General features: G+C 38.0%; 14 protein-coding genes, 3 long non-coding RNA genes and 3 pseudogenes across 34 annotated transcripts; 10 read left to right on the top strand and 10 right to left on the bottom strand.

Moving 5' to 3' along the window:
* Positions 1-5,589: 5,589 nt before the first annotated feature.
* LOC103406675 (polygalacturonase-like) lies at positions 5,590-7,403 on the top strand. The gene is made up of 4 exons (XM_070810441.1): positions 5,590-6,133; positions 6,227-6,516; positions 6,725-6,953; positions 7,048-7,403. The coding sequence occupies exons 1-4, from the start codon at positions 5,657-5,659 to the stop codon at positions 7,264-7,266; spliced, it is 1,215 nt and encodes a 404-aa protein (XP_070666542.1). The 5' UTR covers positions 5,590-5,656; the 3' UTR covers positions 7,267-7,403.
* Positions 7,404-8,812: 1,409 nt separating this feature from the next.
* Positions 8,813-12,910, top strand: LOC103426546 (ankyrin repeat-containing protein At5g02620-like). 2 transcript variants are annotated; one of them, XM_008364634.4, is made up of 4 exons: positions 8,813-9,513; positions 9,627-10,377; positions 10,722-11,131; positions 11,538-12,910. In XM_008364634.4, exons 2-4 carry the CDS (start codon positions 9,894-9,896, stop codon positions 12,402-12,404), a joined length of 1,761 nt encoding a protein of 586 aa, XP_008362856.2. In that variant the 5' UTR covers positions 8,813-9,513; positions 9,627-9,893; the 3' UTR covers positions 12,405-12,910. The 2 variants fall into 2 exon arrangements, with proteins under 2 accessions (XP_008362856.2, XP_008362857.2); XM_008364635.4 differs by having other exon boundaries at positions 9,205-9,493.
* Positions 12,911-13,203: 293 nt separating this feature from the next.
* LOC103426545 (type I inositol polyphosphate 5-phosphatase 12-like) lies at positions 13,204-18,551 on the bottom strand. 3 transcript variants are annotated; one of them, XM_029098100.2, is made up of 11 exons: positions 18,431-18,551; positions 17,289-18,163; positions 16,926-17,178; positions 15,935-16,745; positions 15,696-15,820; positions 15,431-15,515; positions 14,941-15,246; positions 14,580-14,847; positions 14,303-14,426; positions 13,866-14,226; positions 13,204-13,741 (listed from the first exon to the last, which is right to left on the bottom strand). In XM_029098100.2, the coding sequence occupies exons 2-11, from the start codon at positions 18,157-18,159 to the stop codon at positions 13,406-13,408; spliced, it is 3,540 nt and encodes a 1,179-aa protein (XP_028953933.1). In that variant the 5' UTR covers positions 18,160-18,163; positions 18,431-18,551; the 3' UTR covers positions 13,204-13,405. The 3 variants fall into 3 exon arrangements, with proteins under 3 accessions (XP_028953933.1, XP_008362855.2, XP_070660894.1); XM_008364633.4 differs by lacking the exon at positions 18,431-18,551 and having other exon boundaries at positions 14,941-14,981; positions 15,084-15,246; positions 17,289-18,280; XM_070804793.1 differs by lacking the exon at positions 18,431-18,551 and having other exon boundaries at positions 17,289-18,280.
* Positions 18,552-18,710: 159 nt separating this feature from the next.
* Positions 18,711-20,589, top strand: LOC114822929 (uncharacterized). 2 transcript variants are annotated; one of them, XR_003771083.2, is made up of 3 exons: positions 18,711-19,091; positions 19,986-20,145; positions 20,226-20,589. It is a non-coding gene; the product is annotated as an uncharacterized lncRNA (long non-coding RNA). The 2 variants fall into 2 exon arrangements; XR_011574507.1 differs by having other exon boundaries at positions 19,948-20,145.
* A 729-nt stretch (positions 20,590-21,318) lies between these two features.
* LOC103418105 (uncharacterized) lies at positions 21,319-25,071 on the bottom strand. 2 transcript variants are annotated; one of them, XM_029098097.2, is made up of 6 exons: positions 24,507-25,071; positions 23,878-24,072; positions 23,516-23,632; positions 23,212-23,361; positions 21,833-21,891; positions 21,319-21,717 (listed from the first exon to the last, which is right to left on the bottom strand). In XM_029098097.2, the coding sequence occupies exons 1-6, from the start codon at positions 24,687-24,689 to the stop codon at positions 21,582-21,584; spliced, it is 840 nt and encodes a 279-aa protein (XP_028953930.1). In that variant the 5' UTR covers positions 24,690-25,071; the 3' UTR covers positions 21,319-21,581. The 2 variants fall into 2 exon arrangements, with proteins under 2 accessions (XP_028953930.1, XP_028953931.1); XM_029098098.2 differs by having other exon boundaries at positions 23,878-24,098; positions 24,507-24,646.
* A 133-nt stretch (positions 25,072-25,204) lies between these two features.
* On the bottom strand, positions 25,205-29,040 carry LOC114822928 (outer envelope pore protein 37, chloroplastic-like). Its single transcript, XM_029098096.2, has 6 exons — positions 27,989-29,040; positions 27,626-27,715; positions 26,908-27,078; positions 26,576-26,670; positions 25,920-26,040; positions 25,205-25,533 (listed from the first exon to the last, which is right to left on the bottom strand). Exons 1-6 carry the CDS (start codon positions 28,427-28,429, stop codon positions 25,402-25,404), a joined length of 1,050 nt encoding a protein of 349 aa, XP_028953929.1. The 5' UTR covers positions 28,430-29,040; the 3' UTR covers positions 25,205-25,401.
* A 46-nt stretch (positions 29,041-29,086) lies between these two features.
* LOC114822926 (la-related protein 6B-like) lies at positions 29,087-33,242 on the bottom strand. The gene is made up of 10 exons (XM_029098095.2): positions 32,415-33,242; positions 31,973-32,054; positions 31,751-31,845; positions 31,541-31,612; positions 31,239-31,318; positions 31,011-31,110; positions 30,796-30,843; positions 30,613-30,681; positions 30,015-30,188; positions 29,087-29,615 (listed from the first exon to the last, which is right to left on the bottom strand). The coding sequence occupies exons 1-10, from the start codon at positions 32,901-32,903 to the stop codon at positions 29,340-29,342; spliced, it is 1,485 nt and encodes a 494-aa protein (XP_028953928.1). The 5' UTR covers positions 32,904-33,242; the 3' UTR covers positions 29,087-29,339.
* Positions 33,243-37,734: 4,492 nt separating this feature from the next.
* Positions 37,735-48,784, bottom strand: LOC114822930 (uncharacterized). Of its 3 annotated transcripts, none has more exons than XR_011576022.1 (2): positions 48,424-48,784; positions 37,735-38,277 (listed from the first exon to the last, which is right to left on the bottom strand). It is a non-coding gene; the product is annotated as an uncharacterized lncRNA (long non-coding RNA). The 3 variants fall into 3 exon arrangements; XR_003771084.2 differs by lacking the exon at positions 48,424-48,784 and adding an exon at positions 38,922-39,893 and having other exon boundaries at positions 37,735-38,286; XR_011576021.1 differs by lacking the exon at positions 48,424-48,784 and adding an exon at positions 38,922-39,893.
* Positions 48,785-50,168: 1,384 nt separating this feature from the next.
* On the bottom strand, positions 50,169-54,967 carry LOC103446540 (inositol 1,3,4-trisphosphate 5/6-kinase 4-like; annotated as a pseudogene).
* Positions 54,968-55,039: 72 nt separating this feature from the next.
* LOC103446507 (probable uridine nucleosidase 2) lies at positions 55,040-59,078 on the bottom strand. 6 transcript variants are annotated; one of them, XM_008385645.4, is made up of 9 exons: positions 58,816-59,078; positions 58,369-58,484; positions 58,215-58,274; positions 57,447-57,632; positions 57,261-57,365; positions 57,074-57,170; positions 56,521-56,628; positions 56,296-56,431; positions 55,040-55,542 (listed from the first exon to the last, which is right to left on the bottom strand). In XM_008385645.4, the coding sequence occupies exons 1-9, from the start codon at positions 59,072-59,074 to the stop codon at positions 55,434-55,436; spliced, it is 1,176 nt and encodes a 391-aa protein (XP_008383867.3). In that variant the 5' UTR covers positions 59,075-59,078; the 3' UTR covers positions 55,040-55,433. The 6 variants fall into 6 exon arrangements, with proteins under 6 accessions (XP_008383867.3, XP_008383880.3, XP_028953927.1 ...); XM_008385658.4 differs by having other exon boundaries at positions 55,040-55,404; positions 58,816-59,075; XM_029098094.2 differs by having other exon boundaries at positions 58,822-59,063.
* A 250-nt stretch (positions 59,079-59,328) lies between these two features.
* LOC103446497 (uncharacterized) lies at positions 59,329-60,909 on the top strand. Its single transcript, XM_017322449.2, has one exon. It carries the CDS (start codon positions 59,329-59,331, stop codon positions 60,907-60,909), a length of 1,581 nt encoding a protein of 526 aa, XP_017177938.2.
* A 2,835-nt stretch (positions 60,910-63,744) lies between these two features.
* Positions 63,745-64,212, top strand: LOC103451643 (uncharacterized). Its single transcript, XM_017336802.3, has one exon. The coding sequence runs from the start codon at positions 63,745-63,747 to the stop codon at positions 64,210-64,212; it is 468 nt and encodes a 155-aa protein (XP_017192291.2).
* Positions 64,213-67,034: 2,822 nt separating this feature from the next.
* Positions 67,035-75,929, bottom strand: LOC103417937 (poly(ADP-ribose) glycohydrolase 1-like; annotated as a pseudogene).
* On the top strand, positions 67,218-68,314 carry LOC103426544 (uncharacterized). Its single transcript, XM_029108068.2, has 2 exons — positions 67,218-67,561; positions 67,795-68,314. The coding sequence occupies exons 1-2, from the start codon at positions 67,218-67,220 to the stop codon at positions 68,129-68,131; spliced, it is 681 nt and encodes a 226-aa protein (XP_028963901.2). The 3' UTR covers positions 68,132-68,314.
* LOC103446478 (4-hydroxy-tetrahydrodipicolinate reductase 2, chloroplastic) lies at positions 68,174-77,818 on the bottom strand. Of its 2 annotated transcripts, none has more exons than XM_070804740.1 (4): positions 77,271-77,818; positions 77,009-77,117; positions 68,884-69,007; positions 68,174-68,413 (listed from the first exon to the last, which is right to left on the bottom strand). In XM_070804740.1, the coding sequence occupies exons 1-3, from the start codon at positions 77,470-77,472 to the stop codon at positions 69,004-69,006; spliced, it is 315 nt and encodes a 104-aa protein (XP_070660841.1). In that variant the 5' UTR covers positions 77,473-77,818; the 3' UTR covers positions 68,174-68,413; positions 68,884-69,003. The 2 variants fall into 2 exon arrangements, with proteins under 2 accessions (XP_070660841.1, XP_070660843.1); XM_070804742.1 differs by having other exon boundaries at positions 68,884-68,992.
* Positions 77,819-78,742: 924 nt separating this feature from the next.
* On the top strand, positions 78,743-81,711 carry LOC103446459 (inactive glucose-1-phosphate adenylyltransferase small subunit 2, chloroplastic-like). The gene is made up of 9 exons (XM_070813587.1): positions 78,743-79,202; positions 79,388-79,678; positions 79,775-80,044; positions 80,154-80,321; positions 80,411-80,514; positions 80,673-80,784; positions 80,921-81,019; positions 81,119-81,235; positions 81,365-81,711. Exons 1-9 carry the CDS (start codon positions 79,011-79,013, stop codon positions 81,479-81,481), a joined length of 1,470 nt encoding a protein of 489 aa, XP_070669688.1. The 5' UTR covers positions 78,743-79,010; the 3' UTR covers positions 81,482-81,711.
* LOC103406857 (uncharacterized) lies at positions 81,479-84,225 on the top strand (annotated as a pseudogene).
* Positions 84,226-87,725: 3,500 nt separating this feature from the next.
* On the top strand, positions 87,726-89,701 carry LOC103446424 (uncharacterized). Its single transcript, XR_001792217.3, has 3 exons — positions 87,726-88,021; positions 88,165-88,297; positions 88,852-89,701. It is a non-coding gene; the product is annotated as an uncharacterized lncRNA (long non-coding RNA).
* Positions 89,702-91,874: 2,173 nt separating this feature from the next.
* LOC103418103 (ankyrin repeat protein SKIP35) lies at positions 91,875-96,897 on the bottom strand. Of its 5 annotated transcripts, none has more exons than XR_003776018.2 (5): positions 96,762-96,897; positions 95,319-96,571; positions 94,084-94,516; positions 92,564-93,487; positions 91,875-92,259 (listed from the first exon to the last, which is right to left on the bottom strand). XR_003776018.2 is itself a non-coding variant. In XM_029108051.2 (5 exons), the coding sequence occupies exons 3-5, from the start codon at positions 95,957-95,959 to the stop codon at positions 92,699-92,701; spliced, it is 1,863 nt and encodes a 620-aa protein (XP_028963884.1). In that variant the 5' UTR covers positions 95,960-96,152; positions 96,419-96,571; positions 96,762-96,897; the 3' UTR covers positions 92,374-92,698. The 5 variants fall into 5 exon arrangements, 4 of the variants coding, with proteins under 4 accessions (XP_028963884.1, XP_070669686.1, XP_070669683.1 ...); XM_029108051.2 differs by lacking the exon at positions 91,875-92,259 and having other exon boundaries at positions 92,374-93,487; positions 95,319-96,152; positions 96,419-96,571; XM_070813585.1 differs by lacking the exon at positions 91,875-92,259 and having other exon boundaries at positions 92,374-93,487; positions 95,319-96,152; positions 96,419-96,571; positions 96,740-96,788.
* A 628-nt stretch (positions 96,898-97,525) lies between these two features.
* On the top strand, positions 97,526-101,884 carry LOC103417935 (guanosine nucleotide diphosphate dissociation inhibitor 2). The gene is made up of 13 exons (XM_008356090.4): positions 97,526-97,801; positions 98,455-98,517; positions 98,700-98,783; positions 98,903-99,010; positions 99,132-99,304; positions 99,521-99,632; positions 99,741-99,821; positions 99,909-99,971; positions 100,071-100,172; positions 100,383-100,507; positions 101,045-101,255; positions 101,346-101,420; positions 101,604-101,884. Exons 1-13 carry the CDS (start codon positions 97,715-97,717, stop codon positions 101,652-101,654), a joined length of 1,335 nt encoding a protein of 444 aa, XP_008354312.1. The 5' UTR covers positions 97,526-97,714; the 3' UTR covers positions 101,655-101,884.
* Positions 101,885-104,572: the final 2,688 nt, after the last annotated feature.

The following is a 104,572-nucleotide window of genomic DNA, read 5'->3' as shown; positions in this document are numbered from 1 at the left end:
GTTTCACTCAAAGAGAGGGTATTGATTATAATGATACATTTTTCTCCAGTATCTTCCAAAGATTCCATGAAAGTGATTATTGCTTTAGCTGCACATTTTGACTTGGAACTGTATCAAATGGATGTCAAGACAATTTTTCTTAATGGAGAATTAGAAGAAAACATATACATGCAACAACCAACTAGATTTATTGAAAGGGGAAAAGAAAACATGGTTTGTAAACTCAATAAGTCAATATATGGCTTAAAGCAGGCTTCCAGGCAGTGGTACTTGAAATTTGACCAGATTGTTTCATCACAGGGCTTTGTAGAGAAGAAATTGGATGACTGTATTTATATCAAGTTCTCTGGATCAAAATCTATCTTCATGGTACTCTGTGTGGATGATACTCTACTTGCCAATTCATGTCAACAGTTGCTAGATCACACTAAGAGTATGTTGAGCAAGAATTTTAAGATGAAAGACCTTATAGAGGCATATTATGGACTGGGAATTGAAATTGTTCGAGACAGATAAAGAAGGCTTCTTAGTCTATCTCAGAAGGGTTATGTTGACAGGGTGTTGGTCAGGTTTAATATAGAGAATTGCAACAATGGTCAAGTGCCAGTGAACAATGAAGACAAGTTTTCGAAGGATCAATATCCTCGAACTGATCTAGAATTGAAAAAAAAAATGCAAACTAAACCTTATGCATCTTTAGTTGGGAGTCTCATATATGCTACTATTTGCACTAGACCTAATATTGCCTTTATTGTAGACATGTTAGGCATGTTTCAATCAAATCCAAGCGAAGCACATTGGATTGTAGCCAAGAAAGTACCGAGATATTTGCAGAGAACCAAAAGCTTCATGTTAGTTTATGGCAAAAGTGATTTACTGGAACTTGTGGGATATACTGATTCAGATTTAGCTGGTGATGTTGATGATAGAAAGTCAACTAGAGGCTATAACTTTATGCTAAATGGAGGGGCAATTTGGTGAAAAAGTGCAAAGCAACCAATTATTGCAACATCTATTATGGAGGCTGAGTTTGTGGCTTGTTTTGAGAGCATGAAACATGCAGCTTGGTTGAGGAATTTTGTTTCAGATTTGCACATTATGAGTTCAATATAGAAGCATTTGAAGTTGTATTGTGACATACAATTCTGCTGTGTATTTTGCCATGAATAATATGAGGACTTTAACTTCAAGTAGATGTGAAATTTCTTAAAGTTAGAGAACAAGTCAAGAAAGGGGTAATTGAGGTACAACATATAAGCATAACAATGATGATTGCTGATCCTTTGACTAAAGCATTACCGATTGAAGAATTCAAGTCACATGTTTCTCCGATGTGAGTGTTGGAGAGTTTTGAAAAGTGGGAGTAGCTGATCATCTTCTCCAAAAGGTTGGATTTGCTGCTACTAGATTCAAAAGGCCTGATGCAGTGAGTTTAGTCCTGATAAGTTTGTTGATTATTTGATTTTAGCTAGTTTCATGTCTAATTTTGATAGTTAATTTTCTGTTTCAATAAATGTCTTCGAATTGAGGTTCAATTCTTCAATGATGAAGTTTTGTGGTTTCGAATGATATATTAAGTTTTATGTTAGATTCATTTTGATGCTTTGAAAAACAGCGTATATGTTTAAGCTATTGGTTATGAATTGTTTTCTGTTTATTTGTTAGACATGTTGCTTTCAATTGTGATTAATATTCATTGATCTTTTGAAAAGTGGGAGCAAGTTGTTGAATGACTATTTGTATTTTGGTTGATCATGAGTTAAATTTGCAAATTGGATATATGTGGACTTGGAATTATAATGCGTTTGGTTTGCAGTAGAATGTTCTTAGTTCATATATTTTGAAATGCAATAGAACATTGGTCATGATGGTAGATTCTTGAATAAGGTTGTGTGATCACTTATTTTGAATTGGTGAGGCAATGTCTAAAATTGATCTCATGCTCAAGTGGGAGAATGCTAGAATATAAGCGTGAGATAAGGTATTTTGGTATGTGTTGTTTAAGTCCAATTAGTTTAAATAAAGCCTTATTAGAAGATGAAAGTAGATCCTTGTTTATGAATGATTATGCTATAATATCAATATGATGAAGGATGGAAAACAATTACTATTTTCCATATGGATTCTAATAGGGAGTCCTTATTTGGTTATGACAATGATTATATATGCCTATAAATATTGGAACCTCTGCTTTCGCAGTACTACACTCTCTTATGCAACTAAGTCCTATTATTAGTTTGAGCACAAAGTGTACTGACAAAGAGGAGAAGGTCCTGCTATGATCATTCAAGCTTCATAGCTTCATGGCATCATCAAGTGGGAATTCTTCAGGTTAGCATGTAGTATTTAGTTAATGGATTAAGGTTTTTGTGTTTTGATTTGTTGTGATTCATGAGACTAAATATTTCTTATGGTTTAATAGTTTACAAGAATGTCATACATAAGACATCTAAGACTCGTTTTGAATTGTTTTTAAAATGATTGAAAGTACTTTTAGAGAAACTATTTTTGGATTCCTAAGGCACTTGAAGTGCTTCCTAAAATAAGCACTAATATTTATTTTCCAGTATTCACCTGCATTTTTACTAAGGATTGATTCTAAAAATATTTTTACCAAAAACGCTTTCAACCAATTTAAAAACACTACCATACGTGGGCTAATTAATTCTCAATAAGTCATTGCTTACTGTTAGATTTTTCCAACCCATTATAAGTTGTCTTAAGGCTACTAGGAAATACTCTTAGAGATTAAGTTGTTTTCCTAATTGAAGTTGTTTCTCAATTGTAGTAGCTTTCCCAATTGGAGTTGGTTACCCAATTAGAGTTGTTTTCCCAATTGAAGGTGTTTACCCAATTTAAGTTGTTTACCCAATTTAAATTGTTTACCCAATTGGACTTAGTTTCTCAATTGAAGAAGGATCATAACTAGATTCCAATTAGAATTAGTAATCCTTATTGAAGAAGAAGACCTTTAGTATGTCTATATAAAGGGACTGTTGTACTAGTTTTGAATTGGAGCAAAACAATAAGTTGTATACTACTCAAGGAGTCAAAGTAAAAGAATGACAGAGTGTGAGAGAGAGAAAAGAAAGAGATAAATAGTGTGTTTCTTGTTCTTGTTCTTTCAAGTTTTTCGTTGTCTTAATCCTAGAGGCTTGGCAAGATTATCCATTGTACGCATTATTGATATAGTGAAAAATTGTTGTAGTTGCCTCATGGACTAAAGCACATACAACTGAACCACGTTAGTTTTTGGTGTTATTTATCTTGGTTATTTGTTTTTAATTCTCAAGTTTTGTTTGTTTTTTTTCCATTCTTAAGCAGTGTTCATAACAAGTGGTATCAAAGTTTGTTTGGCTGATATCCGTTTAGAATAAAGCATGATATTCGCTTCAACTATGTTACGTGGAAATCAAGAGTGGAAGACATGTTTTATTAAAGGTGTTAAGAGCAAGCCAGCAAGTATGTCTAATGATGATTGGACCAAGATGAAGATGAGCAATGTTTTTTTGGCAAAGAAGTCCACAATTGCTTTTACTAATGATGAAAAGTTGTTCGATCAAGGATAGCCTAGTTAACAGAAGTCTGATAAAGAAAAGCTTGGTCAAGAGATGTTCGATCATGGGAGTCTAGTCATGGGTTTTACGATTAAGAAGAACTCGATCAAGAAAAGTCTGATCAAGAGGAGCTTGGTCAAGAAATGTTCGATCAATGGGAGTTTGGTCATTGGTATTTCGATCAGGTAGAGCTTGGTCAAAAGAAGTCTAATCAAATGGATCTTGGTTAAAGATAAGGGGAGCCTGGCCATAGTAGTTCAATCAGGGGAGCCTGGTTATGAGTAGTTCGATTATAAGGAGTCTGGTCATGAGTAGTTCGATTAGAGGGAGCTTAGTTATGAGAAGTTCGATCAATGGGCTTTTGATCAATAGGAACAATCCTATTTTGGTATACCTTCCTCATGGTTTTAAGGGGGAGGTTGTTGGGTTTTTCCAGCCTATGATGAGTTGTCGTAAGGCTATTGGCAAGTATAGTCTTAGAGGATTAAGTTGTCCTCCCAATTGAAGTTGTTTCTCAATTGGAGAATGATTCATAACTAGATTCCAATTAGGATTAGTAATTCTTATTGAAGAAGACCTTTATTATGTTTATATAGAAGGAATATTGTACTAGTTTTGAATTGGAGCAAAACAATAAGTTGTATACCACTTAAGGAGTCAGAGTGACAGAAGGGCAAAGTGTGTGTCAGAGAAAATAAAAGAGATAAATAGTGTATCTCTTGTTATTGTTCTTTTGGGTTTTCTTCAAGTCTTAATCCTAGAGGCTTGGCAAGATAATCTATTGTACTCTGTGAACGTAGGCACATATTGCCGAACCATGTTAATTATTGATGTTATTTGTCTTGGTTATTTGTTTTTTATTTCTGAGTTTTGTTTGTTTTTTCTTATTCGTAAACGCAATATTCACAACACTATCTAAAGTATATATATGTAATGAGCAGTACAGTAAACTTCGAATAAGTGGATTCACTTAAACAAAACGCATATAGAAGTATTGAAGCAATGCAACTATGTACTTTCCAAAGAAGTTGACAAGAAAACAATGTATGTGATTAAGAAACATGAACCTTATGTGGTGCAAAAGAAGAATGATGACGATGATAAACATGTATAATTTACAATTTAATCACTAGTGGTTACGTATGTGATGAGCAAGGGCCGCCCATGCATGTCATATGTGTTTGGCCGCCAATGATTAAGTAATGTGATAGAGAAGAGAAAAGTATGTCCTCGACCGCTGATTAATTATTAAGAAAAGCGGATACAGGGAATGAAGTTGTCAATTCAATCACTCAATGATTTTAGTAGAAGGGGAATGAAGGATATTGACCTGTGTTTAAGGCTATTTGATCGGCGACTTCTACGCCAGCCACGCCAGCCACTGCTCCGGGTTTCCTTCACGTGTCACGTGGCAAAACCCATAGATTGATATATGAACTCAGGTTATGCAAAACCGATATATATAAAACCATGGATATATGTTATATATATATATATGTATGTATGTATGTATGTATGTATGTATGTATGTATGTATGTATGAACTCAGGTTATACAAAACCGATATATAGAAAACCATGGATATATGTTATATATATATGTATGTATGTATGTATATATCTCATTTCTTACGTACGCAAGCGCGCTCCTTGCCAAATCCTTGGGCACAATCTGGACCTCTATATCATTACATGCATGCCAATAATGCCATTTGCCCGCCGCCAAATAATCTCTGTCTCTCCCTGTCTCTCATCTCGTGTATATTAAGCGCAAGCTATCACATGCATATAGTCTCATGTCTCCGTACATATCACTACGTAACACATGTATCTATCTAACCCTAAACCCTAAAATTCAACAATCGATCCGCGACGAGCAAATACAATACTACTTTTTGAATTTTGTTACTCCACCTTTTTATAATTACCTACGCTGCTCCGCTCATATGTACTAGCAGTACGTGTCAATAAGCAACTATAAATACCTCCAAAGTATTGTTTCTTTTTCAGCATCCAAATCCAATCCAGTCATTTACACCAATTACTTTCATCGAAATCTTATATTCTATCCAACCCTACATCTGAAGTATCATCACAAAAATGGCTTATACATCAAGCTTCTGCGGCAATATTCATAATTATTGTGTAGCAGCTGTACTGCTGTTTTTCTCGAGCATGTCGTTGTCGCAGTCATCCAACGCAGCGGCAGTTAGCTACAATGTGATGAAGTTTGGTGCACGAGCAGATGGGACGACGGACTCGACGCAAGCATTCGTCAAGGCATGGGCGTCGGCGTGCAGCTCCGGCCAGGGCAATGCTGTCATGTACATCCCCAAAGGAAGGTTCTTGTTGAAGGCTGTGGTGTTTAGAGGTCCATGCAAGACCGGACAAGTTACAGTTCAAATAGACGGAACCCTTGTAGCCCCCACAGACTATAGGGCTTTGGGAAACTCAGGCTACTGGATTTTATTCATTAAGGTTACCGGACTTAGGGTCCTCGGTGGTTCCCTCGACGCCAGGGGGGCTGCATTTTGGGCTTGCAGGAAATCCGGCAAGAGTTGTCCTGTTGGAGCTAGGGTACGTACGCATATATATGCGGATTTAATAATTACTCACTATATTAATATAATATGTATAAATAATTATAATAATATATGTATACATGTGCAGTCTATAACGTTCAACTGGGCAAACAGCGTTCTGGTAAATGGCTTAACATCGATCAACAGTCAGGCAACCCACCTTGTAGTCAACAGCTGCAACAATGTGGTCGTTCGAAACGTGAAGCTGATCGCTCCGAGCGAAAGCCCCAACACAGATGGTATTCATGTGCAGAGCTCTACCGGTGTCACCATAACCGGCAGCATCTTGCAAACCGGTGACGATTGCATAGCAATCGGTCCCGGCACCAGAAACCTCCATATGAGCAACATCAAGTGTGGTCCAGGCCATGGTGTAAGGTACAGTCGAGCAGTCTTATTTATTTGTTTACAAGTTGGGTTTATTAAGTAACACAAACTTGGGATGGGTATAATTAGGCACGTATGTAGAAAAGATTAACTTAATAACCAGCCTAATTAAACATTGATTCAAAAATAGCCTAATTACGAATTAAAGTAGTGCCGCTCATGATATCTGAATGTGATCTGATCTCTGTATATAATGCAGCATTGGAAGCCTAGGCAGGAATCTCAAGGAAGATGGTGTCCAAAATGTAACCCTAACGAATGCAGTGTTCAGTGGATCAGACAATGGAGTACGAATAAAGTCATGGGCCAGGCCCAGCACTGGCTTCGTTAGGAACATAATCTTCCAAAACATCGTCATGAGAAACGTGAAAAACCCCATCATCATTGACCAGAGCTATTGCCCCCATAACCAAGGCTGTCCTTCTAAGGTAATACTAACATCCTATATTATAGTGTATATATATATATATATTCCCTTAATTACTTATCAATTATTAGTTTTTTTTTTTGTTCGTTTGATAGAGTTCAGGTGTGACGATCAGTCAAGTGACGTACAGAAACATACAAGGGACGTCGCGAACGGCAGAGGCAGTAACGTTCGACTGCAGCCCTAGCACTCCATGTACTGGGATCAGATTGCAAGATATCAAGCTTACGTATCTGAATAAGGTTGCCACGTCATCGTGCAAAAACATTAGGGGAACCAGCACTGGACTGCTTATGCCAGATCCTTGCATATAGATAATCCTATTATTAAGGGAATTATTTGTAACTTTAATTTGCGCTTGTCTTGTGTGATTTTACAATATATCGATCGAGTTGTATGATCGTATCAAGAATAATTATCACTGATCAATGGTGATGGATGTGCACACCACACCACATGGATACGCAGTTACTGTAGAGCTTCCATGGTTGAGTGTTGCTTGCAGTAAATCAATCCTATATATTGAAAGTGGAATATATATATATATATATATATATATATATATATATATATCGCCGGTCAACACAGCATTAATTAATTAACACATGCAAATACATGGATCGATCATCAGTAGTCAACTAATTTTCAACTTAAAATAAATATGGATTTATTATTGGTCAACTGCAATTTAATTAGAAGAAGAAGAGAGATCAGCAGTAGTCATCAGATTGAAATTTAATGGTGGTGATGATCTGTTGCTGCTGCTTCTTAATTACATTTTGCACACACGTTACTAATTTGACTAATTCACTCCGTAGTCTGTCCTGGTACGATGGTATCAATATCATCACGTCTCACACACAAATGTAAGTACGTCCGTTTGATTTGAAAGAAAGAAATAGACAACTGCAATGCATGCCGCAGTCTCGAATCTTGATTCTCAGTCAAAAAGGATGCATGCCCAATTCATGCATCTCTAATAACAATAATATATATATGCCAATGGCTATGTCATTTTCCTTCAACAAACATTAGGTACATGTCAACTTTATACACACACATACATTTTTGAAACTTAGTGGTAAATGATAAATACACATATAAAATGAAACGCATGTGAATTAATTATAAAGTACAAACAATTAAAGGTGTAATGTTTTTCATTAGGTTAATTCAACGTTAATTTCATATATATATATATATATATAGAAATCTACAGTTAAAATTTAGAAGACTTAATTGAGTCAGTATCAGTTTCAGTGTACAACAATGAAACATGGCTGCTCTCCAATTTCAGTTTTTTATAATTAAGTTTGTTGTTCTATTTGCCTAGGTTTCACCTACGTCATTGACCTTTTATATACATCAAGTGCCCAACCAAAGGCAAGTGGTGTGCCTATGCATATCAACGTATGGAGGGGTTCAGTTGGGAGGTGATTGTTCCTAACCTCCTATGGGCTATGGATATATAAATAGCTAGGTTGATAGTTATATTATGTAGTCCAAGAAAGTTCATTTTACCTATATATATATATATATATATATAGGTAATGCCAGAGAAATTAAATTTGTAAACAAAATTTTGAAAATTAAAGGATATGTAAATTGATGATTAATTTATTAATTAAACGTTGATAAATATATTCATTTATATTAATAACATATTATTTAGTTTGTAAATTTTATTTTGAAATAGTCTCATTACCATTACTCATGCATATATATATATATATATATATATATATATATATATATATATATATATATTTCAGCGGGGGCCCACGGGTGACAGTGACTGCCCACTGCCCAGTCTCCAGTCCACAGGGGCCATACATCTTCTGCAAATTTTATTTTCAATTAATATTTGTTTGTTGGTATCTCCTCTTGTTCTGTTATTCATAAACAACTTCATATAAGACTGATCATTTGATATATGACAATTATTATGGACGGATAGTCTTTGCTAATGCATCAATGAAGCCAAGCAGAGAATTACAACTCACCCTAAAAGGCTGGTCTTAGTATTTTATTAACTCGTTCCTGATTTAAATTTTTATTATTTCTTCTAGATAATTTAAAGTAATAATATAATAAAAGAAAAACATGATCACGATTAATCATCATACAAGGATGGTGAAAAACAGCTCTCTATAAACAGTATGACAGATAAAGTATCTAACTTTGTGTTTTTTGAGGCAGGCAGGTAAATATTATCTTACTTAAAAAGGGGTAGAAAACATCATGCGTCTCTCCTCCCCCAACTCCCGAGTATCTATATAGAATTATAGATGGTGTTGTCAGCAGCGGTTTGTTTGTTCTCGCTGTGTGTCTCCTCATACGATCTTGGTTTTCATCTAGTTTTGTATTGAGTTGAGTCGAATACAAGTTTATTGGTGGGGTGGGGTCTCTTGTGTTACTCACTGATAAGGTGATGGTGAGGCCCCATCATTTACCAAAATCTCAGCTTTTGTTTTGGGTTTCAGCCTCGGCCGCATGGTATCTGAAGTTTCTAGCCTTCCAGATTCAGAGCATTAGAGTAAGGTACAAAGCTCACAATCAAGGTACTTACTTTGTAATTGGTATTCAACTTTTGCTTCTTCTCATCTGTTGGATTTTGATTGCTTTCTGGATTCTGTTATTTTGATTATTCAACGGGTTTTGATATTTCAAATAGGTGAATTTCAGTTTGGATAAGAAACAGATTTTGAATCAGAAAATTGGAATCCCAGTGGTTAAGTAGAGATTGAAAAACATATTTCTTGACATATCTATATATCTGCACAACTGGGGTTCTTACTGTTTCTGTGAGGAAATGAATTTGGCTTGAATGTTTATTGGGTGATGATCGTGGAAAAGTAGAATTTGAGATTGGAGAATCAGGATTCCAAAGACTAGGAAGTTGGGTTTTGTTTGAGATCAACTCGTTTCCGTGAAATTGGTGATGGAGAGGCAGAGCAGTTTTCAGTCTGCAAGGATGGAAAAACTACCTAGTTTCAGTGGGGCAATCGAGCAGCAGTCAAGTTCTCGAGGGGTGATGGAGAAACAGAAGAGTTTTCGTGGGTTTATGGAGAAGCAGAAGAGTTTTCGGATGGTTATGGAGAAGCAGCTGAGCTTTATTGGTGGTGAACGGAGGAGGAGCAAGGAGTCACCGGGTAAAAGAGGTGACTCTCAACTCCATTTGGCGGCTCGAGCAGGGAATTTAGTTAGAGTCAGAGAAATTCTTCAGAACTGTAACAGCAATGAGTCAATTGGTTTATTGTCAAAGACAAACCAGGAGGGAGAGACCCCCCTCTATGCCTCAGCGGAGAATGGGCATGCTTTGGTTGTTGGGGAAATGTTGAGGCATATGGACCTTCAAACTGCATCAATTGCCGCCAGAAATGGCTACGATCCATTCCACATTGCTGTAAGACAGGGCCATCTTGGTAAGATAGTGGTATGAATATCCATTTCATTTGTTGAAATTCAACACACTTTAATAGAAGCAGTCCTGTAATGTTTGTATCATATGCTATGAAAAAAAAGGAACACAATTTTGGTAAAATTCTGTGTTACAGAAAAGCATGTGCAATATGTATCTTCATGAAGCTTGATTTTGAAATGCTTGTTGACTGTCTTCTTCAATCTCAACACACACACGCATATTGACTTTGATTGTCACCTTAATCATCTGGTGAACTATAAGAGCCTAATTATGATTAGGAAACTATCAAATAATATTTCTTCGAAATATGCATCATAATGATGTGAAAATTGTTTCTTTCTTCAGAGGTGTTGAAAGAACTTCTGCACGTGTTCCCGAACTTGGCTATGACAACAGATTTATCCAATTCAACTGCCTTACACACGGCTGCTACTCAGGGGCATATTGATATTGTAAATCTCCTTTTGGAAACTGACTCAAATCTCGCCAAGATTGCCCGCAATAATGGTAAGACTGTGCTTCATTCAGCAGCAAGGATGGGGCACTTGGAAGTAGTCAAGTCCCTACTAAGAAAGGATCCAAGCGCTGCTTTTAGAACTGACCTGAAAGGTCAAACTGCGTTGCACATGGCTGTAAAAGGGCACAATGAGGAGATTGTGCTGGAGTTGCTGAAACCTGACCCCTCAGTTTTGACTGTGGAAGATAACAAGGGAAACAACGCATTGCATACTGCCACAAGGAAGGGCCATATTCAGGTTCTTTCTCCTTTCTTTTCTTTCAATTTATATAGTAATTTGATGAAATGTGCTACATGTTATATCAATGATTCAAGTGTCCATCAATATTAAATCCAAATTTCTAAACTAGATCTGAAATCTAGCTTCCCAATTGTTTAGTTTTGTGATCATGTTAAGCATTATGTTCATTGCTGGTAGTTTTAACTCAAAATGTACGCTACGACTCCAATCTGAAGAATGGTTTGGTAATTTCATAGTTGGTGCTTAATTGGTGTATGATACTCATATGTAGTAATGGAAACACCTGTAGTTTTTGGTGTGTGACTTCAACTTTCAATTGAAACAAACCAATCTCAAAATTTGCTGGCTAGCTTGTGACATAATTTTATTATGTTTGCTCAATGCTCATGTACTTTATGTGCAGAATGTACGCCTTCTGTTGTCCATTAATAAAGAGGGTAGTAACATCAATGCAAGCAACAAGGCTGGAGAGAGCCCACTTGACATTGCAGAAAAATATGGGAGTCCAGAACTTGTGGCTGTGTTAAAGGAAGCAGGGGCCACCAATTCTAAAGACCAAGGAAAACCTGCAAATCCAGCCAAGCAGCTGAAGCAGACCGTGAGTGACATAAAGCACGATGTCCAGTCCCAACTTCAACAGACCCGCCAAACTGGTGCCAGAGTCCAGAATATTGCAAAAAAGTTGAAAAAGCTCCACATTAGTGGCCTCAACAATGCTATAAACTCTGCCACAGTTGTTGCCGTTCTGATTGCCACTGTTGCTTTTGCAGCCATCTTCACTATTCCTGGCCAGTATGTTGAGGACGAAACACCAGGGCTTACGCTTGGACAAGCACACATAGCAAATAATGCTGCTTTCATCATCTTTTTTGTGTTTGACAGCCTGGCACTCTTCATCTCCCTGGCTGTTGTTGTAGTCCAGACATCTGTGGTTGTGATTGAGCAGAAGGCAAAAAAGCAGCTTGTATTTGTGATCAACAAGCTCATGTGGCTAGCTTGCCTCTTCATTTCGATCGCTTTTATTTCTCTGACGTATGTGGTGGTGGGCACGCACTCAAGGTGGCTTGCTGTGTACGCAACAGTTATAGGCAGCACAATCATGCTTACTACCATTGGCTCCATGTGCTATTGTGTCATTTTACATAGAATGGAAGAGTGCAAAATGAGGAACATTCGGAGAGCTGAGAGTAAGTCTCGTTCATTCTCTATGTCTATGGCATCAGAACATGAAGTTTTGAACAGCGAGTATAAGCGGATGTATGCGCTTTAAGTTTCATATGGGAGAATGAACACAGGGATTGGGGGACCTATGCTGTATCTTAGCATATAGGACTAGGAGCTTAAATACATATGCCACACCTGCTCCTGCTCCACTCATCAGATTCAAATTTTAACGTAATAACTGATCTAAAGGCATCTATCTCTTAAGATCATCGGGTTGAGCAGGTAAAAGGAAATCATATATATCTGCCTCATTCCTCTTCTATCAGCTCTTGGTATAGCAAGGAATGGCTTCTTTCATCTGTCTGCTGTCTGGTGTTACTGGCTATGCTAATGGACTAGGGTAAGCATCCATGTTTTATCGTTGGAGGGCTATGAGGCAGTTGCATAAATTAATCATCAAGGCATACTGAACTGAGTGAATGTACCATGCCAAGTTTACAACTACTGTTGTTCAAGTGTTTGATTAGGAGTTTATAAATAATCTGTATTATGTGCAAAGTATTGTCATACCAGTTGAAGTTTAAATTAATAATGTCACCCTTTTTGGTCTCAGTCCTTGGTCGGAACTAATCAGAAATAAACGACGAAGCCTGAGAAAACAGAGGATAATGCAGAGAAAAGGTAGATCACATTCGGACTTATTTTCTATACAGTGATACGATATTTGATTAATCTAATGTGAAATATTGAGCCATTACTCGGAAATAAAACTAGTCAACAGTGATTTGCAAATTGTAATCATGGTTTTAGTTAGAAGCCAACAGTGGGCATACATTTCCATTTTTACCGCCTTCCATATACCAACTTACCAATGTAAAAATGAATTTGATAATGAAGAGAGGACATGATGCTAAACTATCTTTAAAGTCATAAACAGGTTCACAGAGTATTTACACCAACTTTTGTTCTAGACTAGAGTTCTAACTGAAAAAACAAAGGCACTTGGTAATAACATCAAGTCCGTCTTCACTCTTACCAGGCGATTATCCATGTGTCTATAAACTGCTTCATGCTATCCAGTATTTGATACTAGTTTAGTTTTAAGAATTATTTCAAGTTGATTTGGCTTGGTATGTTAAGTTGCCGAACTTCAGACCTGTGAACTGGACTTCCCTGGCCTCTCCTAGAGCTGTTGGATTTTGAGTCCATGCGGACTGTCTTGGCTGAGAAGCAATGCCGTACACGAACTCTGTGACTATATGTTTGAGCTGAGCAACTACCTTGGACACTCAACATTAAAATCACTTCCTTGTCGCGGGTGTCTTCGCACCACCAATTTTGAGGGATGCCATCAACAAATTCTTCCAAGGTATGAAACTCTTCATGATGAACTGAGACCTCCACACACTCCTCAGGTTTGATCATGCCCGCTGCTGGTGTGATCTATTATTTTGTGTTTTAAAAAGCAAAAGAAGTATATTAGAAGAATAGACACCTGCATTTTCCACTCCAAAAAGGAAAAGAAAATTTATAGGACATAACAGAAGCAGCAGGGAGAAAGTGATACCTCAAGCCATCGAGGAAACCCATGGGCACCTCTCGGGCGATAGTCAGGCTCTTCCTCATCCTCCTTGACGGTGGACTGACCTTCACAGATGATTTTAAATACGGCCGTATCCTTTACACATGTATTAGTGATACGCAAAATGGACGTGTCCTGATTTTGAAGGATTATGTTGTTGGTGTTCAAAATAGTTTCTGGAACATAATTTGATTCTTCAAGCATAGACCTGATATTCTGATTGGACTTTATAATTTCCCCAAACTCCTTTCTCCTTACTGATCTATCAACGTGCGCAATTTGTAAACTTAGTTTACACCGGACAGGTTTGTGATCACTGTCAGTCACATCCATGCATGCCTCATACCTATTTAAAATTGGGCACCAAGTTTTAGAACAATGAAGAAGAAGAGACAATAGGTTACAATCCCAGAAGAACGTACTGTATAATTGACGAGACTACAGGGCACTCTAAACTGCACTCAGCAACTGGTGATGGCCGATTGTCACGATATATTATTCTATCACACCATGCAGGAATACGTTTCTTCTCACCAGAATCATATCCTGAAAAGGATGCACAGACAAAGTTTCAAATTAGAACACCCGAAAACCATGTTGTTTCTAATTCATTTTTGCAGATATGCATAATTTACTCGTGTAAGAGAAACCAAGAGCTTTGATAGTAATGCAGAAATTGACTGTTACTAGACCAAATACCTGCTAAACCTGCTTGGTGCTTTTCAAACTTGTATGTTGGAGGGAATCTGATGAGTGCCTCACGCATCCCTTGGAAAACTTTCCCGGCTTTCATCTCTGCTCTGAGCTGATCTTTTTCTCTGAGCCAATCAAAGCATCTTTGCGAAACGAAGTCCCTTGCTTCATCATAAGATATGCCAAAAAGCCGATAATTGAAATCACCGAGAAAAACAACCATATCTGCTTCTGCTAATTCGGGCCTTACATCTTCAGTGTTGCTACTGACAGCCTAAATCATCAATGGCCTAACACTTAGCTAATTACATTAAAAATTATAAATAAAGGATTGATTTCAGCAATACGAACTAGAACAAGTACATACATTTGGAGCCCGAGCCATGTTAACAGAAGTTGAGACACCAGCTGCAAGAGAGAGGACCCATGGCAAGCCAGAAGAATAAAGCAGCCAAAATAAATAGGCAGAGAAGGCAAGGGAGCAAGACAAAAACAGGTATGGTAGCATACCAGCTGCTGTGTTAAGTAGAGACGACCGGGTGAAGACCATATTACGATAAATGTGATCAAAATCAGCATTACGGCGACTGACAGCTTCCAAATGTGCAGCCAAATGACAGTTCACAAAGCACATTATCCGATCATAGACTCGGATTCTCAGACCAACACCCCCCTGCTTGAACATAAGTAGTCTGGTCAGTGATCCTTTTTTCATAAGAATAAGAAAGCGATACATTTAAGAAATTGAGCAGAGACAATCAAACTGACTGCATTCTATTTTATTCTGTAAACAAAAAGGTACCAACTCCCAACTTGTATACATGCCAAATGAGCACTGTGAATGGAGAGGTACCAACCTTATTACCAATGGCACGACCAAATCCACAGGGAACTGCTCCAGCATCAATATCCCCGACATGTTTTCTGAGATTCTTTCTTACCCTATATGAGAATTATGAGCTCATAAAAGGAAATAAATATATGAGGACAAACTCCACAAGGATAATTTAACAGAGTAGGGTTAAGATGCCTCACTGATAAAAGGAAAGAAATATGAACTGCAGGCTAATTATATTTGGTGATAGGTAATTCCTGAAATCAATTTCGATGGTAATTGCTTACCAAAGAGATATGAGCAAGCCTGCGAGCTGCCTAGAACCCATACGTTCAAAAGTTTTTCCTTCTTCTAAGGCCTTTCCTATGTTATCAAGCCACCAGTTACCAACAGAACTCCCTTCAAGCCCTACCTACAAAGGGAAAAGAATGGTAAATAAATAAATCAATCCATACGCACGAGTAGAGATTTTGTATCTGTTAAAGTAACCAAATAAGCAGTTCACAACATCAATGAAGGATCTTACAGTTTCTTTTGCTGCAGACATTGCAAGAAAGCCTGCGCCCATTTCTACTTCTTGCAACCCGACAACTACAATGCCAACATCCGGCACAGCAGAGCCTAACCATGATATTAGTGCATCCTGAGATGCTCTTCCTTGACCAACATTCCATGTGCCAACTAAAATTCTAACATTGTCACTTTTGGTATATACACTTTCTTTTGCAGCCAATTCTGTACGTATCAAGTTGTCAGTAGGTCCTGGAGATTTGATGTTCCATCCGCGAATACCACCATGGGTGGCCAAGCTATAAACAAAACCAGTTCCAACCGCCAGTTTTATCACTGGACTACTGTGTGCAACCCATCCTGCAATCAGATTTCCCTCAAGATCCAACACCTGAATCATGCCACTCACATAGCCTACATATATTCGTGTTCCGAGAGTGCAAAAGCATTGGACACCAGAAGAATGGTGATTAAAATCTTGCACACGGTTACCATTTCCATCCCACTGAACCAGTAAACCATTTGTGCATCCACTCCATATCATGCCATCCGCAGTTAGCACTAACGCTTCTGTCTTCTTGGATTCTTCTACAAATGCCCCTGCCCCTCTTGTTGCAACCCGACGAACAGCATCTGCAGCTCCCATTATAGCATTACGCGACCGTTGTAAAAAGCCCCCGGATTTCTCCTTTTTCGATGTTGAAACAAATTTTACCTTCATCTCATCTTCTACTGCTTGATCTTGCTGCACTGCTGACATGTCAACTCGATTCTCCATCTGACCTTCTACATTAAAGACTTTCACAAGCTCTCTTGTACGAGCATCCCTGACAAAATTATATGTATTAGGATCTCTATCTAAGCAACGATTTCCTTTTCTCTTTCTTGATCGAAATCCCATTTAGAAAAACATGAATTGTGCATAAGATAAAAGTTTTCACCATGTAAAACATGTAGCAAAACGCACACACTCCCTGCTAACACTAGGTTTCAAATTGAAAACTAACCACAAGGAGAAGGACATAGATCCGCTACACCAAACTTTAGCTCTAAAATCATCAGATAGCAAACACTTGACATCTTGAGAAGATATACTACAGACGCCATTCACAGTAACTTGGCTCCTCAGGTCAATGCCTGACCTCTCCACCAGTAAAGCTGCCATATGCCTTTCCTCTGGTTTTAGAGAGAGAGATTTTTCTATGGTTTCCCATGGCCAGATTTTAATAACACCACCCTCAGAACCTGACCACATATCACCTGCATCAAATCAAAGCAACATGATATCAGATAGATTAACATTTACACTGGAAAGTAAAAAACCAAGCAAACAGAAGCACGTGATGAAGAGGAACAAATGAGTGACTGACCGTAAGCAGTGAAAACCAATGCGAGAACAGGAGCGCGGTGGGCCTGCCAGGACAGACCTTCCTTAAAAGGAGTAGAAGCATCCAAAGACTGATCCATCTTCCAAGACCTGATCTTACCATCCTTATGGCCAGTCCAAATCAAGCGATTGCCGGTATCAACCATGAGGCAATGGGTGGGAGAGGTGTTGGCGGATTCATAGTATGGGGCGGCATCCTCATCACCCCTCATGACCCTGCCACCAATACCAAAACCAGGTTCAAAGACGCCCTTCAAATTCCAGACCCTGACTCCGCCCTCCTGGCCAGCCCACAGCTGGGTGTTGGTGCAGGCAATGGTCCTGAGGAACCTGCCGACCTGGGTCTCCCTGAGAGGGTGGGGTCTCAGCTCCAAGCAGGGGGGACGACCAGGATGGACGGATGCGCGAGTTGGAACCTTGAAGATGCCAGTGCCACCGCCGCTGCCAATAAATTCGGCCAACGGCTGGCATTCCCTGTTGCCATCAGGATCATCACCAGCCTCCATGCAGAGGCTTTGGTCCAGCCTCTGGGAGTGAGTGGTGCCCACGTACACGTCGTGATCACCAACGCCAACAGCATTACTAGTGGTTGTCGTGGTGATGGTGCTGTTAGAGGTGGAGTAAGGAAAGAAATCGTCGTCAGAAGAGTCGTAGTAGTCGACATTATTATTGTTATGAACGCTCTTGGGGAAGACGCTGACGTCGTCGAGGCTATGCTTTCGTAATTGGTGGTGGCGTTTTTGGGCGGAGGTTGCACGGAGCTGCTGGCTTAATGAATGTGACTTGCGGGGTGGAGGGGCGTTGCTTAGCCCCGCCAATGCGTCCCTGTCGTCGTCTTCACTTCTGTCCTCCATAGTACTAAGCAATTAATTAAGGGATGTTTCAAATGTTTGGGTTGATGAATAATATATATATATATATATATATGTGTGTATATATATACACACACATATATATGAAGATCCTAGTTAATAATCCAAAGGAACAACATCGAGTGTTTATCTATATACTTTAAACCAAATGAATATCAACATGAAAATTGTAAAAAATTCCATCAGAATAGAAAGAAAGAGAGGAACAAAACCAGAAGAGAAAAGAGGAGAGAGAAAGAAGAAAGGGTCTAACTCTAAATTTGCAAGGGGAGGGATGAGAGGGAACTCCGGGAAGGGGATCCGAGATGGGAGCACGTCGGTTGGTTGGATGATTGAATTATTTTTTATTTTATTTTTTCGAACAAAAGGTTGGATGATTGATTGGAAGGCCAAGAGAAAAGAGCGAGTGGGGCCTTACGTTACATAACGCAAACACTTTTTTTTTTTTTTTTTTTTTAATATAGATAATTAATGGTAAGTTACGGTTATTTATTTCTTTCAGGGATCAAAAAGATTCATAGAGGCATTTCAGCCTCTCCTAACCACAAGTTTGGCTTTCACACCAGCAACGAGTTTCAAACCCAAACCTTCATTTTTTAGTTTGAAGGAAATAACGCAAGCACTTTCGAAACGTACGTTACTTTCTAGTTCTCGCCTCACTCTCACTCTCACTCTCACTGTCTCTTTCTCTCGACGTGTCTCCTCCGCCCTCAGTACTTCCACATAAGTAACATCACCCAAATCCGTCGCTTGAATCCCGAATCTAGTCACACCAGTCCTCATTCCTCAGTCCTCAATCCCTACTCGTGAATCCATTACCTGAATCGTGACTTCACCCCACTGTCCATACCACCCGAATCCGGCTTCTGAATCGAGCTCTCAGTCTCAGTCTGCACTCCTCCTCACTACACAAGGTAAGAAATTTCTGCAATAAACTCGACCAAAGTTCATACAGATTGTTTGACCACAAATTCGATTAGGGATTTTGAATTTGGGTTTCTGAATTAGGGTTTTTGGAATTAGGGATTTTGAATAGGGTCTTAGAATTAGGGATTTTGAATCGGGCTCCTGAACCGTACCGAAATACAGAATTTTTTTCAGGAATGCCGAAATTTAGGAATATTATTGTTTCGGTTTTCGGAATCCTGTCCCGAAACATATCGGTTCAGTATTCAGTTTGTGTTTCACAATCTCAAAATTTAAACCCATCTACCCACAAGTTGGCGTGATTTGAAACCAAAAGTGATATTTTTTCTCGGACTTTTTTTCCATCTTCTGAAGCAATACAGCGAATTAGCAATGGACGTCAATTGAACATCGATTCACTAAGCAGTAAGCACGTGATCTTGTTTTGGCAATGCTGTTCCCTTATTAATAGGAGTGTTGAGAAAAAATGGGAGAATATTCTAACAAACTAACGATTGGCGTTATTCAAATTGTTGAGAATGAATACTATATTAATGAGAGTAGGGACTTTGCATGTACTTATAACAGGTTGGCGTACTCTCCATATTGTCAATTGATTTTATGGTGGAAGGTTGTCCCACACGCGCTTCACGTCACCTGAGTTGTGTTGTCCAAAAATTCGCTACACACGTGAGAGGCTTATTGAGAATGAATCTCACATTGATGAGAGGAGAGTCCTATGTTCTTATAAGAGAATGGGTTACCTCCTCATATTGCCAATTGATTTTATGTTGGAACCTCAACTATCTTGACAAATGTTTAAAAGTTATGCCAATACTTGTGGCTTTCCTATATGTTTGTTAGATATGAACATGGAGAACATCTCAAGAACCCATTTGCAGGGGCTGTTTGGTAGTTTTCCCTCTTCTGAAGCAGGGAGTGATAGAATACAACAAGATGCAGCAGCAGCAGCAGCATATACAAGCGACGAAGAATACCAGAATTATGAGCAAAAGAGTGATGGCAACTTCTCTGATGAAAATGATTGATAACATCTCCAAGGTTCACTCTATCCTTCTCCTCCTGATCGCTTATTTAAACTCTCCCTCCAGGTATAACAGTGTATCTTGCTTTTCAAACAGGTACTCAAATTTATATTTTTCTGAGGCCTCGATAATATTGTGTTTTAGTCGTGGCTGAGGGAGGGGCAGAAGACCATCGAATCTAAAGCAAGGGGATGCTGTCATTGCAGTGTGATCCTAACTTGAACTTGGACTTAGGAGTTGGAGAGCTCCAAAAATATTAGAGAACATATTTCATGATTTGCTTTTAACATTTGTAAATCCTGATTTTCTTTTACTCTGCTTTTCACTTGATGTTTTAGTTTTGGAACTGATAAATCAACACAAAAAATTTGTGGGACCGAAAAACAGCCATTAGCCATAACAAAGTTCTGTCGATCAAGACATTTTTGAAATATCCACCATGAATTTTCAAGACATAATAAAAGCCTCTATACTTCAATTACAATTCAAGGAAACTGAGATTCAATTACAATTTAAGGAATTGTTAGCATTTAATTATTTTTTAATAAAAGGAGCTCCTTTTATATAGCCTCTACACTTTTAAATGCTAACAATTCCTAACAGTAATAAAGCATAAAACCTCAGTAAGAATTTGGGTTCATTACAATAGCAACCCTATTTTCTCACTTGGATAGTCATCAAATCCCACAAGCCCCATAAAAACAGAGATATTGACCACCTTTAACCCCAGCAAATCCACCGGAAAACCCAAGAACCTTCGCGACCTAAATCTGAAATTCAAACCTGTCAACTTCGAATTTGATGTAATAAGATAGAGATTTGGACTTGATATGAAGAGAGGATTCTAAGAATATTAGTTTGGAGTTGTTGGTGGTTGAATAAAGCGGCGCCGTCGCCGTGGTTGCCGAAGGGCTGCACCTGGCCTGCTGTTGCAGCGTGAAAAAGGAGGAAGGGAGAGCGTACGGAGGGGAAGAAGGGTGAGGTGTTGGGGTGGGCCCACTCCTCTTTAATTATTTTTTAATTAATTTATTTTTAGTTGTAATTTTTTATCCACATGGTTTTCCACATCAGAAAAATATGAATCATATATTTACCACATCATCACTTAACGGTAAATGTAACAGATTAATTAACGAAAGTCTAACTAACATTGCAACAAATTTATAAATTGAGATATGACATTGCAATGTTTAAAACATAGGGTATGAGATTATGATTCAAACTCATAATTGAGTAGTTTTGTGTAATTTACCCAAAAAAATATATATACTAAACAGAATACACCTCTTCCAAGGAATGAACAAAATAATTAACTCCCTCACTATTTCATTCTACAAAGGCATGTGGTTCGGTCGCTTCCATCTAATTTTATACAAACAAAAATATAAGGCGCTCTCACTCCCTCTCTCTCACTCAAAATGTATGGACATCATGAACAGGGGAAGTGGTTGTTCAATCCAGGTAGAAGAGAGTCACAATTTTGCGGAGATTTTTGGCCTCTTGACAAGTTTCCATTAGCAATCTACTGTCGTGAAACGCAAAGCATATAACTTGCTGTACATGTGAAATGATGTTCATGTTGCACAACCTACAGGTTCAGCATCAAGTCATGAAAACAAATTCACTCCAATAGAAATGATATCTGCCAATCGTATAACATCATGAAAGCTACGCTGAACGTAAAAAGTGGAACTACTATCAACCTGCTCGCTTCTATCAGTGGTAGATGATCATTTTGAGGCTTTTCTATCACATTCTTGACCTGAAAATCCCAAGAAATTATCAATTACAATAACAACATTGCATTTCCTTAGTCGGGTGGTGGGAAACAAGGTATCATTACTAAACATATTACTGAAATAACAACTAGAAAGACTGCAGCACTGGGAATCCATTAAATTTTGTTCAAGGTTATATGTACCCAATCACTTTCTAAATAATTAGAGTAAATTGTACAAATGGTCCCTCAACTTTAATCAAATTGGAGCAATGGTCCCTCAACTAAAAATCCATTACCATTGGTCCCTCAACTTATCAAAATGTGTAGCTATAGTCCTTTTCATCAATTTTGTCAAAATTTTGTCAAAATAAGCTATGTTGGAATGACCATTTATATAATTAGGGTCCCTCAACTCATCAAAGTGTATAATTATGGTTCTTTTCGTCAACTATGTCAAAAAATTTGTCAAAACGAGTTATATTGTAAGGACCATTGCTACAATTAGATTAAAGTTAAAGGACCATTTCTCCACTTGAATTAAAGTTCAGGGACCAATGGTAATGGATTTTTAGTTGAGGGACCATAGCTACACGTTTTGATAAGTTGAGGGACCAAAGGTAATGGATTTTTAGTTGAGGGACCATTGCTCCAATTGAGTTAAAGTTAAGGGACCATAGCTACAATTTACTCAAATAATTAATAGCCGCCAAGTCAATTTCATTTTCTGGGGCATTGTACTGCAGATCTACTCTTGTAATGCCAATAGTAATAAATTGCAGGAACAGTAGTCCTAAATTCCTAACATAAGAATATTGAGAAATAGCACACCCAATTTCATCCTAATACGGTAATACCTAGCTGTCAAATTAAATACAATAGAAAGGGCAATTTACTGGAGAGATCTTCAATCATACATATCACCTCATTCAACGGTGAAAAGCTATATACTAGATGCTTTCCTAAATGTTCTTTAACAAGGAAATGACTGCAATGAAACCATACCCAAACAAATTTAAATGGATGAAAATTTTGAGTGCGTAGGCAGATGGATGAAAATCTTTCTTGAGTAAATGAAAGATGAAAAACAGAAAGGTCTTATATGAGTTTTTCGTCTTCGATAGATAACCAAGAGCAACGCAGAGGGCAAGGTTGTAGTGCATAGAACTACAAAAGCACCTTCCATTGTGGTTAGAGACAATAAGCAAAAAGATGAAGCGCAAAGAGGAGCAAAAATCTAAGAGTCAACTATGAGACAATAAGCAATTGACATCTGCAATTATGTGAATACCATGAGAAAATCTAGTAAAAACCAAAATAGATGAAGCGTAAAATTTAAGGAATGTCATTTTAAGAAATTCTTACTTTTGACAATAATTCCTGGCTCTCAGGTGGTTGCTTCTTCAGACTCTGGGGCAAGATTACGGTAAGCAGCTCTGGTTTCTCAGCTCTTAAAGCACCCCTGATTACAGCTGCATTAGTGCCTGATGCCCCTGATGTATAAATGTGATTTTTCTGCAAACATGAGGTTAAGGAACACACAGGTCAAGGTCACTGATCCCTTCAGATTCAACATAAACTGAAAAGGTCCAGTATTGTCGAACATCTGATAGCTTCATACATACTCATAATTGCCAGATATATAATTTCATTCATTTACAGTTCTTACAGTGATAACCATTGCATAGCTGAGAATCTCAATAAGTTCTTGATGCATGAATCCCATATTCCGGGTCCCAAAGAAACCAATTGCTCTGGGTCCTTGTTGCTGAATGGCTAATAACTCCTGCAGATAATGTTGCATAATATAGGAAGAGTGCTTTCAAGTTGCAATAAAGAAACACTTAAAGACAAAGCATGCACGGCCTGCAAGAGATAGGCTACTTAAGAGTCCTGTAAACATATGGTTTTAAAAAAAACTGGGTGATTGGAATTAGGTTTTTGTATGTCAATCCTCATGGAAACGGTTTACATTTATATGCATTGAGTCAACAAAATGGAAAGAAGCCAAACTGAAGAATAATCACGCACCTGTAGATAATCCACATCGGCCACTGGTCTGAACTCTGAAACCATAACTGCCCCTGATCCTTCGACAACAGATTGAGCCTGTGTTGGGATTTGGGTGCCTACTTCCTCATCGGAACCAAACATACGCGCACCAGTGGCGTCTTCATTGGATCGACTATCTATGTCTTGATCTCTTCTCAAGTGTCCGCAAAGCCACTATACGAGTAAAGAAAAACAGACCCCTGGTAGTAAATCATTAGTGAAAACCAACTGCCCACGAAGAGTGGTAATCATACAAGTCAAAATCACATGCTTTTACAGGATTGAAACCGGTTTAAGGCAAATGGAGCTCGAAACTATAGAGTTGCAGCCTCTTGAGATAACAAAGAGACCCGCGAAGCACTAATACAAACAAGACCCAACTTTGAAGGAAAATTTGGATCACTATATCTATATGACGGAACAGAAGCATCTCATTATAGCCAGCTCATTCCAGAAAATGAGGATAAGGATTTGTAAGCCCAAAAAATACTCTCTCTTTTCATCACAAACAAACAAGACCCAATATCTCAGAATTACCAAAAAAAGCTGATGATTTGAAAACGAACGTATAAATATGCAGAGAGAGAGAGAGAGAGAGAGAAAGATACCTTCCGTTCGGAGCGAGTGGTTGTCCTTTGTCGAGCACATGAGTGGTTGTGAGATGAGAGAGAAGAAAGATTGAAATTAGGGCTTGCAGAGTGAAAGGATTTGAAGCGGAAGTCTGAAGAAGAAGGATAGGGAGTAATGGAGTTGAGAGGCTGGAAGAGCCTCAAATGCAAGGGTGTTGCCATTCCTCCTCAAAGGCGCTTTCTTTCAGCTTTTGCGCTTTTGCTTGGTGGGGGGTGGGGGGAGCTGCTTCTTTATCTTTCTGCGCTTTTCACATTCCTCCTCTTTTAATATCCTCCTCCACTTGGAATTTGGAAACCCAAAAACAAAAAGGACAAATCAAACAAGAGCGAGCACCCACATTTGATATCTGTTTTATTTGATTATTTATATATATACAGAAAATTGGAAATTGTGAAATGGAACAGAATTTTGTCAGTAAAGCTTTCGTTTGCTCTTTTTCTCTTTTCATTCGCTTTTTGGCTTTTCAACTTTTGTTATTATCTTAATAGAATGTGATATCCACACTCATTTTTACTTCTCACACCCTTTTAATTTTCGACCGTCGAATTTGATGAATTGAAGAAGATCAACGGATATAAATTAACAAAAGGTGTATGAGAAGTAAAAATGATATCATTCGATTAGCACATTCCGACTATCAAAGTATTATTTCAACTGGTAAATACAAATCAACTGCTGACTATCAAAGTATTATTTCAACTGGTAAATACAAATCAACTAATGCAATTACAGCAATAAGCATGTCATTCGATTAGCACATTCTGTGTATCAAAACTACACTATCATATTCATATGATATCGAACCACCGGAGTTGCAGTTGAATATTCATTAAAGGGCACTACACCGTATCATCCCATAACCAGAAATGACTATTATATGTCCCATCTCTTTTTAACCCGGAACATCAAAGCCGATGATCGAATGTCATCTTGCGGCACTTGAAGCATGAATTGAACTTTCATCTTCATCGGGGCTGTCTTTGCTTTCCCACCTTCATCTCCAACCTGAAACAACCATAATCATGTTTCCCATCATTTCTTCATAGCAAACAGTTTGACAGCTTAGGTGCACTCAACACATGAGGCACTTACTTCGTAAACCTAAGTTTTGAAACAATTTTACCATGCGATCAACACTTGAAAGAAATCTTCATTGACATAAAGTTTTCTTACCATTTAACTTATTATGTGTCATTAATAGTTTCCATGTATATTACTATCTATATCCTAAGGGTTTCCTGCCAAACTCCCTTTTCAAGTGCAACAATGGAAGAAAACTAAAAAAGGCATTTCTTGTTGTCCTGAAATAATCTACTTGGTTTCCTTGATTATTCATGAGATTCTCCCTTTTCATATGGCTTCTAGAAAACTCGATTCATATAAGCACTTACCCAAAGAGATGCCCAGCCAAGGTGCACCTCTGAATCGTAACCAGCTTTAAGTTTCAAATCCTTGCCGTATGTGTGCTTGTATACCGCGCTCCAGTAGTTGGAATCAAAATTGTACCAGTAGCTGGGGATGAAATCATCAAAATAAGTATAAAACTCTTAGAACCGTCAACAAATAGATGACTGGAGACAAAATGTGCAGATACATGACTGCTTGAAGAACAACCTTAAACAGAATACTTGCATGGTCAAATTATTTTGAAAAGTAATATTCAATGCAACTTAACTATAATCATCCATTTCTCCCTTCCTTATGCTCAAATTCTTGAAGGACACAATTCAAGAATAATTTTTGCTACACCAATTAACTATTGGAGACTTACAAAGAAAAATATTGAAGACAAGATTCACTTTACAATTTCACAAATTCTATGCATAAATTGATCATACTAAGCAGATGACAGTCACACCATGAAACATGATATGGTAATTGGCCAACTCAACATGAGTGGATTTTTAAAGCACCAAATACAAAGCACCTTATTTGTTTCATGTAAATAGTTCTATGTTTACATCTGAATCCAACAAACAAAACAAAAAAAGAAACAAAGCAATTAAAAAATTAAGAATAGATGGAAGGAAAAGGAAAGATTTCTAACCTCAACTTGTCAGAAGGACCAAACCGACGCTTGAAAGCAAATGACAATGCATTCGAAGGCAGACGAAGGGTTGGAATCAAAGACATCTCCTCGTCCTGTAATAAGTCCAAAGCTATCAGAAAATATCACAGAGACGAAACACCAATATGATGGAAAAGCATTCGTCCAGTTATTAGGAGACTGAATATTTTTGCAAAAAATCTTCTGGGCTGCACCATTCACACAACCCAGCCATCCCTCCTTTTTCCGTTTTCCTTGATGGGGACCCAGCTATCCATCCTGTGCAATTGAAAAGCACCCAAAAAAGTAACTGAGAGTAATGAAATGCTTACCTTGTATAAATACCGCAACTTCAAATCTTCATCTGCATAATGAGCAGTGCACAACCCGTTCAAAATATGGCCTTTTACTATTCCATTAATTGATAACATTCTCTGCTTCTCCTCTTCTTCTTTCTCCTCGACAGAAACTTCACCAAGGGGGAACTTTAGGGTAGCTTTCGGCTGCAGCATCAGAATAATGATTAAGGTAATAAATTTTTTGTTCTAATTATATAAAGTTCAGAGTACACAGTTAGATTTTTGGAGTGCCAGTAACAATTATGGAGTGGAGAAGTAACAGGAAACTAATAAATTATTTTCTGTTTGGTAAATTGTAAGGCAGCACGATGTCATAAAAGGACAATTTTTTGGGAAAAGAAACAAAGCATTCAATAAAATGAGAGTACAACACAAAGTATGTTGTGAAGTATACATCAAAGAAGAAAAACACCAACTCCGAAATCCAAATGATGATTATGGAAATATGCCAGAGTGTTGTAATTCAACAATCCAATTCATGAATGCTAAATCTGTCTTAAAAGCTAAAACAGATCAATGTGCGACAACAGAAACAAGTTTGAAACACTACTGGCTCGTCGCAGCAGTAGAATTCCAAGATAATGGTCTTGTTTGCGCCTTGTTAGAGTTATTTAAATGGAACGGTAGATGACAATTCAAAACAAGGCTGTCCTAACATCATTATACTGCAGATATCATGTGATGTACTTACCAAACCAACATAAGGAACAGGAGAAGAGAGCTCAAGTGCATAGCCAGGGTCAGCAAGCTTCGCGACCACGGTAGCCTCTCCTTCTTGTGCCTAAGAACATCATGACATTTAGACATGAGAGAAGAATGAGTCAACTTGTTCACGCCGATAAGCTTTGCGGAAATAAACAGGGACACGAAGATGCTAATAATTACCTAAGATTGGACGGAGGACTGTAGTTATGAAAAGCTAAATCTAGTTAAAATTGGTGTTAGATTGTAATGTTTTTAGTAATGCTTACACCCCTAAGAGTGAATGTGGGATGGTCTCATCAATTACATAACAAAATTACATTGGAAAAAAAAAAGGGATTAAGGAGGTAACCTGGAGATCATGGGTAGCACGGAGATGCAATCTCTGGCCAACATCGACGGAACCGTTGAGGAGGGTAGATTGATCTTCGAAGTTGTGGTGAACGGAGAGGTTCTTGGAGACAAATGTCAACTGCGGCGGAGAGAGTTCGCCCTTGTGGTTGTTGCTGAAGGAGAGCTTCAGCTTGGCGAGGCTGTCGAGCAGCTTGCAAGAGACCTTGTGGAAGAAGACGGAGGAGTCGCTGTCGAACTCGGAAGTGAGTCGAACCGAAGGCCTCTTGGGGAAGCTGAATACGACGGGAGTCCTCGAAGCTGCGGCTGGCGGGGGCGGCGGCGGTGGTGATCCAGCTAGTGGCAATGAAGGTGGAGGAGAAGGAGGAACAGTTCCAGTTGCGGGGCCCTGGTAATTAGGGTTAGGATTGTTAGGAAGGATGGGTGTGATTGACTCTGCCATTACTGATTCGCTCCTATGACTCCAGGCTCCCCTGAATCTAAAAGACAGAGAAAGAGAGAGTGGGCGCGTGCGTGAAGATGGACGAGACTCGCGAGACTGTATCCTCCAGTCCTCCGCCGCTGCGTCTGTGTATCAAGTGTGTTTGTGTGGTTCATTTAGGCGGAAATGTAGATGCCCATTCACTTTCATCAGTGGCTGACAAAAAAATAAATAAATAAATAAAATTCACCTTTATCAGTGCTCTCCACTCCATTTTTCTTAATTATGTACTCTGATCCAAACTCCCGTAAGATCTCAAAAGACACAAAATTTACCATGAATGATCAATTAAATGATCAGTTTTTATTAACAATGATATATTAATAATATATTGATGACTTAAAGATGACATAACAACACGCAACAATGATATAACGACGATATAATAAACATTGATCATTTATACAATCAAATGTAAAAAGTTTTTAACAAAAAATATTATCTTAACCTCACAATGGACTAGCATTAATGTGGTTCAAATTCCCCTTTGACGAAAATCGAACTTAAGACCCCTTACTTACAAATAAAGAGAAATATTACTTTACCGTAGTATTTATCCAAAAAAAAAAAGAAGGTTTTCTTTTAAAATACTAAAATATAATACGTGACACAATCAAATTTGTAACTTGTCCCTTAACTTTAACTCAGGACACAAACACAAACGGTAAATGTTATCAACATCTAATGAAAGGTTGACCCTTAATTACCCTAAACTCGGTACAATATGGATTGACAGCCCTTATAAAAACCTTTGCCATCAAACACCACCCACACCATAAGAGGCATAGTTTCCCTTCCCACCCCCCAACATGTTCTCTTCAGCCACAGAGATACCAAAGAAAAAACTCAGGTTCCCCCCAGTCCTTAATCCTTAGGCGATATTAACAGTAACTGGCTTCCCCCGACCCATTGCAAATCCCCTTGTGCCGTCAGGCATACGCGGCCCAGGAGGCTGCTTCGTTACACCTGCATGCTCCATACTCCCAACTGAACTGTTAGGAGGATGCCCCGCATGATTTCCACGATTATTATTATGATGGTTCTGATGGTTATTATGATGGTATTGACCTCGCCCACGCCCCTTGCCACGGCCTTTATTACGCCCTTTTCTCTGCCCAACCTCCTTGTCATTGCCATGCTCCTCTCCCTAGCACAGAAAATTTATGCAAAATATTAAATTGATACAAACATAAAACGATATATACAAACAAATTGAATATGTAATAGCTGGGGCTTCCAAAGTAAGCTGAATTCATGCTAGATGAAATGATTATGATACTTGGGTTGATATCATTAAAAACAATAAATACAATCAAAAAGCTTAGTGAAGAATGTGTATGATGCGTATTAACTCTTTATTTTTTTCCATCCCCAACGAACTTGTTGGTTGACATCAGTAAAAGGGGATAACTATCATCCCTAACGTAAAACTAACCAACCAACATTCCAGTACCATACTTGTGCTACCATTTTGTGAAAAAGTGTGTCCAATTAGCACCTGTAAATGCTTATCAACGGAATGCAATTCTCACAACAGAAGACATACATATTTCAATGAGTTCGTTCTCTCTTCGTGTTCATGTGGATGGATATCAGACTGTTGGGAAGAATCTACTGACTGTTTCTCATTTGCCTGTTGTTCAGGGGTAGAAGCATCTTCTTCCTCTAACTGCACTTCCCCATCCTGCCCCTTTTTCCCACGCACTTGAGCAGGTTTTGACTGAGAAATGAGAATGGAACAAACAGAACCGCATCATAGACTGATCCACGTCACCAAATCAACTAGGTTAATACACTAAAAGATCATCCAGTCAGATAGCATGGGACCAATCACATACACTCCGCACGCAAACACACATATGATTAACTGAATAAAATGCTATTAATTAATGTCTACATTTATTGTGCAACATTAGTTCACCCATACATTTGAGAAGTATACTTTCAATCCTAAAATTAGAAACATAAGTTCATAAATTATCTGACACTTGAAGCCGAAAAATAAAATGCAAACTGAATTTTGTTGTAGAAAATCGGAATTTTTTACCAAGAAGCCCACAGTTCCTGTTATTTTAACCAAAACTACAGTTTTAGGAACCAAACTGAATAACAAAGATGAAAGAGCCATAGTTTTGGGCATATACCGCTCGCCCAAGCATTAAACGGACTCTAAGGCCACTCCTCCAGTTTGCCTCATCATTAAGCTCTGCAACCTGTACAATTGGAATGCACATTTAATGTTTTAACCAAAATAAGACATGCGTATTTATTTTACGTAATGGGCACGGCATAAACCATATTAATGTCAAACCACTGTAACCACTTACAGCGTTCTCCGCTATCTCAGGGGATTCATATTCCACAAATGCATGTAACTACACAATAAGAGAGTCCAGATATGAGATACTTCTGTCCACCTTTAACTATATAGGAACAATAATTACTACTATTAACGATTCACTGCATATACTATTTACTCAGTGCAGGGAACTACAAATACCAGCACAAACCATATCAAGTGTGCATGTGTTTGTATGTATACCTTGTTACTGAAAAGCATGCCATCTGCTTTTGCAGATCGGGATGCCGAGGAAGCACCACTATTGGAGCCTTGTGGCTGGCAGGTCCGGATTGTCTTCACACTGTCGAAGAAGAATTCAACGTTATATAGACTTCTAGGATCAATAAAACAAATCTTACCTGGACTTAAAGCACTTCAGTTAAAATATAAAAATAAATAAAAATCTAGAACGAAATGTGGTCTTGATACCTCCCAGCAGCGGAGAAAACCTTCATGAGGTTTTGGTGGCAATGATCCTCAGGCAAATTTTCAGCGACAACTATGCGAGACTACAGAAGATCAGAATGCAAATCAGATGTTAAGAGGAAACACAGATTTACAATGAGCCCTTACTAGAGTATTATAAAAATAAAAAATAAATCTTTTGCCTGATATGCTTAAAGTACCATTTTTAAAAAGACCGAATCACAAAAATCTTGGCATAAATCAACACCCCAAACCAAAACATTTATCCTAAAATGTATATGGGACTGAATACAAGCAAAACCTACTTGCAATTCTTCCATATCTAACTGAGTGAGGGGATGCTGACGTCTAACTTTCTTTCCATCTTCATGAACTACCTGCAAGACATGACATCATTAAAGATCAAAACAAAAGGACAGATGAAAAAACTGATACACGAGTGAGGCGGAATATGATTTTACTTTTTAGAGAGAAGGATAAAGCAAGAGCATATATATATATAAGTACGAACTCACCAGCTTTGAAGAGTTGCGCAATACAGTTGCAAGCTGAGAATTACTATTTATGAGGGCCTTAATCTTCTTGAAAGATGCAACAACAGAGATTGGCACTATATACGGGTGAATATTAAACAGTTAATAATGATAAAATTTCAATCAATGGATATTGAGTCGAACTCTAGAACACATTCGAAAGCATAAGAAAATATTGAGAAAAGGAAAAGAAGAAGAGGTCACCATATCCTTCAGGATCTTTGTTTATGAACCTCATAAGATGATCAGTAGTAGCCAAGTTTAAGTCGCTGAAATAATACTCCACCTGCAATATGCCAATATGTTAATGTTAGGCCAACCAAACCAATATGAGGCAGGCAAAGTGAAATTTAAAAAGAAATTCAGATTACACTTTTTGAATCTCAACTTGGCGGCTTACAACAATCACCGGAGTTTGGAATTGCTAACGATATCCTCCTAAGGCTCTTATATCCTATCAAGGGTTTAGGTAATCCTAATAATACCCGCACGTGCGTGTTTGTGTTGTACTTTATACTCGACTATTAGTGTTGGATATTCAAACATTAGGATCTGGGCCAATACAAAAGAAGCTGACAATATCCCTCCGAAACTTGATTGAATAAGCATTGGGGACAGACAGACAGACTATGAATTATCAAGTAACCTGATTCAAAATCTTGGAGGTGGCTTCATCGGAAAGCCTGTGAGTCTTGGAGGAGGAGGAAACACGATCCGCCTGAGCTTGCTCCCCCAACTGCTGCGGCTGATGATGCTGATGCTTCTGTTTCTGCTGTACGGCCACTTCCTGGTCTCCAAATCCAGAGTAATGATACTGATTGTGATGATGGTACTGGACCGGCAAGTGATGATGCGGATGAACCGGGACCGGAACCACGAGAGGAGGAGGAGGAGGAGGAGGAGGGACGGCCTGGATCGGGACATGGAAGGGGGCCGAAGGCGGCGGCGGCGGCGGAGGGTAGACGTGGACTTGACCTACAGCCGCAGGAGGCGCTGCCGGTGCGGATGCGTGCGCAGTGGCGCTGCGATTGGGGATGAACTCCGCCGCCTGGGCGTTGAGGCGACTGAAGGAAACGTTTCGGGATAGGGATGGATCTGATAGAGAATCGGACGACGGGGATTCACCCTCTGCCATTTGATTTTGATTAGTTGTCGCAATCTTGTTTAGTTTGGTTGGGGTCTTTGGTGGGAAGACTGAGTGAGATAGAGAGAGAGCAGCCCTGTGAGGGGCGGAGACGACAGTGGAGAGGAGTTCTCGGGTTTCAGGCTGCTTCCGACCCTCGCCAATTTATACCTTTAACTATCATTCTTCGTCTCGGAGTCGGATTGGTACATGTGAACTTTTGGTGGAGTGCGGGGCCCTCCTATTCTCATCGTCATCTTCTTCTTCTTCTACTTCCTGCCCTTACTACTACGCGAGTGTACTAGCTGAAGTGAACAGGAACAACACTCTTCCTTCTTAAGGATAGACAATAATTATGGCAGTCGGATAACCGCGGTTATTTATTATAACCGTTTTACTTATACCCGTATAATCATTTATCCGTTGAATAATTATCTAAACGGTTATACATATATTCATAATTATTTATAAACGGTTAACCATACATATTTAACCGTAATCGTATGCCGTTTATCCATTTTTTAACTTATTTACCCATTTTTGCGCCTATTTACATATTATTTTTTAACCGTAACCGTATACAACTTCAATAATTGAAATAATAAATACGAACGATAGTTTTAATCAATCAAGGTAATATAATATATTTGCAGTGTTTTTGAACTTTAATCCCTCAAGAAGATTAAAATTTAAAAAAAAAACTTGATGTTAGATTAAATATTGATTTTAGTCCCTAATGTGCCCTTAATTCAAAATAATTAATGTGCATTTTATTTAATGTCTCCCATTAAATATTTAAATTTATTAATAAGCAAATTTTAATTTATTTTTTGACCAAAAAAGAGTTTTTTAATTTATTAATTTTATTTAACATTCTTCAAACTTGAAAGACTCAATTAATGTACCTAAATGTTAGTACCGAAATATATTATATTGAACTAATATATTTAAATGTTAGTACCATAATGTATGTATCTAAATATATGCACCGAAATGTATTAATATTAAATTAATGTACCTAAATGTATGTACCGAAATGTATGCATTGAAATGTTAGTACCGAAAATTTATGATATTGAATTAATGTAACTAAATGTTTGTATCAAAATGTATGTACCGAAATTTGTGTACCTAAATGTATGCACCGAAATGTATTATAATGAATTTAATATACCTAAATGAAGAAGATAAAGTACATTAAAAATTAGAAAGAAAAAGATAAATAATTAAAAAATCATAATATAATTAATAAATGAGGTTATTAATGTATCAAGGGACTAAAATTAGATTTTGATCTTACTCATGGTTTTAATCAAAAAGTCATCTTTGCCAAGGATTAAAATGAAGTTTTCTATATATTTGCTAATAATTGATTTTTTACTAATAAAATACCTCTCATTACTTGAGCAAGCATATTGGAAAGAAAATTTATATATTTTCAACATATGTTTTTTTCTATACCCAAGCAAGTATTCAATTATAACATTCATATGATTACAAAGTAAAGCTTCTAAAAACTCAAGGTAGCCATTATCTTGAATACTAGTGGCACGTTTACATACCCGTAATCGGAATCAATTTACAGAATTGGATTCCGATTACAGGATACATCTTTGTTTACATAATTTTGGGGAATCAAAATACATGTGGGGTCAACATGCATTAAGAAATCCAACTCCTAATTTTGGAGAAATTGGACTCCCTACACGAGGGAGGTATTTCAATTCTTTGACACTTGAGGAATCCGGAATGGATTTCTTCTACCAATTATACCCTCATTTGTTTCTTATTATCCCAACATTGCCTTTCATTTGACACTCATTAATTATGTCATCTTTTAATAAATAAATAAAACCTATTTATATATTTTTATGTAGATGAATTTTATTATATAAATTTAATTAAGAATTTAATTTAATTAATTAGTATGAAAATAATTTATTTATATAAGGGCAGTATAGTAATCAACCTAGTTTTCATTCCGATTCAAGTGAATTAGTAAACAACTTATATGGACTCAACATCATTCATACTCCGATTCTAGACAATTTTAGTAAACAACTTCCACAGGAATCTGATTCTGATTCCACCTCATTTCAATTCCTCCTTAATCCAATTTCTCATCGATTCAATTCCTCTTAATTTGATTACAAATTAGTAAACGCACCCCTAGATGATTCAAAACTCCAAAATATTTCAAAACTAAACACTTTCGAAGACTAATGCTTTAAGCACATTCAATCACAACGTCTTATCGACTCGTTGTCATCAAAAGAGGCCTACAAAAGAAATGTATAAATTGAATTAGCATCTCGAAAGATATGTTTTTAACTTATGGCACTTTGTAAGATAATCATATAGGCTAGCTCTTTCCTAGCCTTATCTTCATCAAAACTATATACACCATGTTTAACAGACCCATCACCAGTTATACATGGACTCTTTTTCTTTGTCATCATCAAAACAGGACATGTATTAACATGTGAACGTAAAGATGAAGTACCAATAGTGAAGCTCGATGCTAGACTAGTTTGACAATGGTTACAAACAGCTTCACCCCCCCAACGAAACATCTTTTCCTTAAAATGCTGCCAGACAACCGAGGTTTTTTTTCCTCTTCTTACCAGAGTTATCATCAAAGCTTGATTCAACTTGGTCCATGTTACACCCACCCCTAATTTAAATTGTATTTTCACTAAGCTTGAGATTATCTTGCTTTTAAAATGTTTTTGGATCTTAATTGGTGTGCTCAAGGGCCCACCCCTTGATTTTGTTCCCCCCCCCCCCGTGACCCCTTCTTCTTTCTTCATCTCTCTCTCTACACTCACTCTCTGCACTCATTCTCATATATATCTCCCTCTCATCCTCCTGTGAGCACCCACACACACACCTACCACCATAACCACCTAGCTATGACACCACCATCACCTCTGGAACTTTCTTCTCTCTCGTCTCGACGAAGCTCCAGGACACCCAGAGAACACCCAAGTCTCCCCGACGACTCTGGCAACTTTCGAGACAATTTCCGCCCAAACCATGGTAATTTGATCGGCGTGCAAGGTATCAATCTCTTCGTCTCGCTGAGAACTACAACTTTCTTTTTTTTCACCCAATTTCGTTGAGTATTGAAGAAGTTATATACATTTGAATCTTACACAGTTTTCTGCGAGTCCGACGGCTTTCGAGGCATGTTTCGGTCAAACCACGACGAGTTAGATGTCGTGCAAGATATCATTCTCTTCATCTCTTCGAAGGCTACAACTTTCATTTTTGAATCACTTGATTTCGTTAAGTATTGACAAAGTTATAGCTTTGTGTAAATTCCGGCTGAATCCGGCCTTCTTCTTCGAATGGGTCAGGCGACCCACATTCTAGAAAACCCAGGCCTTTTAGGCCATTTAGAACTAGGGCCTTCGGCCCGTGTAGCAAAACCCTAAACCCATCCAACCCAAAGCCATTTTCCTTATAACCCATCTAACCTAAACTCATTACCCTAAACCCTTTAGGCTTTAACCATTCAACCCAAATCCTTTATTTTATTTTATTCAAGGCCAAATTCTTTAGAAAACCCTTTTATTTATTTATTACCATTTTTGTGCTTAGGGGCAATTATTGTGGTTTTTGCATATTCGCTAGCTGCGCGGCTTTTCAATGGCGAAGTACTATGAGTGGACCCCCTTCTAAAATTACATGATTTCATAGTTCAATTGTATAAATGATTAGCATGCCTACAAATTTATGATTCAAATTATGTTAAGCCTGTTTACTGAATTTATTGATTTTCGTCTCTTGTTTTTTGTGAGGAATTAATTATTAGCCTATTTTGAGCTATATTTTAATATATTGTATTTTCTATAAAAACCATGATCTGGTAGACTATCTGATGGATGACGATAGGATGCTAGAACATGTTTTAGAAACCTCTCTTTATAATATAGACGATGGATGACTTTATACTATGAATTGGTTATTTATGAGAGGCGTAACTATTTGTGCGTACCTAGAAAACACTATACCACCTGGGGCGAGGATCTGGTGTTGGCATTTAGGTCGGGAGAAATAATCCCTAGCTACAGGCTGAGGGAAATGGAGCAGACATTGGGCTGAGAGTTAGTAATCTCTGGCTATGGGCACAGAGACCACGGAGCAGGTATTGGGTCGGGAGTTATATTTATTCAGTGATATTTCTAGCAGTACACCGCACTTACGAGACGATCTACGATACGTTTATTGTTTTGATTTCCGCGATGTTATTCCACAATATGACTTTTGAGATATTTTGGCATGCTAGGATTTTATTAAATCCATCACTTATTATGCTAGTAGTTTTCATTATATAAACTATGGGGGTTAGTACTTTGATAACTGATTTATTATTATTGTATATATGAACTTGGTCCACTCACCTTTGTTTTGCGCCCTCATTCAGGACTTATGATCAAGGCACCTAATTTCGGCGTCAAGACACTTTTGCATCGGCATCTTCGAGTCCTCTCGTTGTAGGACTCACTCCTTTGTTCATCTAATCTTATATTATTTCCTTTAGTGTTCTAATTAGTTGTATGCTCTGAACACGTTCTTTAAATGTTTATTCTTTATTCTTTTATATTTATAAGTCTTAGTTATCCTTTATTTTCAGCAATTGCACTCAATAAATGGCTTTCGTCACCCTCGGGTGTCGGCCAGCACGTGCCTTTCTTGGTATTCGGAGAATATCAGGATCGGGGCGTGTCAGTCCAAATCTTGATCAAGATTAATTGGTTCATTATCTTGGCTCTCACTTTGAGTCTTCATATTGGAACTAGTTGAAATGAAACAAAATTCATAAAAAACAACATGAGAATTTACAATGAAATTACTAATCTCCATCAAAACTTTGAGAAAAGATTACATGAACCCTTGATATATCATTCGGAGTCAGAATGACTCATAACTACAATCTACATCCAATCATGTCATAAAGTATGCAAATTTGGCAAGACAAGGACTCAGAGGTATAGGCTACATCCAAAAAATTTAGCAATCCTCAGTGCAACGTTAAGAGAAACAGAAATTTAAAATCTTCAGCTTTCCTGAAAGATTCCAAGGAATGTTACTAAGTCTGAATGCATGCCAACTTAATATACTGTGGACCAATTTCCTAGTCCAGAAATACCGAGAGGTGAATACTAGCAAATGGTTCAAAGCATGAGAATTGTTGGGCATTCAAGAATTAATTGCCTCCCAGCTAGGTACTTCTTCAATCACATGGTTTAAGACTCCCAGTTAGGTACTTCTTCAATCACATATAATTAGTTACTTATCATCATATATAAGTTGTGAACGAAGATTGAAGTTTCATTTTAGTACCTTTTTTCGTTTGGCTAAGATATACTTCTATGGCAATCTGCAGCACCTAGAACATGAATTCAAACTTCAAAGTTCTAAAAATGTAAAAATATAGATATATGTGATGCTTAATTCTAAAATATGAAGCAGAACATTTGTATCCATTGTGAATTCAAACTAGTTTTTACAAATATCAACCTAGTTTTACAAGCAGAACATGAATTCAAACTTTTCTAGGATATAAAGGACTAACTTCCACGACTACATAAGTGTATACAAAACATGTAAAAAAACAGGACAATACTATCAGGAGAAAGAAAAGAAACCCATTAGTTAGAAATAGTTAGAACATCTAAAAATATGAATTCAGACTTCTTCCACAACTTCCCTAATTTTAATTGAAAATCAAAATTACTGATTATTCAGTTTATGCAACAAAAAAATCACTGAATAAAAAAAAATCTCTAAAAATTAGACTTTAGTCTACACAATATTTTCAATCAGAATATTCAGTCTTCAGTCTTCCCTAATTTTAATTGGAATATGATTTTCAATCAGTAATATGACTTCCCTAATTTTCAATCAAAAGAATAAAAAAATACCCTGCAACACTAAACCCTAAAAATAAGAGATTTTCAATAAATTAACAAACAAATAAGTAATTAATCAGGTTAAGTAATAATTTTAAAGTGTAAAACACACCTTGAAGGGTGGGTGGGGGGAGATCGAGATGGGGCATTAAGATGAGCAACAAGGGGAGGGAGCCGAGCAACGATGAGAGAGAGATGAGCAACGATGAGAGAGAGAGGGCATCGAGGAGAGAGAGATGAGCGGTGGAGATGAGAGGGAGCAGCAAGGAGAGACAAGTGAGGAGAGAGATGAGCGGCGGAGATGAGAGGGAGCAGCAAGGAGAAAGAGACAAGCGGCGGATAGAGTCTAGTCCTGGCCTCCTGGCGGAGAGAACGAATAGGTTACAGTATTACAGATTAGGTTTTTTGTTTTTTTAATTTTATATATCTATTAAAATAAACGGGTAACCGTTATAACCATGGTTAATACTCATAACTGCCTATTTAAATTTTACAAGTAAACGGTTATACCCATAACCGTAACCGCTAAATTTAAATGGGCAGATAACTACGGTTACCCATAACCGATGGGTATTTGGCCATCCTTACTCCTCCTCTATATTAGGATTCTCTATCCTCATCTTTTCATCCCCTTAGGTCATCTACAACCAAAGGGTCCAAAGGTTTAGAGGGTCGAAAATAACCCGAAAACCGTCTCCAATCGAGGGCTAGGCCAGAGGGCTCGTAGGCCCCACGGAATCTGAAAGGGCAAAAGGGCTAGCCGCATACAGCCAGCCAGCTCGAGCTGGCTAGAAAATCAAAGCAATCCTGTTGGATATAATCAATAAAATTGCTTAAAGAAAATTTTGAATCCAACGGTTAGCTAAAGACAGTTACCGTTGGATTCATTTTTTTTTTTTGGATACTTTGGATGCGGTCCCTAATCCTTAACATTCTTTGACTAAAACCTTAATGGTATTCAAAGTTTGATCAAAGTCCCTTGACTTTGTACACCTCATTATATTACAATTAATATTTATATTTTTATAGTTTTGACATTAATTGTTTGATATTTTATGAGATTTATAATCCTATAAATTTAAAATCCCTCATTATAATACTATTAGAAATGGTTACAATAAAAAAAATGTGAACATTTTGATTGAATAAATAGATAAAAACTACGTAAAAATAGGAAATAATAAATGACAAAAGAATGTATCCATAGTGTTAAAAAAATGGTACGTTTTACAAAAAAATTGGTACATTTCACATATAACAAAGTGGTACATTAATAAAGAAGAATGTGTACATTATAAATAAATTAGGGTACAAATAAAAGATTAAAAAATTATGAGTACACATGAATTTTTATATAGGCGCTAAAAGAAATTAATACATGGGTATAAAATAAAACTGAAAAGAAAATACTACAAATTTAAAAAAAAAAATGCTGCAAATTAAAAGTGGATACAAACTAAAAATATAAATATATGATACAAAGTTTAGGCATAAAACATAAATATACCATATGTAATTTTTTTCATCATTGATTAAATATACACTGTCACGTAACGGTGTACACATGAGTACAAATACAAATAAAACTTTAAAAAATATGGGCACAAAAAGAAATTAATATATGGGTACAAATTAAAAATGAAAAGAAAATTGGTACAAATTAAAAATAGGTACAAACTAAAAATAAAAATATATGATAAAAAATTTAGCCATAAATATAAATATACTAATTTTAACATTTTGAACACTAAAGGAATATATTTAAAAATAAAAATATTTTATTATTTAAATAATTAATGATGTTATTAATACCCAAGGACCTTGATCAAAAATTGAAAATGAATAGGATTTTAATCAATGGAGTAACAAAAAGAAGGATGTGAACCTAATTTCTTCTTCTTCTTTTTTTTTTGGTTTTTTGGGCCAATTTTTTTTTATTCTTAAAAATTCTAATTTTTTTCCCTATAAATACCTAAATCATTCATTCACCAGTCCTCACAAAATTTTCACCATTCCTACACCATTTCAATTCTCATATTTTCTTTCCTCTTTAAAAACTTTATCCTTCAATTTTTTCAATAATTTTCAAATGGCCTCGTTTGCAATGAAAGGTAGGGCTTGGAGCCGAAAAGAAGATAAAACTCTTTGCAAAGTTTATAAATGGGTGTCGGAAGATAGTGTGAGGGGGAATTGTCAAACAAATGACGGTGTTTGGACTCATGTATCCAAAAGATAGAGTAAGGCCTATTTTGATAGGAAAAAAAAAAGAAATTATGACTCGGCGGCAATTGTTTACCTCTGACTATACTCCTACAATGGCGGATGATGAAAATGATGTTGATTATGGATATTAAATTTAAGTTGTTATAGTTTTTCAATTTAAGTTAATGTTGTTTTTAAATTTAAGTTAATGTTGTTTTTAAATTTAATTTGTAGTTTTTAAATTTAATTTGTAATTTTTAAATTTAATTTGTCGTTTTTAAATTTAAGTTGTAGTTTTTAAATAATAAATTATGTTTGGACCTATGGCCCTTTGAGCCTCGGTTGGAGACGGTTTTTTATGACAGGGTTAAAACTAGACCTATGGCCCTTTGGATCTCGATTGGAGACGGAGGCAAATATGGCCCTATTCTATTCATTAAGGCCATCTCCAACCGAAGAGTTAAGAGGGCCAAAGGGCCGAAAATAGCCCGAAAATTGTCTCAAACCGAAGGCTAGGCCAGAGGGCTCGTAGGCCCCACGGAATCTGAAAGGGCCAAAGGGCTGGCCACATGCAACCATCCAGCCAGCCTGGGGCTGGCAAGCATTTTTGTTATTTCTGTCGGTTAAGAAATAGTGTTGGTTATAACCGACACAAATAGAAGGGAAAATTTTGATTCCAAAAGCTAGTTACCGTTGGATTCAAATTTGTTTTTTTTGGCCAAATTGTTTTTTAATGAATTTAAAAAATTCCCTTTTTTTTCCTATAAATACATAAGCCATTCCTACATTATTTCTCACATAATTTTCACCCTTTTTAAATTTAAGTTGTTGTAGTTTTTAAAATCAAATAACAAATTATGTTTGGCCCTTTGGCCTTCGGTGGGAGACCCTTTTTTTGTGACAGGGCTAAAACGAGCCCTATGGCCATTTGGCTCTCAGTTGGAGATAAAGGCAAATATGGCATTGTACTGTTCATTAAAATATTAATATCTTGGAGGGTCCGATGGCTAAAACGAGTCATCTGGCCAGCCCTCAGTTGGAAATGGCCTAAAATATTAATATCTTAAAGGGCTAGATGGCTAAAACAAGCCCTATAAGGCCATCTCCAATCGAAGGGTCTAAAAAGTCAGAGGGTTGAAAATAGCCCGAAAACCGTCTCTAACCGATGGCCAGGCCAGAGGGCTGTGGAATCTGAAAGGGCCCCACATAATCGGAGAGGGTTGAATGGCCAGAGGGCTGACCACTTCCAGCTAGCCCCAGGCTAGCCATATTTTTTTTAAATTTGTCGGATTTCCTGTCGGTTATAACCGACAGTAATACATTTATACTGAATAATATGAATGTATTCATGTCGATATAACCGATATGAATGCTTTGATTTTTTTTTTTTTACAATTTTATTATTATTTTTTATTTACAAAATTTTTCCTATAACTTATATTTTTCATATATATTTTTTTCCTATAACTTTTATTTTACAAAATTTGTTTCATATTTTTTTTAAATTCCATTTTTTCCTATAACTTCTATTTCACAAAAATTGTTTCATTTTATTTTAAATTCTATTTTTTTTCCCTATAACTTCTATTTCACAAAATTTGTTTCGTATTTTTTTAATTATATTTTTTTCCTATAACTTCCTAAGCTATTGTACAAAATTAAATTAAATTAAGTAACATGAAACAACATTAAACAATATGAAACAACATTAAATAACACTAACCAATATAAAAATTATACAACATGAAAAAAACATTTAACAACATGAAACTTAAACAACATTTAAGTTGTAGTTTTTAAATAATAAATTATGTTTGGCCCTATGACCCTTTGGCCTTCGGTTGGAGACGATTTTTTGTGACAGGGCTAAAACGAGCCCTCTGGCCCTTTGGCCCTCGGTTGGAGACGGATGCAAATATGACCATGTAATGTTCATTAAAATATTAATATCTTGGATGATCTTAGAGGGCCAGAGGGCTAAAACAAGCCCTCTGGCCAGCCATCAGTTAGAGATGGCCTAAATACCTAAATCATTCCTCACAAAATTTTCACCATTCCTACACCATTTCAATTCTCATATTTTCTTACCTTTTCCAAAACTATTTCCTTCATTTTTTTCAATAATTTTCAAATGACCTCGTCTGCAATGAAAGGTAGGGCTTGGACCTGAAAAGAAGATGAAGCTTTTTGCATGGCTTATAGATGGGTGTCAGAAGATAGTGTGATGGGAAGTTCTCAAACAAGTGAAGGTGTTTGGACTCGTGTGTCCAAAAAATACATAGAGTTCTACGAAGACACCATTCCACCGAATATCCGAAACCACAAGAGTTGTTCTTTAATATGGAAGAAACATCTTCAGCCAAGTTTGAACAAATAGCATCAAGCACTGTTAGCAGCCGCAAGTATACATGAAAGCGGCGCTAATTACTACGACGAAGTAAATGTTTTCACAATTTATTTTAAATATTTAATTTCATAAATTAATTTCTTTTAATTTTTGTAATTATATTTTCTAGCTACGCCAAGCGGAGGAATTGTATATGGACAGCAACTCGAAACCCTTTCAGTTTTACAGTTGTTGGGAAATTTGTAAAGGGTGAGTGTTATTTGAAGTTCCACCTCAACATAAAGCAAGTACTACGCCGGTGTTCGGAACTACATCCTCATCTATAGATATGGATGAAGATGGATCTCCAACCATTCAACAAATAAGGACAGAAAATCCGTCTTCGGGTGAAGGTTCCATACCTAGGGCTATGGGACGAAACAAGGCCCGAAGGTTGAAGGAAAAGAGTAAGGCAAATGATGATTACGCAGCTCAACAGGAAGTGGCGGCCACATTGCGATTAATAGCGGAGCAAAATGCCATTGCCAAACAAATACAAGAATAGATGGATGATAAGAAAATAGAAAGGAACACTTCGAATTACACTCCAATGAGTAATGCCTATTTTGATAGAAAAAAAAAGAAGATATTATGACCCAGCGACAATTGTTTACCTTTGACTATACTCCTACAATGGCGGATGATAAAGATGATGTTGATTATGGATATTAAATTTAAGTTGTTGTAGTTTTTAAATTTAAGTTAATGTAGTTTTTAAATTTAAGTTGTAGTTTTTAAATTTAAGTTGTTGTAGTTTTTAAATTCAAATAATAAATTATGTTTGGCCCTATGACCCTTTGGCCATCGGTTAGAAACGGTTTTTTGTGACATGACTAAAACGAGCCCTATGACCATTTGGTTCTCGATTGAAGATGGTAAGAAATGTCCTTGCAATGTTCATTAAAATATTAATTCTTTTGAAGGATCAGATGGCTAAAACGAGTCTTCTGGCCAAGGTATTAAATATCGGTAATATCGGAAATATCGGTAGTCCGAAAACACGGAAATATCGATGGAAATATCGGGATAATATCGATATCGATAAAAATTACATGGAAACCACGAAAATTATAAGAAAAACTTGGAAATTTTTATTGAAACTTTGCAGGATGTTTATTTAGTCAATTATCTATTAGTTTATCACAAAAAATTGGAAGGAAATGCATTGCATGATGGATTTAACATTATCAAGTTGATTATATAGCGAGCTGACAAACATTGTGAGTGTAGAAAATATGTAGTAATTAATGAAAGAAGTCTAAACACACCATACTCATTTATATATAATGAATTAGTACAATATTTTACACTTTATACATTGTATGGTAAGATATATGAGTGACTTAGTACCACATAGAGTTCCTACGAGGTTTAAATTTTTCACTATCTTCATCATCTCTATGTGTAGAATGAGTGTATTGTGAAGAGTAGTTATCAAATGATAAATCCCCAAAATAGTTTTGCATGTAATTGTTAACATGTCACTCATATAGATCCGAGATTGGTTGACGTTGTCTATAAGCAAAATCATTTGAAGATTGAGCCTCAAATTGTTTCCATGAGTCGCTCGATTCCATCCCAACAGGAATGGGATATGAAGGGTAGGGAAATGGTTGGTTATGAGTATTACCATAGTTACTACTTCCCACTCCAACAGAGTCCGAAGTTCTAGATAACGAGTCATTTTCTTGACTTGACAAAATCCCCTTGTCTCTTTCTCTACGAGTATAGTATTTCCCTATGGCACCAATTCCTGGTCCTGCCCGCCTACTGCCATGGTCATCATCATGTATTGCATGCGTGAAGTTTGCCTCACCAGTGAAGGGGCTCATAAATCCGGGAGGTGGCCCAATATAGTTTCCATATCCACCACCACTACCTCCAGCTCCACTATATCCTTCATCATTCCCACCTCCGGTGGTAGGTGAGTCTCCTGATCTTGTACTAGAGCTATCATTAGTATCAGCACGATGTTGTGGTTGTGTAGGATGGGAAGAAGATGGAATTTCATTGTTTCTTGGTCTTGGGCGCAAAAATTCTTCCAAAGAGTCAGCGCTGCTAGATCTCACCTCCTCCTCTAATACTCTTTCTACATTTATCCCTTTATTATGTGTTTCTTCAGCAACTCTAGGAGCTGAGTTGCCTTCATCATCATTTAAATGAAGAGGTCTAATCCATTGATAAAGTTGGTTGCCCTCTGTATCATCATCTTCACCAACAATATCAAACACATCTAGTGGGTCACCACGGTCCACATGATCAATTTCTGCTTCCTTATCTCGAATTTGAATTTTCATGTTGTAGTAGCAATAAACTAATTTTTCCAACCTACTATGAACCAACCTATTTCTTTGCTTTGTGTGTATGAGTGTAAATGTGCTCCAATTTCTTTCACAAGTAGATGAGGAAGCTGTTTGTGATAATACTTTGATTGCTAACTTTCTCATAGTTGGTGCATCGGTCTCATACATGATCCACCATTCAGCTACAATGAAAAACAATGTTGATAAGCCTAATAACTCCAACAAATTCTATTATAAACTTATAGTGAAATATGTTTACACTCACTAGGAGACATTGTTGTTCGAGCATCAATTGATGTTGGTTCTCCAAAAGTTCTTCTTGCATCTTTAAACCATGTTAGCTGAATTCAATAAATCGTGCTAGTTTAATCCAACAAAGTAATTATTATAATTTAAGTAATTGTGTACCTCATTTCCAAATTGGCCAACTGCTGGTGATGCATGGTCTAATTTAGAGTATACATTATGTACATCACGTATAAGGGTACCATCATCTCCAACACCGGGTCTGTATTGGTATCGAGGATTCAAATAATATGTTGTTCAAAGAAACACATACTCTAATAAGAGAAATAATACTTATGCAACTAAAGAAATGAATTGCAAATTATGACATAATTTATACCTGCTGCATGCAAATCGTGGTATAATGTTTTATACCATCGGTCTTCAATTATCTTTATGACCCACCGTGCACCATGTTTTCTTTCCAATTCATCATTCACTACACGTATCCACTCATATACTGCCCCCATAGTAGGATACACTTCTGTGTCAACGATCTGTAAAACTTTGTAAAGAGGTTCAAACACTTGGCACACATGTTCTGATTGAGTTCAAAAAGCATGATCAAGCATTATACTTTCCACCATACGACCTGCATTTGAGCGGCTCAAATTGTGGTTGGCCCAATCGTCACTAGTGAATAGTTGCTTCAACCCTACTTTCTTCTTAAGTAGGATGTCTAATGCAATATAGTTGGTGGCGAATCGAGTGGTAGCTGGACGAATAATTTCTCCTTTGCAAAATTCACGCATCTTTACCAACAACCAACCGTGATTGTAAATATAATTTGTGATCGTTCTAGCTCTTTTTACCACAGTAGCAACATTCTCTCTCTTCCCCATTGCCTCAAACATGAGATCAATACAATGTGCTGCACATGATGTTCAAAACACATTATGATGCTTCATAGCTTTGACAAATGCAGAACCGTTGTCGGTCACGACTTGGACAACATTATGCTCTCCCACCTCCATGATTACATCCCTCAATAATTTGTAAATATACTTGTAGTTCTTTATATGGTCTAAAGCATCAACATACTTAAAAAAAATTGTCTTTCCCTTGGAGTATACCATGAAGTTTATGATAGACAATCTGGTCGAGCCAGTCCATCCGTCACACATGATTGTGCAACCATTAGTTTCCCACTTTGACCTCAACTTGTTAACATACTCGCCAATGTCTTTATACTCCATATCTAAAAATTTGTTTCTTATCTCATAGGGAGTGGGAAGTTGTACTCCAACACCGGCATGTTGACATCCCACTACCATATTTTTGAAATGATGTGATGATACTTTCTCAGCAGGGACATTTTCATAGATAAAGAACTTACTAATTAGACACCCCATTCCCTCATTCACATTACCTCCAGTGAAATAACTCCAAACACTCTTTTGACGTGCTTTGGATGACTTATATAAACTTGGGGCTATTGGTGGTGTTGGTAGTAATTCTCTAAGACTACCTCCCCATCTCATTTGTGCACCACCACTTGTCCCGGAACCTTGTGCTCTATTAGGAATTTTATGAAGGTGTTCTCTTTCTCATGCTGACTGTTTGGAGGCACGTAAAGCTTGTTTCAAACTGCGTCGTTCTTCAGGTCCCATGTCATCATCACATTCGTCCTCATCGTCATCATCATCACTGTGAACCGCTTGGCCAATGACTTCTCCTCGTAGCCCAACTCGAATATTTTCCATTCCATGTGTTATCTTTTCCTTCTGCTGTTTTTTATTTTTTAATAATGTGATGATGAATGCCTTCACTTCTTGGGGGACATTATCGCATCGTTGGACATTTTTTGCTGGATCTAATCCACTAAGATGGTACTTAAGTCGTGTCACTCTGCCACTCTTCATTACTCGACCACAATATTTGCAAATTGTGCCATGTTTGTTTCCGTCTATTGGGTCTCCATGTTCCCAAGCTGGATCACGTTTAGTAACTCAACTAGACATCTTAAACGTACATATATTTATTTTTCATGAAAATTAGACAATTATTTTTTGGCCAAAAAATATAGTAGTGATGACGGTTATATAAAAGAACCTAAATAATAATGAATAATAATCCAATTTAATAATAATCCAATTTAATGAATAATCCAATTTGATAATAATCCAATTTAATGAATAATAATCCAATTTGATAATAAAAAAAAACTAATATTAATGAATAATAATCCAATTTGATAATAAAACCTAATATTAATAAAATAATAAATAACATTAAACATATTAAAAGTATCCTAGGGAATAATTATACAACATTACTTAATTACTTAAAAAAATTAACATTTAATTGTTAACATTACTTAATTACTTACAAAAATTAACATGCAAATATTACTTAAAAAAAATTAACATACGAGTCCACACAAATTTATTTGTTGTTGTATAAATTACAATAATATAAATATAAGTTTGTAAACTTACCTTAAATATGGAACCCTTTGTGTTCAAGCTTTGGAATGGATCTGGAATAGCTTTGAAAAGGGTAAGGGAAGAAGAAGAAACGAAATTCCTCTGAATGACTCTGATACTCTACCTCTAAGAATGTGAAAGAATAGAATAATTATACAACATTACTTAATTACTTAAAAAATTTAACATGTAATTGTTAACATTACTTAATTACTTCCAAAAATTAACATGCAAGTATTAATTACTTAAAAAAATTAACATACGAGTCCACACAAATTTATTTGTTGTTGTATAAATTACAATAATATAAATATAAGTTTGTAAACTTACCTTAAATATGGAACCCTTTGTGTTCAAGCTTTGGAATGGATCTAGAATGGCTTTGAAAATGGTAAGGGAAGAAGAAGAAACGAAAATGCTCTGAATGCCTCTGATACTCCACCTCTGATAAGGTGAAAGAATATAACAGACAATGGCACACTGTTTTGCATGTGAAAGAATATCACGGACTCACAGTGGCACATGGTTTCATTATGAAAACACTATTATTTGATGTCCATGGTCTGAAATTGCAAAAAGTTATTGTAAAATCAGTCAGGTGAGTCAGATGAGATGACCCAACCACACACACACACACAGACATGCCACCACACACGCACACAACACACACATACTCACCTCACACGCATACATTCTTTCTCTCGAACCTTCTCTCTTCTGAGTCTTCTCTGAGCTCCCTTCTCCCCCTTCTCCATTCTCCCACACACACAGATCTCCCACACACACGCACAGAGACCCACATCGCCTCTGTTTCTCCCTCGTCGGCGCCGTCTCTCTCCTTTCTCTATGCACCGAGGGTCCGAGACCCACATACACACATGCACACCCATCATCATCATCAGCAACCTTGTCTTTCTCCCTCTCCTTCTCGTCTCTGCACCGAGGGTCCGAGACCCACATACACACACGCACACCCATCATCATCATCAACAACCTCGTCTTTCTCCCTCTCCCTCTCCTTATATGTGAAATTTAAGTTCAAAATCATGTTTTTGCAAGGTTTTTGGGATGAAATCGGCTCGGGAATAGGCACACCCATCTCCGGCGAGGCCGTGGGTGTCGACGAAGTTTCCGAACACCTCCGACCGTTTCACGGCAAACGGAATATATAAAAACGTTCGTGTCGTCTTCTATTTCATTTTCATACCTAGATCGGAGTCTAGGGTCTTGTTTTACAGTCGGCCGGAGCTGTAGAAGCTCTGGCGTTCTTCTCTGAGTGCCCAGTTCCAAATCTATCGCGATAATTTTGGAAATATCGCGATATTATCACGAAAACCATTTGGATAGTTATAAAAATATTGGTACCCTTAAAAACCGATATATATATCACCGATATTATTGGCATTTTGTTCCTTGCTTCTGGCCAACCTTCGGTTGGAGATGACCTTACCATACTCATCACTCACTCTCTCTCTCTCTCTCTCTCTCTCTCTCTCTCTCTCTCTCAATTGGTCAACCTACTTGTGTGTCAAGTGTATACTGTTCACCAACATAATTAACATGAGATTATTGGTTCGAGACACTACATTAATTATTTATTTATATGTAAGTTTATTTTATTTTTTAATATAACATGAGATTATTAGCCCGAGACACTACATTAACTATCTATTCTATCCAAGTCTCGCTTTCTTTTTAAGAAAAACACTGCTTAACCTCATTGTTGTTACACTGAATTGAACTGCTATTGCACCCGATTGTTACTAAACCAACCAATAGATAGATTGAAGTCTTTCAACAGTTGGATTCTATCCAACTTCTTACGTTACTAACCTATTTTCAATTGCCAAATTGATCATATAATCCCATCGTTTAATACATTTGTTAAGCGACGTTGAAAATCTTACCCCTACTGTTCATACTGAAAATAGCGATATGCTCTCACCAACATCTTTGGAGATGATCTTAAAACGACCAAAGAAAGAAGAAAGGAGAAAATTACACAAGTTATCTCCACCTTCAACTCTTGCTTCTGTCAATCTCTTGTCATGATCAAACTTCGTCTTCATTAACAAACTTGTTGCAGGGCGAGGCAGAGTCAATACACTAGCTGCTGCTTATTTCCTCCTTTTTAATTCAAATTTCTTATTAATCGCAACCCTAAACGCAGGGATAGCAACTTCGTTGGAAACTTCTTTGAATGATGGGAGGTAATTTACATCAACAATGACATGGTCACCGGTGCCTTCCTCAATCTGTACCCACATGACACAGAAAATTCGTCAAAGGTGGGACACAATATATCCCAGCCACACATCAACATAGTATTTCAGCTCTACTCACAACAACATCGAAGCTGAAGATGGTCAGTCCAAGCTTTCTCATAAGCCAATTAGCTGCACTAGTAACCAACTCAAGATCAGTGCAGTTATTAGTGGCCTTTGAGCTATTACCATCTCCAAAATTCAGGTTCCCTTTGGCAGTGGATAAGGATTTTAAGCTGTGAAGGATGATCACCACGTCATGGTTCATCCATTACATGGATCAACAAACTACAGCCAAAAGGAGAGGTAGAGGAGTAGAAGGGGAAGCAAACGTGCTACCTGTCAAAGACTAACGGTTTGAGCTCATTACTCCCAGATAATTTCTTCAAGCCATCTGCATTTGGAGTAGAGCTCTTAACCACATGATAAACTTTCTCGCCCAAGACATAAAATTTGTAGAGTGTTGATGAATGATCCACATATTCCTGCAATTCCAAACATTTTCAAAGAAAAACCCTGTAAGCTAGCAAGCATGCGCATGTGTGACCCACCTTACCTTTACTTTAGCACCTATTTTTTGAATTGAAAAACATTGCATTAGGTTGGAGTAAATTAACTCATATATCAAACATATCAGGTTAAGAGGCTATACCAACTTCATCGAATGAAAATTAAATCTTTCTCACCTGTATAATTGCTGGAAGAAAGAACAGTCATACCCTTGAAATCTTCAACTCTAAAAACTATTGCCTGTAATGTAAGGGTTGAATTTCTAATTTAAACAATAAGACAGAGATGGTGAATTTGGATGAAGAAGAATAGCAACTTGATAAACATGTATGCTTCCCAAATCTCATTTCATTATTACTGGCTCAGCAATCAATTCAATTCATTTAGCAAATATATATAAAGATCTTTCAGAGATGGTGCTAAATGCAATCCAATATGACGCGGAAACAAGAAAATACTATTTGCAGCTTTGTGACTATAATCCCTTTCTTTTACTAATAAATAAAGCATTACCATGCTGGGAGCACCAGCCACACCACAAGCAACTTGAGGTTTTACTAAGAGCTAATTTAGCTTTGGAGAGCCTTTTAACCAAATCAGACTGGTTAAAATCATCAACCTGCGCACATATAAATAATAATAAATTAATAATTATAAAATAAAACCATTCTTTTTGTTATATGCACAAAATGCTCAATCATGTCCTTAAGATAGCCAGTGACTTAGTAGACTACGCTTACAGGATATATCCATGACTATTTCTGCCAAAAATTGCTAAAATGTTTACCGAGAAAATATCTGCAACTTAAATAATCAAACAGATTCCTTTTAGTTTGCGAAACCATTGTGAGAAAGCAAAAAACACATATGCACACACCCTAGAAAATTAGGCCCCCTAATTGTGCAGCAACCTGCGGCTTTGAGATCCTCCAACCCAAGTAGAATCTGTTGAATTTCAAACGATCTTACTACAGGATAAATAGACCTAAGTGGGTCAATCACACAGAGGTCCATGTGATGTTACAAATATCTGTGTAACAAAAAAAGATATTTAAAACAACCCACATGGATACTACTATGTTATATAGTGCTCTTTTGCACAATCCAATACCGGGACACGCTTTGGTGCATGGTATCAAAATGATTATTTGAATACAAAGTACAAGAAATAAATACTGTATGAACATGATGAAGGTCTAAAACTAACATTAGGAGGGAGGGATATATTTACGGAAGGCTGAAGCGTATAAACTACAAACTTATGCATTTACTGATGTCATGTCACAAAAGTAGGCATGAGTATAAACGCCACAAAGTGGAAATTCATCTCAAATTCCATGCTTAAATGATTTAATTTCCAATAGGAGAAAAAGTTATAAATGTCACGGTCTTAACGCACTTCACATGAGCTATTATATGGAAATACCAGAAACTGTATTCTTATTTCTTCTGGTAGGGAGCCAACTACTCCCTATGGAGGAAAAATTAGACCGATAAACTTCAGAAGTTACCTTTGCAATTCCTGCATCCCCTGCTGTAAGTTATGCTGTTAGAAGATAGTACAGAGTTATCCAAATTAATGGATATAATTTCATCGGTTGCTTTATGGAGAACTACATCAACTTCTTGCAACTGAGGTGCTAGAGGGAGATCAAATGTGAGGGGAACGAACATCAGCCTGCCTTGAGTAGGATACATAGGGAATGCACCCCTCTGAAAAAATCAAGATGACTTGTAAGCTCAAACTTCAATCATGTATATGTCTGATTTAGCAAATGAGATCAAACAGAGAGATTTTCTCAACACAAAATTACTAGACATTTTCAAATAAATAATTACAGCCATTTAATCTATCATGGTACTTTTACAAGTGCAAAAGGCCAAGCGAACAGTCAAAGTGAAAAGTATAGTCAAAGCCTTTCAGAAGTGTACAATTCATATTTGCACGATGCCAAGTATCAATATTTCTTCTCTACCTTCAATTTGACAGAAAGCTCACCTTAGCAAAATCCTCTTCATGAGAAGGCTTCATAATATAACCAACTGTCACTGTTTCCAAATGCCTGTTTTCCATGTGAAGCACAAGATTTGAAGTTACAAGCAATATAGAAGAAAATATGTCCCTTTTTTTCCAATGCATAGGCCATTAAGCTAAGCTGGAGAGGAAAAGCCGAATACATAAAAACAAATAGTCAAAGGCAGTAGGAATAGCAGGATATGGACAGCAGCGTTACTCTGAAAAACCTTTCTATTTATTTGGAAAATAGTCAAAGGCAACTCGTGTAGTTTGTTGACGTACACCATGCTTGAACTCTCACACGTGGATGCGGTGCTGCCTTCAACATCTGAAATCAAAATAATTTGCATTTCAGCCAACAACAAGACACGATTGACGGTCAAAAAAAATGTTAGGGAAAGCATGAAAGTGTGATACTCACTTAGAAGGGTGATCAGCCAACGCATTTGCTTAGTTTAGAAAACTTGTCTTGCTTGTTGTTGGGAACTAGATACAAAACACGGGCTCGAGTATTAGGCCTAGCATAACCCCGCGTATAGCTTCGTCTATAGAGGATGAGGATGCATCTAAGAGGAAGCAATGGATGGAGTAGTGTGCCGCCATTTCTTTGAGAATATTAACCTATATATGACAAGAGACAAGATTGAAGGTATAATTTTTTTCTTTTCTTTCCTTGTTTAATTAAGATGGAAGAAGAAGAAGAAGGGTGTAAGTGTAAGTAACAAAAAAGGACGTGGAGGAAAATGAGAAGCTTTACCATATGAGCTTCAAGACCTGCTCCATAAGAAATTCCTGCATGCAAAGATAAGCGAAACAAGAAAGAATAAAAAAGATTAATTAACAATAATTTCGTTATTTTGATCGGGGAAATTGTAAGGTAAAGGACAAATCAAAGAAAAAGAAGCGAGCGAGCGAGTAATCATGTGATGGGAAGAAATCGTGATTTGACATGACAGGCTGAATAAACAATTTTAGGCATTACATTGGGCAGAAGAACAAATGGACATGGAAAATTGAGAGCAGATGCACAAAACGGGAACAAAAATAGCGAAAGGGAAAGTAGTAGTAGACTAGTAGGAGGATGACCGACCGTAGGAGCGTTGGAATGGCGGAGCTTACGGAGTCGTCTCGTTGCAAGTAACAGTGGTATCACCAAAAAGTAGACACTCGTCCAATATCACTCATCCGACACCACCACCACACACGCTCGCCATCTCTCTATGTGTCTGAGACTCTAATGGTAACGGAAGGAAGAAACAACCATCAGCCACTGATGTGTATCGGGCAGGTCATGGAAGGCGAAGGCGAGGAGGAGAAAGGGAGATTCGACCCACCTTTGATTACATCTTCTTTACCGGGAGTCGAAACTGCACCTGCACCTGCACCTCGAGAGGCGAGAGCAAGCGACTTTTGTTTTTTTACAGGCTATTTTCGTGAAAAGAAACAAGGAGAAGGGTAGTTTCGTGAAACAATCAAAAATAGCAAAAAATCCACAAAACTGACACTTGTTAACACATTTTCATACCTGTATGAGATTCTCCTCTAGTAACCACTGGAGTGCATATATTCCCAAGCGTTTTATGTTTCTAAATAATATTATTGATTAAAAATACTAATTAGAAACTTTAAGATAAAATTACGAATATTTTTGTTAATTTATAAATGGAAGTTCTAGGCTCGTCAAGAAATTGCACGGAGTTCTCCATTCAAATCTTGAGCTTAAGAAATGTCAGTCTATCTGCAATTTCAACATGCTCTACGCCATTGTCTTTTGTTTTATAGTTCACACACTAATAAACTCAATATAGTTTGAGCATGTTTACTTATAAGGAATAGATTTCTAAGAAAGAATTATCATTTGTATTTATTTAATTGTTACCACACCATCATGACATGGTTGCAAACTGGATACAGTTCGGCCATGTTTATCACATATTCATTCTCATAACCCATACACTCATGACTCACTCTTGCCACCAAAGAAACAGCAGACTAGAAACAATTTTATTCTCAATAGTCGTACGAAGCACGTGATAAATTGTACATGATTGTGCAATGTATCCAAACAGGATGCCTTACACACCAAGCAAGGGCAACACAACCTAACAGCAGTGACGAACGTGAACCACCTGGAGCTGGACTGCTTTTCCCTTCCTGAAATTAATGAAATTGAAGCCAAGTCCTCGAGGCTGAAATCCACACCTGCTGCATGCATTGCATTTGATGAGCACTCATGATTCGATGAGCCGTTCCATAACCAATTTCACAACTGTGTGGGCATCAACCGTCACTGCTACCTTGACTGTGGGTTTATCACACCACTCTGTCACCTCGCCAAACCTATATATATATATATATATATATATATATATATATATATATATCAATTATAGTTAAGTGGAAAGATGTCAACAGAAGAAGACTGCATATAAAACCATGGTATACCTCCATGTCGAGATTAATAGAATATAACAATGTATCTTATACATGCATGTTTGAATTCAAAAAGTTCCTATTAAGTACGCATCTTCTGTTTAGGCCATCCTAAATAATCGATATACAATCCAATCCAGTTGAGTTAATAGAGACAATAGTCAGCTAAACTGTATGGAATCTCGGAATTGATAAATTAAGTTCTAAGCCTGATATTTCATCATGATCGTACCCAGTGCACAAGGCTCCCGCTTTACGCAGGGTCTCGGAGATAACAAATTTTTGGGCCGTGTGACGTGAGGGAAAAAAACCATATCCATTTACCTGTGCATCTGTATAAAGATAAAGCCATCCAAGCATATACTGAAACAACATTCTATCATATATCCAATCAAAGAGTATCATATAGCCGGAAAATTTATCATCGATTCATCATCACAGGACAATGCAAAAGGTCTTAAAATTGAGTTTGAGGAAATTGGTGGCCCCGGGCTCTAACGTGTGGTTCTTCTTTTGTCTACACTTAAAATAAAAGTGTTGATTTCTTCTATAAACCCCCATTAGCTGTTACGAGAATTTGGAAATTCAACTCTACTAGGAATCAGACAACGACTTTTCCGTTTTACATTTTATCTGGAATGATGAATAGAAGGTCTCTACCTTTTCTGTTTGTTGTACAGAATCGTGAGTCCTCTTGTGATGCCATTTGTCTGGACTCTAACAACACCCTCCGTGTAAGTGAAAAGTGAAGGATCAACAGCTGCAACAACTACTGCAGGGTCATGAAGGTAAACTCCTACACCATGAATAAATCAACCATCAGTATGTCCGTGATTAGGGAAGTTCCAATCCGTTAGGGTTTCATCGACACTTTAGTGACCTAACCTTTTGTGCTATACGCATCGTGATGGTAGGAGAAGTACACATCTAAAATTTTGCACAAGTATTGAGCAAACTTTCCATTTGACATTGCCAGCTTTTCTCGATCAGCGTCTTTCATATATCATAATGAAAGTAAAATAAACTGGATTACAATGATCTACGTAACAACACAATCATGCATGAATTTTTCCTACAGGCATTTCAATTATCAAGTGGCTATTTCCATCATACTGCTTTCATAAATACACCAATTTTATCAATAGAAATGATTAATTTGGCACAAACAACAAATTTCCGGCATGGGATTCCAAAAGTTGTATTTTACGATTTCCAGAAGAACTATAAAAGGAAGTGAGTTTTGTGGAATTAATGCATACAGGCTAATTGAACTCCTGATGGGGTTTAAAGGTTCTGTGAAAAAGTGTTGTCAAAGGTTACGCTAGAAACCACAAATCTAAGGTATACTTGTTAGAAGGCATTGCTTTGATACATATGTCAGTTGTTATGTAAAACATCATCATTAATAACAAGGAATACAAATTTCCAAATATAGTACCTGTCAAGACAACTTGATGGGTCACATTAATCCCCATAGCCAAAATATCTGCTCCACATGTAAATACCATATCTGCAGCATCTGGATCCCCAAATATCTGGTTTCCGAATGTGAAGCAAGTTGCATAAACTAAAGCTGAAGTCTTTGAACATTTGAATCTTAAATACATATAGTTCAAGAAACTTACATTGGCCTCTGCTGCTGGATTGACATTCCCATTGACTGCAAAAGCACCACCAAGAAGAATAATCTGCCCTATGTTCTTTGCAAATTCAGGGTCTAGTTGAGTAGCCTGCATTAAGGGATACTCTATTACAAACGATTAAGAATAATTTTAAAATCGAAAAACCGTGCAACGTATCAAGAATCAGACCAGTGCAATATTTGTAAGTGGGCCCAATGCTACCACAGTGACCTTTCCAGGGTAAAGGCTTGCTTGTTCAACCAGAAAAGCTGCTGCCGACTGCTCAATTGGCTTTCCTTTTGGTGGGGGGAAATTTTGGTTGCCAAGTCCATCCGCACCATGAACAAAATCAGCAATACGAAGTTTTGTACCTTTCTTTTCATGGAAAAAGATGAAATGATTGATGAGTTATGAATCTTAATCATGCATTAGCCTGTCAATATATGCAAGAACATAGTCATCAAAACTACATGAGCAAAAGATATAGTCGGCAACAAGAGGTTCCTACGAAACTACTTTAGCTGCTATCATGTATGCTAGGAGTCAGCCTCCTAGGTTTGCTAATTAAGGTTTTGTTCCTAAGTTATTTTGGAAATAAAGGTGAAAAACAGATACTGAAAGAAATGGATTCGAAATTTCTGAATTAATCTACAAACAGTGATGTCAGGTTATGCCTTCGTTATTTTTCACATTGTGCATGAGTGATGTCAAATAGCATCCATGAAAACCAACCACATGTTAGTAGTGTAGCACCATGAATATGACGACGATGACAACTAAACTCAGACTGGTTTCAACTTTATGACACAGGTGTAGTAAACAAACACAATACCAAGACAGTAGAAAAAGGAAAAACAACTCAAGGCAGAAAATAATACGGGGAAGACAAGAAAAAGTAGTCATGAAACTGATGAAACATACAAATAGACTAAATTGATTTTTAGGTTGAAAACATACCGTTATTGTGACGTGAGATCCTTCCGCCACTGGAATATCGGTTCTCCCTGCAACCTCCAACTAAACCCCAAATACAAAGTAAGCAACCAAGACAGTCAATGAAATGCCTAATGCAATGAGAGATAGAAAGAAAAAGCAGATGTTGTAAGATTACCAAATGCAAGGCATTTCTTGTGGCGAGAGTGGTATAAACATTTCCATAAATAGTAGTAAGTCCAATCACTTGCACTTCCGGGGATTGTAATGCCACAAAGATGGCCATGGCATCATCTGCATGCACAGACGCCATAAACACACAAATTCAGAATACTCATTGATTTTCTGAGTACCCCTCCCCCATATGATTTTGATTATATAAAGAAAAGTCGCATATCTATCAGATTTTTTGATCTACTTAATTCCTTTTGCTAAAAATAAAAAAAACACAGAAAAGAACAGAAATTGATGACAGCTCGCCATAAAGTTGGCAGGCATGGGTCCTTTAAGTAATTAATTACATGAGCTTGAATTTGTGGACAGCTTTTACAAATCAAATGATGATGGTACGTAGTAAATAGTAAAAGTAAACAAGATTCAGGATTGAAGAACGAAAACAACTGACCGATACCAGGGTCGGTGTCAATGATGATCTTCTTGGTTTCCTTCGCCGCCACATCTGCCATGCTGGAACTCAGAATCAATCCAGCAGTCAAAGGAAACCACTTTCTGGATTGGATTGGGTTGGAGTGATTGTACCAGAAAAAATTAAAAGATTCGAACTTGGGACGATTCAATTGGAATTCGACATTAATTCTTTCTTTCCATGTTTTTGCTCTGCACTGGCCTGAAAGCCTGATCTGTCTGTCTATTTTATACGTCATATGAATGATAAGCTGATCGCTGTCCGTGGGTCATACGCTAGGAAGCACCACTCGGCCCCACCCGCCAAGTGATGGCATTTCAGAAAATATGTCAGAAACTAATGGGCATGTTGGTCAAACGAAGATGACCTTTCCGTACCCTTACGGCTATACCCTCCCTCACACCCCCTCCCCCCCTTTCCCCGGGGATTAGATTTTCAAATCATTTGGTTTGGTTCCAGATCTGCTGAGTGACGGCCTCCGCACCACAGGCTATGAACGGATCGTTGTCGTCAAAGCTCACCAAGAAAGCCTCTCCGGCACCGCCACTGGCGACGGCGAACAAGAAGAAGAAGAAACTAAACGAGCAGAGCCCTCGAAATCCACTACGGGATCTCAATGCCATCACCGTTCGCAGTAGCAACAATGGCAGCGATGCTTCGTCTTCCATCTCCGTCGAAGCCCCGCGAGGTTGCCTCAGGTTCTTTCTCTCTCATTCTTCTTCCTCTAATTCCAAAACCCCTCTTTACACACCTAAAAATCTGTCCAAAGCCCCTAAATCAGCTCCTGCTGTGAGGCCTTCAAGACCATCAAAAGCCAAGGACAACCGGTCCAAATTCAATGCTTTGAAAAACCCAGAGAAACCCACCTCACGAAATGCAAGTAAATCTAAGAATAATTCTTCTTGCTTGTACCAGTGGCAGTCTGGAAACAAACCCACTTCTAGAAACGGACCAAAGCTGAAAACTTGTTCACTTGTAAAATCAAATGTAAGTTCCCTGAGTAAGTTAGAGTCTGGGTCTGAGGTAGAAAGTAGTATTGTCAGGGTGGTGGGCAATGCAGGTCAGCCCACTGAGCTCAAATCACGTGGTATTGATGGAGATTTTACACCTTTGAGTAAGATACCGACTGGGTTGGGTTTGGACTCCAAGGCTGATAACTCTGAGGATGTGCTGGAGAATTCTGACAAATCTAATAGTAAAACTCCACCTGTTCAGGCCTCCGTGTCTCCAGAGATACAATGTGGATCATCTGCGGTGTCAAGGAGCATACTTGCTCTTTATGCTGCTGGCCATGTTCTTTCAGGGATCACTGACAAGAGGAAGTGCAGAGCTAGAGGAATTCTCAGTGTAGGAGAAAATGATTCAGGCTTCAGTAAAGGGATGGCTTTAGGTAGCTTTGAGGATGACGATGATGACGAAAGTGGTCAATGTGAAGGCCATGTTGGCAATCTCGATGCTTCTGCGGTTCCTTTACCTACTGAAGCTTCAATGCATTGGCTTTTATCGCCGTGTGATGAAGGGGATGAGGATCACAAGGAGCATTCCGATAGTAGCTTACATAATTCTGCAGGGTCCGTTAATCTTTGTTCTCCATTTTCAACCTTAGGTCGTCATGGATTTTCTCCAAGTTTTCAACAAGTGTTGGAGCCCTTAAATGAGCATGTTGGTGTTATGTCTTCTCTGCATCGCATGCCTGGTTGTGAGGCTGTAAACTTCTTGGAAGAGGAAAGAAAACACCATTATGGTTATGACGATGATAATTCTCCGTTCTCTATGGTTTTACTGGACAGTGGCAATGTTATCTGTACTCCTCAATCAGACTCGAGTGTAGAAAATCATAGGAAACACTGCTTTGATCCTGAACTGAGTTCAGTGGCTGAAGCTATTCAGATGGTAAACTTGTCCCCAAACACGAACAGTCATGTATTAATTGAGGATCAGATTGATTCGAGTTTCCAGTTTGACTGTCTAACCACAGCCTGTGATTCAATCAGCCGATTCCATAAAGTTTTGGATGATCGCGCTTCCTGGCTCTCCAACTCTACACTAGAGAATTATCACAATCGGAGATGAGGATATCGTGGAGAGAAGGGTTAATGAGTCGTATATATGATATGGATGAAGATGATTGCTGCAGATGTTTATCTGATGAAGAGGAAGATATCAATGGGTGTGGCAAAGATCCATTAAACGAAGAAGCCAGTCAGAGTCCTGAAATCAATGTCCATGTAGGAGAAGATGAGAATGTAACTTATAAGTTTCGGATGGCAGAAGTTTTGGATGATGGAGGAGTTGGTGGGAAAGATGAAGGAGGCGGCATTCGTCCTAAGTCATCATCAAGAGTGTGTGCTACTGTCGAGTCCATAAGCACTGATGGAGGTGGGGGGCTGCTTGCTTCAGGGGATTCAGATTGGAGTCAGTGCTACAAGAATGAGTTGTTCCATGTATAACACAGATTATTACCTTTGATGTCTTCTCTTGTATGTTTCTAGTTGTAGTAGAGCAAGTGCGACAATTCTCAACCGGTCCAAAGTGGTGGTTTCGTTTCCTTTTTTTCCTGCAGGTGGAATGGAGAAACAGTTACTGCTTGAAGGATCAACAAGAGTGCATGCACTGTTGTATCCATAGTTGTTATAGTTTGAGTTATGTATGATGTCCGATTCAATTTAGTTGAGAAGTTTCAGATTCGGGTTCGGGCAAATGCCTTCGCCCATGAGCGGTAGGTCTCGGGTTCGAGACTTGGGAGCAGCCTCTCCATAAATGGGGGTAAGGCTAGCCGACATTCACCTCTCCCAGACCCTGCGTAAAGCGGGAGCCTTGTGCACTGGGTACGATCTTTTTTTTTAAAGTTAAAGAGGAAAGGAAACGAGAATGGTAAAAGTTGAGGAGTGATAAAACTTAAAAAGTAAAAGAAAGGTGGCTACTGTTCATCTGTTACCGTACTGACTGACTGGTCTTGGAGTCGTGAGCAGCGGAGACAAGTTGCTTGTTGATAAGGCAGGATAGAGTGGAGGTGTATGTCTTATACTTGTAGACTGAGTAGAGATGAGATGACAAGTCGTTCATTTCTTCGCCAAACAAATTACAAGGAAGGCGGAAGGCAATCGGCCGTATCCCAAATCGGGCCAAATGCCAAATGGGTGGGTGGGTGCAAGGAAAACGAAAGCCCATATATGCTTTGGCTTGACCAAGTAAACAGAATTAAACTGGAGATGCTGCTTATCCTGCTTCTTAACTAATTCTAATTGTTTAATTGTTCATTTAAATGTATGCATCTATATGATCAAAATAAAAAAAAATCTATGCATCTATCTATACGTATAATATTGAAAAGAGATGAGGACGATGATGAATGAATAAAGTGTTTTGTGCTTGTAAATATTTATATGATAATCTCGTTTCAAAGTTGGTTGTGCGTGTTGTATAAACAAAAAGAGAGACGATAACGAATGAATGAAAGAAGCGTTTTGTGTACGTGTTTGTATTTGTTTACTAAAAGAATTGAAGGAGATAACAAGGAAAGGATTAGTCTAGTGATGATGAATTGATGTACTTCGACGACGACCATTTCATGAGTCATTCCTTCGTATTCTATAACGTCCCTATCCTTCCTCTTAAGAGTCTTATTGGGACTTGGATGGGATTGGTTGGGATGAAAGGCCTTGACCCTTGAATGAGTTTGAGTGGAGAAATTTTTAGTTGTGACGGAAACACAAGTGGTAGATCACGTGTTTTAATAGGAGTGGTTGGAATTTTTTTTTAAGTTATTAACTTTTTAGCACACATATTCCATTATTTGTATAGTGACACGTAGTGTACCAACTCATGTACCGGTCACACTGAAAAAATCTTTCGATTGAGTGGGATAAAAGATCTTGCCCGATGGAATTTCCTTCCATTTTATAAATTTAAAGTCAAATACAAAACTGGCGTGTTATACAAAATACCATCCACCAAGACTTATCTTTGTAATTCAGTTTAATTTCAATATATAAATCTTCTTTCAAAAAATTCTATCCCATCCTCCTTTTTCTTCTTATTTATTACAAGACCAAATAATATAACATTATTATTATTATCATGCGGCTTATTTGTCAAAAACCACTACCAATTCAAGTTTCAAAACCAAATCGAATATTAGGTCTCTGGTGATATTCTTCTTTACTTGAAAATGAAAAGTCTTAAGTTCGAATCTCGTAAATGATGAATTTGATACCAAATTAGATTGTCTATTATGTAACTTAGCCCCCTAAGTGTAAAAATATCAATATACTAAAAAACAAAAAAAACAAAAAAACAAAAAAACAAAAAAGCAAAAGACAAAAAAAAACCAAGTATAATCTTACAGATGCAGATGCAGGCACCAATGAATCACCAAACAAACCAAACAACCATAAAGCATGATCCAAGCCAACAAGGCTCTTGCTTTGTGAGAGTCGAGAAAAACGTCTATTATATGCAGTCTTACTCTTACTTTGCAAAGACACTATTTTTTGATGCAGTCTTACTCTTACTTTGCAAAAACACTATTTTTATGATTCGAACTCGTAACATTTTTAAGTCACAAAGAAGCAACTATTTAAGATTGACTTGCGACAGGTGGCTTTCATTTCTTTATAATATGCATGCGTCATCCAAGAACCTTTCCAACTGAATTCAAATAATGTGTGTGTGTGTATTTATATATATTGCAAAGAGTATTCTTGCTACTTGGCTATCTTGCTTGCTCATCCATAATCTTTCACAAATTCAGAAGAAAAAATGTCTAAATAGTTAGCAACCTTCTCTCTCCTCATCTCGCACAGATACAGAACAGATCATGAGCCGACAACAGCCTAGAGAATAGAGTATAGAGATCGATCGATAAGCTTCATTAGACTAGACTAGATCCAATCCGTAATTATAATTATGGAGGGTCTGATCCCAATGGTTTACAAGGCAATGAAGAGGAACAGAACTCGCCGCCAATACAGCTGCCTCTCCTCCTCCTCATTAGCAGCAGCAACCCCACCAGTATCAGGTCAAACTAGTAATTACAACATCGCTGACTTCTACATCGATCACAACAGTTACGTCTATGTTCCCCAACCTGCACCTTCAGCTGATCATCATCTTCCAACGATATTTAATGTTAATGGCGCGTCTGCCCGTCGGAACCAGTCGTCCTTATCCACAACCACAAACATTATTAATCATGGAGGTCGTCAGTTTCAGCATCGCCGTCACAAATCTGTTTCTCTCGGTTCTACTTCCAACTCTATGCAAGGATTCTCTTCATCGGTGGACGCTGATGACTCCATTAATTCTCCTCCTCCAAAGCAACTTGCCCGGTTTCGGAGCCACCGAAGTTTCTTCTCATGCATCTCTGGTGCCTAGCAGACTAGCAGTAGGCTAGTAGCTAGCTAGCTAATTATCAATGGCCACATGATCAGTACAACTCAAGGTGCTGCTTATTTCAATTCAATTACAGGGTTATTTACAACTCAAGGTGCTGCTTATTTCAATTCAATTACAGGGTTATTTACAACCTCTGCTGTCTGCTCTCTCTCTTCTCAGCTTTCGTCTCATATTTTTAATTTCTCTTGAAAATTTATAAAGAAATATTGTGATGCCCTCCAATTAGATTCGGATTTATGCATCTTTTTCACCATAAAATCAGTTAGAAATATGGTGGGAGTAGCCTAATTACTTACAAACACATGCAAAGACATCTCTTTTCCCGATGTGGGATTCATGCTGTCCATGATAAGACACATATAGAAGAAATAAAAGGAACATGAACTTCCGATTTATATACACATTATTAGCATTACCATGCAAAGCTTACACAAACACCGATCGAGACTCGGCTGTAACTGTACGACCAGTAAATGGTGAGATGGTGAGACAGAAGGAACAGAAGTGAAGAGATGGATGTACATTGCTTGCATTATGAATGTGTTTGTTGATGGTCATCTATTCAGAAGGACCGTCGGTCAAATATACAATACCGCATGTATATATTGTTGGAAAATATTAGTATTTAGGTTTTGCTTGTTAGTTTGGGATTTGGACCTAATCCATCCGAGTTAGAGTTTCTTAGATTTAGTTCTCTATAAATATTGATTGTAATTTAGTTTGAGAATAAGTCATTCACAATGTAGTCTCTTAGGGTTTTGTAGCCGTTTCGGCATTCTCGTTTGTTAAATAATATTCTTATTTTGTTAGTTTTATTCGTTTCGCATTCTGATATTCAATTTGGTATCAGAGCGGGTTTGATCCTTAGGGTTCAATCTGTTCTCGTTGGTATCAATTTGTTTGCCTTTGTCGTCGTTCGTTTTAGATTTGTTAGTTGGTATTGATTGTTTGCAAGGAAAAGAAAAATGAAAGAAAAAAAAGAAGTTTTGCTTGCAGAGGAGAAGATCCCCCAACAAATAAACAAAGGGGACGAAGGAGAAAAGAAGGAAAAAAAAAAGGAACCACGGAAAGAAGAAGAAGGAAGAAAAAAAAAAGGGAAAAAAAAGAAAGGAAAAAAATATGGTTGCTTTGTGGCCCGTGTATTCTTGCATTGGGCATGGTAGCTTGAACTTGGAATGGAAATCTAGCATCAGCATCGGTATTGGCATTGCCATGGGCATGGGCATTGGCATTGAAATTTGGAGTTTTGCATCCACATATACTTTGGCAAACCCATGTCGTGTACCACCATGAGTTTGACAGGGGTGTTGGAAAATAGTAGTATTTAGGTTTATTTTAGTATTTAGGTTTTGCTTGTTAGTTTAGGATTTGAGCTTAGCCCATTCGAGTTAGGGTTTCTTAGATTTAGTTCTCTATAAATATTAATTGTAATTTAGTTTTAGAATTAAATCATTCACAATGTAGTCTTTTAGGGTTTTGTAGTCATTTTGACATTCTCATTTGTTTAATAATATTCTTATTTTGTTAATTTTATTCGTTTCGTATTCTGATATTCAACTTATATGCTACATATACAAATACAAATTATACATTGAAGCGAGCGCAGATGGATGGAATCACGGAATAACTAGGTGACCAGCAACAAACATATCCACTGCTGCAAATTACCACCACCAATTATACTCAATAGGCCGGTCTGTCGCACACACGTTTGGCAAAATGATGCCTCCATGGTCCATATATACAAGCAGTAAAACAACTCGTATAGTAGGGATAAGGAGAAAGATAGTCGATAGCCTTGAGCTTCAGATTCAGCCTGCACTGGGTTTAAAAACTGGGACCATCTCATCTCATCTCATCTGATGTTAGGTATTCTGACAGTGAATAGTGGAATATGCCAAGCACCATTCCCTAGGCTAAAACAGCATATACTTGCGACTCAAACTTGACTCCGTCTGTCAGTTTTACCAGTTGGTTGGAGGTTGGAAGTTGGAACATGGAATGGAAGTTGGTAACTACTAACTACTAACGCATGCATCATTGATTCTCAAAACTGGATTTCCTATTTCCTGACAAGGAGAGAAGCATGGTAACTTCTAGAAATCAGATCTACTCGTGTTTGCACCATGCTTATGTCCAAAACGACCCTGTTTCGAGTCAGTCAGGTGAGGGCGCTGGTGATTTTGGTTTACCACTTAGAATTTATGTCCGAATTTATCAAGTGTAGCTGTGTAGGTCACTCTGTAGTCTAGGATGAGTTTCACTCCCTCTTGAATTTAAGTTTATGAAGCCTAATAAGCCGATCGCTACAGACATAATGAAGCACCCTATGTACTGTATTGTAACCCAAAGGAAAGGGAAAAGAAAAAAAGAAAATGGTACTGCATTTATCCAATTTTTTGTTATGGCCAATTACGTCCAACGACATTTATTGTAGAATTTGGACGGCCTAAATGAAACATCGGTGTTATCGGAAAACAAAAATGTCAAACAATGTTAACAGCTTATGCTCTCTCCATAAAGTAATTGATCAGGAGTCCTCAACAGCCTGCAATTGCCATCATCAGCCGCCCTAGTATATACCTAGTACAGTCATAAGATCAGAATTTATGCCTTTTTTTTCTTTTGGGAGAAAATGAAAGTGCATACAAAACTTCTTCATGTCCAGTTTCCACAACTCCACTAAGAAAGAAGGCCAGCCTATTACCAGCTAAGTCTTATATTCTTCTACTTAAAAGCCAATAGAGAATCCGCAAGTTAAATTCCATAAATCTAATTGGAAACAAAACAAAGGAATCTGATAACATCAAGAACAAGAAAAATGTTTTGTTATATATAACAATGTAATTGTCTTGTTAGGATTACCAACAATATATATATATATACATATATATATATAGAGAGAGAGAGAGAGAGAGAGAGAGAGAGAGAGAGAGAGAGAGAGAGAGGAAGAGAGAGAGAGAGAGCGGCAAGGTAGAGAAGCTATGGCTACAAGCATGGATAGGTATTGGCATTGCCTTTCTCTGTGCCTACTTGTCCTGGTAATGACTAGTGCATATGCATCAAATGATGACCAAGAATTGAAGAGTAAGCGACTTTGCAGCCAGTGCTTGAAATGTGAGTCAAGTAAATGCCCTCCAAGCGAAGCCTACCCCCATCTGACTGCATTTGATGACACTCTTATTGCTGGTGCTTTACAGTCTGACTTTGTGGATTTGAATGACAGAGGAGTTTACTCAGTGCCAGATATCAAAGGTGGCCAATCGCCAAATCTAAATGCTTATTATGGCTGGAAATCTACTTCTGGTTCTGCTTCCGGTTTTCACAGGTGATCCTATTTTTATGCTTAATTTGTTCTCTGAAATTAAGGCCAAACATATAAATAAATAAAACAAATACAGGCCTTTAACCTGTTAGCATTTTCCTCTGTTTGATCTCGGGTTGTAATATACCGAACGATTTTACTGTAAAGATAAATAGATGACAGACACTTCATTATGAGTGAAAAGTCCAATAATATCCTCGCCTTGCATATGCTCTTTTTCGTTGTGTGCTCCCCAGGTTTAGCAACTATATGGACAAATGTTCAGGTGGACAAACTTACCTCACGGTGGACAAGCACGGCACTGTTAGCCTTCGTTTATTGAGCTCCCTGGAAAGCTTAGCAGAGGCTGACTGGAAATCAATTAATGCACCCAAGAAACTAAATCATCGCCAATTCCGCTTCTGGGTCTCTCACAGTACAAGAAAATGCCTCACTGTATTTGGAGGAAAAACAAAGAAACGAAGAGTGGGTGTGTCCGAATGCAAGTTTAATGGCGCAAACCCGTACCAACTGTTTGCCTTCCGCTTTCATTACCACAAAGCCTTCTGTTGTTGCGGTGTTCACAACGAGTGATGAATTTTGTTTTAAAAGAGCCTGAAGTCAAAGTTGGCACAATTCAAAATAAGAAGGTACACATAAGTGTGTGTGTCCATGTGATTGCTACTCATAGCAAAATATATAACATTTCCATTACAAGGCATTTGTGGTGTATGACTAAATATGGAGTTTTAATACGGGAGACATATTGATAAACAATGCTTAAATTTTAGGCCGTCGGAGGCTACAATCCTTCCACTTGGGAATGGATCCAGGGACATATTACGATTCCAAAGGATAGGAATACCAGCTGTGATACTTGCTAAAAACCAGTGTTCTAAAAAACGGCCTAGGCGGCCGCCTAGGCGCTGGGCGCCTAGCAACCGAGGCGTTTTTGGGCAAATCGGGAGGAAAAATCGGGTTGGGCCTAGGCGGCGCCTAGGCGGTCTAGGCGGGTTAGGCGGGCTAGGCGGTCCTAGGCGGCCCTAGACGGTCCTAGGCGGTCCTAGGAGGTTTTTTTTTTTTTTTTTTATTAATTGCGTGCTTTTTTCTTTTTTGGTTTCATGGTGGTATACTTATGGAAATGGTGTATCTAATTTGCAAATAATGGATTTACTACAAGTTCATCCAATACTTATGGAAATAGTGTACCTAATTTGCATTTTATCATTATTTTATTATCCATACAAGTATAGTTTTTTTTTAGGTGTCAATATGCCCTTATTTACAAGATATTCAAGAAATTTACCTAGCCCGCCGCCCGACTAGCGCTTAGCGTTTTTTAGAACCTTGCTAAAAACAGAAAGTAAACTAGCCGTTACAATTTAAAGACTAACGGCTACTACTAAAATAGCAAGTTCTTCATTTCTTCAATTTCATCTTCCTCTTCAATTTCAGCTGCATGATTATCATCTGCAGGTTGGATTTAAGCTAATATACCGAACGATTTTACTGTGAAGAGTAATTTAATAAAAGTAATTTGGAATGCTTGAAGCCTTCCTCAAAGTTGCAGGGACCAAATTAGCATTAAACAATGTAAAATCCTTTGGCTAGGTATATTATGGGTTTCTATTCTGGAAGCATGACTATTCCATATGATTCAAATAATCTGTCTGTGGTTAACTAAAATATACATACCGGAGGAGGAACTTTTGTTTATATTGTCTCATCCAGGACAGCATAATGCATCTATTGCAGTAATTCGGGTTTTACGTCTTCTAAGAGAGTCAGTATCACTTGTGCCCACATAGTCACCAGCAAAACGAAAAGAAGCAGCATACCTACACCACCAACAACAACAACAAAGCCTTTTCCCACTAAGTGGGGTCGGCTATATGAATCCTAGAACGCCATTGCGCTCGGTTTTGTGTCATGTCCTCCGTTAGATACAAGTACTCAAGTCTTTTCTTAGGGTCTCTTCCAAAGTTTTCCTAGGTCTTCCTCTACCCCTTCGGCCCTGAACCTCTGTCCCGTAGTCACATTTTCGAACCAGAGCGTCAGTAGGCCTTCTTTGCACTTGCCCAAACCACCGGAACTGATTTTCTCTCATATTTCCTTCAATTTCGACTACTCCTACTTTACCTCGGATATCCTCATTCCCAATCTTATCATTTCTCGTGTGCCCACACATCCCACGAAGCATCCTCATCTCCGCTACACCCATTTTGTGTACGTGTTGATGCTTCACCGCCCAACATTCTGTGACATACAACATCGCTGGCCTTATTGCCGTCCTATAAAATTTTCCCTTGAGCTTCAGTGGCCTACGACGGTCACACAACACGCCGGATGCACTCTTACACTTCATCCATCCAACTTGTATTCTATGGTTGAGATCTCCATCTAATTCTCCGTTCTCTTGCAAGATAGATCCTAGGTAGCGAAAACGGTCGCTTTTTGTGATCTTCGCTAGATTGCTCTGGTCATTAGTGTGGATAAGTATATAAATGGATAGAGATAGGAAAGCAAACACAAGATGTACGTGGTTCACCCAGATTGGCTACGTCCATGGAATAGAGGAGTTCTCATTAATTGTGAAGGGTTTACACAAGTACATAGGTTCAAGCTCTCCTTTAGTGAGTATAAGTGAATGATTTAATACAAATGACATTAGGAAATATTGTAGGAGAATGATCTCGTAATCACGAAACTTCTAAGTACCGGAGTGTGGTATCGTCTTGACTTGTCTTATCTGTCTCATAGGTAGATATGGCATCTTCTCTGGAAGTACTCTTCCTCCATCCAGGGATGGTATCTTTAACTGGTGGAGATGCACAAGGTAATGTATCAATTTCACTTGAAGCTTACTTGTAGTTTCAGGCTTGGTCAAGCGCGATACAAACCATGTAGTAGGAGTCCCCCAAGTCGCCGAGCTAGGGGATCTGCTGAAAGAGGTGACAGACAAGGTAAGCAATCAGAGCTCCGGCTGATTGTTCACATTCTCCCTATCTTGCAGGCAACATGAAGGATAAAGAGAAGAAAAATGAGAAGAGATGATATGTGATACTTTTGCTTTTGAAGAAGTAACTTTCCACAGGCTTATTCTTGAACTAGGCTGGAGGGTTTTCTGGTTTTCTCCAGAGTATAAGGCCGACTGAAGAATTTGAGGGTCAAAACAAGTCCATCAAATCTAGAGTACGTTCGACCCTACTGATATGGGATACTTTTGCTTTTGACAGAGTAGTGGATGTATCGGCACGTGTGCTGTTACGCTTGTCTCCACATGCTTCTTTGTATCCTTCTCACTTGCCCTATCTGTTCCTCAGGCAGATGCGGTATCTTCCCTGGAAGCATAAGATGTTGAAGATGAGTACTCGAGAGCAATGCCAGGTAAGTACTCAGGTAAGGGGTTCCAGGCAGTCAGTTCCTGGCTGGAAGCTTGATTCCAATTGCTGACTGATTGCTCTCTTTCTCCTTGTCTTGCAAGTAAGAACAAGGCCAAAGGAAAAGACAGGGAAAAAGCATGATATGGGATACTCTTGCTTTTAACCCTGATGATATGAGATATTCTTGCTCTAGTATAGCTTGTTTGCAGAGGTATTATCGGGGGGAAAGAAAGCTGAATATTTCGAAAGGCTTCGTTGGGAGTGCCCTCTCAGATAAGAGGAAGGGTTGAGCATTTTTGCAGGTCTGCCTGTCCGTTGGGGATGGAGGTCGACATATATAGGAGTCTCCCTGACATCAAGTAATAATGTTATTCCTTTACCCTGCTTGGTCATAGCACGGTAGTAGGAGCTGCCAGCTTCACATGTTTTAACTCTGTCAGAGCACTTTGAAAAAGTGGTCTATGGTATCTGGAAAGCTGATGTTGCGTGTGAAGATTACAAACAAGCTTTATCCAAGGAGATCCAGCTCTTGAAGTTGGGAAAGTGGTGCCTCTTCGGTTTTCGAACAAGCAATCCTGTCGGGGATCTGGCTCTCGAGATTCGGAGAACGATGCCTCTTCGATTTTTGAGAAAGCAATCCTGCTGGGGGTCTGGCTCTCGAGATTCGGAGAGCGGTGTCTCTTCGATTTTTGAGAAAGTAATCATGTTGGGAGTCTGGTTCTCGAGATTCGGAGGGCGGTGCCTCTTCGATTTTGGAGCAAGCAATCTTGTTGGGAGTGTTTTCTCGAATGTGAGTAAAGGTTGGGCATGTTTGCTAGTCTACATTGCCACGAAGCACAGAGGTTGACACACAGGGACTTTCCAATTATCCAGCAGTGGTACTGTTCCTTTACCCGATTTTTGAGAAAGTAATCATGTTGGGAGTCTGGCTCTCGAGATTCGAAGGGCAATGCCTCTTCGATTTTGGAGCAAGCAATCTTGTTGGGAGTGTTTTCTCGAATGTGAGTAAAGGTTGGGCATGTTTGCTAGTCTACCTTGCCACGAAGCACAGAGGTTGACCTTTCCAATTATCCAGCAATGGTACTGTTCCTTTACCCTCTCTTCGATTTTTGAGAAAGTAATCATGTTAGGAGTCTGGCTCTCGAGATTCAGAAGGCGGTGCCTCTTCGATTTTGGAGCAAGCAATCTTGTTGGGAGTGTTTTCTCGAATGTGAGTAAAGGTTGGGCAGGTTTGCTGGTCTACCTTGACACACTGGGACCTTCCAATTATCCAGCAGTGGTACTGTTCCTTTACCCTTGTGGGTAATAATATGGTAGCTAGACCTTCAAAATTTATGCGTCTAAACTTTGTTAGTGTTGTTTCTTTGCTATTCTTTTACCCTTATTGGTCAGAGCGATGTAGTGGGAGCTGCAAGCTTCACGTGTCTCAACTTTGTCAGATAACTTTGGCAAAGTTATCTGTGGTACCCATGAGCTACTGTTGCGTGTGGGAAATGGGTGATTGAACAGTACGATTCATGTGCTTTCTACTTCACCAGAAATCTTCGACAGAATGCCCATAATTTCCGCAAAGCTGAGTGTGCGTGTGACAGGTGCTGACAAGGCTGGAAAAGCATGTGCCTCTTCAATTTCTGAGATCGGCCCTCGTGGTCTCTGAGCAGCCCAGCTTTTGAGAAAGCAAGCCTCTTCGATTTCTGAGATCGGCCTTCGTGGTCTTTGAGCAGCCCAGCTTTTGAGAAAGCAAACGCCTCTTCGATTTCTGAGCAGGCGCCTTTTCGATTTTTGAAGCTTCGTCGAGTGCAGATTTTTATAGGGGCTGGCATTAAGTTCCAAATCACACTTGAATCTCCACCAGTAGAAGCTCCATTCTTGCACTTCTAAGATCTTGATTTGTCCGACCTCTTCTCTCTTCAACACCTTTGAAAATGTCTGGCCCCTCCGACCGTCGTTTTGACTTGAACCTTGTTGAAGAGGCAGCCCCGCCTTCTCTAGACAACATATGGCGCCCATCCTTCGTCTCCCCTACTGGTCCTCTTACCGTTGGGGATTCCGTGATGAAGAATGATATGACCGCTGCAGTAGTGGCCAGGAACCTTCTCACTCCCAAAGATAACAGACTACTTTCCAAACGGTCTGATGAGTTGGCTGTTAAGGATTCTCTGGCTCTCAGTGTTCAGTGTGCAGGTTATGTGTCTAATATGGCCCAACGCCTATTTGCTCGAACCCGCCAAGTTGAATCATTGGCGGCTGAAGTGATGAGTCTCAAACAGGAGATTAGAGGGCTCAAACATGAGAATAAACAGTTGCACCGGCTCGCACATGACTATGCTACAAACATGAAGAGGAAGCTTGACACGATGAAGGAATCTGATGGTCAGGTTTTACTTGATCATCAGAGATTTGTGGGTTTGTTCCAAAGGCATTTATTGCCTTCGTCTTCTGGGGCTGTACCGCGTAATGAAGCTCCAAATGATCAACCTCTGATGCCTCCTCCTTCTAGGGTTCTGTCCAGTACTGAGGCTCCGAATGATCCCCCTCCGATGCCTTCTCTTTCTGGGGCTCTACCGACTGCTGAGACTTCTCCTAAACAATATTTGTGAAGGCTCCCTCTTGTTTGTTTATTTTGACTCATGTATATGTACATATTTGTAACTTATCGGGCATCATACACCACTTAAAAAATTTGATGACAATTGGAAAGCAGAACCAAATTAAAGTCATACGTATGTATGAACAACAAATGTTTTTCTAAACAAAATATCTGTGACTACTGTCTAACAGAAACAAATAAGCAAACAATATGTTATCAATCCTCACCCTGTATAATTTGAAAACCTTTCTGCACCAATAATTTCTGTAGCCTCATTATCTTCCATGGAAGGCATGAACAGCATGCTAGCAATTAATTCAGGATTGATCAAGAAACAAATCTCTTCCTATGTGAGATGATAAAAACAAATAAAAATTAGGTGCTTCTGCAACTAGATCATGGCCTGCATGATCCAAGAAAAGGTCAAACATATAAAAAGATAGTCTAAAAGAGCTGGCACGCACACTTACGTGAAACATACAAAGAGTCACAAATCAGACCTGTACACAGCCCGTGCGAAGATCACCACCTCCTATATACTTATTTGCAAAGTCGACTTCCTGAATTGCTCCAAAAACTAGCCTTGGGGTAAGAAATGCTTAAAGGATCAGGTTTCAGAGGAAGAACTTTCCGTTCAAATGAGACAAAACCCCGAGGCATATGGAAACTTATCCCTTCAAAGTGGTGTATAATGCACCTTATCTTATTCTCTTGTTGTTCATTATAACCGTCATATAAAGTCCTGAAAGTACATTCGAGGAGGTAAGTGTATTTACTACAACTCTATGTGTAGTAGAAGTAAACTATAAGTCTAGAAGAAACAAGTGCCACATAAGAAATCAAAACGACATACGTAAACAAATGGTCGAAGTTGGTGGTTGGGAGATGTTTGGCACCTCGTTTATTGGTGGGGAACAGACAAAATAAAGAGCACCCAAGAAGAGCACTAATTAGTTCCTGAAAAGCAACATGGACAATAATCAGAAAAGTAATACCGCAACTAAGGAAGTTTTAACAAAGCAAAGACAGAATGAAATCTTCAGCATGATCTTCCCCATGGGATGTGAGCCTTTATGGTGGTAGACATCAAAATTTCGGTGAAATAAATGTTGACCAATAGTTACAATTTCAACGCTCACGTGTCACATAAATTTTACACGTAGCGTGTGACTAAACGAAAAATCAAAATAAATCAGAAAAGTTATCAAATATGACACATGTCAACACCTGACAGAAACGATTTATTTCATCTGCATATTATATTCAAAATTAGGCCTTGGAAAATTCTATAAATAGGAATCCAATGCATTCATTTGGAGGGGGAATTCATAACCAATTCACCTCACACCAAAACCTTGAAAGCTTTGAAACTCCAAAACTCCAAGCAAATCCCGAAGGATCAAGAAAGCTCTCTTCGTTCTTCGTCAACCCAACCTTCAAGATCAAGCCCCAACGGCCCTTTGAAGGAACTTCCACCAATTCAAGATCAAGCTCCGACGGCCCTTGAAGAAAGCGTTCATCGTTCATCATTCGTTCATCCTAAGATCAAGCCCCAACGGCCATTTGGATCAACAACATCAACAAATCCACATATCCAACCGTTCTTCAAGATAAAGCCCAAAAGCCCTTGAAGATCCATTCATCAACTGTTCATCAAGATCAAGCCCCAAAGGCCCTTGAATATCCGTTCATCAACAGTTCTTCAAGATCGAGCCCAAAAGCCTTGAAGATTCGTTCATCCATCAACCTTTAAGATCAAGCCCAAAGGGCTCTTGAAGAAACTTCCCTCAACCTTCAAGATTAGGCCCCAACGGCCTTGAAGAAAACTTTCAACCGTTAATCCAAGATCAAGCTTCGACGGCCCTTGGATAAATCGCACATCCACAAATCAACACCTTACGCAGATCGAATCAGATGATCAAATTTGAGAGAGATTGTAACCCCTAAATCATTAATATAAATATTATTTTGTACACGTGTTCTTGTCTCGTTTGTTTCAGGAAAATTTCGTGTTTACAATGGTTCTTCAGATAAAAAGCCTACATAATATTCATGAAGTGCAAGCAACAATGAAGATATAGTCTTATAGATACCTGGCTGAGGACCACGATTCCTGGTTGTTAATCCAGTCGACGAAGGCCAGTTTTGTGTCCATAATAAGGTCATCCGCATTTTGATAGTGGTCTTCTAACAGGGAGGGCAACCGCAAGAGCAAATTTGCCAATGCTGGGACAACTTCTCCAAACCTTTTCCTTGCTTCCTCCCTGGAAATGAGCTGCACAACCCACGTTTTTCTATTCAGAATAATATTTTTTTTCTTAATGGAGCTAGTTATATGATTGATTGCCTTAACTAATTAGAAACTACTTCTAATCTATTTCCATAGTTCAACCCAATACTCAGGACAAAACAAACTCATTTGTCCAAATCCAAACCATTATTATTTATCTTATCAGACACTTGAACAGAAAAAGGAGATTAGAAGTGCTCCGCGGGGAGAGCACTTCTTTTTTATTTTCTTTTTTGGTAGTCCACGTCCTATTTAAGAGTTTTTTTTTAATTATTATTGAAACAAAATTACGGAGTTTGTTGGACTTATCTATTTCGAGCTACGGCCTGTTGGGCCACAAATCTAGCGATGTGAGGCTGCTAACGAGTCCAAAACAACAAAAAGATGAACTCAATTTTTTCAAGCGATTCGGGGTGGGCATTTTTTATGGCAGATACTTATCAAGCAAACGAGCATCTTATCTATTTTTAAGCATTAAATTGAACAAAATAATGTCACGCAATTACCATACACTTCAATTTCCAAGACTTGCATAGCTTCTCTGTTATGTTGGTGATCGGTTCGGTGTTGGTTTTATTTTCAGTTGAACCTTATAATTTATCGGCAAAACTGGAGTATCAAGTTAATGGTAATGGCCCTAATGGGTACATATAAGATTTATATGTATATTCTCATCTCTAACTAGCACGAGGCCTTTTGGGAGCTCACTAGCTTCGGGAACCCGAAGTTAAGCGAGTTCGCGTAAGAGCAATCCCAGGATGGGTGATCTACTGAGAAGTTCTTGTGTGAGTTCCTAAAATGGAACCCGAAGTTAAGTGAGTTCGGGCGAGAGCAATCCCATGATGGGTGACCCACTGGGGAAGTTCTCATGTGAGTTCCCAAAAACAAAACCGTGAGGGCCTGGTCAGGACCCAAAGCAGACAATATCGTGCTACAATAGAGTCAGGCCCAGGATGTGGTGGGGGCCCGAACCCGGATGTGACATCATGTATGGGGACTGGCCACACTTTCTTAACCTTAATGGTATGTAACACAAGAAAAGAATAATCTACTTTCCTCGCAACTAGGCAAATTTGAAACATAAACTAATATGGAGTTTCACTTTTTCAATATAGAATTTACCAGATCAGGTAAAATGAAAAGGAGCTGCTACGGTTTACCATTTCTAATTATCCAAAGCTATAATTAACATGTATCATTTAATATACCTGTTCCACATCAAAGGACACCCCCAACTTCTGGAAGCAAGAAATAACAGCCTTGGCAGTGTTCCCATCACAAAGGGCACTCCAACTTTGCAATACAGCTCTGCGTTATCTGGATATGACAGAACAAAAATAAAAATAAAAATAAACCCAAGAGAATCAAGACGCAGAATCACCTACACTATTTGCAGCAACAATGGAAAGGAAAAGTTTTTTGAAGTAGAAGAAGGTCAAAATAGAGTTCCAAACCAACGGTAGTACTCACTATTGACTGCAGACGGGACAGTGAAGTCGACGACAATCAAATTGGGATATTTCTGGAAAAGGGATCTTTCATGAGGACCATGCACTAGAATCTCGTTCGTACCGACTTGGACGGTTTGGCCAGATTCCTCAGCAGAGCCAAAAGAAACTGGAACCACAGTGAGTCCTGCAGAATTTGCTGCTTGGATGATAGCCTTCCCCATCTTGCCACTACATCCATTTACCTTTTGGACAAAAAGAAGACAAATTATCACAGCTGCTGGGAGTTCGACGGCATTTGATTGAAATTTCTCGAAAGACTATTGATTTAGAGTAGAAGAGTTGTGGTATTGAGAAAAGGGTAGTGCTAGAAAGCATTAACAGGAATGTCAATCTTGTTCTTGGAGAGCGACTACTCAAGCTCAACGCTTTGATCGGGTATGGCTGAAACTGACATCACCTATGCTGCTGCTGCTGCTGCTAACGACGATGATAATGAAAGTGTTTGCCTCCGAGCAGTGATGATGGTAGCAGCATCCAATCTGGTGGTTGCAGCTCCAGCCAATAATGCCCGCTTCTGTTGCTGAGGAGGAAGAATCGTACAATTGGCGGCTGGAAGTTTGAGTATGGTTGCCATTGTAGCGGAGGGTTCTTTGGGAGTTAGGGTTTTAGGACAGACTACAGAGGACGTCGTCGTCACTCGTTAGGGGATTTGGTTCTATTTATAGAGTAGATTCCTTTTTTTTTTTTTTCTGCCTTCTCCCCATTTCTTATTTAAATGATCACAGCTAAGTTTTGTTAATATTTTATGTTAATTTTGTAAAAAAAATGTAAAGATAAAATAAAAAATATAAGAAGAGATAATAAAAAAAGAAGGAAGAAAATCTTAATCCTAAAAAAAGATAGAGTCAGAGAAAAGATTGCACAAAAAAATATTAACATAAAGACGTTATAAAATACTTGTAAAACGCATAATAAATATATGGCATTTGCATTTTCAATTCATATAATTTAAGAGAGATGACGGGAAGGGGAAGACGCATAATTTGAAAGAGCCAACAATGCCTGCCTTGGATGCCACTCCATTCCAAAATGCCCAACAGTAAAGTGACGAAACTACCCTTATTAAAAGATATATGTTTTTGGCCAGGACCATGTAATTGAAAAGGGCGTTACTAGTTAGGGTAAGAACGTCATTTGCAGTAGCGTCTTGTCTTAGAATTGGACAAGCTGCTGTTGTTAAATAGCAGAGGTTTTGTTTGTGCAGCTGTTTAAGTAGGAAATGAATAACTTTGAAGTCGGAAAGAACGAGAACAACAATTCAAAAGATTAAGGAGAAAAGGAAGAAGCTTAGAATCAAAGTTATGTATATAAACATAACAACAACACACCACAACACGATGGACAATACACGCCTTCATGTGATACACGCAAACACACATATATATATATATATATATATATATATATAAATTGTTCATTAGAATTAAAAATGATTGATTCAAATCAGGACTCTGATCACGTTTATGCAATGCTGCTCAGAAACCAAATCCTTGCCTCTAACCCTGCTCTAGCCATGCAAGCAAGATTTGCTCAATAGCCATGAGACGGAAGAAAGCCAAATATTCCCCTTCTTATTCTTTCTATTTAGTCTTAAACCAGTTGGATTTGGGAGACGGAGACAAGCAAAATATTCCTTCAATATAGATTTGCAATTGTACATACATTCATTACTCTTGTCTTGCTGCATCTGTATATCGTGATGGTTATCTTGCAGCGTTGTTTTCCCTCCGTTGTTAGCATCCGAGCAAAGTTCCCCGTTACTGCATCAGATGGTAGTATTCACGAAAACCGTTCCCTCAAGCTTCCTTCTACTACTCTTCCTCCGAGCTTCTTGATATCCAATTCACACCAGTCTCAGACTCCAACTTTGTTGTTTCCTCCAGCCAATCAGGTTTAATTAAATTCCTACTTAAATCATGCCAATCAAGCATAAACTCTGAGTCGATTTAATTACCTCTAAAGGAAATGCTAGTTTGCGTATAGGATAAAATCTTTAATCAATTCTTGTTTGACAATATGGTTAGATGGTTCATGAGCATCAGTTAGATTACATATATCTACATTTATTCATGTCAGAGTGTGGCAGCTGTTGTGTTCGGGGATGGACACGAGTCACAACTTTACCCGCTGACAAAGAGAAGATCAGAAGGGGCGATACCTATTGCAGCAAATTACAGGCTCATTGATTCAGTTGTGAGCAACTGCATTAGCAGCAACATAAGCCATATATACGCTCTAACACAATTTAACTCTACTTCTCTCAATTCCCACCTTTCCAGAGCTTACTCTGGAGTTTGTCTTGGGAATGACGGCTTTGTTCAAGTCATTGCCGCGTATCAGAGCCCTGGCAATAACGGATGGTTTCAGGTCTGAAATCTCTCATGTTTTGATTATATATCCCTGACTTTTTTTACTTCAGTAGTTACACTTCAGAGTCTTGAAATTCTAATAACTTGATATTAGGGAACTGCTGATGCTGTGAGAAGATGTCTGTGGATGCTGGAAGAGCATCCAATGACTGAGTTTTTGGTCCTTCCTGGTCACCATCTCTACAGAATGGACTACCAGAAACTCATCAAGGCCCACCGAGACAACGACGCTGACATTACAATTGCTGTATCTGTTGCCAGGAGACTTCATGATCCGGGATTTGGCTTTCTAAATGTGAATTCTCAAAATCAAGTTGTAGATTTCAGATTGAAGTTGGAGGGAAAGCCATTTAATGTTGCTTCAGTAAGTACTATTCAACAGATTCTTTTTAAGCCTATTGTCTTCCAGAAATGTCTCTTCATATGGTATGATTTCCGGTGTTTTCTGAGTCAGAATGAATCTGAAATTTCAGGCCAAAAGCTCAAGTAACTCCAACGATACTGCTCTAAGTAGCATGGCAAGTATGGGAATCTTTCTCATCAACAGAGGTGCAATGAAAAGGCTACTGGAAGAACATTTTCCCAAGGCAAATGACTTCACAAGTGAAGTAATTCCGGGTGCCATATCTATTGGAATGAAGGTCATACCTACATGCGTAGTGTAATATGTATTTACTTTTCTCTTGTGATATTTTACTTTCAGACCTGTGCTTTTTGTGTGAGAGTTCAGGTTCAAGCTTATGCATTTGATGGATATTGGGAGGACCTGAGGAATATTAAAGCTTTCTACGAAGCAAATATGCAAAGCACAAAGGATGCAGATGTGGGATACAAGTCAGTAACTCGAGCTCATACGTATAAAATATAACACACACACACACAGTAATGTGCAGGAAAGGCTGAAAGCTGCCCTATTACTATTTTGGAGCCGCCAGTCCTCAATGTCATTGGCTAACACACAAACTCGGTGGTTGCATATATATATAGCGCAGCTTCTACGACAGAGAGAGCCCAGTCTACACATTGCCTCGGTATCTGCCTCCAACTCAAATAACAGACTCTGAAATTACAAACAGTGTAATTGGAGATGGTTGCATCCTCAATGTAAGCAGAGCATTGTTCGTGTAGGATTTTGAATTGTTTCTTCAAGTTTTGTCGATTGGATGTCTCCAAAGAAGTAGTACATACTCTACTGATGTAAAACTGAATGCATGGGCGTTTTGGACTTGTACAAGAGTAGGGATGCAGGATCAAAGGCACAGTACTTGGTATGAGGACGAGAATCGGAAATGGGGCTATAGTCGAGGATTCAATTATCATGGGTTCAACTATGTACCAAGTAAGGGCTAAGGAAGGATCCATCTCTTTGACCTTTGTCGTTGTCTTTCTTTTTTCTCTGTATGTTATTATATATTGACGGAGAGAGTGAGAGTCGCAGACAGAAGGGAAGAGGAAAGGCATGGCGGGTGCGATCCCTGGGATGGGAATTGGCGAAGATACTCAAGTAAGGAAGGCTATTATAGACAAGAATGCAAGAATTGGCAACAATGTTATGGTATGTATGAATGTATACTAGTATTTTCCATTATCTTCAAATTTTGATTACAGCATGAGTTTCTATTGGTGAGTCAGGGCTTTGATGATATTATTGTGGACTCACTGGACTGGTGTGTGTTTGATGCAGATCATTAATAAAGATAATGCGAAAGAAGCGGACAGAGAAGGTGATGGATATGTCATCCGTGACGGAATACTAGTCCTTCTTCCGAGTGCAGTGATTCCAGATGGCACCATTCTCTGATCTGATCATTCATTCATTCATTTCATTTCATTTGATTGTCTAGTGTTACAACACCAGTCAGTCTCCAGTAGTGACAGAGAGATAGCTAGTCAGATGAAATAAAAGATATATAAATAAATAAAGGAAGTTGGAATATATTTGCTTAGCCTTCCCTTCCTTCACTCCACTTCTTTATTAGTGTGATGCAAATTGTACATAAACTATATATATAAGATTATAATTCGGATGGATATTCTCATTCTTTCCTTGCGTTGTCGAGGATGGCCTGGGCCCTGGCGATTTACTTATTTTTCGTTCAAACGTGTTCTTGGTTGGCGAGATAAAAGTGCTGTTTTGCACTCGCTTGAAGTTGTATATAGAATCAGTGGGGAAGCTACCCCCTCTCAGTTTATTTACGTACCTTTTTTGGCCAAATTAATTACCAAACAGAGTAAAGGAAAAAGATTTTACAAGCAGAGATTAGGTGTGAGATAGTCCACTGCTGTGCTGCTTCTACTTGTACAAGTCGCTCAGCTTCCTCATAAATCATACGGAATATTAATTTATGTATATATGCTACGGAGATTAAATTTTTAAATCAAATTTAAAAATTAAATAATGTATCACTCATAAATGTGATCAGCGGGCCAAAAATATGACATAGTTCGCTGCTGTGCTGCTTCAACTTATACTGGATTGAATTTTCTTTAAATCTTTGCGTCTCCTGCCGTTTGTGTCGTTGAGGTGAGGAGGAGCTTTCACTAACAGTAACAGGTAAGTGTTTCGATGATTAACCTTTAGATCTCATCTCATCTCATCCAAAGACTAGAATTTTAGAATTATTATTTAGATCTCTCATCTGACATGTTCTTCTTTTTCTTAGAAGAGAGAATTGAGTTGATGTAACTGCTTTTCAAGTTGTCGAAAACAACCATATAAGGGAATCAGTTGTAAACTTATAAATACTATAGCGGAATCCATGGCATCGTATTCGTCTGATGGTAAGCCAGAAAATGTGGATCGGGGTGCTAAGGTGAAGAAAGATCACAAGGAGGAGGAGGGGGAGGATGAGGGTGGATTTGTTGACAAGGTGAAGGATTTCATTCATGACATTGGGGAGAAGATAGAGGGTACCATTGGATTCGGCAAGCCAACCGCCGATGTTACTGCCATTCACATCCCTAGCATCAATCTCGAAAAGGCCGAGATCGTGGTGGATGTGCTCATCAAGAACCCTAATCCGGTTCCCATCCCTCTCATCGATATTAACTACTTGATCGAAAGTGATGGAAGGAAACTTGTCTCCGGGCTGATCCCTGATGCTGGGACAATCCATGCCCACGTGGAAAGTTCCAGTACACTTGGTATACGATGACATCAAGAACACCTACGATGACATCCAGCCTGGAAGCAACATTCCATACAGGGTCAAGGTCGACCTCATTGTGGATGTCCCTGTCATCGGCAGAATCACTATCCCCCTTGAAAAAACTGGAGAAATCCCCATCCCTTACAAGCCTGATGTCGATGTTGAGAAGATAAGGTTTCAAACCTTCTCCTTTGAAGAAACCGTTGCTGTCCTTCATTTGAAGCTGGAGAACATGAATGACTTTGACTTAGACCTCAATGTTCTAGACTACGAGATTTGGCTCTGTGATGTCAGCATTGGAGGTGCAGAACTCTCCAAGTTTGCCAATCTTGCTAAAAAGGGCGTCACTTATGTTAACGTTCCCATTACCTTCAGGCCTAAGGATTTTGGGTCAGCACTCTGGGATATGATTCGGGAAAAGGGTACTGGCTACACCATCAAGGGGAATATCAATGTGGACACGCCCTTTGGAGCCATGAAGTTGCCGATCGTCAAGGAGGGTGGTACTACACGCCTTAAGAAGAACAAGGAAGATGGCGACGACGACGATGAGGTAATGTGTATGTATGTAAACTATGTGTGCATTCTGCATGATTCTTCTAGATTAAATAGTGGATCGTTTATAGTTAATATGATATCTCTTGGATCCATTATGTAACCCAAAACCCTGAAACAAGGATCAACTATTAGACTGTGTGTTATATAGTTAATACTAGCATGGCCCATGCGTAAACAATCAATATGATATGGTGCAACTATCAGTGGGCTCTTTGTATGGTGTGTGGGGTATATTAACTATGAGTCATAATGTTTGCAACTTTCCCATTGAGGAAGCATCATATGCCCTGCAGTTGCAAATAGAACTCATGCGAAATAAGTATCATGATGTTTTGTTTGTTTTCCGGTGAACCGAGTTGCAATACTTTTAACTTGATGCACTGCCTTCTTGTGGTTGTAACTAATTTGAAATGTTGTGTTTGCAGGAGTAGAGAGGGATGTTGGGTTGGCAAGTGAAACTAGTGGTTGACGTGGTCTGTTTATCTGTACTGGTGTTTGAGAATAATAGACAAACAGGCACTTGAAGTTGAGGCATTATATTTATTTATAAATTATAGGTTAGCTTCAGAGCTTGTGGTGGTAATGTATAAAGCTGTTTTGAATTGAGGAGAAATTTGTTGCCGTATAATTGCTGTGGTCGGAACTTGGATGGATCATGGAAGCGAAAGTTGTTATTGTAATAGCTAATAAAAATGCAGTTTGCGGTTTGGGGTAAATAAGTGAATCGATTGAGCAGATTCTCGTCTGAGCATTCAGTGATTGTATGATAATATGATTATTAAGGTTGCTGTTTAAGTTGCGGTGGAAAAGTAGAATCGAACTATTGTTATTGTGTAAATGGACTGAAGAGCTGGTTAATGGGCTGAGATCATGTTGTGGATGGATGGATTGTTGGTTCACAAGGTTGCATCATTATCATCATCATCATCATCATCATAATCTGGATTTTGGATTCTGGTATACAGACAAGTTTGTAGCAAATCAACGTTCAGATTTGAGATGGTATGATGATGAGTCAAAGTCAAACATTGGAAGAGAAACAAACAAAACTTGAATATTTGTAGTTGTTTGTTGAATCAAAATCAAAGGTTGGTGGAAGGGGAACTTGGAAGGAATTAATAAATATGGTAACAATGATAATTCGTTAAACTATTAAATAGTACATTTACTATGTATTTATAATAGTGCATCACGTGTAATATAAATAAGAAATAATATAACATTTTACGTATTGGTTTGTGTTCTTGAGAGTTGATGCATTGAAAAAATCTTTTATATATGTAACTTTAATTGGAGATACAAAATCGAGCGCAATGACGTTTTAGGATTCATATAGCCGACCCCACTTAATGGAAAAAAGCTTTGTTATTGTTGTTGTATATGTAACTTTAATTGGAGCATTTGCCTACCAATGTCAATATGCAATATTGTAGGTTTGTAGACTTTTTTTTTTCTAATGGTCGTGGTCGTGTGGTTTCCTTGATTTGCCTAAAGGGCTGCGGCTGCTGGTGCGGTGGAGAATGAAACTGGGTGGCGTGACTGGGGAAGTGGATGGAGCGTGGAAAGTGCAAATAATCTAATCTTCTCAACATTCAAACATTTTAAAAAAGAGAGAGACAAGAATGAGAGGAGGGCATGGCAGTAAGGACAAAAAAAGGGGTTGTATTGTATTATACGTGGGAATTAGATCCTCTCATGAACTTGAGCTCAGGAGCCTCATGATCGACGTACAAGGACCGTTGAATTTTGATCCGACAGTTATAAACAAAATTTTTTTTAAAAATTATAATAATTGTAATCGTTGAATTTTGATCCAACAAATCGATGAAAAGAATCATGAACCCAAGCTTAGGAGAGGATCCAATTCCTTTTACGTGTACGAGGAAGGAAATCTCTCTCACTCTTTCTCAAGAAATTGTGGTCTCTCAAGTGGGTGAGTCTCCTCTCAAGTATTGAATGTGATGGGATGGGATTATGGGAAATGGGAAGACACAGAATCAATCAGTGAGTGAGAGAGTTGCATTGCATTTGCAAATTGCATTGATTAATTAAAATTAATTGTATGGTGGTGGATGAAAGATGCATTGAATTGGGTAATGAAGGTCCACATCACACATGCATGCCCATATGCCATCATCATGATTCGTCCATAATATATGCTTGTGCCTTGGCTGCATATCAAATCTATCTCCCACCACCACTACGCACACTTTCCTTTTAAGCATGGGCGACCTCATTTAAGTGTTTAGGATTAGATTAGATTATAATACATAGATTGGAAAGAAATAATAATGAATGTAATACATTTTCTTCTTGTGACTAAGGATTAGATTAGATTAGATTATAATACATAGATTGGAAAGAAATAAGAATGAATTGTAATACATTTTCTTCCTTGTGACTAATTCACTGTTCTCCAACTTCAACTTTGTTAAAATTTCAAGTTTTAATATCTATTTTTTTATATTAAATATATGTGGAATTTCACAAGTTAACTTGACATTTCATAAGTGTCAGCTTGAAGTCAATGTATATATGTGATATGAATCATGTGATGCGGCTTGATGGTGACACATTTTGACCCCGATGTCCAGTTGATACTAAATTCGAGACATGCTAGGCATCACCCCGATGGGTGATGAAGCCATAATTGGCAGAACTTCCTCGAAAATAGGGATAAGCTCAAATCAAAACACCTACAAGTAATTACATTTATTTTAAACACATCCTCAAAGGGCCACACTTAATGGGTCTTCGACCCTCTGTCACATGCATGAGAATGGGTTCACAGCATAATTACCAAACATGTCCTATTAATATATTGAGTAAATACCATACTCGGTAAAATATGTTAAAGTTGCTGAAAAACACCTTAACGTTGAAAATGATCACTAATACGCCTACTAAATCATGTGTACATTGATAAATGATAGGTACATATATACTGAGCCGACATTTATGGGTGGCATGACATACAATATCATCCATTAGCCATAGCTATTGGAAGTTGGATAATATAATCATATCATTGATGAGTAATCTCTAAGCAATGACAAGCTGAGAAAATGTCATTGCTGAGTATCTCAAGGTAATGACAAGTTAATAATATAACTGTAATCATGTCATTACTGAGTAATCTCAAGGTAATGACAAACTGAAAATATAACTTTGGTACCCCAATACACATGTAAGCTGATACACACACACTAGCCATTTTTGTTTCTTAGTTCATATAAAACAAGATATATACAATATAGAGGAAGATCTAATTATGTTAAAAGAAAAATCTCATAGTAATAATAGTTTTGAGCTAGCCATAACTTTAAATTTTGGTTCGAATCTAATGTGGTAATTTTTTTTATTAAAGCTCGTATACAAGCTCTATTCTTTATGTATAATCATCTAAATATTAAATTTTTAATACAAACTCCATCAATCTTGTTTGATTAAAATTTTCCATGACAATTGAAAACAATATAAAGAACCTTTTATTGTTCACCAATTAATTATACTTGAAACTATTTTTTTTTAGTTTATTTTATTTTGCTTAAAGGCCCCAGATGAATTTTTGGCTCCTCCTCCGTCAGATTACACGCACACCTATAAGATGCCACTTATTTATTTATTTATTTATGAGCATCAATGTATTGTCATTTTTGTATGTTTGGATTAGAGTTAGAGATGGAGATTAATACTGAGGGAATAGGTTTATCTCCGGATCTTCTTTGTTGGGATTTAAAGAATCAATCAATTATGTTCGTTCATCGTACATCGTATGGTTATAAATCATTTTAAATTTTAAATTAAATATAAATAGTATCAAACGAAAACTGACCATATAATGTACGATGAACGGACACGATTAATTAATCTCTAGATTTTCACAAAAATGCTCCGAAAGGATACTTGTCCAATATTGAGGATGCTTTAGGCTGTGTATGGTTTGTTTCTTTTAAGACGGTTTGGTTTCTTGAGTCCTGACTATCAAAACTAGTACAAAGAATTTTTCTCATGTTTTGACGGTCGATGATTAAGTAATTAGGAGCAGCGTAATTAGATGAAATGTGTGTGGTCCGTCTGATTGACTGGAATGGGGGGCCCACTGTGTGGACCCATTGCAATTGCAAATGTAATCAAGACTCGAGACTAGCATTCTCCATACATGGAATGGAATGATTCCATTACTTGACCTCCACAGATTTGCTATTTGCAATTTTGCAAAGAAAATGAATGAATTGATAGAGTGGACCCAGCCCATCCTCCTCTCTACGGGTTGTCCTTCTTGAAAAATAAGATTACTAAAAAAAAAGAAATGAAAAATAATAATAAATAATAGGAAGAGAGAGAAATGACTAATGAGGGGGAGTCCAGGGGTGAAGAACCTTGGGGAACACAGTCCTGATTTTCCACAACCAGCAACTTGCAACTTGCATGTCAGCAAAGAGAGCCCCACTTGTCTATGTGTACAGTCGAATACACCGAACCAAACCTTCTTTCTCTCTCTCTCTCTCTCTCTCTCTCTCTCTCTCTCCATAAACATAATCATAAAACAAACATTGGGAAACCTAATAAAAAAAAGTAAATTACTAGTAAGGGAAAATAGGAGAGGGCAGCAGCAAGAAAGGGAAATACAGGTGCAGTGCATCAAAATTCATTTCGTTCCCTTAACACCTTAACCCTTTTCTTTTGATTCTAACACCAACACTGGAACACATTGTTAATCCAATCCAATCCAATCCAATCCAACCCATCCTCTCTCTCTCTCTCCTTGTTTTAGTTTCTCAAAGTAAAAGGGCGAGGGAAAGGCACTCAAACTCAAACTGATGAGATGGTAAAAGCGCACAACAACTCTGTTCCTTGCTGCTGTTGCTGCTGAATCCTCATCCTCATCATTTCAGAAAGATTCACAGGTAGGTAGGTAGGTATGTATGTATGTATGTGTTGTATATATGAATATGAACCTTAATTTTATCCTTGTGGTGCTCAATTTGGTTTTGTGTTTCCGCACGGCATACCCTCAGCTTTTCTACCGTTGATTTATTTGTTTCATCCCCTCTAAAGTCATTTCATTTTATGAACACTTTTTTTCTTCTTTTTTTTTTTTTTTAAATAAAATATATAAATTGTGGTTCATGTATATGCAATTCAGTTGTTAACATTGATATATCAACATCATCTCTTGAGTCTTGATGGATTACGATTATGGGGACTTTTCTTTGTCGGATGGAATGGAAGATGGATTTTAATTTTGAAGGGTGACGGAGTGAAAATCTTCATCTCTTGAGTCTTCTTGATTTCCCTTTCAAATTATGATTCTAGATTATTCTCTTCTCTATTCTGTTGGATTTTATCTCTTGATTGCTTTGTTAGTGTTTTTGCATTGTATTGCATTCAAGGACTTCAAGGAAGGAAACAAGGAAAGATCAACTAATCCTCTTCTCTTTTTCTTTCTTGCCGTTTGTAGCTGTATCTCAAAGCCAAGTCTGAGCGTCTTACTTTGCAAGTTGAGATCCTCCCAGGACAGCACAAAGCGAGCGAACCAGATCGGGGGAATTGTGGCTTACGTTCTCCATCGCATTGATTGCCTCTAGTTGCTATAGTTGTATAAAACCAGCATTGGTCAAGCATTGGGGATTTTGAGAGATTTTGAGTTTTAGGCTGAAAATTACGTCTGTTCTGTGCGGTGCTGTGCTGTGATTTGATCTAGGGGAGGGGACCAACGCATCAGTAAATGAATTTTGATGTTCCTGAAGCAGATCGGCTAAGACTAGTACTGTCACAGGGTTTTATTCATTTGCCGGATCGCTCTTCAACAAGTTGCGTTATGGATATTAAAACTAGAAAAGTTTCTGGTGCCCATACGCCAGAGCCCTCCCCAACGGATCATGGACAGAAAGTGCAGTATTATCATCAGATCCAGAGACAAGGAAAGGCAACAGAATACCGGCGAACCTTATCTCACGGTAGAGGGACTGGCAGAAGACTGCTGCCGGCCAGCTACTTTAGCTTGGAGTCGTTGCTTTTGCTTGTATGCCTCACAGCGACTCTGCTGATCCTTCCTTTGGTACTTCCGCCACTACCTCCCCCGCCTTTGATGCTGCTGTTGCTTCCCATTGGCATTTTAGCCGTGCTTATGATCTTGGCTTTCATGCCGTCTAATGTGAGGGATTTGACTTATACATACGTCTAGCAAAGTAAAATGAATGAATGCTTGCGTTGCGTTGTCTCCACGACACTTAAGATGTTAACTTTTATCATACAATTTTTGTACTACTAAAATGTTCAATACAAGAAACAACACTCTTTTGTTTTTATTTCTTTGTCCCCTTCTTTAACCAGACACTCAACGCAAGTGAAGAACAAAGACAACTCTAAGCGTCATGCATTACATACGGAAGATTGTCTATGAATGTCGGTTACTAGGGGAGGGCATGGGTTGGTTTGGGTCGGTTATGGACCAAAACCGAAACCAAACCGACATAGTCGGTTGGGCCAAAATTGTAAACCAAAACCAACAAAACCTGTGTTTAAAATTGATCAGGTCGATTAATCGACAATGGATGGTTGGTTTGGATCGGTTCTTGATTTGTGTGAAAACCAAGTTTTTCTCCTAAAAGTTACATAAAATAGCACTAATATGAGTGATTGCTCAAAGAAAGCATAAATGAAGCAACCCAAGGAGAGCACCAAAGCATCTGCTGCCTTCTCCAAAGCATCTGCTTTTCTCCAATGAGACTCTTAAACTAATTATGAATAAAAAAATTAATTAAACATATGCAAATCGGTTCGGCTAACTGCACCTTAAGAATTTTGAAACCGATTGTCAAACCAATTAAGTCGATCCGGTTTGGTTTAACAACCGAAAACTAAAAACTAAAAAAAGAGCCCAAACTAAACTAAGTCGCCGGTGCGGGTTGGGCAGTTCAACCGGTTTATTTTGTTTTATTAAATGCCTAGCCCTATAGATACATGTAACATTGCGCATTTCATTTCATGGAATCACATCTTAGATCCATCCTAGGGGTGTGTTTGTTTGGTTTTCCTAAGTTTCACCGGACTGGCTTGGTTTAGCTAAGAATGTTAGTTTGTGTTTGTTGTGCACCAGGACTCAATTTAATGAGACTAAGGGATGGTTTGGAAGTGAGGTGTTTAGAAAAAAAAAAACACTCATGAAAAAAAGTTGTAAGAGTTTTAAGTGTTTAGTAAATTTAAAAAAAAAAGCTTATTTTGGAAGCTACTGTGAGAATAAACTGAAATTAAAGGAAAAAGCTGAAGCTGCTATTTGCAGCTTTGGAAAACTGGGTTTTTTTAAAACACACCAGGCTACAATACTCCTTTAATGAAGAGACCCACTATCAGAATTTTTTTTCCAAAAGTACTTTTACAAAAATGATTATCAAACACTCTGCTGATTTATTTCACAATCGCTTATTCTCACATCACATCCGTTTATTCTCACAGTTTTTTTTCAAAGTACAGAAATACCAAAACAGCCCTAAGTCTAATACCAAAACAGCCCTAAGTCTAAATGCTTCACTGGGAGGTCTTAGCGAGACCCCTTGAAAAGTGGTGGACTAGCGAGGACCTCACGCCCTCATCTGTTGTCTGCTTGGCACCTCATCTGAAACTAACATGCATCTCTCAAAGATACCCAGAAAACCAACCCAACACCAACCCACATGAATCTACATCTCAAAGATGCCAGCAGCATCAGAAATGCTTTAACCGACCAAGGACCTCAAAAATCCTAGAAAGCCAACAAATTTTCATCATCGATTACCTCATAAATTCATGCCGGTTGTCCCCAGAAGCTTCGATATCAGCATCCAAGATGCTCGAATTAATTGCAAAAACCCAGTTCAAAACCTAGATCAACCAAGTTGCCCAAATCAACCTCGTCGCCCAAATCAACCTTTACACTAACTCCGACACAAGATCCTTGGCATTTCTCTAAATCCGGCTACAAAAATGAAGAATTTTGATATGGGTTTTTCACAATAAAGATGATTTGAGCTTTTGAGAGAGATAGGATGTTGGATGGAGTGCTTGCAGTTGTATCATTGAAGAAGAAGACCAGAGGATAATGGAATGGAATAAAACTGGCAAAAGTGGGTTAAAATATCGTAAGAAGAATGACTAGATGATGATGGAATGAATTAAAAAAAAATGGCAATAGTGGATTAAAAATGGTAAAAGTGAATAAAAAATAGCAAAATATTTTAGTCCAGACTTGTTTGGCATTGCATAAAACACTTCATTAATTTTATCCCACTTAGTCAAAGCTAAACTAGTCCAACTTAGTTCCTGAAGCTAATCCAGTTCAAAATAATCTGATGCAACAAACACACCCTGGATGGCTAGGACTTGTCCATATAGTTGCTCTGAAAAATAACTATCCCGACCAAAAGTAATTATGATTTTGTATGCTGTATTATTCTTGTCAAAATCTTTCACGCCAGAGAACCGCGTTTCAAGTTCTCCAATCCCTTCCTTCTCGAAAATATGCCAATAAATCAACTGTAGAATACATCAAAGGTCCTTATTTGTTTCAGGAATAATTCCACTGCCGACTCGCGGTCAAATAAAATACCCCATGTGGAATATCACATCGTTACTTTTCAGTTGGGCTTGAATTAGTTTCAATAAATAATAAAGGCAAGGGAAATATAAGACTCCCAATTCTATTCAATTCCATGTTTTGGTCGGTGGCCCGCTGGCTGGCTCCTACATGCACACGAAAGAAAGGTGGCAAAGAAAAAAAGGGGCCGCAGCTGCTGATGGCATGAGTACCACTTCATCCAGTCCGGTCGTCAAGGTGCAGCGGCATTCCATTCCATTTTGAACTCGGAGCCGTCTTTGACAAATTACTTTTCTACATTCAAACACATTAAGGGCAGCATACAAAAAAAGAAATAAAAGTTAACCCCCCCCCCCTAAAAAAACAACCATACGATACATGGCAAACGAATTAAAAGTACAACTGGAATGGAAGTGTCTAGAACTCATATCAGATAGCCAAATCTAATATACGACAGGTGCATCAGATTTTGACAATAGTTTCTTTGTCTTAAATGATAGATCAACTCAACAACATGCACATTTAGAAACATATATGCGCCACGTACATGAACTAAATTACAGGGTAACAACATATGATGGATAGAAAATTGACAAACCTTGGCTTTGTCACCTGACCCCATCTCTAAACTGTTGTTATCATCCATTACATATTTATCAGATAGCCGAGGACAAATGGAAGCTAAGTCCCAGAACAAATACGAGCAACGCCTTGCTGCACAGAGCTAGGCAGATCAAGTAAAAAATGGAGGGAGATGATGCTCCAGAAGAGCCAATAGCTCTTTGCACTGGCTTGCCCCTTCTAAGACTCCACCACCAAGCCTTCTAACTGCTTCAACAAGCTGTCCTCTCAGCCTTTGTGACAACAAACAGCCACCCGCCCTCACACACTCCCTATACAGTGGCAGGTAACCGATTGCTATCCCTAGAGGGGTTGGAAGATCTCTTAAGCAGATAGGAGATTCACCCCATTTTAAAATCCTCACAATGTTCATGTAATGTTCTTGTCCTTGTCTAATTCCATCCAAGAAGGCTTCCTCTGACCAGTGCCCCCAAAGAAAAGCCTTTAACTCAGGAGCTACACCCTCATCATCAGACAGAGCAATACTGTTGGCAACAGCATAAGTAGCTGCAGGATCACCCAAGAAGTCGGAATGAAGAAGAAATGCAACACCATCAAGAGAACCACCACTTCGTTCACCAGCAGCCTTCAGAATTTCAATGCTTAGTGCAGCAAGGACATGATGAGGAACATGAGGGAGGAGATAGGCAGCAATGTCAACTTGGCTGCTGGAAGTTGCAGCTGTGAGAGCAAGGCAGAGCTCCATGTCTCGGCAACCCCTTTTCACAAACCACTCAACAACCTGCATACAGCCCCTCTCAGCAGCTCTCATCAGAGGGCCCAAAAAAGCTATCGCATTGCCCTCTTCCACAAGACATTCCATAGTACCAATCTTGCAGTAGTGAGAAGCAAAACCCAAAGCCAGGTCAACATCAACATCCAAACTGTTCCTTTGGGCAATCTACCAACACAAAACAAAACCCATATGCCAAAAGAAAATGAGAACAAAGATGCCACACAAACCATCTATCATGAAAGAAAATCTTGGATCACGATCCTCTTCTCAAAATTGTCCTTGTTTGTATACATAACCAAATCATATAACCAAGAATGCATACTAGAAGCATAAAACGAAAAACGTCAATGTCAACAATAATATTGATATTCCAGATTTACATAAGTATTAGTAAAAAATAAGAAATGATGTAAATTTACTTTAAACATAAAAAAAGGAAGGTATTCAAATTTTAGGAAATGTTAAACAGACAAAAATGCATTTATTAAGCATGAGAGTGGAAAACAACGTGCACTACTAACAAACATGTGCTTGAAACTTGAATATCAATATACAAAAAGATCTTTGCAATGACAATTCAAAAGAATGATGGTTATAGTCATAGAGCTAACAATAACTATTGTTCTTCCTAATTCTTATTTAGGGTTTAGTAAAATAACTAAGTATTGAACATTGATCATAAACCAAATACAGAAAAATGATATGCAAAAGCTAGGAACGCAACTAAACATTAACATGATGTACAAACGTATTGAAGTCACCTGCAATAAGATGCGCACAAGCTCAGTACTCCCAAAACGAGAGGCTTCAAGGAAACACTGATTGACATTGTCTGCACCTCCCTCCACCAACATACCCAGCAAACCTTGAATTGCAGTTGCCGATATCCCAGATGCCCAGCCAGAATCGAATGAACTAGAGAAGAGAGTTAGGGGGAAGCAAGCAGCATCAAAGGCCTCGGTGAAGTCCTTCCCAGAAAGCTGGTTACCAGCAAGATCTATGAACGCCTTAAATGCTGATAACTGGAGTTGGATCTCAACCAATGAGCTGTTGTTAACTCTATCCTTGCTACCTTGGGAACGAGAATGAAAGCCTATACATTTCAGAGCCCATTCAGTAAACTTTTGAACCTTAGCAGCAGCTTCTGCCTTCAAGACCTCATCTCCATTGCATTCCCGGAGGCGCTCATGCAACCTATAAAAAAAAAGGGTAACCAATAAAGCAAATGGCACATCAATTCCAGGATTAAAAGGAAATAGACGGGCAAGGTGCTTAGAAGCCACAGTAAACAATACCACGCTACACTCTCGTAGCTCAAATAAAAAATGTCGTACCCAGTGCACAAGGCTCCCGCTTTACGCAGGGTCTGGGAGAGGTGAATGTCGGCTAGCCTTACCCCCATTTATGGAGAGGATGCTCCCAAGTCTCGAACCTGAGACCTACCGCTCATGGGCGAAGGCACTTGCCATCGCACCAAGTGCGACCTCTCGTAGCTCAAATAAAATAAATAAAAGGAGGGGACATTCAAGGATTTCAAGGAATGAAATTTGATGCATCTTAAGCTTTCTTGTAGCAAGTAGGGCACTTCCAAACCCACCAAGCTTTCTATTTTACCCAGGGTGTCGCCAAAAGACTAATTCTAATTCGTGTAACACCCAGGTTTTCTACATGTATGTTCATGAAAAGATTTCCGGGTAGCTTATGAGCTGACATGGAAAGACTACATAAAATCAACCTGAGCTTGCTGACATCATTAAGGAACTAGATTAATTTTATTCTATCTTACACATTCATTAAGGAACTAGTTTAATCTTATTCTACTTTGTAAGATAGATAATGCATCCTATTCTGCCTACTCCGCCCCTTTAATTTAAAAGTCTTCATTTTCCATTCTGGAGAAGACTTCAGTAGACTTTATGGACCCATTTACACACACCCATACAATTTATCGCTATAAAATTGTTAAGTTATCAGGAAATACACAGCTTGACCGTACCTTTGGGCCATTACTGTGACTGTATCAGCAAGACTCATTGTTCGACTCTGACAAGCAGAAACACACGAAGCAAGAAATGAAGTGCGCAAGGCAGCTCTCGTGAAGTCATATGCACCATTGATAATGATCTTCTTAATCAATCCCGTTATCCCATAAAGCTCTTCGTGAGTGCTCAAGAACCATATTGAATCCAAAGTCATGCACAAAGCATCATTCAGGGTTTGCGGATCAGCCACCAGGATCAACCTCTCAGCAACTTCCCAATCATGGGAACTCACTGCACCCTGAAACATGCGGCCCAATTCAATCCTATCTTGTCTACTGAGCTTCTTCTCTTGCCCAACTTTATCCTTCCTCTCCGGGTTGGGGTCTGCCGCATCCACCTGAGATTTGAGTTTCTTGGCACTGCAACTACAACTAGTGGGCATTCCCGACTCCTTCCTGACAAGAGGTCCTTCTCTAGAGGATACCACATTACTTCCCTCTCCTTTGTCCGCTGCAAAACCTTGAATGCCATTCTTCGGACTATCAATCACATACTCCTCAGTTTCCATTTCGATATATATGGGGTCTTCGGAATTAGTCTCATTCACCACAATCCAACCATCATTACCCTCAAGAGGTGTTATCCCCTTTTCCATCCTCACCTTTTATATAGACAATGCTATCCCCACCTTCTCCCCTACTTTCCGTAATTCAAAAAATAAGATTAAAGGGGGAAAAAATCTCCAACCAGATAAGATAATCACATATATCGCCCAAACAGCACCATCAAACAGCTTAAAGTAGCAACTACAAATCGCGGAAGAAACCGATTGCTCGCCAGTGGGATTCCTGTTCCAACAAAACCAAATGATTAATGCACGAACGGGTTACAAAATTGCCTTTTATCTTTTTTTGTTTCTCCTCCGCCTTGGATGACTGCTCCGCTCGGAGTTATGCAAACGAATCAAAAAGTAAAGTCCCCATCTCCAACAGGCAACAGGCAGCGAAATTTAAACCAGCCCTCAATTCTCAAATTCCTACGCATGTTGGTGGGAAAAGGCAATCCAAAACAAGCAAACGAGAGAGACAAGTTCAAATCTAGCAACCATACATACCAGTCAAATATCAAATATCAGAGAAGACCTCAGTCGCAATTACATAACACTGGAAAACCCTAGACTGGAATTATGGAACCCCCTCCTTCCTTCCTTTCAGCGTATATAAAAGGGATTCCGGCAATAGAATCAAGGATCGAGAAGAGAACCAACCTACAGCACCACCCACAATCTTTTCATCAACAATTTAACAAATTTATAAAAACTGAAAAGAATTCGTTAGGGAAATGAGAAAATAAAGGAAATGGAGTAATAAAATGGAAAATGAGTGCATAAATAGTAACAACCAAAATAAAGAGTGGAGCAAAACTAGAAAAATACATGAAATATAGATATAGCAAACCTCTGATTAATTGTGGTGTGGGAGAGAAAGACTCACCACAGAGCAAACCCGTCATATTTATTCATTTTCCTCTCTTTTTTTCCTTTTCTTTTTAATTTATTTGTCTACAAAATTATCACAAGGATTTTTTTTTTTTTCAGTTTTCATGACAAATGTTCCCCAAAGTTTCTCTAATTTATTATTTTGATCCCTCACATTTCAATTTGAAAAGTTTTAAATGGAAGTCCATTTAAGTGTAGATGTGTTAGTTAAGGAAATAAATGATGATATTTGTAATTGTAATGATATTATAAAGTATTCATGAGCATTCGTTGACCATCATTTCAAAGTAATTAAAGTCATAATCACTGCATTCCCATTTTCTAAACCCTATTCTTACAACTACTAGAGGATATATCATAAATTCCTAATATTTTAATTTCATTCTCCTCAAATAATTAGGTTTGTCTTATTAAGAACTATTCATGGTGTTTCACCAGTTTATAAATCTCTATTTAGAGCACAAATTTACAGACCACCAAGTTCGAGCATCAACCCACAAAAATAATGTAATTAAACTTATGTTTTGAGGATATTTGAGACTATTCAAGTACATTTTTGCTATATATGAAATTTTTTATAAGAAAAAATTAAGTTTTAGGTATTAATGATAAAAACTCATCCAAAATATAGAGAATAAAAAAGTCTTTAAGCTTTTCCTAGTTGACACACAAGTATCCATCTTGTAGGCTGTAGAATATAGCAATCAGACCAAAAAGAAAAATAAATAAAATAAATAAAGAAAAGAAAAGTAGCAGGGGTAATATATTAGTTAGTGCAGTTCAGAGACATAGATAGACATGCGTGAGACAGTGAGGAGCGTTGTGACTAAAACCCTAGAATTGTGTGAGAAGTCTGATCCGTTGCGTTGAGATCATAGGATAGGATAGGAGGAGCGACTGAGCGAGGAGGAAATGGACGAAGAGTATGACGTCATAGTGTTGGGAACGGGTCTGAAAGAATGCATCCTCAGCGGTCTTCTCTCCGTCGACGGCCTCAAGGTCTCTTATTCCACCACTCTCCACTCCCCCCTACTCTTTCTACTATTTCTTCTCTCCTGACCTTTTCAATTTCAACATCAAATCTCATCACCAATGGACTTTTTTTCTGTACATTTCCTCTGTGATTTCATTTCGTTTGATTTGTATGGGTGATTGATTTGCCAATTGGGCCGACGGGATCTATTTGCAGTTGGAACCGGAGGGATGTAGCTTCAATGTTTCAAACCACCTTCGCCTTCTTTTCTATTTTCATTGGATGTTATATTTGATATTTCATGTAATCTAAATGCATCAACTGATTTTGATCTCAACACATGAATCCAACGCTCACGCTCCTTAACCTTCAACCTACTATCAATCTTATTAGACCATAACAAAAAGGAAAGTTAAAAAAAAAAATAATAATCTTACTTGTAATGATGAATATTCATCTGATTAGTAATAGGTTTGGTGGCTGCGTTTGAAACTTGGAACTTGGAATTTCATCTGATTGCTTAGCGACTACATTATTATCAAGTGTATGACATGATTGCTATCATTTAAAACCAATGCTTTGTATATTTATCATTTCTTTATTTTCCGTTGAATATGACAGAATGTTGATCAAAACACTTGGGTACTTTTATTGTTGATACTTGTATTCTGTGAACCAGGTTCTGCACATGGATCGGAACGATTATTATGGTGGAGAGTGTGCATCACTTAATCTTGTCCAGGTCCCCTTCTGCCGTCTACTTGAAAGCCTCCGATGAAGTATCACATCTGTACTTATGTTGCACTGTCTCTCTCTCTCTCCCCCCCCCCCCCCCCCCCCAATCTTCTCGTGCCCACTCGGTCGGTCTCTCAAACTTTATACTCTATTATTAATTTTGATCTTTAAATTATCATTAACTTGCAGCTATGGAAGAGGTTCAGGGGAGATGATAAGCCCCCTGCACATTTGGGATCTAGTAGGGATTATAACGTGGACATGGTCCCTAAGGTATGTTTGTGTGTTTCCTTAATTTTTGCATTGTTTTTGGCCCATTATTATTTTGTTTGTTTTTCTTTTAAATATTTGTTTTCATGTTTTCCTAATTTGTTGTATTTTTCCTTGTCTAGTTTATGATGGCCAATGGCACTCTAGTGCGTGTCCTCATTCACACAGATGTCACCAAGTATTTGTACTTCAAAGCTGTGGATGGTAGTTTTGTCTATAATAAAGGAAAGGTAGTTCTGCTAACTCTTTGGAAAACTGCATTTAGTAACTACACTCACAAAGACACTCACACACTGTCCTGTATAAATTTCATCTTAAAACTTATGGGTGGGATCTCAATTGTTGCAACAGGTTCACAAGGTTCCAGCAACTGACATGGAGGCCCTTAAATCTCCACTCATGGGTCTGTTTGAAAAGCGCCGTGCACGCAAGTTCATCCTATATGTTCAAGATTATAGTGAAACTGATCCTAAAACACATGAGGGAATGGACTTAACAAGAGTGACAACTAGAGATTTGATCGCGTAAGTGCTAGGGCAATAACCTTTTTGCAAATGAACTCTATAATTATTCTAAGAAGAATCATAACTTGCGGTCTTTACAGTCTCATTGGTACCAATGCCGTGTCTCTGTTTTCTATTGTATAGGGTTCCTTGTAGAAAAGAAAGGTGGTCTTATTTTGATAAAGTAACAATCCAAGAACATTTGTTTATATTTTTGTGTGGTTGATGTTTTGACAGAAAATATGGTCTCGATGACAACACTGTTGACTTCATTGGGCATGCTTTGGCACTTCATAGGGATGATCGCTACCTGAATGAGCCTGCTCTAGATACCGTGAAGAGAATGAAGGTAAATACTGGTCGAGGTTCATAGATGATATTTTTATGTCTTGTTTTTAAATTCTCATGTATTAATGTTCATTTTTGTAATTGAGTTTAACACGTGGTTGTGTCATAGCTTTATGCGGAGTCATTTGCACGTTTTCAAGGAGGATCACCATACATATATCCTCTGTATGGATTAGGAGAGCTTCCCCAGGTATCTTTCTCTCTATTTAATTACAGTATTGTATTTCATCTCAAAGTTGGTAAAGATATTCAATTTTGTTTGGGGTGCTTCATTTAGGCATTTGCACGACTTAGTGCAGTTTATGGTGGGACTTATATGTTGAATAAGCCTGAGTGCAAGGTAATCCTTACACATTTTTCTTGGTTTTAACACTCTTTCATTTTGCATTAGTTTGTGTTTAATTCCTGTCTAGACACTGAGTTTGATGCATGATGCCAGGTAGAGTTCAACGAGGAAGGGAAAGTTATCGGTGTCACATCTGAAGGGGAAACTGCTAAGTGCAAAAAAGTTGTCTGTGATCCTTCTTACTTGCCTAACAAGGTAAACCTTTATGAGTAAAGTATTTAAAGGTGGTGGGATGTTAATATTAGTTTTCTGTTCATCTTGTGCCTTACAAGTACGCATATGGTCGTTTTTATTTATAGGTCTGCAAGGGACACAATATCTTCTCTGTTCTTCTGTATCTTGCTTGAAGGGTGAAGAAAAATGCTTATTCCCAAACACTTACTGAAAATTTATGCATTTTGACAGGTTAGGAAGGTTGGTAAGGTTGCAAGAGCTATTGCCATCATGAGCCACCCAATTCCAAACACCAATGAGTCTCACTCAGTGCAGGTTATCCTGCCACAGAAGCAGTTGGGTCGCAGATCAGATATGTGAGTTCTCTTATCTTTTGTTTGGGACCAATATTTATTTTGCAATGAATGCCGTGTGCATATTTAAGAAGATCCTTTGTAACTGTTGCTTTAGAAAAAACAATCCCATGACTAGGTTGTTTTATGCTATGGCAAGGAAATGGGTTTTCTTTAATAGGAAGAAAGGAATGGTATAGTTTATATGCATACAATGTCTAACCACAATTTTTAAATTCTGTTGTGTAATTGGATATGCAATTGCAATGTTATATCGGGTGGAGGGTATAATAAGTTATATTATTCTATAACTGTTGGAAGGGTTTTGTGGTAACACTTGCTTGATGCATATAAATATTATCCTACTATCATTTCGACCCCAAACTACTACCAAAAGGAGAAGACAGTGGTATTTAGAGCAGGCCTCTGGGGAACTCGTGTATACTTTGAACCAATAGCTTGTTGGTGGATATTTATTCATCCCGAGTTATCCCTGTTTCTTTTTTGTTGTATTTTCTTATTACTGGAGGCCAATTCTTTGGTGCTTTATTGACTGAACAGGTATCTTTTCTGTTGCTCCTACTCTCACAATGTTGCTCCAAAGGGAAAATTTATTGCATTTGTATCAACAGATGCAGAGACTGATCATCCCGAGACTGAGCTAAAGCCAGGGATTGACCTTTTAGGGCCTGTTGACGAGATTTTTTTTGAGACTTATGACAGATATGAGCCTGTTAATGAACCCGCTTTGGACAATTGCTTTATATCAACCGTAAGTCTTATTCAAGCATTGACCTGTACTGGGCACTCTTCAATATAATTTATGCGCACTTGACAAAAGGCTTCTTCTTATGTTTAACAGAGTTATGATGCCACAACACACTTTGAGTCCACCGTCTTGGATGTACTCAACATGTACACCTTGATAACAGGGAAGGTAAGAAATACAATTTTATGCATCGCCCAATTAGTTTGGTTCTGTTGTTTTCGATTTCATGTCGTCCTTAAAGTCGATGGACATTTCCTTGATTAACTAACTTGCCTTTGTTTCTGTTTACTGTTTCATAGAACCATGTCTTTCATTTAAGGTTTCACCAAATTTCCTGGAATGTTTGAGCAGGTTCTTGACCTCAGTGTGGACCTAAGTGCTGCTAGTGCTGCAGAAGAATGAATAGCAAAGCTTCATGTGGTGCTTGTAGTGATAATTGTGCTTTGTTCCAAATACACTGAGCTGCTTAAGTTACCTTACCCGTGGCGATGGTAATCCTCATACTGTGGAGGATTCTATGAGTTATAACTCATTTTTAGTCATAGACTTGATATGTTATATATAGTCATTTAAATGTAGTTCAAGTTTCAAACGTCGTTTCAAATGAAAACTATATGTCTAGATTTCGGCCATGCCCTTGTGTTGGTTCAATGTATTTTCAGGTTGCAAGCATGCGTGGAAAGCATGTAAACAAAATGATAACTTGTCAGAGAACTATTTCTTTCAAGTTAATGATGTGTGGGGTGGATTTGGTTCTAATCTTTGCCCCTTGGGAAAGGCTTCTGGTGGACTGGTACTGGTAAACCATGCTTTAGGGCAAGGGCAAGGCTCTTTTTAGCCCCTCAACCTCAAAAAGGGGCTCCAACGGTCCAAATTCAAGAGGGCAGTTAGTGGGCCATGCCAAGCCTGTCCAAATACCCCAGCGATATAAGCCCAGCCTTGTGCCACACATTTTATGATGCAGAACGAATTAAAGTCAAATGAGAAATGAAATATAGAGTCCACTCTCTTTCTGTGAGGAGAGAGCTGAAAATCCGAAAGAGCCTATTCTAGTACTAATCTTACAAGGCTACAAAACTGTTGAACTAGAAAACAAAAACTGTCAATCTCACAATAGAGGCATGATAGAGAGAGAAAACTCTGATAATTTATTTCATAAAAAAGGTCCAAATCTGTCACACCAGAAGTGGGTTTAATGGGAAAGAGATCATCTCTAGAACCTAATCATCTTTATTAAACAATTTGGACATTTGAAATTTGATCCAACAACTAAAGTTATTATAACTGTTAAAGTGGGCCTATATTTTTAGCCGTTGGATCAAATTTCAAGGGTCCGGATTGTTTGATGAGGAGGATTAGGTGAAAGGGATCCTCTCGGATCCCTTTCTGGTTTAATGAGACAAGGATCCTCTTTGTAGGGATTCAGAGATCAATCAATCATGTTCGTTCATCGTACATCGTACGGTTAGAAATTATTTTAAATTTTAAATTGAATATAAATAGTATCTAATGAAAACTGGTCACACAATGTATGATGAATGGACACGATTGATTGATCATACGAATCCCCACAAAGAGAATCCAAGGAGGATCCTATTCCGGTTTAATGAGCACTTGTAACTCAGAAATTGAAAAGACAACAAAATTAAAATGATAAAAAAAAAAGTAGGATTCTCTCCCCTCTTTTTTTCCCTCCCCTTAATCGAACGGTCACAGTTAAGCCGCGTCAACATCTTATATTATTTTTTTATAGCAAGAGAAAAACAAAATAAAAGAATATGAGAGGAGGGGATGGAAGGGGATGGAAAGAGGAGGGGAGAGAATCCTAATCCAAAAAAAAACAGAAAAATTATGTAAAAAAATGGTAATAAGATCGGTTTATCTCTGAACGCTCCATAGATGCACTGACCAACTAGTGATTTAGATTCCTTAGAACATTTTCAATGGAAATGTCAAATCCTAGTTGAAAATGTTATTGTGCATATTTGACATAAAAATTCTTCCAACCGAAGTGTTATTTGCTGACTAGATTTGAAGCTTTTGTGATTAGGAGTCAAATTTAACATTAACATCAAACTTATTTTTAATTAATTTTAGGGAGTTTTAACAAAACACTCTCGGTACTGTTCACTTTTAATGAAAAACCACATTTTTACCTTTAACTGGCACTATTCATTATACATTTAAAAAATACTTTTCGTTAAAAGAGAAGTTTTTTTTTTACTTTTCGTTAGTTTTCCTTTAATTTTAATGGTGGATTACTTATTCCACTAACATTTTAACCAATAAAAATTTTGTTTCAACGGTTTTTTTAATAAATACAATCATTTAAAGTTCTATATTAATAAGAAAATAACATTTAATAATTCAGTTGAAAAAATACAAATTTTAATGGTTATAATAATTTGACATTTCTTTTGTAGATGGGTCTTATTATCCCAAGAAGAACTGCTCAAGCTTGCTCTTGCATCGCGACTCTTCTAAATGTAATGCACATGGTGGGTTGACAGGAGGAGTGCTTCCAGGCGATATTTGGCAATTGGCACCATCTTCTTAATAACATACAGTTAATTTAGAAGCAATACACTGAACAATAACACATAGGCTATGTTCAACTACCAATTCTGCTTCTTTGTTGACTCCTCCGATTTCATCTCTCTTTTAAGGTCATTAGTCTATGGTGTTGGCTATGTATCCTCTGTAACTCCTGACTCCTGAGGTTATGGGAAGAAAAAAGGTTGGGGATAAAGGTCCCCTCTAGTTTGTTAATTCTTTCTTTCTCTCAGGTTCAACATGACTTTTCAAGAATGCAGAGATGATGTGATGGAACAGATACAGAGGTAGACACAGATGAAGGCGGAAGGCCTTCTTTTTCTTCAATAGCCAAGGATGCCCCTTTTTCTGGACAAGGAACTTGCTGCCAGTGGGTTTACTAGGAAGGATCAGGAGCACATTGAGAAGGTATCGTATCGTTGTGAAGCATGGTAGATTCATGCTACATGCTTGATGTATACTTGTGGAGCCTACATGATACACCCATTTAAATTTCTTTACTTTTGCATATAGTATGTTCCACCCTTCTGTAAAAAACACTTCCCTGGGCTATCAAGTGTATATTGCATGTTGTGGTTACAGTATGCCTTGTCCAATTATTTGTGATCAATTTCATTTAACCAAAAATTCTTTTTCAATCATATGCAAGACATCTGTGAGTCCAATATTTGTTCACTTTGGCTTTTTTTGTATGTTATAATGTTCTCAATATCATGTTGTTACATGCAGTTCATTGAAGGAGGTTTTGATAGGGATGCTAGTTCTTG

Source organism: Malus domestica, chromosome 02 (genome assembly GCF_042453785.1).
Source record: "Malus domestica chromosome 02, GDT2T_hap1".
Taxonomy (NCBI): Eukaryota; Viridiplantae; Streptophyta; class Magnoliopsida; order Rosales; family Rosaceae; genus Malus; species Malus domestica.
Note: the sequence above shows the minus strand (reverse complement) of the source record. Positions and strands in the feature narration are given on the sequence as shown.

Coding starts and splice junctions, on each gene's coding strand:
- LOC103406675 (XM_070810441.1), top strand. CDS start 5,657: ATGGCTTATACATCAAGCTTCTGCGGCAATATTCATAATTATTGTGTA. Junction 6,134..6,226: donor GTTGTCCTGTTGGAGCTAGG/GTACGTACGCAT, acceptor ATACATGTGCAG/TCTATAACGTTCAACTGGGC. Junction 6,517..6,724: donor GGTCCAGGCCATGGTGTAAG/GTACAGTCGAGC, acceptor TATATAATGCAG/CATTGGAAGCCTAGGCAGGA.
- LOC103426546 (XM_008364634.4), top strand. CDS start 9,894: ATGGAGAGGCAGAGCAGTTTTCAGTCTGCAAGGATGGAAAAACTACCT. Junction 10,378..10,721: donor TGTAAGACAGGGCCATCTTG/GTAAGATAGTGG, acceptor TTCTTTCTTCAG/AGGTGTTGAAAGAACTTCTG. Junction 11,132..11,537: donor CAAGGAAGGGCCATATTCAG/GTTCTTTCTCCT, acceptor CTTTATGTGCAG/AATGTACGCCTTCTGTTGTC.
- LOC103426545 (XM_029098100.2), bottom strand. CDS start 18,159: ATGGAGGACAGAAGTGAAGACGACGACAGGGACGCATTGGCGGGGCTA. Junction 17,179..17,288: donor ATTGGTTTTCACTGCTTACG/GTCAGTCACTCA, acceptor GATTTGATGCAG/GTGATATGTGGTCAGGTTCT. Junction 13,742..13,865: donor GGTTTCCTCGATGGCTTGAG/GTATCACTTTCT, acceptor ACAAAATAATAG/ATCACACCAGCAGCGGGCAT.
- LOC103418105 (XM_029098097.2), bottom strand. CDS start 24,689: ATGGCAACACCCTTGCATTTGAGGCTCTTCCAGCCTCTCAACTCCATT. Junction 23,362..23,515: donor GCTATGCAATGGTTATCACT/GTAAGAACTGTA, acceptor TCATGTTTGCAG/AAAAATCACATTTATACATC. Junction 21,718..21,832: donor CCACTGATAGAAGCGAGCAG/GTTGATAGTAGT, acceptor CTGAACCTGTAG/GTTGTGCAACATGAACATCA.
- LOC114822928 (XM_029098096.2), bottom strand. CDS start 28,429: ATGGCAGAGTCAATCACACCCATCCTTCCTAACAATCCTAACCCTAAT. Junction 26,671..26,907: donor AGTTGCGGTATTTATACAAG/GTAAGCATTTCA, acceptor GACTTATTACAG/GACGAGGAGATGTCTTTGAT. Junction 26,041..26,575: donor GGTCCTTCTGACAAGTTGAG/GTTAGAAATCTT, acceptor TTTCATCCCCAG/CTACTGGTACAATTTTGATT.
- LOC114822926 (XM_029098095.2), bottom strand. CDS start 32,903: ATGGCAGAGGGTGAATCCCCGTCGTCCGATTCTCTATCAGATCCATCC. Junction 31,111..31,238: donor GTTTTCTCCGCTGCTGGGAG/GTATCAAGACCA, acceptor CTTCTTCGACAG/TGTGAAGACAATCCGGACCT. Junction 29,616..30,014: donor GAACGAACTCATTGAAATAT/GTATGTCTTCTG, acceptor TTTCTGTGCTAG/GGAGAGGAGCATGGCAATGA.
- LOC103446507 (XM_008385645.4), bottom strand. CDS start 59,074: ATGACGTATAAAATAGACAGACAGATCAGGCTTTCAGGCCAGTGCAGA. Junction 58,485..58,815: donor TGACACCGACCCTGGTATCG/GTCAGTTGTTTT, acceptor CTGTGCATGCAG/ATGATGCCATGGCCATCTTT. Junction 56,629..57,073: donor CCATCAAGTTGTCTTGACAG/GTACTATATTTG, acceptor GATATATGAAAG/ACGCTGATCGAGAAAAGCTG.
- LOC103446497 (XM_017322449.2), top strand. CDS start 59,329: ATGAACGGATCGTTGTCGTCAAAGCTCACCAAGAAAGCCTCTCCGGCA.
- LOC103451643 (XM_017336802.3), top strand. CDS start 63,745: ATGGAGGGTCTGATCCCAATGGTTTACAAGGCAATGAAGAGGAACAGA.
- LOC103426544 (XM_029108068.2), top strand. CDS start 67,218: ATGGCTACAAGCATGGATAGGTATTGGCATTGCCTTTCTCTGTGCCTA. Junction 67,562..67,794: donor TCTGCTTCCGGTTTTCACAG/GTGATCCTATTT, acceptor TGTGCTCCCCAG/GTTTAGCAACTATATGGACA.
- LOC103446478 (XM_070804740.1), bottom strand. CDS start 77,472: ATGGGGAAGGCTATCATCCAAGCAGCAAATTCTGCAGGACTCACTGTG. Junction 77,118..77,270: donor TGTCCCGTCTGCAGTCAATA/GTGAGTACTACC, acceptor TGTCATATCCAG/ATAACGCAGAGCTGTATTGC.
- LOC103446459 (XM_070813587.1), top strand. CDS start 79,011: ATGGTTATCTTGCAGCGTTGTTTTCCCTCCGTTGTTAGCATCCGAGCA. Junction 80,515..80,672: donor GATGCAGATGTGGGATACAA/GTCAGTAACTCG, acceptor TATATAGCGCAG/CTTCTACGACAGAGAGAGCC. Junction 80,785..80,920: donor GAGATGGTTGCATCCTCAAT/GTAAGCAGAGCA, acceptor GTACAAGAGTAG/GGATGCAGGATCAAAGGCAC.
- LOC103418103 (XM_029108051.2), bottom strand. CDS start 95,959: ATGGAAAAGGGGATAACACCTCTTGAGGGTAATGATGGTTGGATTGTG. Junction 94,517..95,318: donor GTCACAGTAATGGCCCAAAG/GTACGGTCAAGC, acceptor TTTTTTTTATAG/GTTGCATGAGCGCCTCCGGG. Junction 93,488..94,083: donor TTGTGCGCATCTTATTGCAG/GTGACTTCAATA, acceptor TTGTGTTGGTAG/ATTGCCCAAAGGAACAGTTT.
- LOC103417935 (XM_008356090.4), top strand. CDS start 97,715: ATGGACGAAGAGTATGACGTCATAGTGTTGGGAACGGGTCTGAAAGAA. Junction 98,518..98,699: donor CATCACTTAATCTTGTCCAG/GTCCCCTTCTGC, acceptor ATTAACTTGCAG/CTATGGAAGAGGTTCAGGGG. Junction 99,011..99,131: donor TTGTCTATAATAAAGGAAAG/GTAGTTCTGCTA, acceptor TTGTTGCAACAG/GTTCACAAGGTTCCAGCAAC.